The sequence below is a fragment of the Lonchura striata genome, chromosome 4 (genome assembly GCF_046129695.1).
Source record: "Lonchura striata isolate bLonStr1 chromosome 4, bLonStr1.mat, whole genome shotgun sequence".
Lineage (NCBI taxonomy): Eukaryota > Metazoa > Chordata > Aves > Passeriformes > Estrildidae > Lonchura > Lonchura striata.
Genome location: NC_134606.1, coordinates 72300432 through 72422612, shown reverse-complemented (window position 1 = coordinate 72422612; position 122181 = coordinate 72300432). Strand labels below are relative to the sequence as shown.

Here is a 122181-nt window from a genome sequence, read left to right as displayed (position 1 = left end):
GTGCCTCCAGCTTTGAGCAAAGTATAGATCCAATGACTTAATGGTCTGTGGTGCAGCTGTTTCAATGCTATTTTAAGTGCATGGCAGTGAAATACAGAAGGAAATGGCTGTTGGGTTTTCCCTCTCTGCTGCCTTGCTGGGCAGTATCTCTATCAGTTGTGGTATGGCACTGAGCAGCCAGAAGGGCTGGAAAAGGGCAAAGAACTGAAAAAGAGAAGTATTTCTGATGGCCATATAGCAACATGCCTTCCTGCTCTCTCCCAGCTGGCTTCTGTCCTTCGATGGGAATTTTTTTTAACTCTTAAGGTGGCGAGTTCTCAAGTCTGGCAAAAAGTGGGCTTTCTGTGGTCCTGGCTGGTGTCAGCTGGCCTGGAGTCACAGCCTGACCTGTGTGTTGTGTCAGTGTGCGGCGTTTCGGGGCTCACGCAAAGGGACCTGCAGCTCTCTGCGCTGTGCCTGGCTGAGGGAACGCTGGGGACGCTCCAAGGGGTGGCTCTGCCCTTCCCTGCGTGTGGCATTGCAGCAGGGGAGCTACAGTAAACCTCACACTGTCTTCTGAAGCGGGAGGAGTGCAGGGTCGGTGTGGGCAGCTGGCAGGAGCAGCAGCTCCCATTTTATTCCCTCAGCCTCGCACAGGCGGTCAGAGAGGCAGTTGCACGTCGTCCTCCTGTCAGCAGAGAGACTGGCCAGAGAAGCAGAGAGCATCTGGTTCTCATTGGGCTCTGCCTTTGGATAGTCTTCATTCTTGTTTGTCACATTATGTCTTTTTTTTTTCCCTTCCTTCCTCTCTCCTTTTTTCTTTTTTTTTTTTTTCCCTTCAGTGAGTTTACAAGCCTTGCTGGAATGCACATATGGTCCTTATCATCCCCGAAGTCCAGCTTTTTTTTCTTTTGCTGGTTAGCAGTTTGTGACATCAGGGGCTGTTAGAAGCATTAGTCACTTTGCCTCCAAATAGAAAGGTCCGTGGTTTTTGGAAACCTATGGAGTAAAATGTCTTTTATGTCAGTTTTTGGCATACATCGAACTGTGAGTGCTCCGAGCTTGTGCTGACCTTTAGCCAAACATTTTGCCTGAAGACAAATGCTCGTTCCCACTCTCTGCCGCCCCTCCTGAATTGTCAGATTTTGCTGACTTCCCTCTTTGCAGAAGAATGCAACCGTATCCTTTTCCCTCCGTTCTGCTGCAGAGTTCCCGCAGCTTGCCAATGTAAGCAGCTCCCCTCGTTCCCCTGCCGGCGTGCCCTGGGACCGGCGGGGCTGGATGGGCCACGGGAAGCGCGTCCTTGCCGTGTCCAATAGTGCTGGGAACCAGGCTATTGGGAGGTGGGCTTTGTGCTTCCCATCCCTGGTATCTGTGCTGGGCGAGCTTGGGGCTGCTTGGGTTGGGGCACGCTGGCTTTTCCTGGCAGCCTCTGTGTGTGTGATGCCTTCTCACTGTTCCTCTGTCATCCTGCCCTTTGTTTACGGGGCCAGCCCTGGAGAGAGCATCACTCCCATGTGTTATTGCCTGTCGAAATGTGACCAGCATCACCCAAGTCTCTGGGGGCATCTGCTCAGGTGAACCCCTTGCTTAGTCTCAGTGGCAGCCTCCTTTGGCTGGAGGTTCCCCCGACCCATGAGATTTTATCTGTGGAGCAGTATTTTCTGCAAGAGGGGCAGCTGGAGTCCCACACCTGCCCTTCCCCATCTGCTGCTGCCCAGTGCACTGTTGGTCAAGCTGCTCCTGGCCTTCCTCCCACAAAATAACTTTTTCTGCCGTCCTGATTCTTGGGGATTAAAAGGAAAATCTAGTTTATTCAGGGAGAGCCTTTTTGTATTCCCTGTGACCTCGGTGTTCAATGAGCAAGGGAGCCATCTGTCGCATAGCTCTGCTGACAGGTTCCCTGTTCCTGGGAGTAGAGACCTGGCTCCTTGCTTTTGTGGTAGATGTTGCTGGAGGGCTGGGGCAGGGGACTGGTGAGGAGCTGTGTGTCCCTAGGCCAGCTGCAGCTGGTGCCAGCTTTTATCCAGGAAGATCAAGACTGTTTTCCTGCAGTCCATCCCTCAGGGACGAGAGCTGCAGCAGTGAGTCACTGGTGGGTTGGGGGCAGGGAGGGAGGCAGGCACAGATCTTCGTGGCTTGATTGACACATTAATGTACAGAATGAGAGCATGCCTTCCACAGGGGTCTGCTCTCTCTGTTCAGAGAAAAGGGGGGAAAAAGAAAGTGTGGGGGAAGAAAAACAACCAAGGACCTCCCAGACATTTGCCCAAGCCTGCAGCCAGCCAGCAGCAGCATGGAGCCAGGAACTCCCCCTCCTCTGCTGGTGACACTGATGGTTATCTTACCCTGAAACAACAGCCAAGAAGTCCTTCCTCTCTTTCTGAACTGATTAACTGATTGGTTGCTATCAGCCCTTTTCTTCTGGCATGAGGAGGGGAAGGGAATTGTTCTTGCTTTCCCTGTTCTCCCCGTACTCTACCCATAAATCCATTTGTCCAACAGTTAAGGGTTTGGCCATGCTGTAACCCTGTGTAAGGAAGGGGAGCGGAATTATGGGTGCTGTTAGGGGGAACAGGGAGCTTGGCTCTGGCATCGACACTGGGAATACTTGGTACCCTGCTGGCAGGGACATCAGCTATTGGGTTTAACTCTGGGAGGAGGATAGATCTGTCTCCTCCTGACTACTTGCTTCTGTGCTCCTGCTCTTGTCTGAGCTGCTTTTTATCTGAGCAGACTAAACTATCCCTGAGGTCCCTGGCTTTGGATGCAGCATGTAAGATTTGATCCAGTAATGAGTCAAAAATGTTGCTGATCTGAGCTGCTGACAACAATAGAAGCTTTTAGAATTTCTTAAAGGTGCCTCCTAAGTCGTGTGGCCTCAAATAACTAAATGCTTGCTTCATATTTGGGGTTGAGCTCGATATTTTGCATACCAGCTTTTTTCCCCTCTTGAATTTGAGGCTGGGTTTTGTTTTCTTTAACTCTTGGGAGGCCGTGTGAAGCTGACCCCCAGCCGCCTGCAGCAGTGGGCTGGGAGGGGCCCAAGGGGAATGTTTGCCAGCAGCCTTAAAGCAAAAGGGGCTCAGCCAGGAGCTTGCTTGGATTGGGGAATAGCCACCATCATGGTTAAGTCCTGAGCGAGGACAGCAGACTGGAGACTGGGACAATAAATACCCTTGTGGAACTCTCTCCTTGGCCTTTTGGCAGTGGGGCTTTTTCCTGCCTGGGAGAGGAGCAACTTTGCTTTGTTTCCAGTCAGCTGCCAGACAAGCATGAGGACTCATCTCTGCTTTGGGCTGCCTCTGGAGGAGTGATACGAGACCCACCTTTATTTCCAGCTTCTCATCCGTACACAGATGTGCTGCTCCTGACTCCAGTGAGGAGGAAAACTGTCTCTTCTTTCCTGCTGGCTCTGCCAAGCCATTGTGGCTTGAGAGGAATGAGCTGACTCTCCTTGCACGTGCCTCATCAGCTGAATTGTTTTATATAGCTTCACTGATTTCTGTCCAGCCAAACCCACTGTTTGCCACAGAGCATCCATTACAGCATTGCTTGACCTGTGAAATCATGGCCACCAAGAGCTGTGTGTGAAGAAAAACAGATCTGAAACAGCCTTGATGGGGGTCTGAGGCTGCAAAGCCGTTCTTGTCTTTTGCAGGGCATTTTTACCCCCTTAAAATGAAGAGCAGTAGGATGTGAATGCCTGACAACCAATCTCTTTATATAAAGTGATGGTAGGTAGTATTTGCTGTGCCTCTGGGGGTTTGTCTCTGCTTAACTTACCCCTTCCTTTCCCCTGCTGCAGTTAAAACCAGCAGCTGTGATAACAGCCGCTCGAAGATCGTTGTTGATCCAAGAAATATTGACTGTGGGATGCCTTGTAGGGCTCTCTGCAAAGAGAAGTCAAGTGATCAGCATCTTTCCCAAGAAACAAGCATTTATTTGTTCATGTCACTCCTTAGTTTTTGTAGGGGTTAGCAGACAGCTCTGGCTGTTCAGAATCACTTCCTGCTCGTGGATGGTATGGGAAGAGGGAGGGAAACAGTGCCCTGTAATGCAGGGTTCAGTACAGGAGACGTGACTGCCTCAAGGAAGAGTTTAAAAATACAGACTGCTTTTGGGGATGTCTTAAGCTCTCTGACGTGTGAGAACATCCAGACACCCAAGTCTAGCAGCACATCTGGTGCAAACTGGCTGATCTCTGCAGGAGTCTGGAGCTACCATGAGTTTTACCCATGCTCATGTTATCCATGGATCCTGAAGCCGGGAGCAAGGAGAGGTGCTTGCCAAGCAGTTATTCCTTTAGTGTGCTTCTGAGAGGTCAATACTTGAGACACTGACACTTGTCTGTGGTTACCAAGGCCTCTGCCGGGACTGTGTGTCTGTGAGTGACTCCTGAGAAGTTGTTGTAGTCCAGTGGAGTGCTGGGCAAAGGGAGGAGTTGTGCTGAGCTCCCCTCATCTGAGGGCAAATGAGGGATGTGGTTGGGAAGAAGGCAGTGGGGGCAGCATGATGAAATGCCTTTCCACTTGGGCTGAAGCACCTGAGCAGCACTGCTGGCTTCCTCTGGAAGAGGAGCCATGTAGCAGGAGGAATAAATCCATGCTTGTAGCATTCCCGTGGCTTGCTGGTGTACATGGGGGCTCTGGGGTGGAGCAGGAGCTGTGTCAGCCTTGAACTGCTCTTCAGTCCAGTTCTCAGTGGGTGACTCAGCTGGGATCAAACCCAGCCCACTGACTGTGCTCAGGAGTTTGTCATGGCAGTTCCAAGCTGGAGAGGCAGGGCCATCTGACTTAGCATCCCCTTGTTACAAGTGACTCACTTGCCTGCTCTGCTGCCGATACCCTGAGCAATCAGGCTTGTTGCTCTCCAGCAGAGGCTTCCTTCCTTGTGGATGAAGCTGTCCTGTTGAAGGGGTGAAAGTGGGAGCAGAGGTCTGGCTGCAGTGGCAAGTGGTTGTGCAGTGTGTGCACCTCTTTGCTCTGGAGAGAAGCAGCCTGCAGCTCCCCCAGAAATGTGTCAGCTTTCCAAGGGCATCTGCATGCTGCAGAACTGGCTTTGTGTGTGGAGGAGAGAGCTGGAAATCTAGTTCTTTTGGCTCTCCTGCCTCCTCCAGAATGTGTATCCGTGGGCCTTGTGCAGAACTGCAGCTATTTTCTGTGTCTGCTCTGCTCAGGGAGATGCGCTGCATCCTGGGAACACTGAGGGAGGTGGATGCTGGGGTTTGTGTTTCATCTCTGCCTGTGCCTCAGGCCTCAGATCTTTTCACCAGTGTTTTGATGTTTTGAGCAGATATCAGGCTGCCCTTGTCTCCTGTTGTGCAGCACAGCCTGTGAAAAATACTTGGCATTGCAAAGTGTGGAGATAGTTTTTGTTTATCCATTGTTGATGTTTGCCATTTGCAGGGAAAGAAACAAAGCAAGGGGAGGGGAATAAAACGGGGAAGCTCTGCAGCAGAAATAACTGAGACACAGATGCAAGAGATGCGTCTAACTCCTGTTCCTGCTGAGCAACTGATGATGAGGCAGTACTTGCTTTCCCAAAATATGTCAGGGAAAGAGATACTGGTGCTGTGCTGAGGGATGTTCATCACCCACCACTTTGTGTGAAGCCTGTGAGTCATGGGTGCTTTCTGGGTTCTGCTCTGAGCTCCCTTCACTTGATCTTAAACCCAAGCCCACTGTTTTTTTTTTTCAAAGTACTGATGTTACAAATATTTAATTTAACCCATTCATGTCTTACATCAATCCCAGGGCCTTTTCCAGGGAAATCCCTACTGGGGGTGATGAACGAGGTGATGGTCTTTTTGGGTGTTTTCTTTACCCAGCCTGAGTGAAGGAGGTGGCATCTCTTAATCACCTTAAGCTTCTGTCCTGTGGTGCTGGTGAGTGGCTCCCAGCACACGGTGGGGTGGAGGTGAACAGGCTGGTAAATTGGATTTAGCTATGGATGCTAAATCTAAACCAGGCAACAAGCCTGGTTTAGATGCTGAGAGAAGGCTCAGGTGTCTATCACAGGTGCCAGGCTTTGTGTGCCAGCATGGCAGAGGGGAGCCCTTTGCCCAGACTTCTGGCACAACCCGTGATATTGTCACTTGGAGATGTTGCTTTTCTCAGGGAGTTCTTGTGTTTCTTTAGATCTGAGTTTATTTTCATCAGCACTCAGCCCAAACGTAACTTGTTTCTCCCTGCAATTGGTGACTGGCCCATTGTGTTCTGAGGAGGGAAGTGGAGCTGCTCAGCAATTGTGCTGAGAGTGGGAAGTCCTCCTCTGCTTTTGATTCTTAACAACCAAAGAGTTGTCTATGTCTGGTCCAAAGCCCACGGATTTTGTGGAGAGAAGCTGGCACTTCCAGCATCTTTAAACCAGGCTGAGGCTGCCCATGACTGTAATTTATTGTGGCCTTGGGGGAGTGACTCCATTGGAAGGGTTTGGGTTTGGGGAAAGGTTCCAAATATTAAGAACAACAAACTCTAGAAGAAAGATGTTGTGAAATAATGGCATGGCTGCTCCAGGTCTACCGAGTTTATGGGTTTTTTTTTGTTTCCTTGTTTTGCTTGTGCCATTGGCATAACTGTGACTTGCCAGGGAAGAGGTAACTGGGCTGACTTGCTTTTCCTCAGAGCTTCTGTGTGGATTGCCATACAGCTGCTGTGGGAAGGACCCAGATACAGTCTGGGGAGTGTGTCAGACCTCCCTTCTGCGAGGTCTGTGCTGCTCCCTTGCCCTCCACAGAACAGCTTTGGGCTGGTGGATGTTGTCAGCTCAAGCCCCCGAGCAACTGAGGAGAGCAAGTCAGGAGGGGTGACTGGCACCTCTGGGCTGCTGGCTTGGCTTCTTTTCCTGCTGAGGACATACACAGGCAGCAGCAGGGGCTTTGTAGGTCACACAGGAAATGCTGGGAACGGTGCCCTGCTTGCTCACCTCGTGTCAGATGAGGTTATTTGTAAACCAAGGCATGGCAGAGCAGCAGGCTCGCTTTATTCCCTTCCTGGAAAAGTGGGAAAGAGTTTTAGCTGGCTTTAGTGGCAGAGTTGCTATCTGAGCTGTGTCCTGCTGTAGAAGGGTTGCAGGAAAAGGGCAAGAATGTTGGCATTTTCCTTGTAGGCCTGGGAGGACAGAGCAAGTCTGAGGGCTGCTCCTTCCCTTTGGCACACTGAGCCAAGGAAAGCACCACCTTGGCTCTCAGCTCACCTACACAGGTGTCTGTCAGGAGTAACTTTTGGAGCTGCAAGCAGGGCCATCTCCCAACCTATGTCACCCCTCAATGTGCTTCTTGAGGGGGCCAGCCTCACTGGGAAGTTTGGGGAGTTTCCCATGCTGCTGAGGAAGTTCTGAAGTGGAAGACTGGCTGGTTTCTGCTATGTAGCTGTGCAGTGGACATGAAGGAGACAGCCTCAGCTGCTTCCCCAACTGAACAGGAGCTGGTCACCTTACAGCTCTGACCGTGCTCCACTCTCTTTTCCAGGTGTCTGCCAAAATACTCTTAGGGTAATCCTATGGGAGGCTGGGGCCTCTGAAACAGCATTTGAGTGTTGCAGATGGGTAAAGAATCATGGTTTATTGGTGCCAGGCACAGAGAACTGGTGTGATGGTGTTTGAGTTGAGGATGTTTTAGCTCCTGAGCCCCACAGCAGAGATGGATAGAAGGAAAACAAGAATGCATTTGGGAGGGACACCGAAGAGAGAGATGCTGCGTCCCAAAAGCCTCTGTGTCCTTAACACAGGTCTGATAGGACTTCTTTCCTGCCAGGGGCGTTGTAATCCTGCTGAATGCTTTTCTCCTGGCTCTTACAGAACGATGACCTCAGGAACCTGTCCCTGTCCGGCCACGTGGGCTTCGACAGCCTCCCGGACCAGCTGGTCAACAAGTCAACATCACAGGGCTTCTGCTTCAACATCCTGTGCGTGGGTAGGTCACCTGCTGGGCCCTCAGGGGGCACAGCCCCACATTCACACCTTCTCCACCTGCCCAGGGCAGGGCTGAGGCACTGAGGGCTGTGCTTGTCTTCCCAGAGCTGCTCCACAGTGAAATCTAGTGTTCCCCTTTGCCCTTTCTCTGCCTTGTCCCCTGAGTCAGAGCACGGCAATTGATGGCTGTTAAAATCTGTGCCTTTGATCATCCAGCAGTTCTACTTTCCCCAAAGGCGGCCCATAAGGAAATGGAGTCAACTTGGACACAAAATGTATTTTTGAAAGGTTGTTAACTTAAATCTGCTTTTCTCTGGGTTGGGTGTGGAGGCTGTTTCTCAACAAATTGCGTTCCTTCCCTTCCAGGGTTTGCCTGTATCCTTACATTCTTAGCATCTCCACTTGGAACGATGCCATTTTTAGTCTCCAAATGAACAAAGACTGTCACCTGTCCTCTGCTGTATTTAATATGGAAATTGGTTTAATAGCCTGAGCTACTTTTCCCAAATTGTTCACAGGGTGAAGTAAGAGAGGCACCATCTTCTCTTGGCTGTGGGGGAGGAAGATGCTGTCTTGGTACTCTGTGGATATTCCACAGCTGGAAATCCATTTATCAGCCCCAGGGAGCTGTGAGCCAAGCCAGCTTTGGCTTGTCAGTGAACCCAGAATTTGGTTCTGTAAAGGGACAAAACTGCTGGGTTTTCCTCTTAGCTTGGCAGTGCAGGCTGCAAACATTGTCTTTACATTCATTGTTCATTTAAGCCTCCAAGAGGGGAGTATTGTCCCTTCTAATTAGTTACATTAATTAGCTGGAAAAACCCCACAACCCTCTGACTGTGATTTTTCTACAGCAAATTGACAATTTCTGTGAGCTGCCTGAAAAGAAATCTAGCAAACTCGACTCCTCCCTGTAGCTTGTGTGTGAAAGGAGGAGATAAGAGAATAGTTGTGCTTCTGCACACTTGAGCTCCCAGCCCTCACATGACTCTTCTAGCAGCATGAAACCATTTCAATCCAGCAGGGAACAGCCTGATTAGCAGGCAGCTCTTTGATCAAAATGGCATAAATTAATTGCCTTTCTCTCTTGAAGTAAATATGCCTTTCTTAGTGTGACTTAATGTCTCCATTAGCAATTTGATCCACCTCTTTTTATCTTGTGAAATGTGCCCGTCCACTGATTTTCACCTCATATTAAAGTTTCATACAAGCTGCTGCAGCTGGCTAAGGAACAGAATCCCAGCCTTGAAAAAAATTATAGTTTAGAATTGTGATTTGAGAGAGGACACAGTTAAATTCAGTGTTGTGTTGTGAGACTTCTGACTGGGATGTGAAATGGTGCAGAGCCGATCTGGCATAGAACACAGCAGTTCACATCAGGAGCTCCGTAAAATTTGCAGCTTCAGCCGTGGGCAGTTCGTGCCATCAGTTTAGGACTTGGCTTTCTATGTGAGTTGCCTCAACCCCACCCCTGCTCACAGCATGGGTAGCAATAGCTGTTTGAGAGTGAAATTGCTAAAGAAACAGTTTTGACTGAAAAATGGGATTTAGGCTAGTGCTTCCGTCCATGTTACTAATTGCACTGGGGATTAGTGAAACTGTAGTAGTTTAAAAAGTTGGTATTTAAGCAGTGTGCCTATTTTTTTCAAGAACTCCCTATATGTTTCTCTGTCTCATATTTTTATTGTTTAAGTAGCACTGTGGGTTTTGGATTATCTTCTTGAGACAGCAAAACTGCCCTAAAAGGGCTGAAACAAAATCAGGGAATCAGACGTGGCGTTGAGAGAATTAACAATTTGCTACCATAAAGAAAGTTCCTGAGTCCTGGTAAAGATGGAGACTGTTTCTGAAGACATCTGTTCCCGCAGGGATTATCTTGCTTAGCGATGTGCATGTAGCCTAATTCCACTGCTACCCAAGAGGAGTAACTCCTTAACCTGCCAGGGAAGGAGGCTCGGGAGAGCGTTCTGACGCTCCCTCTGTCTGCTCAGGTGAAACCGGCATCGGCAAGTCCACGCTGATGGACACGCTGTTCAACACCAAGTTCGAGAGCGAGCCCGCCACGCACAACGAGCCCGGCGTCCGGTTGAAAGCGCGGAGTTATGAGCTCCAGGAGAGCAACGTGCGGCTGAAGCTGACCATCGTGGACACTGTGGGCTTTGGCGATCAGATCAACAAGGATGACAGGTAATCCGAGCTCTGCTGGGAGAGACATCCCGATGCTGGTGGGCTCCGAGGTCTCCAGGGCTTCCCTCTGTGGGCAGCAGGTCCCTCGCTGTTCTGGGGGTGCTTCCCTGTCGCAGATGCTGCTCCTGCCTAAGCCTGTGGGCAGTGGGGCTTAGTGAGAGCTTTTGTGCTCCTGCTGCGTTGTGTCCTGGCACATATGGCTGTGTCAGGTGCGATTCATTCTGTCCTCCAGTTTGAGGCTTCCCAGGCCTCCTTTGCTCTGCTTTTTTTATGGGGCTTTCTCTAATATTTCTCCCAGTGTGAGGCCTTACTGCTTTCCTTGCTCTTGTCTCTGAGGTTTTCAGTGTCTCATGGTCAGAGACAGAACTTCCATAAGCCAAGAAACCAGAGCGGCAGTCATTTTAGACACACCTAGTGATATCCATGAAGCTGCCCTTGGTGGAGGGGAAACACATGGAGCAGTTTTCTTTCCAGAAGCACAAACAAGTTGATTTGAAGCACAAGTTGATTTGAATAAGGACATGTTACACTGCATGAGCTACTTTTTCTCCAAAAGAATGATCCCATCAAAGTCCAGGAATGGTACAGCTGTCTTCTGAGCTTTGCTCACAGGCTTCAGTTCCTGACAAGTACCTCTTATCTTGTGACTCTCCCTTCCCTCTTTTAAGATGATGAGATTTTGGACAAGCTAGGGAGTAGGTGATGATTTCATGTTGAAATTTTTTTGTTAGATGCTTTTCAGTGAGACTGGCAGAGCAGCAGCTCAGACTTCAATTGGAGAGGCTGCCAAATGCATTGCTTTTCAGGATAGCAATCTTGTGTAGTTTCCATGCAGCTGAAATCGAGGGCTGCCATGTCTGTTGTGCTTTGCCTGTGCACCAAGCAGAAAGGCACCCTTGTAGGTTGCTGGGGAGGGTCCTGAAAGCAGTGCTTGTCCTGTACCATGCAGAGCTCCTGAGTGTCTATCAGTGGCCTGTGTGGTCCCTGCAGCCAATTTCCCGGTTTTCTCTGTGCCTTCTCTCCTCAGCTACAAGCCTATAGTAGAATACATCGATGCACAGTTCGAAGCCTACCTGCAGGAAGAGCTGAAGATCAAGCGATCCCTGTTCAACTACCATGACACGCGGATCCATGCCTGCCTCTACTTCATCGCTCCCACAGGACACTCGCTCAAGTCCCTGGACTTGGTCACCATGAAGAAACTCGACAGTAAGGTACTTGCTGCCTGGGTCACCGTGGCCCTGTAGTGCTTTCATTATCTTGCCATCTGCTCAGGGAAATCATGTCTGGGTTTAGTAGTGGAGAGTTGTGGACAAAAAAGTGTGAGAAGCTTACCTTGGGCAAGCTGCTACAACGAGTCATTATTCTGCTTCATGTGCTGCAGTGACTTATTGAAAGTTTGGGCTCCTGCTCTTTTCCAGCTCGCCTTGGTGGGGAGCTTGGCTACATGCTCCCTAGCTCATCTTTAAAGTCAATAAAGACAGTTGAGGTCCTCTTTCTAATCAGTGAAAAACAAATTGAAGTGCTATGTCTACTTGCTCTGACCACAGCCAGCTAGACAAAAAGAGCAGTTTGATCTGCTACAGCAAATGTAGTGGTGTTTAGCTGTCATGTCATAAACAAGAATCTGAATAAATGTTACTTGGCATCTGCTCTTCCAGGTACCCTCATGGGCTTGGTTTAAACCATGGTTCAAAGGAGATGGCACCTCTTCTAGGAAAAATAACTAAAGTATAAATGTAGAGCCTGAGTAGCTAAACTGAGCCTTCTCTGTGCTCCTTTCCGTCATGATTAAGCAATTTAAATCAGTCCACTGTGCACCTTTGGCTCATTGGTCCTGATTCTGCAGGCCATCAATGATGACAGCAGCTCTTTGTTTCCTAGAGAGGCCAATCGACTGGGTTTTATGTGGTGATGGAGAAAGTTCCTTGCCTTCTTCAACTGAAAAAAAGGTTATGGAGATTTATCTCAAATGAGCTAATTGACATTCCTGTTCTATCTTTTGGCCAACGTGGATTTAATAACTCCAAACAGAATTAAGTGATGTAATGGAAGAGGATTTTCAAGTACTGTAGTTAAAATCCCTCCATGTAGGTCGATATTCCTGTTATCCTCAGTACAGTTTCTGTCTGCTGTTGCAAGGAAAATCAAACCTGTGGGATCAAAGGCAGAAGCTGTCCCTCTGAAGGGAGGAGACGGGGAAAGAAGGCAGGCTCTCTGTCCTTGTCAACAGCTTGTCTAGAGAAGAGATCTCTCATCACAGAGCTGTGCAGGGAGAAGTGAGCCCTGGTCCTGCAGTGCAGCAGTGTCCAGGGGCATATGAGGGCACACAGGTGAGGGAAGTGTGCCTGTGTTACTGCCAGCCCTTGTCCTGTTTGTCCACCTCCTGTGGGGTGACATCAGCTCTGCTGCCCCTCCAGTGTCCCTGGTGACACTCCCCAAGCCAGGGTCTGTGACAGGCTGTTGTCTAAGCATAGCTCTTGCAGAAATCCATCCAGCTGCAGTACCAGGGAATGCACAGAGATGGTAATTTCCTTTCTTTTTTTTTTTTTTTTTTTGGAGCAGCTCATAATAGTCTATGACAACATTTCCTATCCAGCCAATTCAGATGAGGAGGGGAGTACGACAGGACAGGAAATAGCATGTTACCAAATTGTATTTGACTTCTTTCTGAGGCCATCATCACTGCTGCCTGGAAATCCTGACTGCAGCTCCAGGGAAGTTCATCTGCTGGGGTGCTGGCTGGTGGCACTTTAGGGCTGTCACTGCATGTCCTGCTCTGTCCTCTCCCAGAGACACAACCTGTGCAGTCCTGTATGCAGAAGTGCTGTCCTGTCTTGCAGGTGAACATCATCCCCATCATTGCCAAGGCTGACACCATTGCAAAGAACGAGTTGCACAAGTTCAAGAGTAAAATCATGAGTGAGCTGGTCAGCAACGGCGTGCAGATCTACCAGTTCCCGACCGATGAGGAGACGGTGGCTGAGATCAATGCCACCATGAGTGTATGTTATCTGGGGGGGTGGCTGGTCTTGCCTTGCCAAGGCTTTGATGGCTGTGCTTTGTCTTGCTTAGCTTTAAAACTGCAATTTAAGCACAGACACATCAGCCTGGCCAGAAGGCTTTTGGAGGCTTGTGCTACCTGGTCTGTTACATTTCCTTGTGTGACAAACATGTCTCCCCTATTGCAGGTCTCACATCCTTCCCCTGTTGCAGTATTCCTGTCTCAGGAAAGGAAGAGGATGGGAGGCAGGGCCCCAGTGTGGTCAGGGCAGAGAGCTGAGGTTTGGCTTTCCTGTCCCAAATGACCACTCACTGCTTTGTGGGGGTGATTAATTTGCTGCTGCCTTTGTTTTGGTTTCCGCTGGGAGCGGGGCACTGGCACTGATGTTCCAGTGCTCTGCAGCCCATCAGCAGCTCTGGCTTTCACCTCCTCCCCTGCCTCTAGACATGAGGTGGAAGCTGAGGGAACTCAGGGCTAGACTAGACCTAACATTTCAGTGGGGGTTACCAAGGGAAGCAGCTCTTTGCAATGGGACTTACTCGGGCTGCAAAGGGAAGAATCTGAACTCATGGTCGCTGGCAGTGAGGTGTTGAGTGGCCCCAAGGGGATTTGCCAGTCCTAGAGGGTGCACTCAGATGAAGCTATTTCCTTGCTACTTGAAGGCTGTTGTGACTTTTCCTGCTCAGCGGCTTGTAGATGGGCAATTATCTCATCCAGCTAAATGTTAGACCGTTTCCAAAGCTCCCTATTGCCTGTCTTCCTGTTTTGAGCAGAGAGAAGCTGGCACAGAGAAGGCATGTGGCTCTACCAGGGTGCATTGTGTGCGGTGTTTTACCTTCCTCAGGTGCAGCCTGGCTGCTGGGAAGCCCCTTTGCTAGCTAATCCCATCTCCACTGCCCTGACATCTTCCCCTCCCACCCAGCCTGTGACCACAGCTTGGCTGACAGAGCTGCTGCTTCCAATGCAGCCAGTCCCATTGGATGCTGTTAAGGAAGGGAGAGTTCTGCTGGGCTGGGCTGGGCTGGCATCTGAGGCGAGCTCCTTCCTGGCAGCAGCCACACTTCTGGGAGTAGATCCCAGATTGTCACCACCACACCCATGGAGAGACCTGGACCGAGCAGAGCTCCATGACTCAGACGTGTCAGCCTAGGGCTGGGTCAGCTCCACTCTTCCCCTTGCTCACAGCTTTGCCCTGTTTAAGAGGAAGCGTTAGCAGTTCTTTGTAGCAGCAAAATCCCCCTCATTTTTGCCTTCCTTGAGAGGATGTAGTTTGTTTTCTTCTTTGTTGCATGGTTCTTTTTTCTTGGTGTTTAAATTCAGTTCTGGTTTGTCAGACTTGTTCCATGCTTAAGACAGTAGTGCTTTGTAATTAAGTGGAAATATGTACCTATCTTGTGTTTTTAGGACTTCAGAATTTTGGGCTTTAAGTCTGATCAGGTTTCTCATCCAGATTGTCCTGTTGCTCTTCCTGAAACACCAGACAAATTGCAAAGGCGTTTAAACAACTTAAATTTAGCAGAGCTGCCCCAGTAAACAGCTTTCTTGAGAAACAATCTCTGGCAAGGCAGCAAAGGAAATCCCCGGCCTCATTGTCCCTTTCCTTTTGTAGGTCCACCTTCCTTTTGCCGTGGTTGGCAGCACCGAGGAAGTGAAGATTGGCAACAAGATGGCAAAAGCCAGGCAGTACCCCTGGGGTGTCGTGCAGGGTATGTTAGCAAGGGCACAAGCAAGGCTTCTCACCCTGTCCCCTTCTGAGCCAAGAATAACCAGTTCTGTTACTTCCATCTCTGGATGGCCCTTACCAAAACCTGGCTTGAGAGAGCACAGCTTAGATCTGGACACGGAGCCAAAAGCTCCTTCCTGTAGGAGGGCAGAGTTTGGCCAGGGCACTGTTTGCAGCCCAGGCTTTACTGAAGCTGCCAGAAATCCAGAGCTGATCCTTGCTTTCCAGCCAGCACGGAGAAGTACAGGATTGAGATGGTGGTGGTCTCCTTGTGGCTTCAGTTGTGTATCCTGTTGGAGAATGGCCCAGGAAGCTGCAGGAGAGCATTCACAGTGCAGTTCTGCAAAACTCTCTGGCTTCTCAGTAATACCACCTGACCCTGAAGCAGCTTCAGAGACTTCAACTGTGTTCACCAGAGGATGGTACTGGGAAAAACAGTTAGGAAAGAAGCTGATGTGTTTGGGAGATCCTGGATTTTACCTGTATCCTGCTGGGTTCTTGCTGTTCCCAGAAAACTAGGACCAGATAGTTTGAGATTCAGTTTAGACTTTGCCACTGTGAGCCCCTGTGAGTGCTAGGATTTTGAGTGGGTTTGGGTGGGAAGTGAAATCCTGTGAACCAACAGATCATCACCTCACCAGATTATTATGGTGCAAAAATGGATGGGGAGGTGCGAGCCCTGTGACAGATGGGCAATGCATAGATCTTGAAATCCAGTGCAGGCCTTGAACTCAGGCCCCTGCTGGTGTGGGATAGCTGCAACCCCTGTTCAGCAAGGCATTTTGGTGTGGGCTGACTTGCAGCTGTGCTTGTGTGCCTGAAGAACTCTGAGGTTTGCTACACTGGGACCCAGATCCAGGGAAGGGGGAAGCCCAGCTCTTAGGTTTTGTGTTCTCTCAGTGGATATTGTGTTGTTTTTGCAGTTGAAAATGAAAACCACTGTGACTTTGTGAAGCTGCGCGAGATGCTGATCCGAGTGAACATGGAGGACTTGCGGGAGCAGACGCACACCCGGCACTACGAGCTGTACAGGCGCTGCAAGCTGGAAGAGATGGGCTTCAAGGACACGGATCCGGACAGCAAACCTTTCAGGTAGGGACGTGCATGCCAGGCACTGCTGCTGTGCAGCCAGCTTGCTCTGCTGCTGCTCAGGGCTGCCTGAAGTTCCAGGCAGGAAAAGTGCAGCTGTGTCTGTGTGACAGGAAGGTGGCCCCTGTGTTGGGGACGTCCTGTGTAAGTAATTTTTTGACCCTCCTGGAGCTCTTCACAGCTGGTCCAAGGTGAGCTGTGAAGAGGGTGCTACAGTCTCATGCCTGAGGTTTGGCCGATTACTCAATACATAGTTCATTCTGTCAGACAGCTTTATTGGTCTGCAGCCCAAGCCATTAGCCAGGGACAAACAGCTGTGTGGGAATTTGAGAGGGAGTGTTTTTCTCCCTTCATTTCCTGTTTCCCATTCCTCCCCAACTTTTCCCAGGTAATTGCACCTCCTGCCTTACAGCATCCCACATTCCTCTGTGCCTCCCGGGGAAGGCAGTCAGAATTCCAGTGCACCCGTGGGGGTTTGCCCCTGTAACACACGTGTGTGCCAGGGGTTGGCATTGATGTGGGGTCTTGTTTCTGACTTGCTGAGTTGATGCAGCTGTACTTCTTCTACAGCAGAAACTCTGCTGGAATCAGTCAAGCCCAGTTCTGTTAGTAAGCCTAAGTGTGAAGTTTTATTGGATTTCCTTTCTGGAGAGCAATGGCTTAAGATGGGCTCAGCCCTTCCTTTAGAGGAATCTGAGGAATTTCCATTGCTTCCTGTACATGAGACCTCTTTTGACCAAGCTATAAGTAGAAAGGAAATGAAAATGTACAGAATTTTTCCATGTGGTACGTGCTAGTTCAGAGCAGTTCACTCTGGAAGCCTTTTCCCTCCAATAAACAAACAAAACCTATGATCCCAAGCTGTTTGGCTGAGGCTGATGTATATCTGAAACAAGGGAGATGTTCTCTCTGAGCTCAGGGATCAAAAGGATGCTTTTCCCTGCATCTTGGCCCTGGGAGCCACAGGAACTGCTGCCCTTCAGCCAGTTTGCATCAGCCAGGAGCAGGGAGCCATTGGCAAGTGTCAGGGGGAGCAGGACAGGAGGTCCCAGCAAACCATTGGTGCCATGTAGGGGCTTGTGTGAGGTGTGGAAAAGGGGCACTGGTAATGTCTGAGACCCCCCACCTTGCTTGGCCAGGCTGCACGAGGTCAGGAGGGAGCACCAGGATCCCAACAGACATCAGCTCCATGAAATTGGGTTTCTGCACAGGGACCCTTCTGCTGTGTCTGTTGTGGGCTGGATTCTTTGCTGCACTGATTAAGCTTTTCAAAATACTCCTTTTTCAAATAATATTATTTGCCAGTGTGTGGGGGTGTGTTGGGAAATCAAGTTACTCTCGTAGTTTAGGTTCATATGTTTGTGTACTTAAAAGCCAATTCCCTTGTCATCTTTGCCTGTGAGAAGCTGCAGGGATCCCAGTTGGTTTGGACTGTTATTCCTTAGGGCTGCAATAGTTTTTTTTTCACATGCAGCCTGGGAGTTGCCAGACCAGTTTCTCTGAGAACTTGGCTCCTCTGGAAGTTGGAGTCACTGCCACAGAGAATGAAGCTTTGAACTTGGGACAGTTTAATAGGAAGCCCCTGCCCCTCTCACACCTGCCAGGCTTTTCCTGCTTGCCCATCACCCTGCACGGTGTTTTTGGAAGTGAGCTTTGGAAGAAGTGGTTTGCAGTCCAGGATCTGATGAGTGCGGAGCTTTCTGTTTCACTCTGTGAGACTCTGCTGCTCCCTAGGACAGCATGGCACTAATTGCAGATTCAGTTTGTGCTCACTGAGCAGTAAAGGCTCACCTGCCCTCGGGCTTTGCCAGATCCTTCACAAGGCCTTAGTAATTTAAGTTTATGTCTATAGTCAGAGGATTAAATCCAATGCTGAATTTTAGGGAGATGTTGTTTTGAGTCTCCTGAAGTCTCTATGCTGTGAGAGGTCTGGTTCTGCATGTAGCTGAGAATCCAAAGATAACTCTTGCCCTGCTCTCCCACGAAAGGATTTTTGTCGTTTTTAGAATCAGTATTTTTGCTTCCATGTGTAGGAAGCTGGTGTGGTCTTGTGGAATGGTGTGATTTCTCTGGGGCGGCCAGTGCTGTGCCAGAACAGCTCTGGGCATCCTGTCTGGAGGGTATTTTAGGAAGTAAGTGAAGTGCCTATTAATTAGCAGAGTTAAATACAAGGCTTGGCATAATCTGACAAGTTGTGTTCCCCAGCTCAATATTGCTTCCCCTAAGAAAACCCCAGCTAATAAAAAAGGCATCAAAGCCCCCAACAATGCTAGGAAAAGTAAAAGCTTGATTTTATTGCAATTAAGATGTTCCAGTGGCCCAACAGTTAATGTGTTCCTTAGGCACATGGATGCAACCTGTGTGTGTGTGACTTCAGTGGAGTTTTCATTTTAAAAATGCTTTTTCAGAAAAGCCTCTTGGGGGAAATAGTTATCATTCCCACACTATCATTATGGCAGGGTTATCCAAATCCATTTAAGGAATAAAACAAAAGAGGAATTTGACATTCAGAGTTCCTAAGAGGCTTTAAAAATCTCAGAGGTACATGGACAACGTATTTTATGTCCCAAATCTTTACTGCCTATCTCGGTGCTGGGGAAATGAAGGAATGCCAAGGAGTAGAGGGGGAATGAAGTAGTCCAGTAATGTGGTTATTTGAAGTAGGAAGGCTGCTGATGGTTTGGAAAAACCAAAGGAGAAAGGGAGGTCTGCCAGGATGCCTTTATCTAAATCAAACCCCTCATCTGAATCTATTAGCAATGAATAGTGAAAATGAGTTCTGCTCTGTGTTGGTGTCGTGGTTAATGAACTACACGGGGGCAGATTTCACCCCAGGTCTGCTGCACAAATCTTGCATTTGGAATGAGGAGACTTGACACAAACAAGGGGGAGAAGGAGGCGGTGTGGCTCTGCGGGATCACCAGCCCCCTGGGCATCGGGGTTTGCTGCGGGCACGTATGTAGGGGCTGCTTGTCTTGGAGGACAGTCACCCTGCCTGCCGAGTGATGCACGGCTGAGCAGCGAGCGCGGCTCTTCCTTTCCATTCGCCTCCCACTGCTGCCACCTAGCAAGCTGGGATGGCTTTTGTGGAGGTGGTGCTGCCTCTGCTGGAGCCTCTGACCCTGTTTTGTGCCCAGACAACTTAAGTGCTAAGGTTTCCAAAGGCTGGAAGCTCCTGGCTGTGCTTGAAACACTGCTCTGACTGGGTTTTGTGCGTTTTTAACAGCCTCCAAGAGACTTACGAAGCCAAGAGGAATGAATTCCTGGGTGAACTCCAGAAGAAGGAGGATGAAATGAGGCAGATGTTTGTCATGCGAGTGAAGGAGAAGGAAGCAGAGTTGAAGGAAGCAGAGAAGGATGTGAGTATATTGTAACTTGGAGGGCTTGGGACAGGCTGTTACAGAGCATGTCCTGCTGGGGCGGGAAGCTGCTCCTCAGGCCTTGTGCTGCTGCAGAGGTGCAGACAAGAGTACAGCCCTCAATGCTTGTGTTCCCTTGCTCTGCACAAACCTGATAGAGTCCACCATGTACAAAGCACTTAGGGATGGAATATGAGGGTGTGGAAGGGGCCTGCTGGGTTCCTACAACACTGTGAATTCCCACTCTGTGTGTGCCAGTGAGTGTTGCCTGCAGGGGACAGGCTGGTGGCTTGCAGGCAGTGCAGGGAGGCCTCGGTGCCAGCAGGAACACTTGGGGCATCATTACCCGTAAATTGGGGTGGAACATTCCTCTCTTGCCAGCCAGTTCTCACGGTCTCTGTCCTGGCAGCTTCACGAAAAGTTTGACCATCTAAAGAGGACTCACCAAGAAGAGAAGAAAAAGGTGGAAGACAAAAAGAAGGAACTTGAGGAAGAGCTGAACAACTTTCAAAAGAAGAAGGCAGCAGCTCAGCTATTACAGTCACAGGCTCAGCAGGCAGGTTCTCAACAAACCAAGAAAGACAAGGACAAGAAAAAGTAAGCAGCCGTCACCCACACCCTTTGTAGGGTTTGTTACCAGTTTTGGGAGGTTTTGTTTTTTTTTTTTTTCTTTCTTGCTGCATGTCTGTATTTGCTTTTCCCCATTACCAGACTGGAAACAGGCCTTTTCTCAGCCTGATCAAATAAAATATTTTTTTTTCTAAAGGGTGGGCCAGGGACATGATCTTAATTTTTCTCTAGAAGAATACCTTCAAATTCTCTCTTCAAATCTGACTGGTGTGGGAGAGCAATTGGATGGTAGTGTTTTGATTTATCTGTCCAGCATCTTCTGGAACTATGGGATGTCTGGACTCAGATTTATCTGCCTGAGCCAGAGTTATTAAGGTAGTTGCTATCGTCCTTTCTTTCACTGGTAGTCTCTAGTTCCCATTCCTTAAGGTTATGGTTGTAAGAAGTAAATTAGAAACCAAAACCGCCATGTTATTTTTACATGGGGAATGCTAGTGCCAAAAGTGAAGACTTGGAAGCTTCCTCTAAAGACAAGAAGCTTTGGTTTTGTATTTTTTTTAGAAAAACAAACTACCATGGTACCGTAATTGCAGTTAAATGGCATTTGTGGTTGTATCAAGTTGACATAATAAGCTAAGAAACTCTTACTTTTTAGTCAAGATCATGGCACTGTTTTTTACTATTTTATATTTGTGTCTTAGGAGTGTAATCCTTTGCCCTCCCCTGGCTTTTTCCATTCCTAGTGGGAGGGTGCTCATGCAAGTTCTTAGTGAGTCACCTGTGCTAAGGGTGCTTAGTTGGTACCTGCCATTGGGAAAGCTGGGGTTGCAGCAAATCTCACTGGAAAACACTTGTTTGACCCACACACAAAAATGACAGTTCCACGCTGCTTTCACTGCGCAAGAGAGAAGGGGGTGTTCCTTACAGGAACACGGGTGGTGTCACCCCTGGAAGAGCCAAGTGCCAGCAGGGCTGTGGCTCAGACACTTGTGTCTCCCAGCCCGGGAGCTGCAGCCTGGCCTGGGCTGCGTGGCAGCAGCTGTGCTGCAGGTGCCCGGGGCTTTTACAGCTTTGCCCCTCACTGCTGCTGGTTCTGTGCCCGACCTCGGTGGCTGCTGCCTGGGGCAGGTGGGGAGAGCCTGGGGCTGGCTCCTCAGCTGCTGTACATTGATGTAGCTCCTATGGAGCCATGCTGCTCGCTGCTGGCTGAGGATGTGGCCAGGGCCCCCACTGCGGAGCGCTGCGTGCTGCACGCTCTGCTCGGGGAGAACTCCTTACAGTCCAGAACTCCTTACAGTGGCAGGCTGAGCACTGGAATCAGCCACTGTCGGCAGCTAAGGCCCAGGCATGCTGAAACACCCTGCTGCAGATAGCTGGGACACTCGTCTTCACTCACCTCAGATCTCGGACATGGTGATGCATTCCCAAAAAAAATAGAAAGTTTCCAAGACGCTTGTCCTTACCTCTCAGAGTTGGTAGCCTAATATTTTTAAGAACTGTGCAGTAAGATTATTTCATCTCCTAGCTGTAGGACCAATGCAGTACAGAATGGTCTGGGGAGTTCTGTCCCTTTGTGAGCTCCTGTTTGGTTCCAGCCTTGTGGGTGAGACAGGGCTGTTCCCAGCGACCGTGACAAATGCAGGTTCTGCTGTGCTGCTGCATTCACAGAAATCCAGCCTCGAGGAACATGCCTGTGTTTTAGTGTGTCCTTTGTGTCGCTCCACGCCAGGTGCTGTACCTGCTGCAGGTGTTCTCTAGTGTCAGAGTTACTAACAGAGGCTTTAAAGGGAAATGCTGATGCTCCTGCCTTGTAGCTCACCTTGGTTTTCTAAAGGCTTTCAGTTTCTCCTTGCACTCTAATGTGGAGCTGCAGTTTTTGTAGTTAGGTTTGCAGCCTCTCTCTCTGCTGCCATGGCCTGTGGTGCTTCTTGTGCAATTGCCAGAGGAAATCCTTGCCATGCCCAACCCTTGCAGCCTCCCCACCAAGTAATTAATGGGAATGCTTTATTTTCTCAAGGTGGGATTGGATTTCTCTGATTTGGACAAGAGAGACTTTCCGCTGTGCTGTGCATGCCAGAGGGAAGGCTCAGGGTGAAATCTGCTGCTGGCCTGACTCCATGAGGGAGAGCTTGGCCTTCCTGATTTCCAGACTATTCCTCCAGAAATTCCCTAGCTTGTACTCTTTGTTTATCTAAAAAGTTTAGGGCTCTGGCCTGACAGCAGCAGTGTTTGGGGACAGCACACCTGTGTCCCTCAGGCACTGAAGGGGTGGCTGCAGAGGAGAATCAGGCACTGACCTGGACATGGGGCTGAGCCCCTGCTGTAGGGGACTGTGCTTCCAACTTGACCAGTCTGGAGAGAGCTCCTGGCAGCAGAGCCAGTGGGAGAGGCAAGCAGCCTTCTGGTGCTCGCCTGCTGCTGGCTAGATGGCCACATGCCTCAACATGTGCCGTTGTGTTGCTGCTCATCCACAGCCCCCCAGGAGCCAGGACCATCTGTTTGGCTTCTGTCTCTATTTATTTAAAGCTGCTTCTGAAAGCCAAGTGTAAAACTTTTTTTTTTTCCGTTTCCTTTCCATTTAAGTTTCCAGTCCAGTGTGCCTGGTCTGGCTATCAGGGACCGTGCTTTTCCCAAAGCAGTCCCTGAGCTACAACACCCATGTCAGGGCCTGGCCCAACACCCTGTGAAAAGAGGGGGTTTGGTGGTGCCTGAAGGATCTGACCTGGCTGTGAAAGCCCAAGTGCTTGGAGACATCCTGGTGTCCAGGTGTGAGATACCTGAGCTACCTCCTGCAGGATGCCCATGGGAAGTACCCCAAGCTGGCCACCTGCACCCATGTCCTAGCTGGGAACAAATGAGCTCTAAAGCCACCAAGCTCTGTGGTGACAAGCTGTAACCTGGGCCAGCTTACAGGGCTGGTTGCTCAGTAGTTGTGTCCCCCCAGTTTTTCATTTTGCTTGTTATAGGCTGGAATAGAGCCCAGCCTTGAGGTTGAATTTCTTTGTAATTCTGTAATCCATCTGCATGCCCACCCACTGGAGCGGGTTGCTGGTGTTGGCTCTCCTGGCTTTCTCTTTTTTTTTTTTTTTTTTTTTTTTTTGCATTTTGAGTTCAATTAGTGCTAACTTTTTTGTTTTTTGTTCTGTTTTTTAACTTGCAGTGCAAGCTTCACATAAAGCCTGTCGAGCCAAGGATGTTCCTGCATTCACCTGCTTTTGCAGTAATGTGTCTCTGCCATCTGTTTTCTTTTTATATTTTTTTTTCCATTTTTTTAACATGAATAACTATTAACTCATCTAATAACATAGTGGGAACAAGAAGGAAGAGGGATTGGGTGCAGGACTGTGTGTGAGTGGAAGTTCAGGGGTGAGTGGGGGGACGAGGTGATAATGATGCCACCATGCGTTTTTCTCACCAAAACCATCAGCAGCGAATTATTTTTGGCCCCCAGTCTGAACCAAGAGTCAGAGTTGGATGTCAGCAGTTCAGGTATTGGCTGGCTCAGGTGCCCTCAGCGCTGCTGGCTGTGCTGTGGGAGCCCCAGGGAAGGAGTGTTGTAGGAATATCCCAGCCAGGCCATGGCTGAAGCTGGAGCTGATTCTGACCCTTCAGGAGCTGACGCGTTCAGCAGCCCCAGTCCCTGCCGGGGAGAGGGAGGGGGGTGTGTGTAGATAACCAAGTGTAACTGACCTTGCATGCCGTGACATTTGCATGATCATTTGTGTTAGTTCCTGTTCCGTGCTGTCTGCCCTGGCCTGGTTTTCCAGCCTCCCTTCCCTCAGCAGAGCCGCAGCTGCCTTGGGCGAGGAGCATTCCCAGCACTGCTCTCCCTGCACTACTTGCCTCAAACCTTTGGAGCCTCCCTTAAAAATCCTGCCTGGCTTCCAACGGGTGGGGATCTTAGCAAGGCTTAGCAGCCCTCATGGAACCAAATGCCTGGGCTGGGGGAAGATAGAGCCTTCACCATCCTCTTGGAGCTTCCAGGAGCAATGTGGGATCCAGAATTCCAGGTCACCGGAGAGAAGGTGCGTGGACAGATGGCACTGCACTGTCCCCAAGCCTCATGCAGCAGGAATAATGTCCCATTCAGGTGTCCCTAGGACATGCCAAGGAGGTGTAGGATAAGCCAGGCCCCCTCTCTGGCCAGCACGCAGTGGAAGTGGGGCTGTTGAAAGTGTTTTTTCCATGCCATTGCTTTCAGACTGTCTTTCCCTTCCTTCCCAAGGAGTGGGGAGCTGTGCTTACCATGTGACTCCTGGATTTCTTCCTCTGCCAGTGTACAGCCAGCACTTGCAATGCTCCTAGCTAGGCAGTCTCTTTAAAGCCTTCTTACACTAAACTCTTCCTACCCGAGTCTCCCACTATAGCTGTTTGCCTGCTTCTGGGTGGAATTTCTCTGGGGGAAAAAGGCAGAATTTCTACTTTTCATCACTTTTTCCTCAAGTGCTGGATTGGCAAAGTGCTTGCAGGTTAGCTTATGGGTCGTGTTGCTTTTTAACCCTCATGGCTTCAGGAAGAGGATATCTAGGTACCATGTCTTGGACAGACAACAAAATTGGATAAATAAACTGGAAATAAAACAGTTGATCTTTTTATCCTTTAAAAAAATTAAATTTATTGAGGTTTTTAAGTTGTTTTTAAAAATATTATTTTTTGGTTTTGTTGTTTGGGTTTTTTTTTTCCCCCCCTCGTGGAGTTGCCAGCTATGCACTTTTCATCAGGTTAAATAGGTTTGCTGCAGGGTTAGTTGGAAAAATGAAATTCTGGTTCTTGTGGTTTCTGGCAAACCCAGCTTTAAAATCTTGAGTTGTGAAGGAAGAAGTTTGAGTTGTTTGCATGAGTTTTTTACAGTCACATCACATGCCCATCACAGAGTGCTTGTGGCAATATGCTTTGCTTCAGCTGCCTCTGTGCATGTCATCTTTTTAATTACCAGTGTTTTGTGCCAAGTAGAAAACTTAATTTTAACATTTATTTCTCCTGCTTCATTGAACAGCCCTTCAAGGGATGTTTAGCAGGGGAAATCAGCTGAGTTGAGCTTTTCCTTTTTGACAGAAAGCTGTGGCCAAGTGCATTAGTGTCTTTTTGGTTGAGCTTTTCTCTAGCAGAAAACAAGCTGTGTTGGAGAAACTGGGAATAAACCACAAACTTGAAGATGTCAAAGGTACTGTTCTGGTTTTTTGCCAGAGGAGATGGAAATTATTTTCTTCCCCATTTTGAACCCCTGGGCCATGTTTAGCTTGTTCCTGCTGCTCTGGTTGCTTTCCTTTCCCTGTGCCTTTTTTCCCAGTAGCCCCTGATGTGTATGCAGTGAATGGTACGCTCAGGTCTGGCTGGATGTGCTTTCACCTCTGCATGTAAGTACAGCAGGAGGAGACTGACCCTTCCTGCCTCGCTCCTGACAGAAGACCAGCTGTGCTTTTCTGGGAGATTCTCCAAGTCCACTTTCTTGCAAGTGGGGCGCTTAAAACTCCTCTAAAACTGCATGTTCCTCACAAGGTGGATTTCAGTCCTTAGGCTAATACAGAGAAGCAGGAAAGCACGATGAGCTTTTTCTGGGATGGTGATGTTCCCAGGGCATGAAGCAAACCCCCAGAATGGAAAAGCAAAGACAGAGTAGGGCTCTGCGAGGGGCTGTGGCTTTTCTGTGGGTCTGGCAGGCAGTGGGAGAGGAGGAGGTGGATAAAGGGCTTGTTCCCCCAGAACCTTCTGGGGATCACACAGTTTGAGGGAGGGCAGTGAGTAGGAAGGTGCCCTTGGAGCTCATGGTTGTGAAATGCATCGTCTTGAGATGCATCTCCTGTGGCACTCCAGGAGCTACAGGGGAAAGCAGGCACTGGCAGCCAGCATGGGCTCCTCTCCAGCTGGAGAGCTGCTGCTCCTGTCACCCGCTCCACGTGCTTCTGACAGCTTCAAATCCCAGCAGGGAGCTGCATGTCTCCCTGGAAGGACATCCATGTTAAACAGGACCGATGGTTCTGCAGGCAGCTCTCCTTCTGCTTCTCCCAAGCTGTCCCAGTGCGGATGGAAGTGTCTTTTTGTGTGTGACCACGGCAGATGGGTCCCTGTGACTCCAGTCCCCTTCCGTGTCCCTTCTCCGAGGGCCCGGGCTGCACGTGCGGGGTGTGATACCTGTGGTGCTTTTGCCAGCACGGAGCTCTGCAAACATGAAGGGTTTTTTAATTATTGGGAAACAAAGCTGTGAACAGCGGTAGAAATCTTGTATTTTTAATATCCTGATTGCCTTAAACCATAGATGTAGGACTTTATTACCTTGCTATTGGAAAATAACCCATGTTTGTAACGAAACAATTGTGTAACCTACATACAGTGTTAATGCAAATGATATGTATGCATCTGTTAGATATTGTCACTTTATTTGATGTTAAAATATTTCAGTTTTTGAATTACAGATGGAATAATAACCTTCTAGCATAAGCTCAGTTATTTCTTGTATATGCTTCAGGCTGCAGATCCAAATAGTGCCAACACTTGAAGTGGGGAGAGGAAATATATTTTTACCCAAAGCTTTGGTCTTTGCGTGGCCTCTGTGACATTTGCTGTTGCCATTCTGTGGCGGGGCGACAGGAGGATCACCTGTCAGCCTCTGCCTCCCCAGCAGGTTGTTCTGTGCCTTTGAGGTGCCTCTGTAGGTTCGTGCTGGTGTTTGTCAGTCGCTTCTTGTGGTGGTCATGAGCTTGTCCCGCACCTCAGCCGGTGTCCCGGGGAGCTCGGGCCAGAGCTGATACGTGTGACGCCTGCCCGGTACATTCCCTCCCCCATGACTTGTATTAAAATGTTGTTCCTCCTTTGTTCCCCCCCCCCACCCTCACTTTTTCATTTCAATTCTGAACTTCTGTTTCTTTTCTCTTCTGTTTTTCTCTTTTTCTGTAGCTTCTTCTTTATGTAACCGTCACCTTGCCAAAGCCCCCACACCCTCTCTCCCAGTGGACCGCAGGGCACTGGAAGAGCTGCGGATCCGGGCACCCCTGCCAGGAGAAGAGCCATCTCATTCCTCCATCACGTCTGCCCTCTTCTCCTTCCCCCTCTGTTCCCACCCGTGCGTCTGAGGGTGTGCTGTGCTGTGTGTCTGTGCGGGGTCTGCCCGCTCCCGGCGCGCCTCCAACAGCGTCCAGCCTTCCAGCACTGCCAGAGGGAACGGCTGCCGGAGGGAGCTCGGCCGCACTGTGACTCGTTGCTCTGGGTTAGTTGGATTTTTTTGCCTCCCTCCCCGTTTTCTTTTGCCGTAACATGCACACGCTGCTGGTGACGCCTCGAATGACAGACTGGGGCTGAGTGAGCGTAGCTGGAGGATTTCATTTCTGCCTCAAGCCTGGCTGCTTTGAACACCACAACTCCATCTCAAGGGCGTCCTGTGCTCCTCTGGCATGGCTGGAAATCTTTCCATAGACCTGGTGATGTTCTCAGTGTGTCACTGTGTGACAGTGGATGTCCCATCCTGTGGCACTGGTGGAGCCTGTCCTGGACAGTCAAGGCCTTATTTTCTGGCTGTGCCTCGCAACAGGCAGAGCAGGATTTGGTTTTGTACAGCTGAGCTGCTCTGGCTCGCACTTGCATCCAAGGCTTCATTTTGTTGTCATGAAGCCTAATTAGTGATTCTTTTTTTTAACAGCCCTGAATGTGGGCAAGTTGTTAAAATTTCTACCTTGTTTACTTTGAAAGTGAACTCAATCAAAAAGTCTGAGAAGTGCCAAAGGATTGCTTGAAGGTAAAAACAAAACCTGTAAATGTGTGTAGTGACCTCCAGCTGGTTTGGGATGGAGGCAGCCCAAGCTTTGTAGGGATGTTGTTTTGTGTAGAGTGATGCACTTTGATTTTTAACCGAATACTAGTGATTTATTCTTTGCATCTGTGAACCTTAATCAAGGAATTCTCTTCCTTTAACGTGCTGAGGTAGAGCTACCCTCAGTTGGTCTAGGTTTGGCCTCTGGCAGTCGGTGTGTGACATGCCAGCTGCTGAGGGGCTCTGTTGAAGTCGGCTGGGGTTTTTTTTCAGAAGCACAGTATTTTGTAGCATTCTTCAGTGACAAGGGTCAGCTCCCTGCAGCCAGGTGGAAGAAAAACTGCTTGTCCTGGAAACCTTTGCAACCAAAGAAGTGACTTTATAGATACACTCAGAAAAGTTATTGAGTGTTGGCTTCGGACGTGCTGTACTCTGGTACATAGCTGGACTTACTGGCTGTTGCCCATGCCTGAAGGGCTGTGAATATTTGCACAAGTGTAGCTTGGGACAGCATTTGCAGTGATACCAAAACCAGAGCCTGCCCTGCTCCTGAGGCTGCAGGGGCCTCAGGTGGTGCCCAGTGCCTCCCAGCAGTTGGCCAGGTCAGAAACCTGTTGAATTCAGCCTTGTGAGCACAGAAACCCTGCTGGTGTCTGTCTCTGTCTTGCTCTGCAGAGCTCTGTGGGTGTTTGTCTTAACTGAGAACCACCACTTGCAGGATGTGATCCCTGTGTGCCCTGGACCACCACCCCTACCAAAAAGCCATGGTTTGAGCTGCACGTTTTCAGAAAAAAAAGAGGGAGTAACCATGCAGCCTGAAAATAGCAGTTCACCATGCAGCCAAGGGCTGCTGGGGCTCAGGGCATGCTGGTGCTCAAGCCCCTCCTGTGCCTCATGCAGGCCAGTGTTCCCCCAGCCCAGGGTTCTCTGCCCCCAAAGGTGGTCACTGTTGACTGAGAACGTGCCTTGCCCATTAAATGCCCAGTTTAGCCTGCCTTTCCTTCCAGTGGTGGCACCTGTGCCAGTCTGCAGTGTCACTAACCACTGCGGGGGGCCCAAGGGCTTTGGGCTGCGGGCTTTGCAGCCATGGCAGCCTGCAGCTTGCCCAGGTACCCTGCTGCTTGCCCAGCAGCAACCCCAGCCTCTGGATGGCTCCTGCAGGCTTCTGTGGGACCGTCTTCCAGGTAGGGAATCCTCTCCTTATGTTCCCCTCTGTCCTCATACCTCTTTGTTGTTCCTTCTAAACTCCAAATGGCATTATTTTAAAAGCCTAATGTAAGGAGAAGCAGATGGGCACAACCCAAATGCCGATACTCACACGGACTGCCTTTATTTTGCAGCTCTGTAGAGTTGTGCTGTGCTGGTGCCTTGAGTCCTGCTTGCAGCTCTGGACCTCGTGTCTGCAGGAGGACATAGCGGAGTTAGAGAAGGGCACTAATGGGAGTTGGGATGGAGCAGCAGCGTGCCAGGTGAGGCGGCTCCGTTTGGCGAGGGAAGGGCAGAGGTGAGGGAGGATCCAGCCCTGTTGCGGGCAGGAGCTGGCAGCACATAACCTCTAGAGGTCCCCTGCAGCCCGAATTTGTGACTGTTGGGACGCTCGCTGGCGGTGCGCGCCGAGCTGCCCGTCACCAAAGCGCTCACTCGAAGGAAATGGGCTCAAAACATCTAAAAGCTACACGGAGCAGGTTTCTTACAGAGCAGGTACTAAACTTCAGGGTTTTTTGGGTTTTTTTTTGCCTCGGGTTGTTGAGGTGGCCGGTGTCAGCAGAAGGTTTTGCGGTTGGTTTGGGTTTTTTTAAGGGTAGATGCAAGGAGAACGGGTCCATAAGGAAAACAATAGCACTCGGTTGGTGGTGGATACGGGGCGGAGGGAAGGGAGCAGAAGGCTCCGCCGCTGTTAGCGGTGTCTGTGGAGCGAGGGGCGGAGCTGCCAGAGGCTGTGGCGGGGCTTTCCCACACCCCAGGGCTGGGAGAAGGGGTGGAACGTGACCTTCAGCTGCTTCCCGCATGGCTGCAGCGCTTGGGAAGGAGGTGTCAGCGTTGGGAAGGGGCGGCTCAGGGAGGTTATTTGTTACCAAATGTCCCCCAGCAGAGCTGGGAAAGCCGCTTCATCCGCTCCAGCTGAAAGCTGTGCTTTGGCGTTAACCCTTGTGTGGCTGCTGCGGAGCATCCATGCTGTCGTGTCTGGAGAGCAAATCCTCCAGGGGCTCAGGGGAGCAGCGCAGTGTGTGAGGGTGAGCTGGGATTGCAGCTACACACTTGGGAACAAGCAGCAGTGCTCTGCACGATGTGGCTGCTGTGCCTGGGGAGCTGCCTGGGCTCGGGACACTGAGCAAACGCTTGGGTTTGGGAATGCAGTGGGTTCATCCCAGTGCTCCTGTGGCATATGCTGGGCTCCTGGCCTGCACTGCTCTGGACCCGCTGGAGCACAGATCCTGTGTTGGCATCTTGGGCAGGGCTGTGACGTGAAGCACTAGGGTGCTGTGAGGTTTGTGGGAAGGTCACATGAATGTGAGGAGCCAAGGGCATCAGGGCATGTTTTCCTGTGGGAAACAGGGAGCCCTGGCAGTGGTCCAGCATGCCCCTGTGTTCCAGCAGCAGGAGCAGCATAGAAGTCAGCCTGCTGCTGAAGGTGATGGGGCCCGTGCAGCGTGCACTGAAGGGCGCAGCTGCTGCACTTGCTCCAGGGAAGAACAAAAACAATGGGATGATGTCGAGTGCCACAGCCAGAGAGATGCCAAGCATCCAGGGCCTGTGCCAGGACAACAGGACACTGCAGAGGTGGATGCCTGGACCGGGGACAGGATTTGTGCCTGAGCCTTGTTGTGTTGGAGGCACAAGGGAGCTGGGGTGGGCTTGTGGGCAGCAGCAAGGGAATAAAACATGTCTCTCTCTGCAGCCCCTGGGGCATGCCTGTGTTCGGGACTGGGAGAGCTGCCTCAGCAGCCAGGGACACTGAGTCCTGCCTCTGGTGTTTGCTTCCCAGAGCTCGCCAAGTCAGCACTGGGGCTTGGCTGGCTCCAGGCAGCATAAGGAAGCCGGGAGGGTCTGGGGCAGTTTTGGGAGAGCCACAGTGATGCTGTGAATTGGGTGCATTTTGGAAGACAGAGCTCTCCCCTTAAGGCTGGTAACAAGCCAGGGCGGTGCTCAATGTGGGGCAGTGCACAACCTGCTCCTGTCCTGTGGCTCTGGGAGTGGGAAACAGTGACCAGGATACAGTTACCTTTCCAGAGTGACACACAGCCCTGGCTGCTGCACACCTGGGATGGCAAACTGCCCCAGCGACACCCAAATCTCTCCTGAAGCCCAGCTCCCCTCCCTGCTGTTCCAGCCAGGCCCCTGCCAGCTGGCACAGGCTCCCTGCTCCCACCCTTGTGCCAGCTCCTCTCCCCGTGTGCCTCTGTGAGTGCTCGTGTGCTGATGCTGCAAGCAGGAATGTGGGAATATGCCCTTAAACCTGAGGCAGAAAGAGCGTGGGGATGGGGAGAAACGGGTGTAATTGAACTGGGAAATGTGTGTAACATGCCATGGGCTGGATGTAGAGTGCCCCAGAACTGTCAGGGTGCTTTGCTTAGGAGTGTGCTAGTGACAACTTGAGCCTGCTCAGTAGCCTGGCTTTGGAAAACAGCTGCGGAATGAGAAGGTCAGGGACTGAAAATACTGTAAGGATGGCAGGAAGGGCTGGAAGGGAAGGAAGACGCACACCCTGCTGAGAAATGTGGTCTTGAGGGGGATTTTTTGAGCCATGGCAGGAAGAAGCTGGAACTGAAGAGAAGGCTGTCATGCTGGACTGCTGCAGTAAGATGGTACCTTGGAAGCAGGGAGCAGGAGGGGCTTCAGGATGGGGGGGTCGGGGGGGACATGGAGCACTGTCCCAGCCAGGCACTCGGCCTGGAGTGAGGAGCACCAGAGCCAGGGCCAAAGCTGGAACTGGTGGAGAGGCAGTGAGTGCATGCTGGGTGACTCCCTTGCCTGCCCAGCACCTCTCATGTCACCTTTCCAGGGGTCTGGCACAGAGCAGCTCCCTGGCAGCCTCTGGGTAAAGCCAAGCCAGGTCTTGGGTGAAAAGCACGACACCAGACTGAGAATCCAGGACAACTTTCTTTATTGCTACCAGAAGGCTTTCACCAGTACAATGGCTCTGGATACGATACCTTCCTCAGGGCTGTGGAGAGAGCTTACAGTCGGGACAGGGTGTTCTGAGAACATGGAGGAGATGCAGTAAAGGTCAGACTCTTGGTTAGAAGTTACATGAACACAAAACTCGAGGATCAGGGTGTTGTTTTGGTTCTGTGCCCAATGTTGACACACGTTCCAAACCTCAGGTGTCTGCAGCCGCCCAGCACCTCACCCAGCAGTGCTGGGAAATGTGCAGGGAGAACCAGGCTCTGCACTATTCAAATGGAGACAACCAAGCCTTGGTGAGAATCCACACTGATTGCACACAGCAAGAAAAAACAAGGTTTCAGTTCTACTGATGAAAAACCCAGTAATTGCTTTCTGTGCTGGGAGAGGCAAACTAGTGTAACAGGGAGAAGTCTCTGTGCAGGGCACAGAGCACCTTTACACTCCTGTGGAAATTACTGAAGTGTGGAGCAGCTTGCAAGCACTGGTTGGGGTTGTTTTCCTGCCTAATCTTGTGTTTAAATCCAGTTTTTCAATATTATCATGTTTAAACACCCAACTATAAAGGAAAGCGGTTTTCTGTTTAAAAGGGCAAAAGAAAGCTGTGGTGGGAGGTGGGGCAGGACAGAATGTCATGCACGAGACTGACCAAGAACTAAAAGAGGAGCAGGCAGAAAGGGAGCAAGGAGCGGGAGAGAATGGGATCAGAGAGGCATTAGTTGGCTGGGAAACCTGGAACAACTCCACAGGGCTGATGTGTGAGCTCTCAGATGTGGAGAATGGGTTACAACACACAGGAGCAGAGAAACAGTGGAACCGACAACACTAGAAAGGAACAGGTTTTTGCTACTTTTTTTGTTTGGTTTTTGGGTCTTTTTTTAGATTTTTATACTTTTTTGTGTTTTTAAGTGCTTAAATAGTGGAACTATAATTAGCCGCACAAGAAATAAAATTCAAAAAGGGGTTGGGACTTTTTTTTTTTTCCCTGGTTTTCTTTTGGCTCCCTTCAGTTCAGCCTGACAAGGTAAGGCCCCTTCTCGCCCCGCTGAGGCCACGGGCTGCCGGGTCCCGTGGTGGCACTCGCAGCTACATGACAGACACCGGCTGCAGAGGCGGGCAGGGGGACACGCTGCCCTCCTGCCGCGAGACGTCGGCGCCGCAAACGGAGCCCATGTTCTCCAGGGCCGCTGCCTCCGGAGCCAGGTCTTCGTTGTAGAGGCGCTTGATGCCATCGTAGAAGTCGTCCACTTCCATCTCTTCCACCTTGCGCTTGGCGGAGCCTGGCTTGCAGCCGCTGGCGGGGGCGGGCAGGCGCGGGCAGAGCGCGGCTGTAGCTGTGACGGGCGCTTCTGGCCGGCCGTTGTCCTGGGAGAAACCCGGCCCTGGGACAGAGGAGGGCTGGCGGTGGAACGCTCCTCTGTTACAGGTCACCAGGGTCTGCTGGAGGGGACTGTAGACATATACAGAGTTGGGCAGCAGAGAAGGCTGCAGAGTGGAAAGGTGATGTGCCACCAGCTCCCGGCAGTGGATCAGCTGCGAGCTGTCCATCTGGAGTGGGAAGACAAGCAAAGGTACGGCTGCTGTGGGATCGCTGACAGGGTGACAGGGCACAGGTTCCCAGCGCTCCAGCGACCTGGCCACCTCACTTGGCAACAATGTGCTGCTGACCCCTGCCACGGTGACTTCCCCAGATACACCCCCTGCTCCTTCCTGCACCTTGTGGGGGGAAGGAGGCAGAACTTGGAGATACTAAAGTACTTCACTGTGTGTTTTTTGTAGCTGGAGTGTGCTCCCAGAGTACCTGCAAGGTTGCCTGTATGCCGTGAATGAATGGAGGGGAGCCACTAACAAGTGGAGTTTTTCCCTGGTGTATTTTCTCCCTGGTGCAGCACGGGCCTGTGTCCATCAAGGCACACGGCTCCTCCCATCACACAGTGGAGGTGGTCAGGACTGAGACCTGGCGGCACTGTCCCTGCAGCTGTCACTCCAGGCTGAGGCCCAGCTATCCCCACACGAGCAGAACGGCAGGCAGCAAGGAACAGCAAAGCCCTGGCGGCCTGGAGCGCTGAGCAGCATCTGGCCCCGGTCCCTCCCCACTCCGTGTGCACTGCCCTCCTCACCTGTGCCTTCTGGAGCAGCTCGATGATGAGAGCCAGCCAGTCGGGGAGCAGCTTCTCCAGCTCCAGGCTGACGATGGCCAGCGCCAGCATGGAGCCCTTGAACTGCAGCAGCTGGAAACAGGCCATGCAGTGCAGCAGCTGCTTGGTGAGCGCCGCCACGTGCTGCGAGGGGCTCGGCGTGGGCAGCAGGGCCAGGAGCTGCGGCCTGCTGGACACCGCCACGGCGTGGAACTGCGGGACACAAGCACAGGGGGCAGCTGGCAGCGCTGGCCAGGCCGTGGCACGCCTGGGGAACAGCTTACACACGCAAGGGTTCTCCAGCCTAACCCTGGAGGCAACTTCTGCCCCGTGGGGAAAAACCCGATGTGCCGAACCCACCAAAGCTTGGTGCGGCCCTTCTGGTGGGACCTCCTTAGGCACCAGGCTCTAGGGCTCTGTAAAAGGTGTTCCCATCTACCCTTCTCTCTCCAGTGCACATGTAGCAGTCAGGGGTCCTAGACAAACTTCTCAGGGAAGGAGTGAGGAAAAATTCCACAGAGAACTTCAGGACATCTCCCTTGACCTCCTCTCATGCATGCATCCTGGCTCTTGGCCATGCAGGTGTGCAGCAGGTATGGATCCACACGTACAGCCCACCCGTGGGGCTTTCTCTGTGCCTGCACTCCTTCTTTCCCTGCTGTCTGGTGTTTAGCTTTGAGGAAAACCATTGGCAGTAAAGAGTTACGAGCACAACTTTCAGGAGCTGTGAATCTATGGCTGAACACACCCCAGACCAGACCAAAGGGTGAGACAGGAGGCTCACGTTTTGGATATTGCACTTCAATATCCAGAGTGACAAGTCTCCTCTGGAATTCTCTGGCAAAGCATCTTCTTTCAGAAACCACAGCTACAGAGGAATTCCAAATATATTCCAAGGTCTTTGTTCCCCTACAGGTAGAATTTTTGTCTGGGTGCTTCTTGACGCATTATTTGCACTGGCAGACAGAACATCAATAGCTCTTTACTTACAATATGAAGGAAATCCAGTGGCGTTGCCATGTGAAGATCCCAGTTCAGTTTATCCAGGATGATCTTCTCCATTCTGCGAATTTCAGCTGGAGAACAACCACAAAAGCTATCCCGAGCCAACACTTTGAGTACTGGAATCCTCTGCAAAAACCGAGGCAAAAAAAGAAAGGAGAGAACCAGTCATTAGAGAAATCACTCCAAATGCTTTGTTCCTGTCCTGGTAAGCGGCAGCCAGCAAGAGCAAGCAAAGGTAGGGCTGGGAGGGAAGACAGTCCAACAATGCCACAGTGAGAAGAACAGAGTTACCTCATCTTCCTCAATGGTCTTTGCAGCGAGGAAGAAGCAGCTGATTGCAATACAGTTCAGGTACTTGGGACGGGCCTGTGGGACAGGAGAGCAGAGAGAGCTCTGTCAGTGTGATGCAGCAGTGATGCCCTGATCTTTCTGCTGGGGCATCCCAAGCCCCCCAGGGTCTCCTTCTGGATGTGCAGGCTGACCTCTGGCTACACCCTGGCAGTGGCAAGCTGTGCCAAGCACAAATCCCTGCTCCATGACGTCAGGCAGGGCATGGATCTGCCAGCCTTGTGATCTGAGTGGGCAGCACTGGACTGGAAGAGAGCTCGGGTTTAGGTACTGCAGCCTAACTGGCAAAGAGAAAATCCTGAGGGGAGCTCGTCCCCTCACAGAAAAGCCACTTCACCTGCTGCAGCGGAGCTCTGCTCTGAGTGCTGCCGTGGTCAGACACGGAATGGGAAGGGAAATGGGAATTGGAAAACACTGTCTTTGCCTGGGGAAGTGTAACTCACAAAAACTTTAAAAAAAACCCTTGTGAAATTAACACTCGTAATTTCACACTACAGTTCCCAAAACTGTGGCCCAGGGATTAGTGAGGGAGAGCTGGTTCCTTCCACAAGCAAGCAGATGGTTTTTAGGCAAGGTAAGAGGAATTTGGAGGCGAAAGGGGGATTTTTTTGGTGAGCTTTGTGCATGTGAGCACCTTGACAAGAGGCTTCACTCCCACTGGCAGTGTAACAACCACTGGCTGTGGCCACATCCTCCGGAGTGGCTGGGGCTGGAAAGGCAGAGGCTATGCCTAAACCCTGGCACAGCTGCAGAGCTGAGCAGCTCCTGACAGCTGAGCTCTCCTGCCTATGGTCAGAGATGCTGAAGGCAAAGGGAAATGAAAATCCTGCACTCACACCCTTCACTTGTGCACGCAGGTGTCCAAGGGAATGAATTCCTTTAGGGCAGAACTGGGACTGGGCCCTGCTGAGAGTGCTGTGCAGTGATTCACAGCACCAGTAACAGCCAGTCTTTGCAATCCCCAGGTCTGTTCCTGGGGAAGGGACTGGTGGTGTTCATAATAAAATCCCATCAAGAAGCCCCTGCTAGAAAACCAGGATTTCAGCTGCATCAGAGGAAGGAGCTTTGTGGGAGAGGAAGAGTGGGCAGGGAGCAGAAAGCCCCAGAGCTCACCCAGGCAAAGGCCCTTTCCCCCTTCCTGCTCACTGCCCAAAGCAGTGGGCTCTGGACTCACAGTGCCACACTTTCAGTACAGACTTGCGGCTGGCTCCAGCTTGCTGGAAGAAAACCTGCACTTCAGGGCATTGGCTCTTGAGGGACCTAAATCTTTGCCACCTCAGCATTACAGTAAATCAGCTGCTTTGGATTCTTAAAAATAATAACTTTCCTGGCTTGCACGAAGACATGATCAATATTTATTAATATTTAAGGGGTGAGTTAATGAATGATGTCACTTGTGTCCTACCAAAGTCTCTCACATGGGAAAGCAAGGGCATAGGCTTGGAATGCATCCTCCAGCTGCCATCTCCTAAGGGATACTGCTTGCCCAACAGGCTGGTGGTGTGGTGTGAGACACGTGCAGATGAGGCCACGGATTGCTGAGCACGCAATGTAACCGAGCAGATGTGGTAAGAGAGCCTGCCAAAGCCTGACTTCACGGCTGCAGCCCAGGGGTTCCAGGTTGGAGCACACTGTGTGGTCACCTGGCAGGTGCAAAGCACAGCTACAGGGGCCAGAGGGGCAGCAGGGCCCAGCTGCAGGGAGCCCAAATGTTCTTCCCCCTTTTTAAGCAGCTTCTATGGAGGAGCAGCCTGAAACCCAAAGGAGCTCATCCACTCCAGTTGGGTTCAGCAAAGCAGGAAGGCACAGCTGACACATGGACAACCTGCACCTGTGTTTGCTTCCCTTTCTCCTTCCCACCTCTTGGCCATCAGTCCAAGATGGAGTCCATCAGGCTGTAAAGCAGCTTGGTAGGGAACTACTCCCCCAAAAGCCATTGTCTGTATTTCAGCTTTCTTCACTCATTTTTCTTCCCCAGTTTCCTGCACCACCCCCCTTGCTAGGCTCAACCTGTCCTCAGTTTTTTTTCCAGCTGGTTTCCTGCTAGCAGGTGCCCCAGCATTTTAAGGGTGGTACAAAGGGGCAGAATGCAGCCACAGAGGTGAGCAGGGCCTGTCCCTGGTGCTGCTGGCCTGGGGCTCCTGGGCACTGCCTTTGCCTTCCCGAGTCAGCCCAGGCTCTCCGAGTGCCCAAACCCCCCCAGCTGTGGCTCGAGCACAGCAGGTGCTGCCCACCCCCGTGTGAGCAGGGCGAGGCGGGGCCGGGGGAAGGAAGCATTTCTGTTTGCCTGCACTGCTCACACCAACCGTGCACCGGGGCAGCAATCTGTTCCAGTCTGTGGCGCTGCAAATATTTACCTTTACTGCTGCTAAAAACCTGTCCAAGAGGCTGATGGCCAGGGCAAGCGTTTCTGGGTAAAGGTGGAACTGGTACTTGAGCTTGGCCAGCCACTGGATGACCTCATCCCTCTGCCTTGGAGAAATGGCTACATCCTGGGGGAGAGAAAGGATCAAAGGTGTTACCTTTGTATGAGTGACTCAGCACAGAAACAAAGCCTCCTTTGGAAAGGGGGAGCCTGGAGCTAGTGCCAGTCACCACTCTGTTCCTGCAGTTACTTACCCCATCCCAAAAACCTGCCCTGGAAAAGACAACTTTCCTTACAGCAATCTCAAACCTCACTCCAGTGTCACTGTCCTCTTTTCTGGGGAAAAGAGGATGGGTGACTTGTAGTTTGTCAAGCACTGGCACCCTTAGCTCCAGAGTAGTTCCCAGAACTTTTTATTTAGTTATTATTTTTTAACTTGCTCAGTACCATGTGGGTGTACAGCAATTCCCAGCTGGAACAAAAGACCCCCTTGGCAACAGCAGAGTGGAGGGAGTGTTGGGGTTTTGTGCAGAAAGGTTTATTTTTTTCCTCAAATTATGGGGACTTTTTTACCTCATACCTGTTACAATAAAGAAAATTGTAAACAGCTGACAAGGCTGTCAGTAGCTCAGGTACCTGGGAATGGGGAGGCAGCAGCTACAGCTTTACCTGCAGTTTGGGTTTGGTGTTTGGCCTGTGTCTCCCCCATTGATCGGTTTGGACCGCAGCTGAATTTCAACCACACGCACAGCTCAGACATTGACACAAGATCCTTCCCTGTGACCCAGTCCAGAAATATCTTCTGCTTTCCTGGAGCCTTTCACATCACCCAAGGAACTGTCTGGTCTCACTCCAATGGGGATTATTGGGGATGATCAGCCCGGGTGTGTCCAGAAGCATGAAAAGCCGGGCTGTAACTGCCCCCAGTAATGCCATGAGGGCAAAGCATCAGGAATTTAGAAAAAAAGCACCCCAATACTGACACCAAATAAATACTTTAGGCTGCATCTACCACCGCAGCAGCTAGGTGTACCTTGCATGGACAGTAACAGTGCCCATGTTCTGCCCTGAGCCCTGGCAGTGCCCCGGAGTCACCAGCACTTTCTGCTGCTCCACGTGGGCCCCTGCCCTCCGCTGCTGCTCAGCTACAGCCTGGCTCTTGAATAACAAGTACCTGCTGTTTTCTCCAAGGAACACTGGTTCTTTCTAAAATCACCGATGCAGTTCCAGGGTGAAATGTGAGCCCCCCTGGGGGCGGCAGGGCCCAGGAGCACGATGAGCACACCACATTCCAGGAGAGGTTACTGAATGCTCTGCTCTAGGTGCTCCTGAGAGTGGGAAGGGACCTGGGCTGTATCCAGGGGAAGAAAGGGGAATGCTCGAGGAGGGGGTGGAAATGGCACCTGTGGTGTTCCTGCTGGGGAGGGAGGGCTCTGCCTCAGCAGCCTGGAAGGATTTCAACACCACCACCCCCCCCCCGCCCCCAGCCCCAGCTTCCATCCCTGGCAAATCCCGTTCCTGCTGGATCCCACCAAAACAGGCAGCAGGTGAGGCGTTCCCCTAAGAACTGCATGGCTGGGAAGAGTTAAGACTCTCTTTGTGCTGCCTACTCCAGACCCTTTATGCAGATAAAGGAGGATGGCAGAATCCCCTCACAGGTTGTTACAGCCTGGTTCAGGACAGGCAGCTTCCCACACAACACCAGGCTCTATCCCTTTCTCTCAGAGGTGTCCCTGTGTGTGACACCCTCAGAACACAAATAACAAAATGCAGCACAGGAAAATTAATTAAGCAGCGAGGTCACTGATCCTTAGTTAATTGAAATTAAAAGCAAAACCGAGACACTCTGGGGGCTGAAAGTGAGAAAGTCCCTTTGGGTGGAAAGTGAAGGTTCCTCCTTGGGGCAGAGGTACTTTCTGTGTGTCATCCCTGCTCCAGACAGGAGAACCAGGGGCCAAGATGTGGGTGCTCCTGGAGGGCAAGCACAGAGCAGATCATCTCTCAGGATACTGATCTCATATCTTGAGACTTATGGAATATGTAGGCTAAAATAAATATTATCTGTGAAGTCAAACATGACTCTGTTTTACTGGTGCCTAACTGAGAGAAAACACCTCAGCTGATAATGTTTTCTGTAATGTCTCCTGTCCCAGACCGGTGTTCTGCTCTTTCCCCACCTCTGTTGCTGCCTGGTCCCTGTGGGCACCTGGGCAGTGAGCAGGTGACCTTTATTAGGACTGGAAATAAGCTGAGCTCTCTAGATTCCTCAAGAGCTACAGAGAAGAAGTGGGGAGACAGATTGAGCCACGGCAGGAAAGAAAGGAGGCGTGACACAAGTGACACTCTCTTTCTATAAAAAAATAAATTCAAAAATCTCCACTGATGTCCCTCTCAGCCACCAAGTTACTGGGTAACAGGAAAAAAATCAACCTTTGACCAGTCTTTATGGCTCCATTTCTCAAGCTTAATCCCAAGAACACTCCTGAATGTCACCTGCATCTCATATAACCCATGGGGGAGGAGGAGGGTGGGGAGGCAAGGGGAACCAGAAGGGAAAAATCCAAATCCATTCAGAAGCAGGAAGAGGTTCCAAACTCAGCCCACTATTTTTTTCAGGCTGAAAAGCCTTTGTGAGATCTGGCTTTGGTATGTTGCACATACCCAGAACACTGGCCTGTGTTTAAAGGAGGGAGTTGGAATTTTTATACAAGTACAAACAAAACAGAACAATCAGGTACATGAAATCACCAGGGACCAAGACTCTTAACAGATTCTTTACCCCATCCTAAAAATGGAAAGTCTCCCTGCTTCTTTAAATGTGTGTTTCTTTCTTCCTGTCAAAAACCTCGACTGTCACATATTTAGAAACTGAGTTTGTTCTGGTTTTAAACACCATAACAAAAAATGTCTCCTTAAGAGTCAAACCAGAAAGTTTTCTCCCCAGAAATACTTCCCTAGTGTCTCCAATCAGATCACTGGATGTCTGCAGACGCACCCAACGTTTTGTCACTGGCAGAGCAGGTGAGTCCATTAAACCTCCGTGCAGCTGATCCACCCTTGGAACAGGGAATGGAAAGTTCCACATGCTTGGGGGTGCCAGACCTGATCCACAGAAGGATGCAGATTTCCCCATTGCCACGGGAAATAAACAACACTGTCGTGCAAGGGAGGTCTTAGGCTGCTGCAGCTGCTTTCAGGAGAAGGCAGTGGATGTTAGGGAATCTGATCTTCTCCCAGATATTACAGAAAACAGGACAATTCACATTGCATGTCCGTGCCTGCACCATCGTCAATGTGAAGGCTGGGGAACAGGGGACAGTTGGACAAGCTGGGTGTCCTGAACCACAGGAACAGAGGGAAATGTGTGCTTACAGACAGGAGTGTTCTCAGCTGCCCCGTGGCCTCCCAACTCCGGGTTTCCCCCACGCAGGCAGCTGAGTTTATGCTCTCCTCTCTCCCGCTGGCCTTCCTACATCTCACACTCACACATGCAGCTTCCACTCCCAGTTACTGATCCCTTGCTGCTACATCCCTTACTGTACTGATAGTGTCAGTGTCTGAGCTGGCATGTAGGAAAACAGGAAGAAAAAGGTTACACCAAGACAAGAGTTTTGGGGCTGGAAATCCCAGGAGCAAGGGCAAGCACAGAGGAGGGATTGCTGGGAATTCTGCCTGAGGCACATGGTTTCTGGGCCACGAGAACCAACTTCACCAAGGCAGAAAGGCAAGCACCTCATCCCTGTGAAATCTTCACCCATGAATCTGGTTTGGTTATACCTGAGTCCCTACCCTATCTTGTTATCCTGTAATCTTACCTCCCTGCAATATAATCACCCCAGGAGCGCAGCCAGCAGGGAATGACAGGCTGCTTATAAGCCAGAGTCTTAAGATGTTCGTGCCTCAAGACAGCCACAGCTACAACACACTCCACACCTCTGACAACCAGATCACTTGTTTGAAACATGGATTAACAGAACTAATACTGAGGCCCTTAAAATATATTTGTTCCCACCCAACAGCAGCAGCTTCTTATTTGCCAGACAGAGGAAACAAACACGACAGGGATTAGCTCTGATGGCAAGCTCACTTACCTGTGTGAAGGTTTAATGTGGTGCAACAACAGCAAGCCTGGATCCGGGCCCTCAGTGTGCTTATTTCAGCCCAACCCAGCAACAAAGGGCCAGAAATTCTGTGGCAGCATCCTCACATTCCATATTTTGTTTCAGACAGAGCTTTGTGGAGCTCACAGGTGTTTGTGAGTGCTGAGGTGGGACACTGCCTCCTCCCAAAGGAGCACAAACTCACTCTGGGCTGGGTGAGGCCATGAGCAGCTGGGTCCAACCTCCCTGCAGCACACGACGGGGCCCGGACTACGCAGCCCCTGTGGGCTCTTCCACCCTGAATTTTCCTCCAGTCCTGTGAGAACATTCCTCACTGCAACAGGCCAGTGCCTGGCTCTGCCTCCCTTGACACGAGCTTGCACCCTGCTCTATAAATAGACCTGCTGGGCTCAGTGGGGTTCTTCCTGGAGCAGGCATCACATCAATGCTGCCATTAGTGAATTGCTCCAAGAAAACAAAGCTGCTTTTAAGAACGGTTGCAGAGGTGGTGCCCAGCAGAAACAGGGCTAATGATCCCCACCATTTGTACAATGAATTTAATCAGGACAATGTATATGTGTGTGCTGTCATGAGCCCAGCAGAGACCTAACCCCGTGTGCTGTGCAGTGTGTTCTGCACCCCTGGGGCAGGTGTGTCCATCAAATAAAGAGGGAATCGCTTCCCTCAGAGGCTGATTCCCCAGGTGTCAGGAAATGGAATTGCTCCTGAACACCTCCAGTTGCCCCCACACCAACCCCCACCAGGCAGTCTCCTGCCTCTGCTGGGATGGATGATGTGAAGGACAGACATTACCTGATTGGGCTGAATTTTCGGCACATGTGCTTTCCACATTTGAGCTTCCCTAGAGATTGCCATCTCCAGAAGGAGAGACAACCTCTGGCTCTCCAGGGCTCCTGAAAACTTCATGGTAACCCTTGGATCCACCTGCCACCCAGCTGGATACAGCTACCTGCAAAACCAAAGATAGCTGGGTGAAACACTGAGCTGTGCCTGTGCAGGCAAAAGGCGGCGCAGAGGGGAATAAAGGTGCAGGAAATGGAACTGTTCCTGCAGCCCTGGCACAGCCTCGCTCGGCAGTAACAGCCTGTCAAAAAACCTGTCCATTACAAATGAGACACAAGGCAGAGAAAAGGCTTTTGCCCTTTATTTCTTTAAAGACAACAGATTGCCACCTGTTCTCAAACAGAGAGGATGATCTGATGGAAAAGCTTATTTAGGTAGTAGTTCTGAGACTGCCTACCAGGACTATGGCTACAGATTCTTGGCAGTGTTAACTCACTTAGGCAAAAGAGGGAAATGGTAAATTAAGGGTAAATCCATGGGAAAGTTATTGAAACTCCCGATTCTCTGCATGAGGCCTTGTGCAATTCCCCCAAGGTGGATTTGGCCAAACAGTAACCAGGCATTTTCATGTGAATACAACAGTCCAGGCTGTATTTACAGGAAATAAGCAAGGTGCTGACTCTGAGAAAATAAAACAGAATTCACAGGGAAAACAATCCCTTATCATAAATAACGACAAAAGCAGCTCCGAGCAAATGAAGATTCAAGGTGCTTTCCCAGAGCTAAAGGAAACCTTAAAGATCAAGACTGACAGAGAACAAATACTATTTTTTGTTCACACACCCTGCACCAGGTATAAACCACACTGCAGTCCCACGTAAGAGTCCAAAAGGTTTTAAGTGGCAAACAAACCTCAGGGCCCTCTGTCCTGAACAGGAACCCCTTCTATATTAGATTTCTATATAAAAAAATCTTGCTCCATGAACAAGGGACAGCCTGTACTGGCTTGGCATATCCCTATACGAGATGTCCAGGTGTCCCTGAATAGACAGAACACCTGGGAACCAGGAGACCTGAAAAGGACTCCTGCAGCTCTGTGGCGTGTCTCTTCTCACCAGCCCCCAAACGGCCACTGTGGGCTGAAAAATCCTTATGAAAAATTCCTCTCTTGCCCAAAGGGAGACGCTGCCTAGGGAAGTGAAACTCCAGAACCTCCAACCACAGCTTATTTACATGCATTTACTCGATCATGCATTTGTTTTTTAAACCGGGGGCTGATCCTGAGGACACTCGCTGTAAATGGGGCTGAAGGGGAAACAGGGACACAGAGTCACAGCCTCCCCTCCAGCTCCTTCCTCGGGGGCTTCATTAGCACCTCATGAGCCTCCCATCAGAGCCACAGTTTTCCCTGTGGCCAGTTCCCAAGGTCTGGATCCTTCACCATCTCACAGCAAAGCTGTGCCAGGCACTGCACCAGGTGGAATGTGGCAAGGCTGGGAGCAGACCCACGGCAGAGGCTGAGGCTGGGAGCAGTGCTGAGAGCCGGGGGAATGGGAGCAGCTCACTACACACTTGTCAGGAAAAAAGCAGGAGCTTTATTTAGCCTGGCCATGTCTCTTCATATGAAATATTGATGGTTCTTCCTCAGTTTTGCAGGAAGGAGAGAGTAATTAGCCAACCCCCAAATCACTGGAGACAGCCCAGGGAAAAAATTCAGGCTGTTTTCTTCTGTTGTAACTGATAAAACATTCCCACCATGTTTACAACACAAATGGGTTTCACAGGCCTCTGGAAGCAGACAGGAGCTTTTAGTTACCCTGATCCCCTCTGAGGTTGTCCCTGTGCTACCTCGGCTGGTCAGTGGCCCCAGCAAAATGCTCGGGTGTCCCTGGAGCCACGCCACACCCAGGGCCTTGCAAGGGGCATCTTTAGTGAGCGCTGCTGCCAACTGCTCTCCGGTTGCCAAGGGCAAAAGAGAGGGGAAAATAACCTTTCCTTTGTGAACTAGGGACCTAATTCAATTGAGGGCTGAGGCACAATAACCTTTATAAGGGAAAAGAGAAGAGGAATGACGCTTGAAAGTTTCCCTTGGAGCAAGAGTGGTGCGCAGTTTTCCAGCAGAGAGCACAGGCGGGAGCCTGGCCAAGCAGCCCAGGGCTGAATCCAGTTTGCATCTCCATTTACATTGCTCTCCATCAGATAAATGCTGCCATTGGAAAAAAAACGCCAGCAGGACTGTGTGCAGCCTTCCCAAAGCACAAGGGAGCACAGGCAGAGCAGGCTCCGAGAGGATGAGGAACAGCAGGGCTGGCACAGCTTCCCAAAACCCAGCACATGGATTCCTCTCTGCCCAGCTCAGGACCTGAGCAGCCCAGAAAAGTGGCAGCAGCACTGCAGAACCCTTTGGTGGGGCAGCACCTCTCGGACAACGGCAGGGCCAGCAGGAGGCCTGAGCCTGTCCCCACACCAAACACTTCCTCCAGCCAGAAACTTCCGTGTTTTTCTGCAACCGAGGCACCCAGAGCTGGAGGAACTGCCCAAGCTGGGACAGCCACCATTAACTAACTCACCCCAGCTTTCTGCTTCTTTTCCTGATTTACAATTAACCTTTAGCTCCACGGTGCTGGCTTTTTGGGTTTGGGGCTTTTTTCCCTTGTGGTTACCTTGGGAGTTTTTCAAGCACTGTTCAAACAGTTCCTGATCTTCACTGGAAGGTCACCTGGCTGCACTGAAATCTCTTAAAGAACAGCTGGGGAGTTACTAAAGGAGAAGTGAGCCCGGTCAAGGCACTGCCTTTTATGCCTCCTGTGAGGAGCTGCAAGTCGGATCTTGCTCTGAAATTAGAGAGTCAAAACCTTGGTGTGAGGTTTTCATTTGTGAGAGGCATCAAAAATCACCTCCTTATCCATGGTACACAACCCCAGCTGGTCCATAAAATACAGATCTCTCATCTGCTAAAGATCTCTCTTTGGTCCAGGTTTATAGCTACCTTGACTCAAAGAAGTGCCTTTCAGTTTCCCTGGAGAGATTTTAGGCTGCCAAGTGCTGCAGGCTACAGTTTCCAAAAGCAGTTTCTGCAGGAATAGGGGCAGATGACTCCCTGACCAAATAACACTTCATAGTTTGGGGGTGCATTCATGTGGGATGCAAAATAGAAGAGCTTTTTTATTTTTAGGTTTTGTAATCACTTGCAGTGACTGTAAGAAGTGCCTCCTGCACCCAAAAGATTCTGCTCCAGGAACATACTATCCACTAGAAGGACAAGCTTCTAACACAGCTCCTGATTTTCCTGCCTCCAGTTGCTATTTAACCATCCTCACACAACTGAACTACAAACAAGATCACTGAAATAATTGAGGGCAGTAACAAAATCCTCTTTGATTCTGATGGTGGCTTGTTTTCTGTTTGCTGGGGGGGGGGGGAGGTTGGTTGTTTGTTTGCTTTTTAAACACAGCTCATTTTGTAAACAGCTAACAGTGTTTCTAGGGCTAGAGACAGACCAAACCCCATTATATTTGTTTTGCACATCAATCCAGGTGGGAGTTCTGAACAAGGGCAGTAATTCCAGTAGAGCTGAAGCACCACACCAAATTCTGCAGACCTCATATTTTCAGGGACCAGCAGCCAAGTCTGCTTCAGCTTTAGCAAGCAGTAGTAAAATCTCACAGATGACCTGCACACAGATTTTTCTGGGCAAGGGGGGAAGGCGAAGCAGAAGGAAGAGAGGAGACTGAATTCCTCGGAGCTCCAGCCAGCCATCTGTGATTTCAAAGGATCCAAGCCTACTGCTAGCAGAAATGTCTAACTGCAAGTTGTGATTAGAAATTTCAAAGCTGTGGCCGGGGGCTGGGATGGATGTTAATTTTAGTACCTGGGGCTTTCTCTTAGCTTAACTCTTTCCTCGTGCCCCAGCAGTGAGGCAGTCTGGAACTCTGTGCTGGCCAGAGGGAAATGCCAAAGCACAGCCCAGTGTGACAGCAATAAATGAACAGATAACCAGTGTGGGTTCAAATCAGCTGGTTTGGGATGTACAAAATAAATGGCCAATGGAAACAGCTTGACAGTGTTGTGAGACAATAACAACTTTTCAAGCTAAATAGCTGGGAAAAGTACGTTTGGGAATGTAATTTCAAACGTTAACACCTAAGTAAGCCAGTCTGTTTGGAGGAACAAACTGCCTTCTGGTCAAATACCAAGCCCAGTAAGAATCCTCCCCAGGAGCAGCACTAAGTGACTAAGGGCCTGCAGGTGATCTCACACCTTTAGCCAGCAGCTCCTTTGAGCCGTGCCTAAGCCCAAATTCGGAAAGAGGCAATTTTCTGGAGGCTGGGAGAGGAAGAGGGCCCTTGCCACTTGTCTGTGACTCAGCCCGAGCTGCCTCCCACAACCTGGTACAAAGGCAACGCTGTGAGGTATTTTGGCAGCATCGTTCAGGCGGGCTCATGTACATCACACACTCGCCACTTCTGCTCCTCCAACCAGATTTTTCCTGGGAGTGCAAATAAAGCTGACCTCATTTTAGTGCTGGTTTTCCAAACAGATGAATTTTTCCAAACATTTTAAAGGAACCTGCCAGCTAAAACCACGGGTCGAACAGGGAATGCAGAGCAGTGTTTTGATGGGAGGGAGGGGAGGGGTTGTTACATCTTGTTTTGAAACAGAATTCCCAGGGTCCTTTTAGCAGCTAGGAAGGAGGAGCCCTCTGGAAAAGGGCTGTTAAGAGATCGCTGCTCCCCTTCATTCCCCCAGCCTTGTGACTGACGTCAGAGGTTTGCTGTTTACAGGAAACTTAAAATTGTATTTTCCAAAGTAGGAACTTTTAAAAAACAAGGTAGAAGATGAACTCCTGACTGAACTTTCAGACAATGTCACCATTCTTCCCTCCTGGTGAGATGGGTGTAATTCCAGACCCATGCCCGCCCCACTCCTTGTGCTAGTGGCTCTGGTAGGAAGGGCCAGAGGAGGAGGAGGAGGAGGAGGAGGAGGAGGAGGAGGAGGAGGAGGAGGAGGAGGAGGTGGAGGTCTGCATTTCCTTTTTGTCTGGCAGCTGCCAAGATGAGTCCATTCAAGCAGCCTTTGCCCAGAGAGGTCTTTGGTCAGTAAGGGCTTAAATGTTCCATGCCACAGCTTTCAAGTGGTGCAAACAGGCTGCTTTAATCACAGCTCTTTTCCCTGCTGTGGCAGCAACAGACCAAGAAAACTGAGGATAAAAGGGAAACTCAGGATTCAGCCCTAGGAGAACAGCTCCAGCTGCAGAACGTATGTGTTGATACAAAAAAGGAGATGAAACTCAATATATTTTCCTGAGTTCTGCTCCGAGATTTTGGTTTATTTGAACCTCAAAATGAATGGAAGATGTAAATTCCTCACAAGGTTTATACAAATCAGCCACTGGACAGATTTCAGTAGGAATGGGCCCTGCTATTGTTTGGCAGCAGAGTTTGTCCCAAGGCTCAGAAACAGGTCAGGAATGTGATCATTTACTGTCTGAACTGGGGTGTCAGATCAAGGACAGTCAGCCTGGGACAATCACAAGGGTCACATACCAAAAAGATGGTGCCATCTCCTTGTTCTGAACTCAAGCACCAGACAGAATAAAGCAAAGAGAAATGAGTGCTGAAATGACCCCATTATTTTTATGTTTCTTCCAATGTAAATGACAGATAAATCTGAGACAGCAATGGCTGAGCCTTGTACAAATTCCCTGTGCACCACTGGCAAAGGAATGAGCAGCTCCCACAGGCAACTCACCAAGGTTTGCATGGCAGCCTCTGGGTTCTGCTCAGGACTCCCTGGATTTTGGGGACAAGGTTCAGGACTACTGGGGAACACATGTGAACTTCTGAGAACCCGAGGGTGTTGCTGTTGCTGAGCCACTAAATGGAGGGCTCGGCAGCAGTCTGAGGGAACCCCAGCAGCTTCCACGAAGCATCACCAGCTGCCCCTAGTTAGGGAGAGCCAAGCACCCACTCAGCAGCACCTGGGCTCAGTCTATGTAGAGGCAGCTCGAGGCAGCAGCAGCCCCTTTCCCAGAGCTGCTGGGAAGGAGGATTCTGGCAGCCCTGCTCCAGCATAGCCAGTCTCAGGCATGGTGGTGGCACACCACCGGGCCAGTTCCCACCAGGGAGTGCCCAGGGCCTTGGTCCTGGAGAAGGTTTGGTTGTCCTGGAAGAGCCGTGGTGCCAAGTGAAGGAGTTTTAGGAGGAAGTGAGCAGGCTGCACCACATCAGAGTTTCACGGGAGATGGACAAACAGGATTTTCTCTGGAGCTCGGCAGCTTGCAGAGCCTCAGCCCCATCTGCACCAGAGAAGCAGGCAGTGGTCACCTCCACCACCAAGGTAAGAGAAGTGTCAGGGGAGAAGGGCAAGGATGGAAGCAGGCACTGAAAGGAAACCTTCTGCCCCACCTCAAAATTTTTAACTACAAAACAGGTTCAAAGCATGTGGGGTGAGATGACAGGAAGGCAAAAAAATAACAATAAATGCTGCTTAGGTGGGGTCACTTTCAGCATTTGTATGTAAGCAAGGCCAGATCTATGAGGTCCCATTCTGGAGAAATCCCCCACACCCCTTCTGGTAGGGAAAGTATTTTGGGGTGCTTCCCTGAGGTGTGTGTCTGCTTATGAACAGTGTGGGGAGGTAACATGGAGAGAGAGGTGTGTGCAGGTGAAAGAATACATTCTTAGATCACAGAGATGGTGGGATGGCTCCCATGACCTGGGAGTGCTGCAGAGGAGGGGTACAGGCTCTATTGCCAGGAGGAGATGCTGGTGCCGTGGTGGCTCCTGATGACTGATTTGTGCAGGCAGAGCACAAGGAACCCAGGAGCACCCTGGATGGAGGGGTTCCACCAGACCCCCAGCCTCTTACAAGGAGGGGCCTGTTGGGATTTGTGAGGGTCAGAGGCTGCCTTGACTGCAGTGCCCATGAGATAGTGGAGGCAGCTGGGGATGAGGTCAGACAAAAGCCAAAGCCCAGCTGAATTGTGTCTGGCAAGCTGTGGGAGAGACTACAGGGGTTGAGCACTTGGGTAGCAAGAGGAAGGCCAAGGAAAGTCTGGGCAGACTCCTGGCTGGAAGTAGGGTGTGGATAAGCAGCCAGTGATGTGGATTGCAGAGAGGCTGAATGATTGTGTCCAGAGGGTGGCAACTGGTGACCTCTCTTTACTGTGGGGGTGACAGAGCTTTGGCTGGGTTGCTCAGAGAGGCTGTGGAGTTTCCATCCGTGGAGGCACTGAAAGAGTGTTTGGGCATGGTGCAGACTGGAGCCTCAGACAAGCGGACCTTCAGAGGTACTTTGCAGCCTCAAGCACTTGGGGATCCCAAGGGCTAAAGGCTCAAAGCAGCCCAGAGCAGCTTGTCTGTTCTTCAGGCAGCAGGAAGGCTTTAAAATTTTTTAAAAAGGGGCAAACCAAACCTGGCGTTATGTAATGTCTCACTGGTAGTCTCCTCAAAGCAGCACATGCAGGACATGATTCACTTCTCCCATCACCAACGTGACTTGGTATAAATCAACAGTAACTTGAAGGAACTCACTCCAAGGAAAACCAACCTCACAAAGTAGGAGGGAGAGCAGTAATTTCATAAAATACGGCCAGAGGCTTTCAAGCCCATAAAAACTAACTCTCTAGAGGCAAGGGCCAACAGGCACTCGGAATTTAAAGCATCATGCAGCACCTTTTGGGTAATATAATCCCCTGAAACCAAATAAATACAATGCCTCTGTGGGCAAAAACAGAGGCAGGATTCAGCAGTACCTCTTCTTGTCTGTTGGCAGTAGTCAGTCATTAACATCAATGAACAGTGATAAAACCAAACAAGTTTATACCCAGTTCAACATCCACATGCAAAAAATGCCTGACTACAACGGCTTGATTCCTCTTGACAACAACAAAAGAGAATTTTGTCTGAAAGCCTGTGCTCACCAAGGCCAATATTTTGCTTTGTAGATTCTGACTGGCTTCAGGATAAATTAGTGATTACAGCTAATATCAGAATACAGTGTGAGGCAGTAAAAAGAGATAATTATGAGGAAATGAGGAATTATCTGCTGTTGAGACAATAGATCAATTATGAGGTACAGCACAGTAGCTGCAGAGCAGCATTCTTGTGCTCTGAGGGTACTGCCTCCTCTTTCTCATCAACCAAAGAGAACCCACAGTTATAAAGCTTAATTATCCTCCAGGAGCTCCAGCTTGCTGACTAATTAGCCTCTTGTTGAGACAATGCAGGAAAGGATATAATTCCAACTGTCCACTAAAACAGCATGGATCAGGCACAGCTCTGGCTCTTCCCCGTGTCTTCATCTCTCCTGTCCTACGATAGCCTTGATATAACCAGTTCTGGACAACCTAAAACCAGTCCTGAGCCTAAAGTAAACTAAACCCAGACATGGGAACTCGGGGTGGGGTACAGATGAAGGGGAAGGAAGCAGAGTGTCTGTGGCAGTCTGCACAGCAGCTGGAGTGCTCCTGCTCCCACAGCAGTTGTGTGAATCCTGCTTTGCTCCTGCATACACTGCATGCACGGACACACTCGCAGGGCTCTCACAAATGGAGACTAAGCTGAGCTCGATGGTTTGGCTGCGTGGCTGCACTTAGGAGCATGTCAACACCGAGATTTACAGTCAGAGTTATTTAAAAGTGTAAAAGTTCAAGTTTTTAGGAGCCAAGTTCTTGTCTAACAGACCACTGTAATCAAGTCACCCCAGCCAAGAAAACAGGGTCTCGCTGTGTGCAGTGAAGAACCACCAAAAAGGTCCAAAAGCCTCTGGCAGATAGATTCCCATCAGCTCCCATCATCCTGGTAAAGATGTTTGGTGTCTGGGCTGCTGAGCAATATGGAGCATGTTATTTATGAGTGAGCTTTTAGAGGAGTTTATGGCACAGCAAGTGCAAATACCCACTGTGGTTAATAAATGAGTGTCGATAATACTCGCAGTCAGCAAACACACAGGAAGGGAAAATGTCAGACCACATCTGCTTTGTACAGAGACTGGAGACACCTGAGGTTTCCTTCCATCTCAATGACTTCACTGTGCTGTTCTGGCTTTTGAGAATAGTTTCTTTGAGAATGCAGCACAATAATAGCTATTTTCAATTTAGCAGAATCTCCCTTAAACTCCACCTCCCTGCCTTTCCTGCTGCTTCTCTGGAGTGTGCTGCTGAGAAGGTCTTTGGTCAGGAGCTCCTCAGGCCCCACAAAGTCATGGGAGCAGAAGAAAAATGGCAAATACAGACAGGTTCCAGGGCAAGTTAGTTCTGGGCACACATTCTACGTACTGCAGGGGAGGAATTCAGATCCCACAGCCGTGTTACACTCCATCTGGGGATGTAGGTCTTCTTCACTCATAGTCTGGTCCATGCTCAGGCAATTGAGTCCTAAGAGTTATCATCTGGCACACAAAAGATGACATCTGGTTTTCCTGAGGCCACGGGTCCTGCCTGACCATTTTAAAATCCCTCAGTGTAGCATAAACTGTAGATGTTTTTATCTATCCCTTCCATCACCCAGTTCAAATGGATCATTTACACCGGCGTGATGCTGAACTTTATTTCCTAAATCTAAAAAGTGCCTCGTAAAAACACAATGATTAGACCTGTGCATATAAATGCTCCCCAAAAGCCAATTCAGCATGAGGTGGAGACTAATTACTGCTTTAACCATTGCATGGCTGCAGGTGTGCACGGGAAAGCGTCTTCCAGCAGGCCCTGAGGGAAGGCACCATTCACCACAGAGACGCTGCTGGAGGTCTCATTTCGGTCCCTGCATGAGGGATGCTAAGAGGCAGGTGAGCACAGAAAGGCTGAGAGTGGAAAATGAAAGGGGCTGTAATTACAGAGGAGATGCTCAAAGCTTTACAAAGCTGTAAACACTCGGTCCACCAAAAAGCTTCTCCCAGGGCAGGGAGAGGAGCAAAGACAGCAGCACTGAACAGTGTCACGCCTGGACTGACCCCTGATTAAACTGATAAATGTAGGTACATGTTACCGGGACCTGAAAATAGGAAAACAACTCATTCACTCACAAATACTGACTGCATCAAAGGGTTACTGTAAGATGGAAGACAGGTCTGGAAGCAGGGAAACACAGCTCCCAAGGGCCAGCCAGAGAAGTGCCGTGCAGCTCCTGCTCACGCGGGCTGTCAGCAGCACGGGCTGCAGCTCTGTGACACCCCAAACGTGGAGCAGCGGGAAAGCCCGGCCCCGGCTGGCATCCAGCAAGGAGGACCTTGTGTGGATGGGATCTGGACAGGGCAGGGCTCTCACCACAGCCACCAGCAGCATTTTTAAGTAGGGTCCCAGACCAAATAAAGCGCAGGGCTTGGGAATACAGAACAGACACAGTAAAAGCAGCAGCTAGGATGAGTCCTGCCACATCAAACTGTGCGTAACTTCCACGCAGGGCTGAAGGATAATTAAAACTCTGTGTGTGTATCTGTATACACACCTCCCCCCTCCATGTGAAAGTTCAGTTCCTGCTGGGGAGAAGCCAAAAAATCAACTTCCCACATCCCACGCCGAGGTCTGTGTAGGCACTGATGAGAACAAGCCCTCCTCCTGCCCTACGAGCCAGCCAAACTACTTGAAAACCAAATCTGAATCGTTTGCAGGGATCCAAAATCCATCCCTCAAGACAAGGAAAAGATGCCACGATTGGGTTTTTGATTTACAGGCACCCTCACCTTGCCTGACCTGGGCTCCAGGTGCAGCTGCAGTGGGGCAGAGCTGGGGGGCACAGCTGCCACCTCAGCAGTGAAAGGGGAGATGCTCCCCTTTCCCAAGTGTGTCAAGCACCACTTGCATCTTGCTCAGCTGAAACACATTATTAAAAAAAAATATCTCCCCCTTCCGTCTTTAAAAGGGGCTGTGCCATGTACATGCTGTTGCAGCACACCACAGAAAGACAAGTCTAGGAGCAGACAAAGGCTGATGCTGAAATAATTTTTAAATTCAGGCTTGAATCAGCCTGGTGTCTAAGATCCTTATTTTAAGAGTGTAAAATGGGGGATTGTTCCTTTTTCTTTTCTTCATAGAGTCAGAAGGGGAGGACAGGAGAGCAGGTTTTTCTGTGTTCAATGGACAAGCTTTCAGGATAATTTTTTCTGTTCCTCTGCTTTCTACCATAGACACAAAAACACTCGGCAATCTCGCTCCCTCCAGTTCACCCTTCTGGAAATGGATTTAGAGCACACAAAGCTGCTCTTACTTCAAGGGAACTTCTTCCATCGCAGCCGGGAGAGCTAAGAGGAAAGTGGGGAGAGAGCGCAGCCCATCTCTGCACATGAAGTACACGGAGACAAGAGAACAAAACCCAAAACCAGGAGGCCTACAAGGAAACTGGAGAGAGACTCCTCCTCAGGTGCTGTAGTAATAGGACAAGGAGTAATGGGTACAAATTGAAAGAGGGGAAATTTAGGCTCGGTAATCTGAAGAAACTCTTTACAAATGAGGGTGGTGAGACGCTAGAGCGGGTTGCCCAAGGGAGGCTGTGTCCCAACTCTGAAAGCGTCCCAAGCCAGGTTGGTCAGGGCTTGGAAGAACCTGGTCACCTGGAGGTGTCCTGCCCACGGCATAGGGGCAGCGATACGTAATCTTTAAGGTGCATTCCACCACCTCAACCTTCTCGGGCTGCAAACGCGGCGCGTCGCGCTATGCCCAGTCACAGCTGGGGCAGAGATGCGCTGCCGAGCCCCTGCGCGGGGCGGGGGACAGGGACCCGCGGGCACACAGAGCACCGCCGCAGGATGCTCTGCGCCCGTACAACCACGGCGCTGCCCGGCACAGCCCCACAGCCCCGGCCCCTCCCGGCTCTCACCTCCCCTGCGCGGCGGCGGGGTGCCCGGCGGGGCCCGGCCATCAGCACCCCATGGCGGGGCGGCGGCGCCGGGGCTCCTCCGCGGCGCTTCAGCACCGTGCGGGGCCCATGCCCGCGGCGGCCGGCGGGCTCCTCATGTCGCCATGACGGGAGCGGGAAGGGTGAGGGGGGATCTGTGCGGGCGGGGGAGGGTTAGGCGGGCCGCCGCCGCGCGGGAGGGAGGGAGGGAGGGGGGGTTAAATTAAAATAAAATAAAATAAAAATGAAAAGGGAGGGGAGGGGGAGCGAGAGGCAGCCCGCAGCCAGCCGCTTCCCGGGGGGTTCGGGGAGGGGAAGGGGGGGAGGGAGGAAGAAGCGCCGGCGAGGCGGCGCGAGCGCCCCTCAGCGCGGAGCCGCCGGGCCGCAGCACCGCCGGCGGCGGACAAAGCCCCGCGCCGGGGATCTGCGAGGCCGCCGGCGGCTGGAGGCGGCTCCCCCTTCCCCGTTCTCCCCTCCCGGTTCTCCCCTCCCGGTTCTCCACCGGCCCGGTGGCTGCGAGGAGGAGCGGGAGGGCGGGGGGCGGGGGGAGAGCGGGGACTCTTTTCCCTGGCGGAAGCATCGCGCGGCTCGAGCTGCGGCGCCTGCGCGGCTCCGTGCGGTCGCTGGCAGAGGCGGGGGGGCTCCGGGCAGGCGCGGGGGACGGTGGGCAAAGTGGCGTTTGAAACACTGGCGAAGCGACGGCAAAAGGTGTTTATTTGTAAGTTAACTGTAAGTTAATTGCGAGTGAGACCTCGAGTTGTGCCGATCCTCGGCCAAAGTGTCGTGGTCTCGCCTGTTCCTTGCGCATCCCGTGTCTCCCAGCCTGTGTGTGCCGGAACGGAGCTCCCTGTGTTATCCCTGGTGATCCCTTATTTACTGCGCTGCAAAATGTAAACAGGGATTTGCCCTGGACTTCATTTACTTCCTTAGGCCTTCCCCGGCACTGAGGCCTGCAGCACTGTCCTTTTCCTTGTCGTTTCCAGGCTGTGTCTGGCATTCCCACTGACAGCACAAGATGCCTCAAGTGCTAGGGAAGCTGAGCTGTTGTCTCACAGCTCCGTTTATTCCCCGAGAACTGGACAAGCTTTTGAGCGTTTACATCCTTTTGTAACCTAGGTATTTGTTTTAAATGGGTTTGTGGCTGTGTTACAATACTGTACAGCAAAGACCAGGAAAAGAATAAATACTCGGCATGCAAATCCTGGCACGGTGATGAGTGTCAGAATCTTGCTGCACCACCAGAGGTTGAAATGAAGAGATAAAAGCAAGAAGTTCAGAGCAAAGGCAAATTGTTTTCTTTAAACTCCTTCCAGAATCTCTAGTTATTGGCTGTTCAGACAGCACACAAAGGAGGATTTCCTCCAGAGATAATAAGCACAGTGACATAAATCACCGAGAGAGAACACAATTTTTTTTTCTATTCATTTTCCAGCAAATTAACTCTGAAGCAGTTCGCTAAAAATTCATCCATCTCAAGCTTTTTTTTAACCCTTTCCCTAGTAACATATAAGACTGAAATAAAAGGCTATTTTTGCTGCAGCAGCTTCCCTATGCTCAGGGTGAATGAACTGTTTTTCAAATCCAAGCCTGTCATGTGCTGCTCCCTTTCATTTTTATTAATTTTTATCTTGAAACAGAATATGACTTCTAGAAGGCGTAGAGAAGGGCAAGTCCTGGTGGAATTTTATCTGGCTTTCCCAATTCTATTCTAATTCTTTTGGGACTCGTTGCCTAAGAGTCAGTGTTTAAGAAGTCTGTGGCAGTTTTCCCAAATCCCAGTGGTAGTTTGTGGCAGTGACCACAACCAAGGGATTTAGTGGCACTGCTGGGAAGGAGATGGAGCATGAACTCCACGTGTTTGGGCCTCTTTTGCAGGGAGAGATGCAAAGAGGCAAAAGGGCTTCGTGCTGACAAGAAAGGCAAGGGTTAGATGGGATTTTAGAGGAAATCCTTCCCTGTGAGGCTGTGGAGGCCCTGTCACAGGTTACCCAGAGAAGCTGTGGCTGCTTCTGGATCCCTGCAAGTGTCCAAGGCCAGGTTGGACAGGGCTTGGAACAGCCTGGGATAGGATTGGCAGGGGGTAGGACTGGAATGATCTTTAAGGTCCCTGCCAAGCAGGGATGCAAAGGTTACTGGTAATTTTCATACCCACCCAACTTAGGTGCACTCAAAGTTCAGCTCGGGGAGTTCAAATCTACGTGCACACAGCAGCCTCAGTGCAAAGGGAAATTCACCATTGTGTCAGGCAGGTTGTGAGGCTGCATTAAAATAGTTTATGAATCATTTGAATATCCCAAGGGGCTGCAAACATGCAAGCTTATAAAAATAAATTGCAAAAAAATAAAAATAAAAATAACAGCTCAACTGTTTGGGTTCCCTCTGTGGCAGAACAAGTCCAGCAACCCCTGTAGTTACCACTGTGTTTGTGCTTTGACTCCAGCCATTACATAACTTAACAATATTTATTGCTAACCTGTGATCCTTCAAGTAGCAAGCATGCCTTTGATTAGCCCAGAGGAGACAATATTGATGTTGGTTTAAAAAAACAAAACCTTAAAAAGAAATAAGTAAGGGACACAGACTCTGACGGCTTCTTGATTTTCCAGAAGCTGAAATGAAAGTTAAACTCCATTTTCTCTGTGAGAGGGACAGTTTGCAAATGTGCAGTGTTGGGGAAAGCAGCAGGAGGAAACAAGGAGAACCCTACAAACATGGTTTATGGTGAAATTGCCTGACAAGGCTTTGCTCAGCTTCCAGGGAGTAAGCGCTTGTCAAGGAAAAATTACCAGCACAAAGGAACTCACCCAGAGGAATGAAACAGGTTTAAGCACTGAACTGTCTCGTCTCTGTGAAAACCAAATTATACAAAAGCACTAGTAGTTTTTGGAAAACCTTCACCTTTTATTTGTGCGATGAATCAATCTATGGAATGCTGATTTTCCGACTAAGTTGCGTGGAAATCAGTATATACAAATTATTAGGCTGTTCCACCTTATGAGTACATCAGCTGTGCTTGTTCCTACAGGCAATAATTAGCTGCCCTTTAGGGAAAAAAAATTTAAACCCCCCCCCAAAACTGGTATTCCTGAAGAATGTGGCACAGGAAAAAAGGAAACTAGATGCAGTCTCCTTCATTTTTGGGAGCTTAAAGGTAGCTTTGCATGCAGCTGTTAAAGAAGGCTGTTGATCTTAGGAAGCACCATCAGTGGAATGACAGGAGTGTCAGCTCGAGTGGAGCATCTCCACGGCCTCTCAGGACTTTGTGTAGCTGTTGCCACCCTGCTCTTCCTACCAGCAGGAATTTAAATTATTTACTAGGAAAACAAGCCCTTCTCTGAGCTGCGCAAGATTTTCTTCCTATCTGTTTCCAGCATGGAGCTCCTCTAAGCACCAGGACACAGTTCTGCTTTCATCCAGAACAGTGAAATACCTGCTCACATTTAGCAAATGAAGCACCTCTTTCACCTCACTCAGTGATTAATTCTGAGAGGGGAACTGCAGACACTAAATTAACCTTTTTACCTGATTTAGTTTTACTAAATAAACAGCCCCATAATGTAATTTTCTCAACCAGAGCTGCTGTTTCCTGCCGTTTGCTTTGCTCTTTGGAACGTGTTCTGTTCCAGTTCTATTTCACTCAACTTGGTGACAGTAATATCTTCAGACTGTCCCCTTCACCCTGGGGGTCCCACCAGTAAATCTGTCATTCTTCCCAGAAAATAGGTTATTAATTGGAAATACGTGTCAGAACGTGCAAGAACACCAACAGCGACACGAATGTGCCTCCTCCTTAGCAGCATTCCCAGTTTTACCTTCTCAGTGTTGGCAGAGGGGTGTCATGGAATACAGCTTTTCTTCCATTTTTCCCTTCCAAAGCATAAAAATTCCTTGATATTTCTCAGTTTTTAAGAGGCAGTTCTTGTTAATTTCCTGGCTGTGGCTACACTTTTCTGTAGAGATCAATATTTATAACTGGATGTTTTGTGTCCTGGGGAGTTGATATCAGCACTGTAGGAGTTTATAACCTTACGAAAAGAATAGTGTTGCTGTGCTGGTCGTAGATGTGCCTTTCCCAATGGATAATTGGCACTTCTCTGTGTGGATTAGGATCACGTTGGCTGCCGGTGCATCTGAGAAGGTCTGTCTGAGTTATTTCTTCTGGCAAGTGGCAAGAGTGTGTGAGTGAAACGTGCCTGGATGCGGAATATGGAGACAGAACTATGCTGGAAATGTTCCTGCAGCTGTTCCTTGGGAAACATCTGTGGGGCTGGGCGTGGAGATCTGTGCATCTCTGTTCATCCCTCACAGAACAGTTTGTCTCGTGAAACAGGAGTGTGAATTACGGGGGAATAAGAGCAGCCCATTATGCCCCAGTGGAGTGAAATGACTAAAGGTTGTCCTTTGGAAAGCAAGGGGGAAATGGAATATTCCTTACTGGCACAAGGATAAGGTCAGCAGACTCCACAAGACTTCCAGAATTCCAGCTGCCTGTTATTTCAGTAGGAACAACTGATCCACCGGACTGAAATTTTTCACATTTGCAGTTGGAAAAATCCTTCCATCTGTGATAGTCTGTGTTTGTATTGGCTGATAAAGAGAATTATATACCGGCTGATGCCATCTCATAATTAGTGATTATCCCTGTACAAAGTATAGAAGACATTGTCCCAAGATCTCAGTTTTAGTAATAGACATACAAGAATTTAAGACGGCCTGGGAAAGGAGAGAAAGGAGTATTCTGTGAGATAATTAAGGGCTTCCCATCTTTTATGGAAAAGGGAAGTGTTAAATTGGAAAATAAGTGTGAATTCATAAAATAAATTTACAATATACAGTCCTTAGAGCTGAATGCTTCCTAGCAAATGATTTTACTCAGCAGTTGCCTAGTTCTACAGGCAGGAAGGTGACTGCCTTTATTTTTTTTCTTTGGTTTAACTTTTAATGACTAATTTAAATTCCATTTATGCAGAATCCCTGTGATTTTGAAAACGCCTCCTGAAATTATGCAGAACCACCTTTCTAAAAAAAAAAAAACCAACAAAACTTTCCAAAGCCTTAAGTACAACACTGCCTAGAATTATCCTGTCAATTAAATAAAAGAACCCACTTAAAGTAAGTGACAAAAATATACAGTGAATTAAATGCACCTTCCAGTAATAAATGGTTATTAAAGGAGGCCTCTGAGCCAACTGCTGGTTCTGTGGTCATGCTTGGACAAGCAGGAGGCTATTGAAACACATAGCTGCCTTTCAGACAATTTAACCTGCACTGAAGGCAGAGCATTGCCATTTGATGGCATTCCCTGGGCTCCTGAAAGGTTCCCTGGAAGGTTCCCAGTGGGAGCAGGACTGGGGCTGCACCTCCAGCTGCTGTTCAGGTGCTGCCTGCAGAAAGTGGGTATGTGCATCAGGAAATCGTATTTTATTAGGCCTGGAGATGCAGTGTAGGTTTCTGACAGTAGCTGGAGTGGGAGCCAGCCAGGACTAAGACAAAGGGTGGGACCTGCATCCACCCCCCACAGAAATCATGAATAATTGTAGTCACTGGGCAAGTTCTGAGTGTGTCACAGATTTGGAGTATCTCCTGCTTCCTTCCTGTTTCTCAGTGACCATAGAGTGAAGTTTGAACAAGGTGGGGCAGCTACAGCCCATGAGCAACAAAACTGCAGGTGGTGTTGCTGTGGCCCTGGTGAGGTCACCAGGAGTGCCTTCCTTTGTGCTGCCTTTACGTGAGGGTTTGCACTGGGGGCAAGGCTCCTCCTTCCTCTTCTCATGCCAGAGCCATTTCCAAACCCTCCAAAACGAGATTTGATGATCCTAAAAAAACAGGTTGCACTGGACTTGTGCTGTGTTTGCTCCTGAGCGCTTTCTGGATCTTTCCAGCTCTGTGTGGAGAGAGGCCTCCATGACAACTCAGGCAGAGCATCAGGTTCAGCACAGAGCCAGCTCACTCTGCAGCCTTTTCCTCCTGCTCTGCTGGTGTCAGGGATCATGGAATTCTCTGGTTCCCAACACAGCATACATGGGCTTGCTCAGAGCCATGAAATAATAGGCAGGGGCCTGTCCCTGGTGTTATTTCTGGAACAGAATCCTTTTGTGTCAGTGAAAATTCTCAGTGAAGGCTTGGAATTTCCTTCAAGAATCAGGGTTTTAGCACTGCCTGCAATTTAGGTTTTTAGCTGTGCTTTACAAGTTTTATGCGAGCTACTGGGAATTTTCTAAGAAAGAAACTGTTTCCCAGTAGATCTTTGGACTTCTCTCTTATAGGAAACTCATCTTGGGAGTCTTGTCCCAGGACTGTTGTGCAGGGGTTCTTATATAAATAAAATAGCTGTTATTTTCAGTAAGCAAAGTATGTGCTATCAGTACATGGCAGATTTATTTAAATTATAGCAGCAATTCTGTCCTAAACTTACTAAGTTTCCATTGGGTTTTGTCACCTCAAAATCTTTTCTGCTCTTGAGTTTTCCTAAGCAAGTATGCTGGGCTTCTCTTTTCTGCCCCCTTCCTTTCCTTATTCCAGCAGCTGCTTGGAACTCAGGGTGTGGTCTTTGGGAGAGGCACTGTCACTGCTCCTCTCTGGGTTTGTCCAGTGAATCTCTACCCTAACACCAACCTCTGTTTAATCTCTTATCGGGATGCCTTGCTCTGCTTTGGTCTCATAGGCAGCAAGCGATAAAGCTGAATAAATTAATTTATTTATGAATGCTGAACTCGATTTCCAGGTGAGAGGTGTGGAATTACACTCCTCTGGGCAGGCAGGAGCTGGACCAGAGGGAACATCGCTCCCATGACTACTAGAGGATCAAATGCCACTTTCCCTCAGGGGCTGCTGTCTGGGGAACAAGGTTTAAACTCTGACAGATTTATGAATCATTTCATCTCCTAGACTTGTTCCTTCCCAAAGGGCCTGGTGAGGGGAAGCCCATGCCAAGGTTTTGATTGCTTTTATCCCCGAGGCATTGATCCCATTGCTCTTGAAGCAACAGAATCTGTAAATAGTTTCTCAGTTTGTGTACACATGGAGCCTTGATAGGTGTTTTCTAATATGTGTATTTTGTATAAAAACACCACTCTGAGACTTCTGCCTTCCAGATGTCAGCACTGCTGCTGTCCTCCATACCAGAATAATGGGGTATGGAGCATTATAATGGGCACTTGGATTAATTAGGGGAGCTCTTTGCATAAGTGGCTCAAGCAGCTGCTGTTCCAAGTGACCCCTGTTTTTCCTCCTGTGGGTGTCCAGAGCGGGCAGACAATGCCTGTGTCTGGAGAGTTAATTACTCTGTGTCCCTTAATCACCACAGTTTGTAATCCTGTGTGGAAATCCACATGCCACAGGGCCCAATCAACACCTCTGCATCACCCCCTGCCAGTCAATACACAGCTCTTAGCCATCCAGAACCATTCCTGAGGCGCTGCTTTGGGCCATACTGGACTAGTTTTGCTGGGCCATACTGGAAGATAGCTTAGCAAGGTTGGTCACAATAATCCCTGTTTGAAAGGATGTGCATCTTTGGGCTCCCAAAGAATGTCAGGAAGGAATTGCTGCTCTGTAAAGCACGTTACAGAAGAGGTAAATTGTGTTTCCTCAGAATGCTGGAAACACTTCTCATTCTCTCCCCCACATTCTCACTTCCCCGAATCCCAAATAAATGCCACATTGAAAGAAAATTATTCCCTGCATAAGGGAAAAAATAGAAAACAACAATGGATTTTGTTCGCTGACCTCAAGATGACTCCTCCTTTGCCCACAACACTCCATTGTTCTGCTAGGTCCAGACAGCACAGGGAGCAGACTCATGTTCCCTGTTCTTAATCCTAAAGCTGCAGTCCATCACTTATATTAAGGGTCATTGGGGTTTGGTGTTTTGTTTTTTTGTTTTTTTTTCTCCTTGATCCTACTGAGCTGTTTTCAACAAGTGAGGAACAAAGATGAGACAGGAATCCCTCTCTCCTAACCTGGGAAATGAGCCATGCTCTGATAAGAGATTCCCCCCTTAGGCTACATGAGATGTGAGGGATAATTTTTCAGAGTGTTCTATTAGGTTTAAATTAGTAAAGGGAAAGGAATGTATGTGTTCAAGCAGGTATCTGAACTGATACTTTTGGAGCTGTCATGCTCTGTGCTTACAAAATGAACCCCTTTTGTTGTTTTAGGTAAACTGGAACGTGTGTGTTCTACAGGAGGAAGAACATCCCTACTCCATCTCTGTGATAGTACAATACACTTTGGAATGTGGGGAAGAAAAGAAAGGAGCGACTGCGAAGGGGATTTGAATACCAGAGGCTGGAGCTGAGAGACTCATCCCGTAAACATTACCTGAACGATGTCACTGCAGATGTCATCCTCCAGATGATGATTTATTTTGTTTTATGTGGTCCTGAGGACTCCATTAAGCTGAGAAGCCCTTTGATGCAGCCTTTGACTTGGGGGGTTGATCCACCACCTCCTTCCTGACCCTTTGGACCTTCGATTCATTCCACAGGAAGGGAAATTTGGAAGTGCACATCCCAAAACCACTGCAACACTGAGCTGCACAGAAATCTCAGTCTGAAGCAGGACATGGAGGCGTTTTAAATCCAAACGGGTTTTTGGAACCCTCAAGGAACAGCATGTGAGGACAGATATACACAGAGAATTTGACCCGCGGGGGCTGAGCATCCTCAGGATGCTCCAGTCAGGTCAGCGTTCATCTTTATCCTGTATCGGGACACGGGAGGGCTGTGCAACAGGCGGTGTGGGCACGGGAGGGCTGAGAGACGGGCAGTGTGGGACACGGGAGGGCTGAGGGACGGGCAGTGTGGGACACGGGAGGGCTGAGGGACGAGCGGTGTGGGGACAGGGGGGCGCCGAGGGACTGAGGGTCAGCGCCGCCACCCCCCCACCATCGCCTCAGGGCGCGCGCGCGCGGGCTCGTCACGGTTGCCAGGGCTCGGAGCACTGGGCGGGGCGGAGGCAGAACTCGCCTGGCCAATCAGAACAGACCCTGCCTCGGTCGGCGGCCAATCGCCGCCGGTAAACAACACGCCCCCCCCCCCCGCTCGAGGCGGGAAGGGGGCGGGGAGAGCTCCACAGCCGGCCAATCAGCGGCCGGGAAACGCGGGCCAATCCGAGCGCGGGAGGGTTTGGGCGGTCTTTTCAAAACGGATGAGGCGCCGCTGGCGTCCCTTTAAAGGCGTGATGCGTCCCGCGCCGTGTCCCTCCGCGCGGCCGCCCCGCCCCGCCGCGGCAGCGCGCTGCCGCCCCGCTCCCCGCTGAGCTGGAGCTCCGCGGGCCGGCCGCGCCCTGCCCGGACCTCGGAGACCGCTCGGCGCACCGTCGGGTCGCGTGAGCGGGGGGCGGACTATTTGACTTCCGTGCGCCGCCTCACCGGCGGGGATCGCTCCGCGCGGGACAACAGAAGCCGTGGGCGGGGACGCGGCGCCGCCATCTTGGAGCGGGGCCGGGGCGGAGGGGGAGCGGCTGGGGATGGTGCCGTGGTAGTGCCGTGGCTCCCCGCGGGGGTCCAGGCCGCCCTGCCTGGATGCGGGGTCAGCGGCCGAGCCCACCCCCGTCCGCGCGGTGACGGGAGCCGGGCTCGCCTCCCCCTCCCCGAGCGGTGAGGGCCGCGGGGGGGGGCCCGGTGTCCCCTCGGCCCCGGCCTGCGGGGCCCCTTTGTTTCCCTGCTGCGGAGGGGAAGGAGGAGAAGGGAAGGGAAGATGGGCAGCGAGGCGCTGTGGCTTTTCAAGCAGCTGAACCTCCATCTGGAGCTGGAGGGGCGGTTCCAGCCCCGAGAGAAGGGACTCAGCCTCATCGAGAGCGCCGCCGAGGTGGGTGAGGGCGTCGGGGGGTTCCTCAGGGCAGAAAGAAAATTTCAGAAATTTAAGAGAAAATTCCGGCTAATGGAATTTAATGTGCGTTTACTGCGGAAAGTTAATTGTTCTCTCTGTGTGCGCCGCTTGCCTTTTGTTTTAATTCTGTATTTGTCTGTAGATATTAACGTTACCTTATCCTGCTGTGATCTACAGGGCAAGCAAAATATCTTGTCGGTTAGTCTTTATTGTTTAAACCTAGAGCACAGGACCCAGAGGTTGTGTATTGTTTCTGTCAGGGAAGCTTCCTGCCGCTGCTGGCGAGGTGGGATTTAACAAACAAGGGAAGCGCCGGCTTTTCATTGGCGCAGTCTGGGGAAATGAACCCAGAACCGCTCAGTGCTGAGCGGCAAAATGTAAATAGACCATAAACATCTCCACGTTAACGACCAAAGTTCCTTACCGAGTTCGGGGCAGGCTTATTATGTGCCTTCGGGTGCTTGTGAGTTCTTTGGGAAGAGCCTTAATATTTAACAAAAAAAAAAATTCCTGAGATAAGTCTGCTTGTTCGTTGTGAAAGCAGAGCTGTTGCTTAAATATTGACATGCAAGGCAGAGAGCTGTGTGGTCATTTCTAAGGTCAGGAGTCACTGTGTGTGCCTGCAGTTGGTAACTTAAGTAAGTCTTAAATGTGTCTTAAAAGAAGCAAGGGGAGAGTAGGAAATGCGGTTGTGCTGGCTTTTGCATCAGTGAGACTCAGGACCTGGCTGTAATCCCTGAACCGTGGGTGTGATTTGAGTCCTAAGTGTCAGAATTTATTTTCTTTTCAATTCAAGTGAAATAAAGTATTTAAATAAAAAACTGTTTCTGTTTGATCTAAATAAAAGACGATTTAACGAGTAAGACACGGCGATTGCTGCTGCCGCAGATTAATTCTGACTTTGCCTCTTCTGCCATAGAATGAAAACACTCTGTGTCCAAGACAAAGAAATGCCAAGGTGGAAGATCTTTGGAGTCTGACCAACTTCTTTGGATTTGCAACTGAAACGTTTGTTTTGGCTGTCAACATTCTGGACAGATTCTTGGCTCTTATGAAGGTATAAGTGTGGCTGTTGATTCAGCAGCAGCTCTGAGGTCTCCTTTGTGAACCTGGAGTTGAGTGCAGTTCCTTTTACCTCTAAAGACAAGTAGCAGCTTGATTTACTTCCTCTCATAAATCTGTAACCATCACCATGTAGATGTCGGAGAAAGAGGAATTAAGGGAAACAAACCAATAAGCGTTAGAGGCTGTCTCTGGGTACTCTGCTAAGGCTTAGCTTAGTCTTGGGACGGACACCAAGTGATCATTTCCTGGTTGTTTTTATCGTGTTTGTACTGCTTTAAGGCAGGAAGCTTGGACCAAAACCAACTCCTCATTATTAGATGAGCAGAAAAAACGAGGTTGCATCAGTTCTCTGGTCTGACTGGCCTTGAAGTGGCACAAAACGTACAATGGTAGAGGGGAGAGAAGAGCAGGGGCAGGAACAAGCTATGGAGGGATGGGGCTGCCCAGAACAGGCTCAGACTGGATTTGCGTGGGCTGTGAGCGAGCACTGCTGCTCGGAGGAGCAGGGAATTGCAGTTCCCACCACGACTTATTTGTGTCCTGGTGGGGAACAACCTGAGGAGAGGCTGCTCAGCTGTGGGACTTCACTTCCTCAGCCCCAGCGGCTCGGTGCTGCCTTGTGGGCTCTGCCAGCTGGGTTTGCTCCAGCTGAAGTGCTTGTGGCTGGGGGAGGTGTAGGAGCTGGCCGACAGCAGGTTAGGTGGAGATCAGCAAGTCTTAGAGCTGTGGGTGTTCTAAACACGTTGGTGCTGAAGCCCAGTGTTGCTGGGGGAGGATGCATTCATGGTGCTTGCTCTGGTTTTTAGGTGAAACCGAAGCATTTGTCTTGCATTGGAGTTTGCTGCATCCAGCTGGCCGCCCGTGTCGTGGAGGAGGAATGCAATATCCCATCTGCTCACGAGATCATCCGGATCAGCCAATGTAAATGCACTGTGTCCGACCTGAAACGGATGGAAAAGATAATTTCAGAAAAGTTGCACTTTGAATTTAAAGCTACTACTGCCTTAACCTTCTTGCACTTGTACCATAATATTTTACTCTGTCATACCTCAGAAAGGTGAGTTGGTGGTGTTCGCTGAGCTCTTTTTAATCCCCTCTGAAGTGATTGCAGCCTTGGCTGTCGAGGAGGCAGCTCCTCAGTTTTTGCTTCCTGGCAATGCTTGTTCATGCAGACCTTTCTTCTCTTGGATGTCTCACAGGAAAGAAGTATTGAATCTGGACAAGTTGGAAGCACAGCTAAAGGCTTGCAACTGCCGTCTAGTCTTCTCAAAAGCAAAAGTGAGTAGAAGCAGTTGTTTGTAGCTGCTGACTAGGTTTGTGATGGCTGTGGTGCTGAGTGGTGTTTTTTTGGTCCTTTCAGCCATCTGTCCTGGCCTTGTGCCTTCTCACTCTGGAAGTTCAGATGCTGAAATCTGTTGAGCTATTGGAGATCCTTCTGCGTGTTCAAAAGCATTCAAAGGTGTGTATTTTCACTGGGTTGGTTTTCCAGTGGTTTGGATTGGTGCTGTTAATGATGGCTGATGTTACATTTAGGGGTCCCTTAAATGCATCCCTAAATGTGTCCTTACAGGTTCTGTTTGGCTGAAAGAAGCAGTTTAAAAATAAGCTTAAATGTATAAAATCAGAGAAACTGCTGACCCAGTGTGTATACAATCAATGCATGCTTTAACAGGCAGCTGATTGAACTTGTACAGCTCTGGCTGTGTGCTCTGCAGAAACTTCCAGTCTGTTCTGGGACTGCTGGGCTGGTTATTCCTTTTGTCTGAATAATTAAACCTGAGGGAATGGCTGGAGCTGTGTCAGAGGAGGGTTAGGCTGGGTATCAGGAAAAGGTTCTTCCCCCAGATGGAGGTCAGGCACTGAACAGACTCCCCAGGGAATGGAGTCAACAAGAGCCTGGCACAGCTCAAGGAGCATTTGGACAATGCCCTTGGGTACAGGGTGAAATGGGTTGAATTGTCCTATGCAGGGGCAGGAGTTGAACTCCATGATGTTTGGATGCTTGTGGATCCCTTCCAGCTCAGGATATCCTATGAACTAAAATAGGATTCATAGCCTCTAGCTGCACGCTGCCTCCATTCATGGCCTAAAGCAGCTTGTTGCTCTTACAGTCAGATTGAATGACCTCAGTTTCTTAAGGAATGGAAGTAGTTCCTTAAAGTACGGTATTATTCTATTTGAAAATGGTGATTTAAACTTTTTCTTCTGTTTTAAAGCAGTTTAAAAAACTTCACTTCCATTTGAAAATGGAATTTTAAAAAAGTTTTATTCCATTTTAAAATAGAATAACCTTTGGTTTTTTTCTCCTTTGGAAGTGATAAAAAAAATGGTAACAAGGACTGACAGGCAAACTGACAACCTAACTCCACAGGGACTTGTCCGGAGGGTGTGTAGGAGTTGGTATTTCACCTTTAAAAGCAACTTTGACAAAGGTATCATAGTTATGACTCACTTCTGTCTTGTCCTGATGTTTTTTCCAGGTCTTTCCCAAGAAAGTAAAATGGAGAGAGGAGTTACGCTTAGGGCCTGTGTGTTAACGGACTAACTTCTGGGGTTTTTGGTGTTTTTTTTTCAGATAAGTGATAGTGACCTACTTTACTGGAGGGAACTGGTCTCTAAATGCCTGGCAGATTATTCTTCTCCTGAATGCTGCAAGCCTGATCACAAAAAACTAGTTTGGATTGTTTCGAGGCGTACAGCCCAAAACCTACAAAACAGTTACTACAGTGTTCCCGAGTTGCCAACGATCCCAGAGGGTGGATGTTTCAATGGAAGTGAGAGGTTGGTAGCACTCATCTGCTTAATTTGTTGGGAAGTCTCCTTTTCCTCTAGTGGTCATGGCAACTCTGTATAACTATGGCTTAGTTGCTGCCACTTGGGGGAAAAGTGCTAGCTCTGAAAATATTGCTGGGCTTAGAATATGCCTTCAGCACATGGAGAGAAGGGGGAACTGTCACTGTGGTGTTCAGAGGTACTTGGCTGGGTAAGGGGAAGCACTGTTGGTTTTAAGGAAGGCTTGCAAAGGTTTTCAGTCTCCTGAAGGAATCTATGCTTGCTGTCTGGAAAACTGGCTTCTTGATCGCTAGGATGTTGTTGGCATCGGGAGAATTGTGCCTTGTTAGGATTTCAGCTTAAGGAGCTTGAGGCTGAGGAGCATTTAGATGCGGGATGTTGCTTCTAGCAGCAGAAGAGAGTGTGTGAGAAACCCCAGGATTGAGGAGTACTTTGCCACTTTGAAAGGGTTGTGCTTTGCTAAAATTACCTTTCCCACTGTTCCTTCTAGTGAAGACTCCTGTGAAGACATGAGCAGCGGGGAAGAAAGCCTTAGCAGTTCTCCTCCGAGTGATCTGGAAGGCACCTTCTTCTTTGAACTCAAACCTAAACCCAAGTGGCAAACTCTCAGCTGTCGGTCTTAGCACTGAGTCTGGATTGTATTAGGCTGAAGTTTTGAATGCACCATAGAGTTTTTTGGCAATAATAAATGAGATGGTTATCTGTAAACTGTATTAAGGCAAAACTTGCTGTGGTATATCAATGCTTTGGATGCCTGCCTTGGTTTTTTTGTTGTTGTAATTTTAAGGAATAAAAGAAAAATTCTTTCAGGTCCCCAGATCAGCAAAAAAAAAAAAAAGAAAAAAAAAAGTTGTTGTACAGTTCTGTTGTCAACAGCTATGAATGTAGTTCTGCACCTGGTGGTCCAAAACCCTCAGCAGCTCAACACCTGAGTTGATGTCAGGGTCTTGCCTGAGAAGCATGGAGCAAGAGTGAGCAGCTTTCCTGAGACTTAAATGGGAAGCACTTGGTTAATGGAAGAAGCTTGCTCCATGGGTTCAGTCAAGCAAGGGAGAGAAGCCCAAGAGGAGCTGTGCAGTTGTTGTCCTGGGATGTTCTCAGGATTCCACATGACAGAATCCCAAGCTTGGCTTGATTTCAGTGCTGACCCTGCTTGGAGCAGGAGTTGGGACTGCAGTCCCTCTCGAGGGCACCTCCACTCCTTAGTGTTCTGGGATTAGATCCAAGTGGCTGGGTGGGTTACATGGAGCATGTATGTGTGTATATAGTGCCAGGCTGGAATGATTTACTCTCCAAAGGGCCCAACACTGAAACTGCTTTTCCTTTTCAGCAGGGTCTTGAGTTGTGTACTCCAAGTAGCAATTTTTGAAGCTTGGCTTTTATAAACTTCAGGGATTCCTATTTCACACCAGGAGTATGGGTGGTAAGCAGGAGGTTTATAGTCAATATAGTTTTCACTTTGAGATAGTATAAATTGTGTGACCAGGAGTAATTCCATGTTTTCTTTAGTACAGATGTTTTTACACTGAAATTCATATTGTATACTTCAGTGTGTTTCAAATCTTAACATGTCAATCCATGCTATTAGCTTAGACTTCTTAACTTGGTAAACCTTGCTAAGTCTACATTCCTTTGAATATTTAACCCTTGTAGTGTTTTTCAGTATATTCATGTTATTGATTGAGTCATAATCAGACTTGTTTGCATGCTGATGTAAAGCAGTTAGTGCAGGAGAAGTTGAAATTACGCAGTAAAATATCAGGTAAATGTGATGGTGAAGTAGTTAATGTAATGGTTTTTCTTCTGAACTTTGTTATCAAAGCACAAATTCCAGTCTAATTGTGTTTCTCCCTGGTGAGGACATGGCTAAAGGAGACTAAAGTAGCTCAGAGTAACGGTGTGAGGTGTGGTGGTGCCAAAGTAGAAATGAAGGAGCAAACAAGCTAAAAGCTTGTTTGGTAGGTGCCAGCGTTGCTTTAGAAAGGTAAGAGTGATGCTGTAAGTCCATAACTGTTATGTGGTTTCAGTTTTCTAAAAACACACAAAAGTTTACAAAAAGTGTATATGAAAATGTAAATTAAAAAAAAATGTACAGAAAAAAATTTAAAACAAAAAAAATGAGCAGAAAATACTGTATTTTTTTACATTGTATGTAACTTTTTGTAGGTCTGTGGCATGTAGATAGTTATTTATTGTGTACTCTGTATGATACAAATACTGTACCTCTGAAGACTTCTTGCTGCAAGTCTCTGCTCACTTCAGGAGTGCTTGGGTAAGGAACCTACTGAGTCTTGTTTCAATTGAGAACAAAAATAAACCAAGTGCTGTATTTGTTACCTGCTGTGAGTGGCAGTCGGTTCCTTGAAGCTTTTGGCTTCCTTTTTTCTTTTGTGCTGTGCAAGGTGTGTGATCCCACAGCTGGGTTCCAGCTTTCCCAGGAGTTGTGGCAAGAAAAAGGGGAGACTGCACAGTACTGGATGGGAATTTCACCTCAGCTTTGCTCCTGCTAGTGTGAGAAGCTGGGGTGGGGTATCCTGTGCTCGTTGTGAGCAATGTGCTTGGCATGTTTGCACATCCAGAGCTCCTGCTAGGGGTTAAGGGTCATTCCAGCTGGATTCCTCTGAGTTCTGCAGGAATTATCCTTGCTGCTGTTGTTGGTGGTGAAACCTGGCCTCAGGACATGCCTGCGTCTTGTCAGTCCAGAACACCTGAGGGAACTCATCAAAGGCACACTGGAGCTGTGTCCTGCAGGCAGATCCCTTCTGGCTGGTAACTCCCACAGACCTCTGAGAGCCCACAAGGGGCTGGGGCTGCTCCTGCCAGGGCCTGGCTCGGAGCTGGCAGAGCAGAGGCTGCTGCTGTGTGCTGCCAGTGCTCAGAACACACCAACCACCTTCAGCTGCCCCTTCCGAGGTGCCCGCGTGCGCCGCCCCAGCTCAGCACCCTCCTGGCTCAGGAGTCGCTGCGTGGGTGAGCCTGGGGCAGGGTGGAAAGCCATGGGCTGTGTCCTTGGCTTGCACAGCTTGAGAGGTTTAATGAAGCTCGAGGTGTGCCATCCAGCCCCTTTCAAGTCTGTTCCACAGAGAGAAATGGGCTTGGGAGAACGTTGTAGGGCTCACTACTGTGGCTGGAATGATGCAGGCTCAGCTTTGATTCTGCCAGGCTAGGTGGCTGTGGATCCCCCCGAGGAGGTTTGCCTGGCTTCCCCCAAAGAACAACGGGGATTTTGGTGGTTGGCTTGTTTGTAGTAGCAGAGGTGTGCCTGGCTTTTAAATGCTGTTTGGGGCTTGCCTGTACCACGTGGTGGAACGTGGAAGGCTTGTGGTCTGCAGGGGTTTAGATGCGTGCTCATTTTCGTAACTGCTCTGTCAGTAAGACTGGTTTGGGTGGGGGCTGAAAGGCAGTGGTTTTGTGGGGAAGCCATCCCCTGAAACAACTCCTAGCTGTGTCCAGTTTCTGGAATGTTACTTCCTGTGCTGCTGAACCTATTGTAAGCATAATGCTGAAAGTTGACATCTTGAAATGTCATCCTACTGCTCTCCTCTGGCTGGACTGGGCCTCAAGGGATCTGTAGTGGAAGCACTTCAGTTCCTGGTGACTTGTCATTCCATAATTAAATAATTATAATGATGGCCTTTTAAACAGGAAACTTGACTTCCCCACCACTTGATGACATATGACAAGTGACATGCAGCAATAAAGTGTTCAGAATAAATCAGTGTGTTCAGACCCTGGTCTTGAGCAGCTCCCCCTTTTTTTCCTGATGGAATAAGAAGGATATTCCTGTCAGAGCTTAGAGCACTCTGTGAATTTAGAGCAGCATACACTAAAGGAGAATGGAACTGAATGGTCTCAGGTCATCTCTTTGCTTGGCCTAGCAGGTGACTGAGTTGTTCTTGTGATCCCACTTGGCTGTCAGGGCTTTGAAGCTTAGCAGGATGGAAATCAGTAAATGCTTGGCACATATATAGTATTATTTATCTTAAAATACATGTTGCAGCTGTGGGGTGTCACATGGCTATGCATTGTGGTGTAAGCCTGTGGCTGGTGTTGTACATCTCTTAAAAGCAGAAAGTTGCCATAACAACTGAATGAAATCAATTAGAGTAATAAGCAATTAAAATCTCATCCTTAGTGTTGCATAAACATAGCATTTCACTCATGAATTAGTAGCGATCTTGCCTCTAGACCTGTATGTTCTGGTTCTGATTTACAATCTCGACCATTTTTGAATTAATGAAGCATTTAATTTCTCCTTCAAAGAGCGCTGGTGGGTTTTTTTTGGCCATGGCAAGTAGGTTCTTCATCAGAGACGTGAACACGGTTCAACACCTCAATGGAGGAAACATTTGTGATGGGATTTCTGGAGCGCTCAGCATTGGCTTTGTTTCCACCCACTGAAGTCAAGAAGAAGAGTAGCCTGTGGTCTAGGGGAATTTTGTCCTGGGCCTAGGAAGGCAAAGGCAGATCCTTTCTCTGTTCCACACTTCCTCTTTGACCTTCTGTGTGTTCTGAACCTCTCGCTTCTTTTGTTTCCCTTGTAGAACAAAGCCAGGAATAGCTCCTTGCTGTAGTGCTCAGTTGTCAAGGATAAATCAGCTCAAACCAGGGAATGGCACAGCTCCTGTGGAAAGGTGGGATGTGTGAGGGCCCGTGGGGAAGCAGGGTTTGCAGACTGTTGGCTTTGCAAGGGCCTGTAGGCTTGTTCTGCAAGGATTTTGTGTGGCTGGAGGTCAAACGTCTCAAAGGTCAGAGTGCAGTTTATAATCCAGAGTCTCCAAGGAGCTTTGGAAAACGTGTGTGGTCTAAATAGTGGTCCTGCCATGTGCAGTGGCTGAGTCAGGGATTTAGGAAGCCTTTGGCATCCAGAGCTCAATTATTAACTCTGGTAGGGAGCAAAAGCACTGGAGGTGATCCCTGGCTTTCTCTTGGCAGGATGACAGAAGCCAAGGCCAGTGGCCTGAGGGTGTGTGCCACAGATGATCTGAAGCTGGGTGTGGTGTCTGTGCCAGCTCTTTGCCCAAGATACTGGTGCATCCACCAATATCCGCTGTATATCCAAGATATACAGTGCATCCACAGGTTATCTGTGTGGTGCCTTGTGCTTTCCTCAGCTTTTGTTATTCCATTAAATGTAATCCTGCCTGGGCAATCAGGAAAAGGCCCACACTCAGTGCTGCAAATGCAGCATGAGCTGTGTGGATCAGCTCAGAAATAAAACAGGGCCCCCTTGAAGGAATTTGGGTTTATTCTGTCTTAGAATGTGCACTTGGATTGGTAACCTCCACACCCTCCAACTGCCACTGGAATTCCAAGCCCAGGCTGGGATTCTTGCACTGTCTGATTCCCTGTTAGTTTTCAGTGTGTTTTCTTTAACCCCAAGCAGGTTAACAAAATAATATGTGTTCTCCTCTGATCCATATGCAGCACAGTGTGTGGCTCCTAGTGCCTGTGAAAACACAGATTTCTGCTCCAGTGGGAAAAACCTGTCCACTTTATTGTGCCAGGCAGTGAAGAAGGCACAGGCATACAACGTGTCCAGTGCTTTTTCCGTAGTTAGCTGAGTGCTGGACAGCTGTTGCAGCTGTAACTCATGTGTAATTCTCAATATAAAAGATTGGGATGCTTTGGATTTCTGTGGGAAGCAGCTGAAATTTTGCTTGACTATTAAATAAAGTCTTGTTTAGGCTGTCTTGATGTACATTTTAATGGTGTTCGCCTGGAAACCTGCAGTCCTGCCACACTTGTTGGGGAAAGACTTTATGCAGTGGAAAATTCACTGACTGTCCTACTCTATTTAAGGGACTTTGCCTGCAGTTGCCATGGAAGCCTTTCCTTCTACGTGCCCTTGGGATTCATCCCTGAACAAAAGGTCCATGTGGAGTCACAGGGCTACACTCTTCCTATAAAGCCTTGCATCCTCAGAGGGTGGAAACACTGCTGGCTCTGGTCATAAATCATTTTCTGCTTCGCTGGGGTCAAAGCTTTCATGTTACTCTCCCTTCAGCTCCTTCCAGGCTCATCTTTCAGATGCTGCCATGTGTGGGGCATTTCAGTCTGCACTGGCCATGACTTGCTACTGCTGCTCTGGGATCAGTTTATATCTTTTGGCAGCATTCCTTGAGCTGGCAGCAGGGAATAACTTCGTCTAATAAGCAATAGTAGGTGACAGTGCTCTGTCACCCCCTCAGCTGCTGCCCTGTGTGCCTTGTTACATAAAAGGCAGATAAAATGCTTTGTGAAATGTCCTGCTCCTCGGAGGGGTTGGGTCCTCAGCCCTGGAGATCAAAGTCCTTTTTCAAGTGGCTGACATCAGCACACACTTTTGTGTCCTTCCTCTTGTCCCTGCCTCAAGCCCAGCCTCAAGAGGCTATGTTTGGAGAAGTGTGTCTGTGTCATGGAAATGCACTCAAGCTCAGTAAAGCTGCTTTCCCACCAGCTTGGAAAACCCCTCACACCTGCATGCCAAGTTGGGCCTGGTCGTTTGCCAGGCTCACTCTTGTGCTGTCACCTTGGCTACAGAGCAGGGAAAGGGCTGGATTAGTCCTTTTGTTGTTGTGTCACTCAGGGATACCAGGATTCACTTTTTCTGGAAAAGCTGAGGTAGGGAGCTACACAGGCAGGCTTTTGCTACAGATCTTTCAACACATTCACAATAGATCTTTAGTCTGGACCACATCCATTCTGTGCTCCAGCTGCCAGTCCACCTCATGGGATCCTGGAAGCTCCTCCTCCAGGCTGGCAGGTCACCTGTCACCTCCACCAGAAACCCAAATTGGGGTCCAATTGTACAGTTTGCTGTTGGAGCAGGGATTGCTCCTTCAACAAGATGCATGCAGCTATGGAATTCCTTGAAAAGTACTGCTCAGGTAGGACTGATGAAGTTCCCAGCAGAGGGGACTTAGGGAGGCTATTTGGATTGCCAGACAGGAGCAGCATTTTCCTCCTGTGTGCGTAGAGGGTGATGTTTCCAGTCCAGGGTGATATTTCCAGATGCACACCTCCATCTAGCTCTACTTTCTGAAGAGATACATGAGCTTCAGAATTCATGTCTTGTACATCTTAGGGTTATCCCAAAGGGAAGACTTTGGATATAAAATACCTAAGCAACACCTGGGTTTTGCAAATGTTAGCTTGAGAAAGCTCCCTTTAGTAAGAGGTTTTTGGAAACAAGCAAGCAAAGGTGTCCTGCCTTCCTGTGGGCTGAATCAAAACAAAGTCAGAATGCTCCTGAACTTCAGGAAGTCTGAAATTCAAATCTCCACTTGGAGCCTGGGCCTGTGTCTTGATTTCCATTTCAGAAGTGGAAATGCCTGCTGTCGATTGGGCCAGACTTTGTGTCTTAAGAGAAAGTTTTGAGCAGACAGATAGAAGGAAAGATCACAAAGTATGAGATGGAGGATCTCTATTTGAACATTTTATCTCTAGTCACAGATACTTTTAGAGCTGACTGGCAGTGCTGGTTGTACATGCAGAGAGAAGGAGCTAGGCTGGAGCGTGATTTCCAGGGGATGGGGGTTTAGGATAAACCATTTTCTATGTCTTACCAAAGCCAGAGAAAGATAGATTCTCTGGGTATATGATTTTGTCATTAAAGGCTTGAAAATAAACTCTTCCAAACACAGTTGGAAAGGTACCTGAGTGTGATAGCTTATTTGAACTTCATGAGAGCATTTCCTTGCCCTCCTGGGGAAAAGGAACCTCCCTGACAGATAAATCATCTGGGACAGAGGTTTTCAAGTGCAGCCTGCAGGGCACTGGAAGCTTGACAAGCCTCTACGTGCAGCCTGTCAGGGGCTTTCTTTTAAACCAAGGCTCTATCTGTGTTTATCTGGAGTATTTATGGCACTGTGGGTGAAGGAGACATGGCCCAGGCCTGGCAGCCCCCTGATGGAGAGGGGGACTCTGAATGGGGCTAATCCTGTGGGAGGGCTTTTCCTAGCAAGAACGTGCTTCAACTTTCTTCAGGTGTGAATAAGGGCAGTTGAGTATTTCTCAGTGCCTACTGAGGGTTGTAATGACTTTTCTGAACTTTGTTTCTGGCTGCATGTCCCAGGTAACCTGCCCCAAAGTGGCTGGAATAGTGAGGAACCACCTCTTTTGCAGTGTGCATCCTCTTTGTCATGGTTAGAGAAAAACAAGCTGTGTGGAAATAAGAACAACTCAGGAAAGTCTGGCTGCAGAGCCCCTTCAGCCCTCAGGGCTGTGTAAAATGGGTCAGTGGAAGTGTGGAAGCAGAATGAAAGGAAAGCCTTGTTAATCCTGGGGTTTTTGGCTCCTTGGGCACAAATTTAATGTTAAACTACTTTCTGACTTCAGGGATTGGCACGTGCTGAAAAGCTTTGCTACAAAGAGGGGAGACAGCAGCAAGGCAAAAATGAAAGGGTACTCCTGTGCCTCTGAAAGCAGCAGTGATTTAGTGACTTTACTAAAACATTTGAGAAGGCATGGCAGAAGCCTTTAGGAAAGGACTCTGAGGGTAAAATGTCAGTAACTTGTCTTCTTCTCATTAGCCCAAATCATTTCCACCTGCCTTCTATCACCAGGTAGATGAGGAGGCAGGGAAAGGAGATTGCCCTCAGGTGGGAATGCTTTGTAAGGAACTGGGCAGAATGGCCGATCCTGGCTGAGCCTAGGTGCAGAGGCTGCCCTTGGAAGGAGATTCCTGCTGCTTGTGGGAGCCCTGAAGAGCACAACCACCTTTGTCAGTAGAGAGGCCTGGGAAGCACAGTGTGGCTCCAGAGGTGACAGGGCTCCTGCTACACTGCTCCTCTCCCAACTACTTCCCTCTGTAAGTACATCCAGTTGTTCTAATTATTTTGCTGTGGTTGTCTGGTGGCTCCTATCAAATTGCAGCAGGAACTTGTTTATTCATAGAGATATGTGCCTTGGCCTCACCTTGTTTCAGGGGCAAGGAGAGCTTTGCCTGCAAGGAAACTCTGTCTGCACAGTGTTTCTCATGACCAGGCAGTACTTTGAAGAACACAGGCTGGATGGTGTCAGTGCAGCTTGTCGTGGAAGCAGTTGAGTTGAAATTCACTCTTTGTTAGAGTTCTGTGCCAGGCAATTTTAAAAATGGTTGAAAAGGGGGTATTAAAGGAAGGGTTTGTTTTCTCTAATGAAGTTGGAATGTGGAGAGCAATTGTTAGCCTGTTGTGAACTTGCAGCAACAGCCTTTTGGGTTTCTTGTGTCTTGTTTCTTCTGGTTTGTTCTTTCTGGGGAGAGGTGTAAGATTTTGTGTGCCTGACCAGTCTTGTCATGTTGGAAGTAGAAGGATAATGGGAGAATGAGTGGAGGAAGGAGCAGAGCCAGGATGCTGCTTTTTCCATGCAAACTTTTCCTTTGTGTTTTTGAACCAGCCTGCCTTTTTCAGTGAAACAGTGTCTACAGAACAGAGGTTTAGGGTTAGGACAGCATTTTTACTTCCATTTTAAATGCTTGTAAGTTGCTGTGGCTGCCTCATCCCTGGAGGTGTCCAAAGCCAGGCTGGATGGGGCCTGGAGCAACATGGGATAGTGGAAGGTGTCCCTGCTCATGGCAGGAGGGTGAAACTGGGTGATATTTAAGTCCCTTCCACCACAAACCAGTCTGTGATTCTATGTTCAAGTGGCTGGAGTGGGCCTCTGTTGGGACCCTGAAATGCAAGAATTTACTCTGGTTACGTGTGCCTCAAAATAATGTTTTTTTCTGTAGGTGTGGCAGAAACGTGGGCTTGAGGTTGGGCAGGAGGGTGACTAACCTTAGGAGAGGCCGGGGAGGGAAGGTGTGAGTGTGCTGCTATTTATGCAAACACCCTGATAGCTCGAGCACTTGAGAAAAGAGTGCAGAAACTGAGGAAAGAGCGCCAGGGAATATCAGCCAGGCAGGGCAAATAGCTGTGGCGTTACCAGCGAGGAGGCGGGACTGATGGCTGACACAGAGGTGCCACCTTCACCTGGATTGCCCCGGTCCGGAGGGGAGGTGGGCAGGGCTGAGAAAACGTGTCAGGAGGAGCCTGGCACGGAAGTGGTGCGGGGCCAGTGATGGGCAGGTGATTTGCTGTCACCTTGGAGCTGCGTGACAGCTGGGACTGGGACTGTGACCTCCTGCATGTCATCACATGTCTGCGGGCATCAAGGCAGGATGCAGCAGCCTTCCTCTCCCTGCCTGGAACAGTGCAGGCACAGTCCTGGGGCTGATACAGCTGGAGTAGCAAAAAATATCTCGATGGCATTTAGCACCGTGACCTTTGAACACTTCCACGGGCTGACCCAAGAGCAGAGACAACACTTTGGGTGAGGCAGGGCTCGATGGAAATGTGCTGTGAATCACTCTCTTGTGTTGCTGTTGGTCTCTCACTGCCAGGCATGTGAATTTGGGACAGATAAACATAATTTCCTTTAGCATGACGAATTCAGCTGGGGAGGGCCCATTGCAGTTGCCTCCAAAGGCTGGATGAGCGTTGAGACAGTAGAATAGACTTAAAACATTGGTTTGCTTTGGCTGTAATTTCCCAAATACTAAAATTCCTAGCAAAATTGAAGATGTTTGGCTTGGAAATGCATTTTATCCACACTCCCTGCAAAGCTCTGTGCTCTCTGAAGCAGCTGAATGCCCTCTAGTGCCATGGGGTGGCTTTCCCAGTATCACTCCCCTCCAGCTGGAATGATAACCAGCCATACCAGATGGGAAAAACCAGGCTCAGGGTGGCTGGGACATAACTGTCAGACAGGCTGGTTATATCTGCCACTCTCCAGGGCTGCGTGCTTCCTGGGAGGCAGCTTGCATGAACCCTGGGGAAAACGCTGCCCCTTGGCACAGGCTCTCCATTCTTCATCTTTGCTCTCTGGAGCTCTGACACTGCAGCCTGGCACCCGTGTTACCTCTTAGTGTGAATAAAAAACTCCAGGAGAAGTCAGCAAAGGTGTTTGCCCTGTGCTCCCCTAAACTTGGATCCCACTGTTGCTCCTCTTTGGGATTCAGTAGAGGCATCCCTGTGTGCTCTGCCAGGATTTAACCACGAGCAGGGTGGGATCACACCCTCAAGAGACAGAAGCAGGCAGCCTGTGCTCTGCTTGTCCAGCTGCTCCCAGTGGGAATCCCCAGCCGTTGTGTGTCTGGGCTTGGGTGGCACTTAACAGCTTCCAGCTGTTCCCAGATGTGCAGTTGAACAGTCTCAAGCTCCTGTCTCAGTTTAGCATTGCTTAACCTCCAGATTCCAGCTGGGAATAGGGCCAGGGCACACATGCTGGAAAGGCAGGGCACATCAGCCTGCATCCTCATGCCTCTGGCAAAACTCGAGGTATGCTAACAACTTGTCTCTGGCGTTGGGAAAGCGGGAGTGATGTGGATTTCATCCAGTCCCCCGGGCACTCAGGAGGAAGCAGGCAGCTCTCTGTGCTCCTCAGCTTTGAGGGTGATCCATGCAGCAATCTTCCTCAAGGTCCCTTTACATTGCTGCAGGGTCTGACCTGCATTTCTGGATTTCCAGGATGCCTCCATGCCTCTCCCCACCCATAAACCTCCCCTAAACTCTGCTTTGCAGCAGAACATCAAGACAAGCCAGTTCTTCTACTGCTCTTGCCTGGGAATTGAGCAAAGAGCACCAACCTATGTGTTTTGGGAGAGGAGGAAGCCCTTCTTTGATTTCAGCTCTTGCTGAAATCTGTCTGTCCTTCCCCCGGTCTGAGTTCTGGTGGTTCAGAAATGCTTCTGAAAACTGCCTTTCAGGGAAAAAAAAAAAAAAATAGTACCTACAAAGATGTCCGTTCCTTTTTTTCTGTCCAGCTTGGATTGTGATCCTCTGCCTGGGATCCGGGTGCTTGGGCAGATGGTTTTTCCTTGCCCGTCTGCTCTCCGTGGCAGTGGTGTCTGCTGCTCTCTAGTGGTCCCAGCTGTGAGCCTGCATGCGCTGCAGAACGAGAACCTAGGTGGTGGTTTTATCTATATATTTATGTATGTTTTAAATTTATTTTTACACAGCATCCTCCTGCCACGGCAAGTCTAAACCTTAAACCTCCCACGTTCCCCCAGCCCTAACCTGCAGGCAAGAGGAAAGTCCCTCATTTTGTTGTGCTTGGGTTGTGTTGGGGGAACATCTTTCCAAGTGCCTTCTTGTACTCCACATGGCCAGAACTGGCGGGTGAAATGCTCCCTCCTGGCTGCCCCAAACACCACGGAAATGTGGGGTATGGAAGGGAGGGGAGATACAGAACATTCCTGAAGCTGTTCGAGTATCTAACCCAAGGCTGTGCCCTGTGACAGATTTGAGTCTTTAGGCCTTACTGGTTTTCAGGGTGTGTGTGGTGAGTGGGTGAGTGACAGGCGAGATAAAAGATGAGCAAAGATCAAAGCGGGTTTCATGGTTTTTATGGCTTTGTGCTTCTTGGTTTCACTTTCATGTGTCTCCCGGAGCTTTTCTTCTCTCTCTGGGCGCTGCCCTTTCATCTCCCTCCTCCTTTCCACCTGGCAGGGCGGGGCTTGGTGACCTCCCAGCCTGGGGCACGACTTGTGTGCTCGAGCAGCCTTTCTTTCAGCCCCCAAAAAATCTGGGCAATGTCAGGTTAAAATCAGGTCCTTTTAGCCCAAGACAACTCCTTTCAGTATCAATTCTTGCAGCTGCCGAGATTTACGTCCTTTGCAGAAGTTGGGCTGGAGTTTCTCTGTCTCTTCTGGCAGCATCTCCGGGTGTGAGTGCTGATTCAGGGATGCTGGTTCCAGGAGAAAAGTTGACAAGGGGCTTTCCAAAAGGAGGGCTGCTCATTTCATTGGTATTGCAGCTTCCTTCTCATTGAAGAACTGGATTTCCCCTCCTTGCTACGTGCACTTCTACTTGCTGCTGGACAACAGTTGCTCTTGGCTTGGTTGGTTTTTTTCCTAATATAAAAATCTCTACTGCTATGGTGGCTTGTGGGTGAAATGTGGGGGAAGCATCTTCCCCAGGGGAAACATGTGGGGAAGCACTTGGCAAGAAGAGGAGGGGTCTCAAAACATTAAATGGACATTAATAAAAATAGCAGCCCTGGGTGTAAGCCCAGGATGCATGGTTGAGTTTGGGTCCATTCCTGGTGTGTTTTTACCCTTGTGTGTGGTTGAGGAGAAACACCGTTTTCCATGGATGGCCTGCTGTCTTCTGACTTAACCAGTAGAAAATGGGCCAAGGCCATATTAAGCTCTAGGAGAAATAATAGTTATGGGTTATTCTGCAAGTAATGTGGAGACAACTAAATTATGGGCTCAACTGAAATGGAAACCACGGATAATTGGAAAAATATAAAATGCTTAACTAAACTCTAACCAAACTTGTTAGCTGCATTTATCAAGATGTCAAACTTCAAGGGGAAGGGGAGGAGACTTTGCCATAACACTCCTGAAAAGCCAGGGCTCTTGCCAAGTGTTTGCCTGACTGTGCTGCCCAAATAGGAATAACTCAGCTTCAGCAACGGCAGCCTTGGAGCTCAGCAGAAACTTCCCAGCTCGTGAAGCTGGAACGTAGCTGGAGGAGTTTCCAGAGCGTGTTTTGGTTGTGTGAATAGACCTGAAGTGCTTCTTCACTAGCCCCAGAAGGAAGTGCCTTCCTCCAGCTGCTGGGGATGTGCAGAATGCCAGCTGACACGAGGGCAGCAGGGCCGAGTCGCCAGACACAGCTCACTTAGAACACCCCCAGCTGCTGTCCCTTGGCTCCCTCCTGGCACAGGATGAAGGTTTCCCTCCTCATCCCTTTTGCTCCATGGCCAGGGTTGAGCCCTCGCTGTCCCATGGTGCCCCGATGCAAATGGCCAACGGCGCCCGCGGGCTCGGTGGCACCTGCGGCGTCTAGACCGGTTCCTGTGCCCACATGCAAATGTGTGGGGAGGGTGCCGGGCCACACGGTCCCAGTGACACTTTCTGGGAAAGTCCTCGCCTCCCATTCCTGCCTCACGTCCTCCGTGCCAGGCAGAAGGGCTGCTGAGGAATAATGGCGCTGCTCTGTTCGGCGTTGGGTTCGTTTTGGAGTGACTCAGGCTGGAAATGAGTGGAGAGCTCTGGAGCAGCGTGGGGGTGCTGGGGTGCTCCCCACGGTGCTTTTCTAACAGCAGGGACAAGCTGGCACAGAAGTCTGGGGGTTTTCTCCTGCGCTTGCTTGGAGCCATTTGCATCTCTGGGGTGGCTGGGACTTCCCAGAAACTGTCCCCGCCGTGGGGCTGCTATTTTTGTATGGCTGTCCCTTCAGCAGAATGCTGCTCCCCAGAGGTCCCCAAGATGGGCTGGGGAGGCAGGAATGTTGGATTTAGGTTTCTTAAAAGTCGCCTTTAATTTCTCTTGTTCTTGCTCCCAGCCTTTCTCCATCTTCCTTATCCAATCCCTTTCAAAGCTCCCTCTTACCATATTCCCTTCTTTAGCCCTTAGCTCACCAAATACTTCTAAAGATGCCAGAGCAGGTTTCTCACCTGCTTGCAGAGGAGTCGTGACACCACTCTGCTGTCTCTAAAAATGGACCAAACCCACAATTTTGTCCCTTTGCATCAGCAGCAAGTCGTGCATCTTCACTTGAAGACGAAAAGTAAGAGTGAGCTCGATGTGTTGTTCACCCAACCTAATTTTGGACCGATTTCGTTAGGTTTTGTCTAATTCTGGTGCTCTCACATTGACACTGAAGTATGTGTGGGTTTCAGGTTTCTCGGGTTTCGGCAGGAAGCATCTTTATCTTTGAGGCAGGTGATGGACCACAAGCCACAGTGGTGAAGATTCACTGCAGTTGGGGTTTTTGGGGGATAAAAACAAACACAGTTTTGTTTTTTTTCTCTCCTGCAAATGAGTTGTGGGCAAAGGAGAGGTAAGCTGAAAAATCACTTTCTCTCAAGTGATTCTCTTTGAGATGTTTGTTTGCTGCAGATGTTTGTGATGCAGCCTCTTGTGAATCTTCCCTGAAGGGCTGGAGAGCCACATCTCCTTGGCACTGATGTCAGGGCTGGGTTTTTGCCCATCCTGGTAAACATGGGAAAGGTTTTCCATGTTGCCTTTAGGTGCTGCTTGCACCACTGTTTTTTGGAGTTCTCTGATTTAGGTACCACAGGAAGGATTAAAAAGTATTACAGGTGTAAAATACATTACAAAAATCCAATAAGAATTAGATAAAATATTACTAAAATCAAAGTCTTGCCTGCACAGGGGCAGAAACAGAGAAGCTGTGAGGGTGTTTTGGATGTGTTTCAGTTGAGGCTGGCCTGGATGACACCACACATCCCTACTTGTGGGCCACTCTTCCAAATTCCTGGCATCCAGGAAGCAGTCAGCTTAACTGCAGTCAGGGCTCACATCCTCACCCTGCTTCTCCCTTTGCAAAATTACCACTCATGGTGCAGAAATATCAGCCACGACTGCGGCTTTTCCTTCTGAGAAACCAGCCCAGTTCATCAGTACACCTTTCTCATCCATCACAGCACCGTGGCTGCTGCCCAGCCCACTCAGAGACCTCAAAATCCATCCAGCTGATGCTTCTGTAGCTCTTGCTTCTTTCCAGGGCAGGCAGGAGGTGGATACCTGCCCACAAATCATCTTGGTCCATCCATTGCATGTGTCCAGGGATAATAATTTTCTTTTCTTGTACCAATTTCATTAAGCACTGCCAGGAATGTTGTTGGATTCCTCCAGTCCTGGAAGAGCAGCAGCTGAATGCTGCAGCTCCATCTTTTCTGGGGAAAATTGCTTTCACTTGTTTTTTCCCAGCTCTAAAAAGCAGGATAGTTTTGTAGTCAGGAACTTTAGAAAGATTTTCAGATGTCTTTTAAGCCTCCGCAGCATTTTGCATAGATGAGCAGTCACCTCCCTGATAAATTGCTACCTTTCCCATCATTTTTTTCCAAGAGACTCCTGCCCAAGAGCCAACCCAGCAAAACTAGTCCTTGGTTGTGTTCCTTCTAATAATTCTCTGCAAGGAAGTTGAAAACTCTGAAAGGGTTAAACAAAACCCAGTTTTAAGGCCATCTGCTCTTCCATTGCTGTGACAGCAAGGCACCCATTCTTTCCCATTTCTTTTTAGGACTTTGGGAATAGCTTATGAAAATTGTCCCAGGCTTCTCTGTGACCCTGCTGTACAGGGAGTTAAACTCCCCAATCATCTCTTGGACAAGCACTTCACAAGACTTTTGGACCTATGTCAGAGGAAAAAAACAAGGTTTTCAAAGCGAGATGCGTAGCTTGAGTTTGAGTGGAAGACTTTTTTTTTATATTTACTATTTTGGTAATAACTATATAAAATGCTGATGTGATTTGAAAGCTCCAAATTACAACATTATCACACAACCACATCTCTTTTCTTCTGCCCTCTTCCTTCCTCCTTGCCTCACCACATATCCCCTTCCCCTTTTGCTTCCCGACTGGTGAGTTTGCCGAATTTATTTAGGGCAAAGCTCCCATCCCACCAACACCCAAGGGCACAGGGTGCTCCTGTGGCCATCCTGGGTGAGTTACTCACCCAGCCAAGTGTGAAATTGGAAATATTTGAGTGCAAGCATGAAAGAGGGAGATCATGGTTGTTTTTCCGTGGCACGGCGTGAGGTGTTTTTGCTGATGAGAGGGGCAGTAAAAATAGCGTGGGGAAAAGATAGCCCCAAGAAAGAAATATGTAAATGTCCGAGTATGCTAAAAAACCCCCCTGCTTAGTCAGGGGCTTGCACTCTGCTTTCATTCTGGGCTTTTTTTTGTGGCTCAGGGGTAAATGCTCAAGGGAATGAAGGGTGATGTGGGTGACAGGGCATGGGGGAGATGTGTGGGGAATCCAAACATCGCACTGTGTCTCAGTGGCTGGTTTTAGTTAAAAATATTGACCACTGAGCTTCTGAGCAGGCTGAGGGGGAGCATCTGAGAAATGACATCACCTCTGTCTGTGCTCTGCTGGCCGGGTGTGACTGCTGAGGTGTGAATTCTGTGCCTTGGGAGCAGTGACCCTCCCTGATAAATAGGGCTGTTGGTGTGCCTGGTCCCGCAGAGCATCAGCGGGGCTGAGCCTTCCCTGAGGATGGGAGCCCCCCTGCTCCCCTGGCTGCTGCTGCTGCTGCTGGTGATGTCCCACTCTGCCCATGCAGGTGAGCTTCAGGTGCCTTTGCGGGCATGATCCTGTGCCTGGAGTGACTGGGGAACCTGGGATCCTGCTGCCTGCTTAGCTGAGGGCTTGCCTTGTTGTTGGCCAGGGAAAAAGCACAGCCATCCTTTGCAGGGCTCTGGTTCAGTTTTTGGGAGCTGTGTGGGAGCAGGGAACCGAAGTAGAGGCACAGGTGGAAGCCTCTCACCGTGGTCCCTGCTGTGCTGTCACTGAAAACACGGGAAGGGGAACTCCCTTTGGCTCCTGGAGATGCTGCATCCCTGTCAGCACAGCTTGTGAGCTGCCACCTTCTCTCTCTCTCAGCCATCCTGGAGGTGAACGGGAACCTGAGCTGTAGGTGTGCCAAGACAACCTCGGAATACATCAGTCCTAAGAAATACGAGAGCATTGAGATAAGGCCCGTGGGCAGCAGCTGCAGGCGCATGGAGATCATGTAAGTGCCGTGGGCTCTGCTGCTGCCACCATCCCGCTTCTCTGCCGCCTTGCTGGAAACGAAACCTTTCCAAAAATGCCGCCTGCTTACTTGCTGAAAAACATCAGGTGCAGAAATGCAGGTCCCCAGGGCCTAAAGGAATCTCTCCAGCAGGGGAAAGCCTGGTTTCCTCGAGCTGGAGCAGGGGTGTTTGCAGCCTGGAGGAAGCACTTCAGAAACTGAGGCAGCATGAACCATAACAAATTTTCCTAGATTTTTCTAGCTGTTCAGTGTTGATACATTTACAAATCTCCAGAAAAACTTGTCTTTGAGCACTGTTCTGGGCTTCAGGTCTCCTGCTCCACCTAGGAATGTTGTTGAGTCTTGCTTGTTTCCCAGCCATGCTGTGGCTTTCTCTCTCTGCAGCTTTCTACAATTATTGGTGCTATGAGCAAAAGTTGAATCTTCCCCATCAGCTCTGACTGCTTGAGTCCCTGCCTTTGGAGGGGACAGGAATGCTCAGGAACTCTCCTTGCGTTTCAGAATTAAATTAAGAACCTCAGGGAAGGTGTGTGTGAATCCCGAAGCCCCCTGGGTGAAGAAGCTGCTGAAGCGCATTGCCAGCACGTAAGTTGTTGGATGGAAACTCATTTGGCTCAGGAGTCCCTGGACAGCATCCCAGCACATCCATGGTTCTGAGAAGCTCTCATGGGCCCAGGAGAGCTGCTGCTGTCCAAAGGACCCACTTTCAAAGCAATGAGGGGCAACACTTTGCTGTGCAAAGCAGTGTTCAGCCCCCAACGTGACCCATCTGTGGGTCATGTTAGCCCTGGCTTGCACACTGTAAGTGCTGCACTTAGAGTTTGGGGGAAAAACATGAAGGGAGAGGTGGCAGGAGCAGGGTTTGCTCGTGGCAGGTGCAGTAGGGTGTTGATGCTGGGAAAGCTGCCCTTCTTGGCCGTGCCTGTGCTGGGTTTGTGGCCATCCTGGCGACTGATGCCCGCCCTGGGGAAACGGCAGTGACTTCCCTCGGCTAGGGCAGGAGCTTCCTCTCCTGGAGCCGCTTTTCTCTGTGTTCACACGTTTCTCCTCCTTCTGCTTTTCACAGGAAGAAAAAATAGGTTTCCTGCTAAGGAAGTTGGTGCCCAGAGCCCTGGGGTGGCCTGGTGGATGATGCCCAGGTGTGCAGACCTGGCTGCTCCTCATTTGATCCTCTCTTCCTCCCCTTCCTGAAAGTCCCACGTCTGGCTCTGGTGGCAGTGGCTGTGGGGAGGGTAGCTCACTGCTGGCCTCAGCCCCGTGGCAGGTTTGTGGCGGGGGTTCTCCCCTGCTCTTGGTCCCTGGATCAGCGTGAATATGAATCCTTCATTTATTTAGTTGCCTGTGGACTGCAAAACTGTTCCTTCTCAGGGGCTGCTCCTGCTTCTTTAGGAATGACTTTGTGTCTTTTTCCATGTGAAGTGCTCAGCAACAGAGTGTGTGTCTGAGGGTTGTGTGGCATGTCCTGTTCCAGAAGCTCAAGTCCAATAAAATTCAGGATTTTTCTTTCTGTTGTATTTTCCATGGATCTCCTAGCTTTGAAGCTATGTATGACATAGAATCATAGCTTGGATTAGAAGTGACCTCAAAGCCCATCCAGTCCCACCCCCTGCCATGAGAAGGGACATCTTCCACTATCACAGGTTGTTCCACGTCCTGTCCAGCCTGGCATTGGACACCTCCAGGGATACAGGGGCAGCCACAGCTTCTCTTTGCCAGGGCCTCGCACCCTCTCAGGGAAGTATTCCCCCCACTATCCTATCTAGCCTTTCCCTCTTGTTAGGAGTCCTTTCCATCATAACCTGTTATTTTCCCCTGGTGGTGATTTGAGGGCACGATATTGGTGGTAGGGAGATGGGACAATCCAGCCCAAGTGCCTCACATCCAAGTGATGGTGCTGGGATTTACAGGTGGTTGTAAGGCTTTACAAACCAGTCCAGGCTAGTAAGGAAATATGTCGGGAATGGGGTGTGAGGTCACTTGGCAGAATTTTGGGGTAAAAAAAAAATCAAGTGTCACCAGGGCACTGCTGGGCTGTGCCTTGCAGGGGGGCAAGGTGTTTGTAGGAGAAATGAGTAATTCCTGATGATGCAGGACAGAAAAGCACCCCAGAAAACCTCCGGGTTCATGAGGCTGTGTGCACTAAGAAGGAAGTTGGAGGAAACGACCGAGAAAGGAAGGGGAAAGCAGAGCCGGTTTCGGGAAGCCGGGCCCCCTGCCAAGCCCCAAGCCGAGTTTTATCGGCAGCGCTGCCAACTCAGCGACAGGGGTCGGGCAAAACCGCGACCCCGGGGCCTCCCGTGCCGCCTCACTTCTCCTATTTCCCGGCTCAAATAGAGGGATGCTGCGGCGCCCGGGGCTGGGGCCGGCATGGCTGTGCGGGCAGCCCTGCTGCTGGCGCTGCTGCTGCTGTCCCAGCGCCCCGGGGACGCAGGTGAGCCTCCCCTGCCCCCGCCGGTGGCCTTGGGGGTTGTGGGGGCTGTGAGGCTCTCCGGGTTTGGGCTGGGTGATCCTGGTGGGACGTGGCAGGAGATGCGTTGCCCGGGGAGGGTTTTGGGGTGATGCACGATATGAGCCATGGCCGTGCGCCCCTCCAGCAATCCTGGAAGCCAACGGCAACCTGAGCTGCCGCTGCCTCAAGAGCACCCGAGCCTTCATCCCGCCGGAGAGGTACAGCAGCATCGAGGTGTGGCCCGTGGGGAGCAGCTGCCGGCGCCCCGAGGTGGTGTAAGTGGCTCCCGGGGATGCGCGCCCTCTGCCCCGGCCGTCCTCCCTGACCTGCTTCGCTTTCGTGCTCATTCTCCTTGCGAGAAGGGTGGGAGGCTCTGCAGGAGTGTCTGCAGGAGGGGAAGTGACGTGTCTGAAATGCCGCGTGTTTCCTAGGATTAAGCTAAAGAGCCTGAAGAGGGTCTGCGTGGATCCTGACACCCCTTGGATGAAGAAACTCTTGCAGGACCTCCCTCACCTGTAAGCTCTTCTTTCCCCCTGAGCACCAGGGGCATCCCGTGGGAGCCTGTCTTCACACATTCCTCCCCCTTCTGCTTTTGGCAGGAGGAAGAAAAAGGCTCCCCGCTGAGGAAGCTGCCAGCCGAGGCACGGCCAGATGTGCTGGGCCCAAAACTGCCTCCCTTCCCCATCCTGCTGTTGCCTTAGCCCAGTCCAGAGGGGAGCATGCTGCTGCCTGAGCCCCTTTTAATGCCTTTAAACCCTTAAAAATGCCCATCCCTGCTTCCAGCCTCTCCCATCCCTTAGCCATGCACTGGGTGTCCCTTTTGGGCATGGCTCAGCAGGCCCAATAAAGGTGGCAGCCCTCTCTCACTGTCCCTTGCCTCCCTTCATATGGCGTGCTTGGGGTGGGAGGCATGGGGGGCACCAGCCTTTGGCCAAAATCACGGCAGGTTTGAGGAGGTGGCCGCAGCATTTCCTGCTTTTTTTGGCTGGCCACGTGCAGCCGGGGGGGAAGCGAGGGCAGGGAAGTTGAGGCGTGGGGCTGCCCCTTTGTCCTGCCCCTCCGGCGCTTCCCAGCCCGGAGGGGTTGTGGAATCCCCCCTGGGCCAGGGGCTGGCTATAAAGCAGCCCTGGCCAGCTCGGGGCGGGCGGGGAGGATGCGGCTGCTGCCGGCCCTGGCGCTGGCCCTGCTGCTGCTCCTGAGCAGCTCGGTGCCGGCGGGCGGTGAGTCCCTTTGGGTGTCTGTCCATCCGTGGCCCCTCCAGACGCCTGGACAGGGGCATTGGGTGTCCCAGATGGGGCTGAGCGTGGGTTTTATCTACTCAGCTTTCAGTTTTGGTTCTTGCCTATCTCTGAGCTTGTCTTTTAAACCCTGTGGCTAAGCTGGAGGGGTGGATTTGCCTCGTGGGTTTCAGCCGCTTCCCTTTCAGACCCCCATAAAATTCGAGTGCTTGGTGGGTGGGCAATGGGTTTAGTTCATAAAATGTTGGTTAAGTTTTCCAACCCTGCAGCTAAACCCCTTCCATGTACAGGAAAAGAAGCTTTGAGGCTGTGCTGGGAGGGATGGACCCTGCTGCAAACCCCGTGAACAGCAGCCCGTGGGTGTCAGGGATAGGATGGGATAGTGGGGAGGGGGATAGCGTCCCCACGGGGGGCCGAGACCTGTTGTGGGCTGCCCTGGGGCACAGGTGTGTCGCTGGAGAGCCTGCTGACCAACATGAGGTGCAAGTGCATCAGATCCACCGCCCACGTCATCAACCTGGGGCTGATCCTCACCATCGACGTGACCCCGCCGGGCATTCACTGCAGGAGGAAGGAGGTCATGTAAGCACAAAGCCTGGAAACCAGTCCTTGCTAATTGCTTTTTTGAGTAGTGCTGCAAAAGTACACGGAGGGGGGAAGCCCACAAATATTGGGGTGAATCTTGCTTCCCAGTTTCAAGTGGGTTTCTCCCTGCATGGCTCAGGGTGCTAAGGTCAAGGCCCCAAACTTGCACGTCTGTGTTGCCCAGGGTTTGTATCCATGCTGAGGGAGCATGGAGGTTTGGTTTTCTCTGTGGGTAAGAAAAGCTTCGGGGAAGGGACGTGCATGGGGCTGAGGGGCCTCATGGCCTTGCAGCCTCACCCTAAAGAAGAACAAGCGTGTGTGCGTGACCCCCGAGGCACCCTGGATCCAGCTGCTCATCCACAAGCTGATGCAGAGGTACATGATTCCCGGAGGCTGGAAAACACCTGGCATCCCTGACACCTTGGCAAGACCATCCCTTCTCCCTGACCCACCCGGTTTCCTTTCTTCCCTCCCACAAAATCTGCAGGGACGGCACCAAAAAAGCGTTGCCGCGACCACGGCGGGAAGCACCGTGCTGCTGGCCCCCTTGGAGACCCCCCACCCCATCCCTCTCACTGGCCAGATCCCAGGAATCCACCGTTCTGAATTCCTCGTGGGACAGCAGTGACACAACCCCCCTGCCCTGAGACACGCTGGGTTGAGTGACACAACGCTGGTGCTTCCTCTGCTCCCGGCGTTTTGGCAGGGGCAGGAGCCTTTCCCTGCTTTCCCCTCAGGCACCTGCTGCTTCCTTCCCTTTTGGGTGCCTGTGCTGTTCCTGCACGCAACCACAGCCCATCCTGGGTGCTGCCAATAAAAGGATGAATGTGCTCCCCCCTGGCCCCGGCTGTGGCAGCTCTTTCTGCCTAGATCTGTGTAAAAATTGGGATTTTTGGAGTGGGGACTTAGGCTGGGCTGTGGCATGGGGTGCTCCAAGATTTGGTGCCTTTTCCTGGCGGCTCCTGGCAGGAGCAAGTAATTGCAGGAGTTGGATAGGGTTTGCTACTGCTCTGGGCTGTGGAAATACAGGAGTGGGCAATTTCCCAGTGTCTGGCTGAGGCTTTCTGTGGAGTCCCATTTCCCAGCCTGGCACAGCAATCCGCGTGCCATGGCCACGTGGACTGAGGTGACACAGGTGTGACTCGGGACCCCTTGAAGGATTATCCCTGTTTACAATCTGCCTTGGCCATTCTGGGAGGAGGTGTTTAAAGTCTAGGAATCAAATCCATTTGTGTTGCCCACCCACCCCCACTGGATGCCCTGGGCAGTGGCAAGTTGGGAAACACCCACCCAAGCTCTGTATCCCCCTCCTTCCTGCCCTGTGCCCCTCAGGAAGGATAAGAATGGTTGCAAAAGGACTATTTGTTGACTCCAGAAGGATGTGGAAGTGCACGGTGGATATTTAGCCCTAGCCATTGTGGGTGAGCAATATCCCATCTCCACAGTGAGCAAGTTCTTTTAAAAAAAGGTAATTTTTAAAGGGAAGGGAGATGTAGTTCAGGGGTTTGATGACCTCCCTTTCCCCAGCTGCCCAAAGATCCAGGGCAAGCAGTTTCCTCTTGCCAGAGCCCCACACGCTCTCAAATGTGAAGCAAAGCTGCTATTCCCATGAAGCAGGGCGTAAATCCCCCTAAAACTGAAGTGTAAGCGTGCCCGGGAGTGACATTGCAGCTGCCCCTGCTCCACGTGCACTTCCATCTTTTCAGGGACAGGCCCTCCTGGCTGCAAAAGCAACACACAAGAAAGCTGACTTAAAACCCCCCTGAGCTCTCAAAGCAACCACTACAAGGTGGTGTGGGATCCTCCAAAGAGGATAGATGAACCCCAGCACTGGGATCACTCTCACCTTCACCATTCCCACAGGGAGGGGTTGTGCCATACCTGGATCTAGAGGTTTATCATCTCCATGTAAAATTATTTTCTAATTCAAGCGAGTTTTTGGCTGATGCTTGGCAGAGGAGATTTAAGATGTGAGTGGTTCCCACCAGGTTCTCTCGGGGCCTGTGTCACCGTGGAACACCAAAGGGTGAGGGGGAGGGAGTGTGCGTGACCAAACTTGTGTAAGGTTCAGTCTCCTTAAGAGTGAAAGAAGGAAGCAGAAATATTCAGCTACATTGTACAAAATTCTCTTTTATATATATATATGTATATATATATATATACACACACAAAACCCCATATTGGACAGATTCACCAGACTGAGTTCTTTAAAAAGTTGCTTGTAGAAGGGTGTTGGATTTTGCTTTCTCTGCTGGCTTTAGGCAGTGCTGTCGCTTGGGAGTGGACACCAGGCACCGTGTTTTGGGAAGCAAACGGAGGCAGTGAGGAACAGGGAAGGGCTTGGGGCCTTTTTTCCAGGTATTGCCTGCAACATGCTGGGAACTGAGGCTGCAAAAAAAAGCACCATCCCCTCTCTGCTCCTGCTGGGAAGGGAAAACCAGGAGGAAAACAGGAGGGAGCCGTACAGGAGAGGCAGGTAAACATGTGCATTGACTGAAACACGTACAAAACTGGGTTTTTTTGTGCAATGTCTGTTAAAAAAACATTTTTGTGTTAAAAACCACGCAGCGTGACGAGCTTTGGGAAGTGCAGCAGAGAAAATCCAGTGGAATACCTTCCTGCAACGGAACACTTCCATCGCTAGAAATCCAAGGAAAATCCAGCTGGAGCAGCTTACAATGTTTGCCAGGGTTTGAGTTTTCCCATCCCCGTCCTCTCCCACCCCCACATGACAAAACATTGCTGCTGGGTTTTGATTTTTATTACTAAATGGGCTCCTCGGCAGTTCATAGACAATCACGGGTGAATTGGAAATTTCATTTTATACAAACAGCTCAAAAAATATTGGGAGTGAAGTATGGTTAGGAAACACTGCTCACGCTGGGATCACCGTGGCTGGAGGAACAGGGGAGCAGGTTAGAGCACACCTCCAGGAGCAGAGCATCCCCCCCACTCCCCAGAAACATACAGCAGCTGAATACAGAAAGGTAATGTCCACAAAATTAAGTTTTTCATGCTATTCTACTTTCCAGTGCTCTCCAATCCATGTGCCATGGCCAGGTAAGGGAATGCTGAGGTATATTCCAACAGAGATACCTGCACCCAGAGGAAAATCCATCTCTGGAAAGGGCTTCCTTTTTTCCCCCCGGTTTTTTTCTTGTTTGTTCTTTATTTTGTTTTGTTTTTGCACAAAGCAAGTGCTGCGCAGGAATTCCTCCCAGCTCCCATTGCTTCCAATTGATCCCAGACCACAGATGACACCCCCATTTTTTAGGCACTTTTCCAAGGGAGTTGTCACTTTGCTGAACCCATTTTTGCATTCTGGCCTACTCCACCCTCTCCCTGGCCCTAGTCAAGAGTCAGGGAATAGTTTCTCCTCTAAGTCCAATTGAATTTTTTTTTCCCCACTATGGAAAATTTCCTGTGTATAAAATGACAAAGGAAATGTTTGATTAAAGAGAAACAGCCTGACTTGGCAGTTTTGCAAGACACAAGATGGCTCTTCTGTATTTAAAACTAATTTCACAATTCAAATTGGACTTTTTTTGAAGTATACTAATGAGACATAAATATAGGCTTATTAATCTGCTTAAAAATTTCATTCACATCATGGAAAACTTTTTCATTTATTAAAAATATCACATTTGGAGACTAGAAACAGTAAAGTGCATGAAAAGTTTCAAATAGAAATTCAAGAAAATCTTATAGCAGCAAAAAAGCAGAATAAAGAAAAACTTAAAAACACAGACACGACCTTTTCCTATCACTGTGCCTTTTTTTTTAAACATTAAGCAGCCAAACAACTTGGTTTATTTTGTTTTGTTTTGTTTTTTTTTTTCCCCAGAAAATTGCATCATGTTTAATGCCTCTTGAGGCACAAGGTTTTGAACTGGCCACCCAGAGCAATTAAAAGGAAAGAAAACAAGGATTTCCAACACATCCAAAGAGCATTAACATTTGGGAAGGAACCAGCAGCTTGTTACTTTAGCCCTGACTGACAACAGCTCCCACACAAATTGGAATCAGGAGGATTTAGAGCTCGAATTTGATCACAGACACTTGGCTATCTTTGGTTTTCTGATAGTATTGAGATGAGGGGCAGGGCCATGCTGCCAATCATTTAGAGTCAGGTATTAAGTGCTTTCCTAATGTGCAAAATTCATGTCGGATGCAGAGTCGAGTCTCCATTTTGGATTCATACAAACAGTATTTCTAACATTCTTCCTACAAAACAAGCATCTCTAGTTTTGTTTTTCTTTCTCCTAAAAGGTTGGCTCAATTTGCCACGTTCTGGAAAAAAGCATTACCTTGAAATATGTTAAATGCAAGTTTTTAAATCTCTTTTGTCCATTTAGAAGTGCAGCTTCCTACTGAAAAGAAAAAGCCAGTTTAAAGTAAAATTAAAAAAAAAACCAAAACAACAAAACACAAAAATTAAATTAAAAACCTGTAAAGGGGAATAATACTTTGGTTCCAGCCCTAGTGCCAAATGATACCAATATGCACCAAAATGTGCAAAATCTCTTTATCAAACACATAAGGAAAGGAGCTCGAAGAAGCAGCTGAAGGTTGGCCATACTTCACTCCTATCTAGTGGGATTTACAAGTGTACAGGTCCGTGGGGCTGGTGGGAGCCCGTGTGGCTGCACTACCTGCGGGAGGGCAGGTGCACGCCGTTCACCAGGGGCAGCAGCGGCGGCTGCAGCTCCAGCTGCGTCAGCAGCGAGAAGTGGTCCGAGGGGATGTGCGGGTGCGGGCACCCCGTGATGTTGTTGTCCACCAGCCACTGAGGGTCCAAAGGGCCCAGCACTCCCAGCACGTTCATGTGGGTGTTGGAGTAGAAAATGTAGTCGATCACACCCTGCGGAGAGAGGGAGAGAGCGTAGTGAGGGCAGGGCCCGGCGCCCCGCGTCCGTCCTCATGGACCTGGGGGTGGCCGAGGTCAGGGAGCAGCCAGAGCAGAGCCCGCCGTGTGCCGGAGCTGGGGGCTTACTTTGAAGTCAAAGGTGTAATTGGTGTAAGGCATCAGGTTGTTCTCGTAGGCGCTCTTCAGCTGGAAGCCGTGCGTGATCCTGCCCTCCGAGGCTCCGTTCTTGCCGTTGCCGCTGAAGTTCATGAGACACTCGTTGTAGCGCAGCTCCTTGAAGTCCTTGTGGTTGTCAGCTACTATGCCATTGCTCAGGTATTCCACTACACCTGTGGGCAAGGGGAAGGGTTTAGGGAGTCGCTTGGAGACAGCTTTGGCCAAGTCTGTTAAAAACCAGAAGGCCACCGAGACATCACGAGATCAGAGTTAGCAAAGCAAACCCCTCTCCTTAGAAAGTCTTCATCAGGAACTCCCTCCTTTCCTACTTCTTACTGCTGCTTCAGGCACGGATGCTTGTTTAATGGCTTATTTAAGATCTAACTGTGCTTTTCTACACTTTTGTAGGTGCAGCCAGCTCTCCTGGAGTGTCCAGCTGAGCACGAAAAGCAGGCGACTTAGCCAGAGGACTCGCAGTCTCCTCAGCCAGATTTCCAAAGGCAGCAGTTCCTAGGAAAGCTTTCATCCGTGCCTTCCCTGGGCAGTGCAGAACAACCCCATGGCCTTCAGAGGAAAAAGTGGACCTGAACGTTCCAAGAAGGTAAGTTAAAAGTCAGGCCAAAAAACCAGCCTTACCTGAATCAGGCAGTGAGTTGAGATCTGCACACAGCACCAGAGGGATAGAGTTGGGATCTGCTGTCGGGCTACTGGGCCTGCTCGAGGCTTTCTCCAGGATGTTTTTCAGCTCTGAGACAAACATCATGGTCTGGATGAGTTTCACATCTGAGTATTCGGGGTCCCAATGCATGTGGGCATTGGCCACGATGAGCAGCTGCTTGTCCACATGAAGCGATTTCATACCTGGACAAACAATGTTGGCAGTGAAAGGTTCTGTGAATGCAGTGCATTCCTGCTTGTTCATACTCGGGGTGTAGCTCCTCAGGGTTTAGGGTCAGACACAGCAAGTACATGGGTGTGTTTTCATTGCTTAAACCTGCTGAAATGCCTGTAAACAGCCCGGGGAGCTCCTTCCAGTCCTGGAATTTCTCCTCCTCTGAAGCCATGAAAACCCCAGCCATGGAGACAGAGCAGGGTGGCAGTTTTACTTGTATTGGAATTGGCTGCTGCATCTGATCAAACTTAATGAAAATGTGCCAGTCAGTCAAGCAAGAAGCAGGAAAAGATACCTGATAATCTCCTTCTTCCACATCAGTACATTAGCACTGACATCTAATCCCTGGAGGAGGGTGGAAGGAGTCAATCCAGTGGAGAAGAGAGTTGAAAATAGAAGTTGAACATCGTTGCCAACTACTGGTAAGAGCAAATGTGTGTAAACACAGTGACCTTGGGAAAGCTGAGCTGCTCAAGCAGAATGTACCAGGGTAAGTAAGTAGGGCTAAAAGCTTGAAAGGAGAAAAGCAAATGCTGGGCATCTTGCTGTGAGCACAACCAGACCTTGTAGTCTGTGCCTGTCTGAGCCACCAATGGGCTGAATTTGGCTGCACCACCAACGGGAACAGCGTGGATTACCTGGCAATAACTCATGCCTGTTTGTGGAGTTGAGTAGCAGTGAGGACACCACAGTCATACTCACTTGCTCCAAATAATTCCTTGTCCACCTCCAACACCACGGCGACTCCGATGTTGTCCTTGGTCATCACTCTGTTCAACATGGCTTCCGAGCCCTCCGAGTTGGCCATGGCCACCTGGTTGAACTCCACCGTGTGCTTCTGCACCAGAGTGAACCTGGGCAACGGGGAGAGAACCACAGTGAGCAGCTGTGACCACAGCCCCCAGGGCACTGACCCCATCTGAAAACCATCCCTGTCTACTCCCACAGGCTCCCTCTCTTCCAAACCACTCCAGCTGGTTCTGGGCAGGACCCAAGAGCTGCACTTTTCTCTTTGGAAGCAGTAAAAACTCTGAGAGGCAACTCAGGCTCTGGGAAACTTCCATCCTAATTACTGGGAGTGTTGTGATGTTTTAGTGTAAGTTTTTAGAAGCTGCTGCTGCCCTTACTTTTCCGTTTTGAAGAATATCGCGCAGCCATCCACATGCTTTTTCTCCTGCTCGGACATGATTTTGGCACGTGACTTTGGAGAAAAGAATCCATCGTATCCCCGTTCTTTCAAGGCTGGCAGGAAAAGGGTGAAGTATTGCTCCGTTTCCACTTCCTGGAATTGTACACAAACACCTCAGGCTAAAGAAGTGAAAGAAACCCTTCCTTGTGCCTGCCCTGGCTTGCAGTCAGAAAAGCTGCACAATCCATGTCCCTTCCTAGACTAATGGCCTGCGGGGAATGGATGTGCATTCCTGGATTTCCTGGAATCCTTCCCAAAGGCAAAGTGACAGGTGTATTTTGAAGAGCAGTAGACCACACCTGGTGTGCTTGACATTGGAATAAGGAGATGCAGCTTGCATTGGCAAGATCTGGAATTTGCTATCGAGCAGGTGATTATGGTGCTCTCAAGGGAACATTTAATGCTAAAGGTGGAGACTCGTGTTTTCTGTTTCTGATGGAAAATGCAGTTATGTTTTATTACCTGAAGACTAATGATGTCTGCATCACAGTTGACAATTTCTTCCATGATTCCCTTTTTCCTGTACTCCCAATTGAGTGCCCAAGATGGGCAGTAGCCATAGAGCTGCCGGGTGGCGTATTTATCACACAACACATTGTAACACATAACTGTAAATGAAGCTGCAAGCAGAGAGAGAGAGAAAGGGAAAGGTTGTCAGCCTCTGAGATTGTCTCTTTGTCTTGGGCAGGAGTGGCTGGAAGAGCTGTGACAAAGCCCAATGTGGAAAAGGAATGCCCAGCGTCCCGTTCAAATGACAAAAATGGTATTTACAGCACAGCCGTAGGTTAATTTTTCTAGTGCAAATGAACAAATGGCTGTTTCCACTCTGATCCAGGAAAAAGAATCCCAAGTTAAGTTTCCCAGTGTGCCACCTTGTGAGCACAGATTTACCTGAGGGCAGAATTTGGTCTCGTTCTTTTAAAGTAATCCATGGCCTTGGAGGCAGCTGCTCTGGATGAACTACAAAAAAATTAAACCAGTGATTAATTCAGAGTTTCTATTTGTAAGTTACAGTTCCTAAGTCAAAGTGATGACTGAACAATAATGTGTTTTGCATCCCCAACTCCTCAAGTCTTCAGAGGAGGCAAAAATCATTTAAATGAGTAGCTCTAGTAAGGGAAAAAATTGTCATTTGTAAGATTTGTGACTATTTTTGTCTCTTGTTTTCAGATTTAGAAGCACCATCGAAATACTCCTGCACATTGAATAATCTGCTGAAGAAGGAGGGGTAAATCCTGGCTCAGCCATGGTTCAGCCATCCCTTCTCCAAGAACCTTATCCTGCATCCATCATTCATGCAGTGCCTTGACTTGGGAGACATGGAGTGGCAAAGCAGAAGGCTCAGTTACAGAGCCACAAAGCAGAACGGAGGTCAGGTACTGGATGTTCTTAATGGCTTTGCTGTTTCTCAAGCTAAATTTGATGTTCTGCTTGCATTCAAATGATTCTTTCTGGTGGGGAGAACCAAAATGGCTTCAGCAGGGCAGACTTTGCCCTTGGCTGGTAATTGTAGGGCTTCAAACAGAACAGAAAGAACATTTGGTTGTTACACAGGAGACCCTTAGACAGTACACATCAGCCTCTTCCACTGGGTGTGAGGGTGTGTTTTGGGATGTGACTGGAGCCACCTGACAAAAATACTAAGGCAGTGAAGAAATACCCTCCCTCCAGTGGTTCAGAGTCTTCTTTTAACAGCAAATCTTGCTTCTAAAGCCTTTTTGCACCAGACCCCTAGGGCTGTACCTGCTAGATTGTCAAGCATGTAGTTCAGTAGCTTTCGGGTTCCGTCTGGATCCTGGTAGAGGCTGAGAATATCTTGGGATAAAGGATTGCCTGCCAACAGCACAAAACAACAGCAGGGGGATCAGCTGCCTGCCTTTCTTGAAGCTTTCCACCCAAAGAAAATCTCCCAGAATGAGAACAGACAAATTAACTCAGCAGGCTAAAGGGTTTATTTCCCTGACTGCAGATTCAAAATGAGCTCCTAAAGAAGTTTAGCAGTATTAAGAAAGAGAAGCATTGTTTTCCCAACTGCCTGGTCACTTTTGCTACCAACCCAATGCTTAAAATAACCTGTAAGAAAACCTTGAGGTAATAAGGAAGGTTTGGAGGCCATCCCCCCTCAGGATTCCCGTGAACTCATAGGAATATGGAATTAGGAAGAGCTCACCTTTCAAACCCAGGGTTTGCAGCTGGAAGAGCCGTCCAAGTTCATAAGGCAAAACCCGTAACAGATTGTTATTTAAAAGCAATTCCCTGCAGCAAATGCAAAAACACTCTGGGTGAGTATTACTGCAGAAGAAACTCCTAAGGTGCTGCACACTGCTCGTCCTCAAAGAGAACACTTTTCACCCTGAAATTTATTATGGAAAGATTTGAATTTTATTATGGAAAGATATGCCAATCTTCCCATGTCAAAGCATGACTGAAATACATTCATTAGGGGGAAAAAACATCACAAAGCCCAAGATGAAACCAGGGATGGAAACAGCGATATATCAACAATCAGAAAAAAAACCCAGTGAACCCTAAATTAATTATTAGAACTGAAGCTCTGCAGCATCCTGGAATTTTTCTGGATTATTTGAAATACAGGCACAGGAAACAAACTGAAACTCTTGGTCCTGATCCCATGCCAGCGATTTTTTGTGAAGTTAACCAGAATAATTCCCCTCACCTGAGAGACACCATGTTTCCTAGTTCTGCTGGTAAACTTCTGAGTTTGTTGGATGACAGATCCAGGTAAACCAGATTGTGAAGCTTGGCAATATCAGGTGGAATGCGAGTAAGGTTGTTGTCATTGAGGTGCAGAGCAGTCAGGTGTGTCAGCGACCACAGCGACGTGCTTAAGCTCCGCACTCTCCCTGAAAGAGGAAAGCAAAGAACTCTGCTTTGGTTCACTCTGGAGCCCCTCTGGATCTGGGGTGGTCTGGGGCACCAACTGGGGGAATTTAAACCCCAAACAACTCACCCGAGATCTCTAATTCAGCCCAGTGCGACTTCTTCCCGTTGGCCACCTCTTCCGCCGACATGATGGTGTAAATTCTGCGAGGATCTGGAGGATCATATTTTTCCTTTGGCATCCCTGTTAGTCTGAAAGAACATCACAACTGTTACTCCACAGCATTCCTTCATTTCTGTCCAGCCATGATCTGACCTTTCCCAGAGATACCTTGCAACAACACTTCCCAAAGTTTGTGCACAACAAATATGGGGCTGCGAAGCAGGTGCTCACACCTGGGCAGAATTCTGGGATGGAGAAGAGCATTTCCTCCTAACAAGTTGGGGTTCCTGCAGTCCCCTGCTTGGCTTCCCAGTTTATCCCCCATAACCCACGGAGTTGTTTGCTGTGTGCAGAACCTGCAGACAAGATCAGAAGCATTCTACTGTTCCTGGATTGCTCCCTCCTGTAGCTTGCACAGGGAACCAAGGATTGAAGAGACGGCTCTTAACTTCAACTTACAGTCCCACTTCTCCACTGCACTTATACAAGGCTGAAGTTGCAGTCTGAGGCGGAATTAGCTCCATTTTCTCATTAACTATGCAGCTTTTTCATGCTCGGGATCAATCAAGACTGTTGTATTCCAAACAGCCCAGGAGTTGTAAAAAGAGCTCAAGTAAGGCTCCCATTTAGCAGTTCTGGGGCACAAAGGGCTCCAGCCCAGTGCAAATTGTGAATATCAGAAGCCTAAAGATGAGTCTGTGCACACCAAATTAATCCAATCCTCCTGACTGTCAGCCAGGAGCTATGATGTCCCATTCCAAAACCATCTACTTGCCAGGGCACACAGGGACAGGTTTGATTATTCCATGCCTCCCTAGGTTGTTGTGCTCAGCAGGACTCTGTGTGTGATTTAAAAACACGAGGTTAGCCGAGTTTGCTGTTGGCTGGTCTTTTCCTCCCCGGACACACAAAATCCAGGAGCCTTGATTTCATACAAATCCAAAGCAGCTGCTTCAGAGGATGCAGCTCTTCCCTCATACAGACTTTCCTACAGTCAGCTTTTCAAGCAGCTCCAACTTGAATTTGAGGTAACAAGCTGAGGGTTCTGTTCAGCAAGTCCAGCTAACCAAAGAAGCCACTTTCCCTTGAGGAGGGTCAAGTCCTGCAGTGTTTTCCAGCTGATGCTGACAGCCAGACCAGCGTTCTGGCACGGAGCAGGAGCTGTCAGGGCTGTCCCCTGCCACGGGTCTCAGTTACAGGGCTGCTGCTTCCTTCCCTGACGAAGGCCCAAGGAAACTGGAGGGGCAAATGCGAGCCCCACATCTAATTATAGCCCCCAGTAATTTCCAGGTGAGATCACACGGCCAGCAGAGCTACGGGATAAGAGGATTCTGCGCTCACACTGCTTGGCATGGGGCCATGAAGGGAACCAGTCATTTAAGGACAAGGGATTACGCCTGAAATCCTTCTATCTTTGCTCCAGAACCCCAAAATCAGAACGGCCCTTCCCCCCTCAACACACACGCAGGCTGTGTTTTGGAAGTGCCAAATCTCTGGTGCTTGAATTTTGCTGGATTTAGCTTCACTCTTCAAGTGCTGGTGTGAAAGTGGGGAGTACTTGAACAGACTCTTCACAGCCCCTGCCAGGCCACACGAGCCCTATTCCACCGCTCTTGCTGTTTCATCTGTCAGATCTTAAACTGATCTGTGCCTCTATGGCACTTGGACCCAAGACAAGGCAAACTTTGCAGTCCAGACCCCAGGATCTGAGTGAGTGCTCTGTGATGAAGTCCTTTAAACCACGGTGCTGAGACCACCTGAGCCACCCCTTGCCCATCCACACCAGCCCAGCGATGCCCACTGGCCCCCTGACACCATCTGAAAGCTCCAGGACTGCTCCTTGGCAGGGCACCCAAATAAACGATGTTGAAATACAGAAGTGCTCTGCCAATGCAGAGCGATGTGTGGCCATCGGGGGCCTTCCACACAAGTGAGCCCTGAGCTGGGAAGCAAAGGACACACACATTTTTCAGCTGTTAGTCACTTTAATATTGCTTTGAAATCGTGGTGAGTCAAACAGGCAGCAGTGTCATTGCCACAGTTACAGAAAGAGGAAAACAAACCTAAATCAAATGCATTTTTTTCTTCTCCTTCTGCATCACAGCAACATTGAGCAAGACTTGAAAGTCACTGTGTGTAATTTTCTTTTTAGGCAAAAAATGCATTCTGCCCAGGTTCCCAACTCCTGCCATTCCTATCTCCCACTCTGCTTGTCCTGGAACTAAAACAATATCCAGAAATTCCAACCTGCTTTTGCTCAATCTTCAGGGAGCTACACTGAGTTTCCTGGATCTGTCAACTCCAAAATGTGATGTGCATCAGTGCAAATTTTGGCAGGCTTTTCTCCTAAAGGCTCCCATTGGAAAAACTTCTGAAGCTACTAAAACTTGCTCTCTGCTACAGAGCCAACCCCGATTTCGTGTAAATTAAACACAGCATCTCTTTCTCATTTTGTGTAAAGAAAACCTAGGGATGAGGACATCACTGTGTTATTAAGAACAGTATTTAAACTCTGGGGTTTCCTAATGGAATTCTTTGTGTCCAAAAACCCAGAGGGGACTGGCAGAGGAGGATTACTCAGTTGCAACCCTAAATGTAGTCCTGGGTGAGCCTAAGCAGCTCTCTGAGGTGGATATAAAAAGGGCCAGGGCCAGCTACTGTGTTTCCACCAGTAGGTCTGTGCTGGCCTTTTCCTTGGACTTCTGGGGTTTTATGCTGCTTTATTTGCTGGGCTGTTTCTGTGTATGAGGCATGCAAATGGGTATCATTTAAAGCCTGGAGAAAAGAGTACTGGAACACTACTAAAGGTGTGAAGGGTGTCAGAGAGCAAAGGTTGAGCTACTGGGTTGCAGCAGAGGCTTTTAACATGAAGAAATGTTTTTTGGGCAGCAAACAACAGGAACTTCTGGGTTTCAAACACACAGTCCCTTCCCCAAAGAGTGTTGAAGATGCATTTCTTAAATTACAGGGACCGTAAGATGTTTTGTTAAGAGTTGTTTGATGCCTCAATGCATAAAAGAGGCAAATGCAGAAGAGCTGTGCCTGCCTCCTGCTGCAGCCCTGTGTTCACGGATGTTTGGCACAGCTCCAAACCCTCGCCTTCAGCCCAGTGACATTCTTTGTGACTCTTTTATATTTCCCCCAGCCTCTGTACATGGGTGAGTCAAACTGCCAAAGCATTTTGGAAGCAATCCAGCAGCCAGGTCTGAGTGGCTCTTCCTTCCTGTGAGCACAGCTGACTGTCCATCCCCTTCCATATGGTGATCCCTCCCAGGAATTAGCGATGCTGTTGGCTGGCGGGGCGTGCGCGTGTGTACACGCACGTTGTCCAACGCTGGGGAGCTGAGCTGAGAGCTGGGACACAGCACCATTTGTGTCTGTTCATTTCTGTGTTCTCTCTAGTCCTGTGTTCTGCAATCAGGCCTGAGTGGCTGTAAAAGGGAGAGAGGAAGGCTGCTTGTCTGCACTGCTCTGCTTTTAGGGGAGCGGGACAAAAGTCGCCCCATTTCGGCCTTCCCAAGGAGAAGAGAAGAACAGCCAATACCCACAAACACAAAAACTGGCTTGGAGAGCTCCATGGGGGAGGAAAATCAGGTGACTGTTCAAGGGTATGCTAAGGGGACTCAAAGGAACCTGCCAATAACTGGGGTGTGTACAGTTGTGTTAGCTGAAGGTAAACAATTTGCTATATCCCTATACACAGCATCTAGCGTGTATACATCAGCAATAAAATACTGGAGAATGGGGAATTCTGATGGTCTTTGGCATGGATCTGACCTTTTGTCATGGTGCTTTACTGCAGGAATGTGTCCAACCACCTCTGTGTACACTGCCTCTCCCAAGAATTCAACGAGCACCCCGAGTCTGCCCTCCCAGGTACTGTGTCTTTCCAGCTTCTTATTCCAAGTACCCTGACTGGGGATAGAGGTTAGCAGGGAATCAAATATAAATGCCTCATTGTGTTTTTTTTTTTTTTTATTTAAAAAGACCCCAAACAATTCAAAAACGGTGTTTGAGGAGATTTGAAAGAATCGCTGACAGAGCACAAGGAAATTCAAGTTTGGAATAGGGAAAGGTAAGAGGTAAGCAGGAACCTGCAGCTGGCAGTAAATGCAGTGGTGCTGGAGTCCTAGGGGGTTCCACGTTATCTCTGTGAGCCCAGAGAAGCACAGACGAGTCAGAAGCAAACAGCAAAAGCCAAGGGGAGGAGTGGGAAGGGAGGGAACGAGCTGTGTTTGATTAATTCCAGAGCCAACTGGCACTCACTTGATGGAAATGCTAATTGTCCCACTGACATACACCCACTAGTTATTCCCCTCATTCCCTCATCTCCTCTAAATGAACCAGTCTTTTCTTAAATCACAGGTAACACAAGCCTATCCAGGTTTCCACCCTTCCTTTTCCTCCATGTCACACCCCCACTTACAGGACCAGCTGAACTATTTACTGCATGGAAATCCTACACAGCATTACACAGCTGCTTTTTATTGCTGTGCTTGGTTTAAGAGTCAGCTCTCGCTCCACAGGAACAGTTCCTGCCGTGCTGGAAACAGCCTGTTACCTCTCAGTGTGTGCATGACAACTCCTGGAGACCCACATCAGGTCATTGAGTGACACCTGCCTTTGTCTGGTGCCTTTTACACTTTGTGCTTCCAGAGCAGCTCTTGGGGCTGCTTCACATGCAAACACAGGGCAGGCTGCTCCCAAAAATAAGGCTCTGCTTACCAGAAATGCGTGCAAGGGGCTACTGGAGGGCAAGAAGTATTCCCAGCAGCCAGCCTGTATATAAATGTCATCAGAAGCCCCCAAAGGGCTGGTTTAAACAGCGTGCTTGTTTATTTACACAAGTATCTTGCACTGTTTCAGAGAAATGACCCATTTGTAAGGCTGCTCCATCCCCTGGAGAGTGCTGGGCTTCTAATGAGATCCAGGACAGAGTGGTTTAAAGGATTAGGGGCTGAAGTCACCGGGAGTCTGGGGAAGGAAGAAGCCAGTCCTGCATCAAGACAAAACACCATCCTGGGCTGTGGGCATGGCAGAGAAGCAGCCAAGTCTGGCTGCAGCTTAAAGCAGGAGGTTTTCCTGGGACTGGGGAGACACAGAACTCCCAAGAGCACGAGCAGAGTGAGCTGGCAGGGCCGTGGTGTGCCAGTGTCCCTGCGAGCCGGCAGGGAAGGGCTGCCTTACTGACAAGGCTGACCTGACAGCCATGCAGTCACTCCTCAGAAATGATACAGACCCTGCTCAGGCTGTGCTGAGTGCCAACACCGTGCCTCACTCAACTCCTCAGGATCAATACCTGGACAGGAGTCAGCTATTGACCTGGGTTTTGAGCAAAACTACACGGGAATTACGAATCCATGCACGCTGAGGTCTTCTCAATCAACCAAGCTTAAGATAGAGCTGGAATCATCAATACCCTTTCATCCTTCAAAGCAAAGTTTGTGCTGGGAGAATTCCATGGCCACGGTGTCATCTTCCCTTTTCAGTGGGAGACTACCAGCATTTCCACAAAATAAGCAAAGCCCAGCAACACTTAAGTTACTCTCCCTCAACAATCCAACAGAATCTGCCACTGTAAAATTTAATTCAAACAGCTTTAGGGTTACAAGGCTTGCCTTGTTCAACCACAGGTAACTTTGGATGAGTCAAAGCTCAAGATTTTAAAAGGAAGGAGGAGAAAAAGGAAAAAAAGCCAAAGGAAAAAGCACACACAGTAGTGGAAACTGTTTTGCAATCACTGGCACAATAAATGAGCCTTTTCAGTCCGAACAGGCCACAGGATGCTGCACTAGTGCTCAAAGTAGTTGGGCTTGTATGCTCAGAGAAGAGAGAAGGGATCAGTTAAAAACCTCCAGTTCATAGAAATAAACCCTCTTCTCCAGAGGGTGTGTTTAAATCTACTTTGCATTTTAAAAAAAGTTTGCCTAATAGCCTGAGCAAAGCATATTATTTGAATATTGAAGGATAGTTCAGCTGCTTCTGTATCTGATTATCCCAGTCTTTCCCATGAGCGTTTCCACCATACTTAAACTTGCAAACAGAATCCCACACTGGTTTGGGCTGGAAGGGACCTTTATGCCCATCCAGTTCCACCTCCCTACCAAGGGCAGGGGCAGCTCCCACTGTCCCAGGCTGCTCCAAGCCCTGTCCAGCCTGGCCTTGGACACTTGCAGGGATCCAGGGGCAGCCACAGCTGCTCTGGGTGACCTGTTCCAGAAGAGAGGCTCAGCTTGTGTGAGTTCCTTTGTTCAGCCAGGCAAAAGGATTTCACCTAAAGCCAGGGAATACCTTTGGAAAGTTTTGCTGTAGTTTTCCAAACAGGTTGATTTTCTGGTATTTCTTAACCTACTGGCAGCTGAGAGGTTAATTACAGAGCTCTCTGAAAGGAAGCTAAAGAAGATGAATGCAGTCCAAAGGCCTGGTGCTACCTCCCCTGATGTACAGAAATGGAGAGTAAAGGAAGAGCACAGACACAGTGGGTAGGTCAAGAGGCAGGTAAGGATTCAGGAATGCTGGAGCCTTGTTGACAGCCTGAGGTTTTCAACCAGGTAATTTTCCAAGCAGAAAATACATGTGAGTTATACTCATCTCCCCACGTCCAGGGTTGTTTTGTTCAGACCTGCAGCTGCCATGAAATAGATGGTCAATGACTTAAAACTGAATTATTCCCCGTCTACCTGCACAGGAAGCACCTGGGGGTTCCTAGAACACCAGAAAAACACCTTGCAGTTCAGCACAGGTCTCAAAATACTCGATAGATGGGCTTCTCTCATGCACTCCAAACATTCCTAGTTCCTCTGCTGCATTCCACTCCTTCCCAGTCTTTTGCTCCAGACTAAGGAGGAGGAGGAGGAAGAGGCTCTTTGCACAGGTACAAAATGTCCCTGGAGACTGACCTGCTCCCAGTGGCAAGATCTGACTTGGATGGAGGGGAAAAAAAAAAAGGTGAGCCCGGCTCTTCCTGGCACCTGGGACTGTTCTGGTATGGGAGAAGTCATCTGGTCCTGCTTTCCTTTTGCTTTCTTAACCTTCCAGAACAAAAAGGGATTCAAGGAAAGGCGTTCACAAGTGGGAATTTTGCCTGGGCAGCCGTTCATCCTGTGCTAGCTCCTTCCCGCTGCCAGGGCCAGTTGTAAACTAATGTAACACAATAAGCAGAAATTGAATTTTAAGCTGTAGGAGAAGCAGGAAGAGCAAAGGATATTCTCCACGTGCCGAGGCTGACTTGGGATAAAGGGCTTTTTTTTTGTGTGTCATACACCCCCCTTGTGATCTCACACAGGATGGTGGTACCCAGCAAAGCATACAAAGTATATTTTCTGAGTATCCTATGGAGAAAAAAGATCTACAACTCTGCAGAAGGAGGGCTTCAGCACTCTCTTTAGATGGTGCTTAAATTCAGAGCCTTTTGAAAGGGCCTTTAGATTGATTTCTTAGGAAGGAAGAAAAAAAAAAAGCAAAACTAATTTGTGATTAGAAGGCACAAAGATGTTCACTCAGATGGAAGCATTCCTGAAAAGCGAGGGGAAAACCACCCGAGCAATTCATTCAGCTGCCCTAAAGGGTAAACAGCAAACTTGAACACCAGCCACAAATCCTGATTATTATTAACAGCTTGACCTAAAGCTTATGGGTTTTGTACTTTCCTTTGTACTCCTGGAATCTGATGAACTTAAAAAGATGTATTTGACACTGAAGCAAGGAGGAGGGTGCCTCTGCAGCAACACAAGGCTAAACACTGCTCCCTCTCCTGCAGCCTGCAGAGCTGCCTCAGCCTAGGAACTTTTTTTGCCTTTAAAAAATCATGTAAGATGTTTAATTGGGCCTTCCCTTCCAGGTTGTTGGAAGCAGCAGTGTGGGGAGCTGTTGACTTGCAGAGGTAATTGTGGAAGGGCTGGTGGCCAGGATAAAGGAGCTTTGCTTGGAATTCCTGTCTCCAGTACGGCCTCTGGAGAGTACAGGTGGGTGCAGAACTTGGGAAGGGGAAAGGCCCATGGGACAAGAGTTGCCTCCATAAAAATTCCTGCTGCTCCTGGCTGAGAGCACAAGAGGTTTCCCTTTATGCTTTGTTTAGGGTAAGGAATAATCCAGATTCAAATCAACAGAAATGGTGGCAGGGTGTTCTGAAGGATTTGTCTCTTCATGTCTGAAATTTCCCAACCCTCCAGCTGCAAGTGGGGGGAACCCAAAACTAAACTCCTGCTGAAGGGAAAATTTTAATTTAGAACGTGCATTTACACTGCAGCCTTCATACCCTGCAAATCTGCATTGGGAGTCCCACAGCCCCTTTATTCACATTTTTTCTGTTTTTCTCAGAAAAACCAGCAAGCTCCTCCCCACCCAGGCAAGCAGAATGGGGAAGACAGTACACCCCACCTAGGTGAATGCTGAGCATAAACAGTGCTGTGCACTCATAAACAGCACTAATGACTGCCCTCAGGAAATGCCAGAGTAGGGGTGAGCACACACGACCTACAAACTGCAGTTAAATTACTTGTGTGTAAGACACTCAACAGCTCACTGGGCTTCTCTTCTTTCGCCTGGTCTGGGTGCAGCTCCCAAAATTCCTGTGCTCACTGACTGCACCTCACTTGGAGCTACAATTGCTGGGAGCTGTTTTTTGTTCCTCCTGGAGCATTTTTCTAAGTGCTGGTTTAACATCTCCCACTCCAAGGGATAAAATGTGTTCCTTGTAGGACAGCACACAGAGCATTTCTGCCTTTCTTTAATTCTGTTTTCCATGACCACCCATCCAGTCGTTTCCTGGTGGTGGCTGAGCACTCCTAAAGTTACATCTCTGTAAGGAGATGCCCAGGAGACTGCCAGGATTCCAGGAAGATTTTCTTCCAGTACTCTCTTTTCTTTAGAGTAACTTCAGTTTGGTGTTTGTTTTTGTTTTGGGGGGAGTGTGGATATTTTTTTTTTCTCGTTTTCAACTCTGAGAGAAGATTTTTCTCCCACACAGCAGCACCCAAGTCAGGCTCAGTACCTTGCCACTGGAGGTAGGTGTCATATAGCCCTTCTGTGAATTTACTGAGCTGCCAACAGAGCCAGTCAGCAGGTTCAGCTAAAGGCCTTCCACGGTGCTCTCTGTGTCCAGCTCCGAGATCTGAAGGCACAAATGGGACCAGCAATCCTGTGCACGTCAAGTTCTTTTTGCCACTTCCTGCCAGACACTTCAGTTTACTTTAATTTGTTCTATATGGGGTGGTCTTGTGGTGGAAGTTTGACAACAGCCCCGAGGCGCACAAAAGACAGGGAAGGAGAGCAGCAGAATTCCAGAAATACTGTCACCCCTAAGGATCTTGATAGAGAAACATCCTTTTTTTTTTTTTTCCCTTTTTTTTTTTTTTAACCATTACAGGTGAGATGGACAAGCTGCACGGACAAATCACTGGAAACCCAAAGAATTAATCAGAAGGTGAAGTTACACCACACTGTCACTGTAACAAGCCCCTTGATCACAACCTGACATCAAGAGAACCACAGAATCTGGACCAAAAAAAAATTACAAGAGGCTTAGCATTTAATGCTCTAAAGCACTAATACCACAGCAAATCCTCCTGAATCTAAATATGCCTAAGACATATTTTAACCTATTTTTTTAAAGTTTTCACAAATGCCATCTTATGCTACCAAAAAACTAAGCTCCCCTGTTACTTTTGCTTTCTCAGTAGTCTGCAAATGAGGTTACAATCCCATGCCTCAAGCGCCCTTTTGGCATTCCCCAAACCTCTTTCCACTGAACAGTAAGCAAATAAAAAGTAAGCACTTATTTGGATTTATCTCCCCTTTTAAGCCCCAGTAACCCAAAAGTGTCCAGCAGATTACAGCTGATAGAAGCAGAACTTCTTGGGGGTGGTTCAAGAAAGTTTGCCTGGAAATTATGCACGTTACTGATGGATAATTTTATCACCTAAAACCTTGGGGAAGGCTTTAATAAGAAAAAAAGAAACACATCCCCCCATTTGTGCACATTGGCTCAAACAAAAAAGCCAGTGGTTGCTGCAATCTACGTAACTCTAAGTTTTAATTCTTGGTGGTTTAGATTGAAATTAAGTAGAGGCTTGCCCAGTGTGGAAATTAATTAATTTTTCCCCACTGGTGGCTTTTTCATTCTCCTAATAGAGTCCACACACATACCTTGGGATCACTTCATGACTTCTTTCTCCCACGACTGGTGTGAAAGTTAAACTTGGTCAAAAGCCTGCCTGGCTTTTTACAAAACCACGGCTCTTAATGAGAAACAACAAAATACTCCCAGTTTCTCCCACAAAATGGAAGTTTTATCCCATGGAAAGAGAACAGCCCTAACGTCACTTACTTCCACAAGGGGATTCCTGGTGCAAATGTGACAGGGCTCCTACAGATTGCGGGTGGGAAGAGGAGAGCCACACATGGCAAATACACCCGGAGCAGCCTTCCCCTTCCTTCCCTTCCCTTCCCAGCCAGGCAGATCAATGCCTGAGCCGGCTCCATCCCTGGAAGCAGCGCTGCTCCCAGGGACGGGGAGAAACACCCTTGAGGAAAGGAAAACAAGCTCTATCAGTAAGAGTGCACTTGTGCAGATAAGTCTGCTCCTGCAGCCGTCAGTCCCGGGTCACAGACAGAGCTGTGCCGGCAGCAGCTCGCCCTGCGCCGCCGGTGGGAAACTCCGCAGCCACCGCCACGGAGCTGCAAAGTTCTGCCTTCTTCCCGCTGCTGCCGGGGTGAGTTTGTCCAGCAGCCTGCTCATGGGGAGTCACAGCCCTGACATGTTAGGGTCTGGCCTTCCCAGTGTGGGAGAGAACTAAACTTTGCACGGGAACACCTATGGGCCGTTTACACTGAGTTTGAGCCTTCAATTAAATGCACAAATGAAATGAGAAAGCGCTCCTGTAGGAAGAGATAAAAGGGAATAAATTAAATTGTGCTGTACTTCAGCACTCAGAGCAGCCCCCGCTTTTAATAGTAAGAAGGGAACAAAACTGAAAGTGTTTAACAGGGTTTGCTTAGCAGACAGCAGAGCACTGCAGAATTTCCACTGTTCTGTGAAACCAACAGGCACACTGCCACGGGGCTTTTGGAGTCACCTCTGGAGGAGATGTAATGCCCGGGCTGGAGCTCAAACACAAGCTCTGTTTGGGTGAACCGACACAATCCTGCAGGTTGGATCATCATTCCAGAGCACGGAGCAGTGAGGTGTCAGCAGTGCATGCTGTCCATCTGCTCCAGAGCAAAATTCTACAATCAGGCTGGAAACACCTCCCTTGGTGGGGAGGGACCAGGACCCCAGGTCGGGCTGCGGCACAAACTCAGCATCCCACCAGCCTGGATGTGCCGGGAGGCACCACAGCCGTGCCCATGGATGCTGCCCTCCGGGACAGGGACATGTGGCAGGACCACTTTCCCTATTTTTCATAGGGAGAGCACAGAAATAAACTCCTTGGCAGGCCGTGCTCTGCCTTTACCAGAACTCTATGGCCTTCCAAACGGGGATACAGGATGATACAATGATTCTAGGAATTCCCTGGGTCGTGAGGAATAATGTACTATTTTTTTAATTTTTAAAAATAAACACATGTATTCATTTTCATTATCAGCCACGTCTACACACCATGAACAACTCCTGGGTGGGTGTTTGGCCCTCTAGGTTAGCTCTGAGTTGTGGGGGAGCTTCACATTTTAATTGTAAGAAATTCCCTGCTTAACCAAGGCCGTGTAGAATTCTTATCAGCATGGCAACTCAGGAGAAGTTGTGCCTCCCCAAAACAAATACTCAGCCTATTCCAAGTTTCCAAAAGAGCCCGATAAAAGCCACTGGTCTAAGGATTTCCAGAAGGTCAGATAAAATGTGGTGTGGCTGGGAGCAACAGAGCCCTCCACCACATTTAGCAGGAGCACCCCAGTTTAACAAGCGAGCCCCAGACCGTAACAAAACTCAGCGTTGAAGTGCGTGCTTTCATTTGCAAGCAGCACGCCTGGGCTGGCAGCCCAGGTTTTACTGCAGGTGACACTCTTGTCATCCTCCTCCTTCGGAACTGCTGCCGACCACTGAGAAACCACTGGGAAGAGGTGGTGGCGAGACCAGCATCTCCCCAAAACACCCCAAGCCCTGAAGTACGGTCACCCCAAACACAGCCTCACCAACACGCTGGGGTCACCCGCAGCGCCAGGCCAAGATCCCATCACGGCACGTGAAGGGGATTGGGGCCAAGCCTTCGCCCCACGGCCACGAACCACCCCACGGCTGGGATTACTGCCGGGGCTGAGGCTCCCCTCCAGGCCGGGACTTACCCTATGGCCGGGGTTCACCTCACGACAGGGATCTGCCCCCTCGACCGGGGCTCACCTCACGGCCAGGGTTCACTCCGGGGCCCGGCTTCACCCCACGGCCGGGATTCGTCCCCCCGTGCCCGGGATGGGCCCCACGAGCACGGCTCACCCCACGGCCGCCACGGGCGGCTCCGAGGCGAGCGCGGCATCCCCTCGGGCGGCTCCGCGGCTGCCCCGCGCCCCGATCGCCATCTCCCCGCGGCGGGGGCTCTGCCCCAGCCCCGCAGGCGCGGCCCGGCCGCGGGGCCCGACATGGCGGCGGCGCCGCTCCCGCCCGCTCTCACCTGCATGCGGCGCGGCGGGGCGGCGGGGCCGGCGGCGGCGCGGCGGGGCGGGCGCACACGACATGCGGGCGGCGGCCCGCGGGCAGCGGGGACGGAGCCGCGGGGCCCGGGCGGCGGCGGCGGCGGCGAGGAGAAGGAGGAGGAGGAAGAAGAGGAGGAGGAGGAGGAGCGGCGGCCGGGGCGCGCAGGGCGGAGGAGCCGGGGGCGGGCGCGGGAGGCGGCGGCGGGCGGTGCCGGGGCCGCGGCGGGGGGAGCGCGGCACTGGCGGGGCCGTGCCCGCGCTCACGGGCGGGCTCCGGCAGCTCCGGCACGGGCAGGAAAGAACCCCCGGCCGCCTTCACCCCCTCCTTTTGCCCCTCGGTTGTACAGCCCAGGACGCGGCTGTCACCGCGCTGCGGTGGGAGAAGGACGAGTCCAGTCCGCCTGGGGATCCGCGGCGAGCAGCGGGGATTTGGTTGTGCGGGAATCTGCTCGCTGTCTGGCACCTTTGTTTCTCCTCCTCTAGGCAGTGGGGTTTTATTGGCGCCCAAGTGTCGGTGGCACGGATCCTTGCGGGCAGCCGGAGCAGGAAAGCGCAGGTACCAAAAAAAAAAAAAAAAAAAAAAAAAAAAAAAAAAAAAAAAAAAAAAAAAAAAAATTAAAAAAAAAAGCACCAAGGAGACGTAGGGAATGTCTGAAGAAGCAACAAGCGGTCGGGGAAGCACAAGGAGGGACAAGACATCAGGCTCTGGCACTTTTAATTGGAATTTGCTTTCTGCTGCAGCTGCCTGAACTGATGCTGGACACAAGGAGTTCATTGATGGCTGGAGAGTGGGAGAGGCCTCATCGATGGAGTGGGGAATGTTGGTAGCAAACAGGCTTTGGGTCGAGTGAGGTATTGGTGATGGGTGAGCAATACCTGCGAGCCTGTGTTTCTCCCAAAATCCGTGGTCCACGGCAGAGACCTGGTGGCTGAAAAGCCAGAGGCTCACCGGGGACTGAGGGAAGATGGTGAAGGATGTGAGTTACCTGGCCACAGATGCACATTGAACAGTCTCACACCCACCCCCTCCACAGTGCCAAGTGCCCGTCCAAAATCATTGCATCTCCCCCCTGGAACTTTAAACAAATGGTTGCTACTTGTCAGCTGAGGTGTTTTAGTCGAGGAGGGTTCCTTTTCCTCCCATCACCCTCACACCTCTCCATGTCCATCCTTTCCCAGGACACTGAGCCAGGAGTCGGACTGGATGAGCGCAGTTTTGTTACAGCTTGTTTTACACAGCCACCCGTGTCTGCTTTAAATCTCTTGCACACGCATCCATTGGGGAGTTTTCCATAGCCACATATGCCCGATTCAAAAACTCTTGGACACGCACTGACTGGGGAAGACTACGGGATTGGAATGTTTTTAATCAAAAGCACATCAGTGTGAAATAAAAGCTCCCTTTAACCATTACAGTTTGTGGCGTGAATCTGAACAGCTCAGCAGTTGTTTAAACAAAGTCTTTGTAAGTGGATGCTGCTCCGGGAGAGTGAATTAGGACCTCTTCTCCCGCCCAGGCCGCAAGGGAATAGGGGTGAGACGGCAGCCAGAAGATCTCTTTTTGGAATTAGCCGCGGCTTGCAGCAGGTGACACTGACCATCAGACGGGCACTGCTCTCCCGCACGGACGGGGCCCAACAGGTGCAAGCGGCCCGCGGCTCTGCTGCCCTCAGGCGCCGCCGCCATCTTGGTTTGGGGAAGGGGGCCCAGCTCGGCCTGCAGCGCTACGAGACGACCCCGGCTTCGCCCTGGGGCCCCTCTCAGGCCGCTGAAGAAGCGAGCCGGAGGCTCTTGACCAGCCTCGGGCAATGGCTCACCTCTCCCCGGCCAGCGGGCAGGCGCCGGAACCCGCGCACCCGCGGAACGGCAGGCCCGGGCGCGCCGGGTTGGGGGGACGGCGGTGTGTGGCACACCGCTGAAGCGCCCGGGCCCGCCGGAACGCTTCTTCTCGGGGAGGGAGTTCCGCGGGGAGTGGTTCTGGTGGCGCACCGGGGCGGCACAATGGCGGCGCCCAGCGCCCGCTGCCTGTGGCGAGGTGAGGGGGCCGCCGCCGCCTCTCCGCCTCTCCGCCTCTCCGCCTCCCTCTGCCGCGGCCCCGAGGGGCTGGAGGGCGGCCTGTGCGGGCGGGTCGGGGCGCAGGGCGCCGCGGCGCTTGTCTGAGGCGATGTTTGCTCTCGCCCCGCAGCGCTGTCCCCGCGGTGCGGCTGGATCCTCCCCGGGCTGGAGCAGCGACTCGTCCCCGCCGTGGTGGGCCCCGTGACTTCCCGGCCCTACGCGGCGGCTACAGCCAAGTGAGTGCGGGTCCGGCGTCCCGGGAGGTGTTGGGGAGTGTTTGGGGGGTTTGGTGTCCGCAGTGCTGGTGTGACAGCCACTGGCCCTGGGGACGTCCCACAGGCTCCCAGAGACTCGCAGGGAGTGTTAATGGCACAGGGAAAGCTTGAGGTTGTGCTTTTGGGCTGTGCTTTTGCGGGGTGGCATGTCAGCGTGAAAGCTGCTGAACTCCTGGAGTCGATTTGAAACCCTTCCCATCCTTGAATTGGCTTTTCATTGTTGAATTTGCCATCTCTGTAATAGCACAGCGTGGCTGGGAGAAGCAAAAGCAGCCAGGAGAATGAAGTGTTCTCGGTGTTCAACGGAATGCAAAATGCCACGGGGAGAGGGAGGAGAAAACCTTTTTTATCCAATCCGAGTGCTGTGAAAAATAAGACAACTGGTGACCTCGCAGCGTGTCTGGCTTTTTTTTTCTTTGGTGTTAGAGCTGCCAAAAAGGATGCCAAGAGGGGCAGGCAGGAGAAGGAGAAGGTGAAGGAGAAGGTGAAGGAGAAGCCCCTCCCTCGGAGGCGGCCACTGTTGAGCAAGCCCGTGGACGACGTGTACCTGACATGGCTCTACAGGAGACCCTCCTATGAGCTGGAGCAGGCCGTGGCCATGCTCAAGAGGTTCCAGGAGCTGGACTTCACCCACCCCAAGCAGTTTGTGTACATCAACGTGTTCCTGGACATGGCGCTGCCCAAGAAGGTGGGCTGGGAATTCTGGCACTCCTGGAGGCTTTGGGTCTGTTCACACTGGCTCCATTGTGAGGGCAGTCCCTCACCTCGTTTGCATTTTCATTTTTTTCCATATTGAGGGGACCAACTGCCTGCGGTGATGTAATTTACCCTCAAGGCATAATTTCTGGTCGTTTGCTTGATTTTTTTTTTTTTATTCCCTTGCCAGAAAAAAGTGGAGCCTTTTTCCAGTGGTGTCTCTCTTCCCCATCGCTTTACGGATGAGGTGAACAAGGTTTTGGTGTTCACAGAGGTGGGTGAGCCAGGATTCCTTAATTTCCCTGGGGTTTTGGTGTTCACAGAGGTGGCTGAGCCAGGGATCCTTCATTTCCTTGGGATTTTGGTGTTCACAGAGCTGGCTGAGCCAGGGTTCCTTTGTTTTAATGGGATTTTGGCCCTCATAGGGGTGCATGAGCCAGGATTTTGTCATTTCCATGAGGTTTTGGTGTTCACAGAGGTAGCTGAGCCAGGATTTTGTCATTTCCATGGGGTTTTGATGTTCACAGAGGTGGCTGAGCCAGAGTTCCTTGATTTCCATGGGGTTTTGGTGTTCACAGAGGTGCATGAGCCAGGGTTTCTTCATTTCCATGGGGTTTTAGTGTCCAGCACACTCTTGCAGCTGTCCTTTCCCAAATAATCATTTTATCTGTGTGAGATGATCCCAGAGAGCTGCCATGGGTTTATTTGGTGACTCTTTGGACATAATTGTTTGGAATTCTCACCCTGGGCTCAGCTGGCAGCAGACCAACAGCCTAATTGGTAGTCCATCTTTTTAAATTACTTTTTTCTCTCAACAGAATGAGCAAGAAGCTGAGGTAGCTCGGGAGCATGGGGCTGCCATCGTGGGAGGAGTTGAATTAATCAAATGGGTATATATTTTTCTTAAAGAATTCTATAAATATCCTAATTTAAACAGGAATGGGGCCTGGGGAGGGGGGGAAGCCTGATGTCCAGTGGACTCTAGCTGGGAGGCAGCAGGCAGTGTGGAGAGTGAGAGATGGGTTTCTGTGCTTGGACATTTTTCTAAATTAGCTTCAATCCAAAAAGTGGAATTGTGGTTGTTGCAGATCCTGGAGGATGAAATCCAGGCTGATTTCTACGTGGCTGTCCCTGCCATAATACCCAAGTTAATCCCCCTGAGGAACAAACTGAAGAAGAAGTACCCCAGCACCAGGAAAAGTAAGGAGAAGTTCTTGGTTGCAGCTGTTCCTGAAGGAGGTGGAGCCCTGGGGGTGCCACTGGAATGGTTTTTATCTGGATGTGTAGTTGCAGTGGGTGTTAGGATGGGACTGCACCACTTGTCTTAGGTAAAAGGAACTTTGGGAATCCATTTTTTCCTGCAACAGGGAAATCTGGGATAAGAAACCAGATACATTTGCCTGCTAGCTGCCCTTATGCTTACTATTCCTGATGAATGGGGAAGGAGGAAACATGGAGAATGTTTTTGTGATCCCAGTGAGGACACAGTTGTCCTGTCTGTGAAACTACATTTTGGAGTGGTGTTTACCTTAATTAACGGATTGAATTATCTCTTTCCTGGTGCCACACCCATCTGTGCTAATAAGTATTACTCAGACAATTTTTCTTTTTTTTTTTTTTTTTTTAATAGATTCCCTGGGCAGTGACATTGCCAAAATGGTGCAGTTCTTCAGAGAATGCCACCAGTATACAGTACAGGATGAGAGTGTCATCAAGACAAGAATAGCCAGAGTAAGTTGTGTAGACACCTCTTACATTTTCTCTCCTGAGCAGAACTGTAGTAATCAAAGAGGGGGATAAAAACCCCATGTTTTCAATCTGTTTCTCCAAGTTTTTAACCATTTTCTTTAACCTGTGAAGAAAATAGAGCTCTTTGTTGTGTGGCATCTTCAGCTTGTTTTAAACTTTTTGTGTGTTGTTTTTTTTATAAGTGAATAAACTATGGGTTTGTAAGTCCATGGGCAATATGCACAGGAGAGTCAAAAAATCTTTGCTTTAACCAAATATTTAAAGATTTTTAATTTTAATAACTATAGTTCTGAACTGGAATAGAAAGCAAGAACTATTTGTGTTACACGTGAAATAGAGGATTAATTTTGGCTTATTTATTTTCTCTGCCTTAAGCTCCGTTTTTTAATTTTCCTTCTGGTTTGTGTCTTTGTAATCCTGCCTGATGTTTAGTGTTCCTCTCCCTGAGGGTGGCACAGGCAGGAAGGGTAGGAAATGCCTGAAGCTTTGCCTGGCAGTGTTGGGGACAAATGAGTTTATTAATTCTCATTTGCTGCTCTGAGCTGTGCATGGGCATTCCAAGGGCTTCCTTGTCTGTGTTTTTGTGTGTAGCTGGAATTCTGGAGGAGTCAAACTTATTTAAAAAATAAGAAGGGAACAAATAACTTACCTGAACCTTCTTACAGCCCCTTGTGCTGCTCTGGAGAGAAGCGTTCAAGACTTCAAACAGCAAGACAGGTGTGCATCCACAGGGATTTACTGTGGGAAGCTGGTTTGGAAGCTGGCATCTTCATTTGGGTGTGGGAACTATTCTGGAGTGCTTGGAACCTTCTGAGCATTCATTGCCTGTCTTCATCATGGAGCTGATGAGCTGGTTCTTTTGGTTTATTTCATTCTATTCAAGCTCCTAATGCCTTCAGTTGTAGGTGTTGATGCATTTCGTGGTCTTTGACAGCTGCTTCTTGAACCTTATTTCCACAGATCCTTCATTTTAATGAGGTTTTTGCAAAAGCTCTTGTGTATATATTGATTTTTTTTAAGATTTTTCACCCCTTAAGGCTACATGTTGTTACAGAGCCCTGTGAATTTCGCATCCTGAATGGAAACAGGGAGAACAATGAGCAAATCAGCATGTGTAAAATACTTCTTTTCCCTGAATCGTGCTGTTAATGGGATTTGTCACTCCCTCACAGGGAGCACGGACAAAGGAAACCTATCCAAATGTGGAATAAACCAGTGCTTTCAGACCTGTTAACCTGGGCTCCAGGCATCACCATAACTAACTTAGCACTGTCCTTTTGCAGCTGGATATGCCCACTGAGCACATAATTGCCAACCTGAAAACAATTATCCACGATATCTGCACCTTCAAGCCGTCCAATTTGGGTAAGGAGTTGCTGTTCTCACGTGGTTGTTCAGGTTGCAGCAAACACAAGTGGGACATGGGTGTTCTTTACTGCATTGTCATTCAATTCCTGTCCCCCATGTATCTCTAAAATTCCTGCTCCTCCAAGGGAAAAGTTTATTCTTTCCATGTTTTTTTTTTTTTTTTTCTTAATTCCTTAGCAAAAGGAGCAATAAAGTCAACTTTAAGCAGAGGGCACCTGCTTAGCTGGAGAGGAAATGGTGATTCATGAAAGAATTTTAGGGAAGGAACTTCGTGTAAGCTAAAAACCCCTTTTTTTGTCTTGATACTTGCTTAATGTCTGCCAGAAGAATGATCCTGCCTCTCTCCTGGTGATGCTGCTGATAGTAGCTGCAGAGACCAGACCATATAAAGCCAAGTACACATGCCTTGAGAAGCCCAAATCAAAACCATAAGGGGTTGCCTGACTTGAAATAAAAAGTAGATTAAGAAAGTGGTGTTTTGGGGTGTTTATTGAAATGAATTTAAATCAATTTACATCAGCCCAGTTTAGTGAGGGTTAGCTTTTCTGCCCTGAGTAGCTTTTCTACTGATTTGGAGTGTCACGCCTGATTCCTTGTGGTGTTCTTTTACTGGCTTGATGGAAAACATTTGCTGGGAGCAGTCAGCCTGGAGACCTGGGAAAGGGTGGAGTGACCAGTGTGGTGGTGCCCTTTGTTTTCCCAGATCCCATTGTGCAGAGGTTGGTTATCAGATCCTCCACCAGCGAAGGTCTGCAGCTGAACCTTGATGGAATCCTACCTCAGGTGGAGAAAGTAGAAGAAAAAGAGGAAGAAAATGCAGGTGATGAGGATCAACAAAAACCTGCCCAAGAATCTGTTAGTACCTGATGTCTTTTCCTTGTGGACCTGGTGGCCGAGCTCGGGAAGTGAACGGTGTCGTTCAAATCATGCTCTGTGAGAACAAAAAATAAATGCAACTTGTGGATTTCACATCGAAATTCGGTGTAATGTTGTCACAAACAGGAGCCTGTTGCCAGAACCGAAGAGGTGTTTTTTCCTAAGGAAGAATCGGGTGTGTTTTGTGAGGGGGAGCCAACGTGCACCGTGCCCTGATGTGTTTTCCTCACCTGGTTTTCTGGAATGCCAGCTGGAGAACCGGCTCTCTTTCCCGGTGGTTTCTGCTTTCCTTCCAGGAGATGGCGCTCCCGCCCTTCCCGCCTGTGTAGGCGTAGGAATTTTTCCTGGGGTGGGTTTTTTGGGGGGCTCTGTTGCTGAACACGTGTTCATAAAGCTGCACCCCGAAATGTAAGATGGTCTCAGAAAGGACTGGCTGTTTACCACAGGGATGAGCTGGTCCAAATCTGAAAAGGTTTCGAATCATTCCTATTATTGGAGGTTTTTCCAAGAGGTTACCGGGATCTGTCTGCATGGAAATTCTTTTAGCTCCCCTCGGCAGCATTTGGCTGCTGTCAGTCAGGGTGACCAATTCCTGTCAGGCCACGCTGATTATTTTTGGTTGTTTGCTCAGAGTTTGATCCAAAAATTCCCTTTAAGGTGTGTATAGGAAGGTTGCATACTGATCTAATAGACTTTCTATGTTTTAAGTGGGAAAAGCAATGCCAGTGCACTTGAATATCTTTATTTCTAAGGAATGACACATGTAAGGGATATTATGAGGCATTTCAATGGTTGTGACCCAAAAGGAGCAATTTGAATGTGAACGTTTTCTACATCTGGTGGTATAGAAAAGCACAGCCTGTGGTATTGTCTGCATAGATTTCTTTGACTTTTCCTCTGTTCTCTTGGCTTATTTCCAAGACTTCACTATCCATTTTGGGAAAAGATAGGCCTGCCCTCTTTGATGGGTAGATTTAAAAAAATAAAAGTGTTGCTTAAACAAATGCACAGGTGAGCTTAAATCAGAAGCTTTCAGAGAATAAAAGCCTAGAACAACAAATGTTCCTGCAGGAATCTGTGCTTGGAAAATCCCAGAACTGTGGGGACACGGGAAATCTGTGCCTCTGGAGGTCAGGTGGGCAAGAGAAGCAGCTGATGAGGTCAGCAAGGTTTCAGGTGTAGTTCTGAACTCGTGTTGCTGATTGCTGAAGGAATAATGCCCCTGGTCTGTGCCATGCTGGAACGGTGCTGGACAAGCTATTAAGTGCCTTGTGACTTATTTTTGTCCTGAAATGCTGGATTGGCATCGGGGGGCAGAGATGGAAGGGAGGAAGACAACATGAGATGGTTCCTCTTTAATGGGCTTAGTCCCCAGACATGCAGAGTGGGACCTGTACATGTGGTCCTTGGGCCCATGTGCCTTAGAAATCCCTTTAATTGTCACACAGAGCATGGCTGCAATGGCACTGCTGGCTTCTGGAAGTCACTGTGGGAGGGAGGGAGTGCTGCAGCACCTTTAGCACTGCAGATGATGTATGATGGCTCTTAGGTTTGTTTTATCTGAACCTGCTAACTGTTAGTTTAAGTAAAGAGAAGAGCTGGGATTCACGCTTAGTGCACGCAGAAACATTTGCCCAAAGAAGGAAGAAGCTGTCCTGGGAGCCTGTGTGCAGTTGTGGGGAGTGCAGGGTTTAGGCTGACACTCAGCCTCAACCTGGACTTGTAGGGGGATTTGTGGCACTCCAAAAAATCTGGAATCCTTGTGGGTCAAGCTGAGTTCACAAGGCTTGTGCTTGGGAGTTCTGCCACAGCTGGAGGAGCAGGGCAGGGATGTTACAGCTGCCACCAGGGTTTTAGTGCTGACAGGTTTTTAGTGCTGAGATGGGTGTTCTGAGTGATTAAATATGGTTTTATTATCCATGTTCTGCAATGCCAGTGGTCTTGGCAGCCTCCAGACTCTGGGAGAGGCTAATGCCACAGCTGAAAATCTGTCCGTGTGGGAAAACTTGGATTGACTGAAATAGGACAGAGGGGTGGGAAAAGCTCTTGAGGCTGACTAAAAACACTGTCAGGGATAAACATAATTATTCTCCAAGCAGTTATTTCTGTCACTACCTCAGCTTGCAGGTGGCTAGAGGCTTCATCCCACCAGGATACGAAGGGAGAATTGTCAGTGTGTCACCTGCAGGACTGCTTGGAAAACAAGAGGAAAATGGCAGTCTTCCCAAATTGCCAGGTACTGGGAGATGCTGGAGTAAGTCACACGTGGTGACACTGCAATGCCCTGTTGTTTTCCGGGGCTAATCTCATGGATTTAAAAAAAAGGCTTATCAAAAACTTTGTAAAAAGCCCAGTTAAAACCTGTAAAAATATTTAACTGTCAGGCATTCTGGAAGTGGGGAATGCAGATAAAAGCTCCTTCCCTTGCCAGAGATGGATCCTTCTCAGAGCCATGTTTCTCCAGCTGTTCTGTGGAAGTCTGAGCCAGCACATGCCCAGCTTTCCAGGAACACAAGGTATGTCTGGCTCCAGTCTCTTCAGCCAGGGATTTGCCAAGTGGAGAAATGGCTCTTTGGCACCAACTTGCAGAATGCTCTGCCTAGAGATTTGATAAAAGGGAGGCTGAAAGTGGTTTATTCCTACAACCCCAGTGACTTTTAGTGCC

The 122181-nt window shown here is 49.6% G+C and overlaps 8 protein-coding genes and 2 long non-coding RNA genes across 13 annotated transcripts; 8 read left to right on the top strand and 2 right to left on the bottom strand.

Moving 5' to 3' along the window:
* Positions 1–7779: 7779 nt before the first annotated feature.
* On the top strand, positions 7780–27699 carry SEPTIN11 (septin 11). Of its 2 annotated transcripts, none has more exons than XM_077783075.1 (9): positions 7780–7894; positions 9882–10077; positions 11105–11291; positions 12921–13082; positions 14691–14787; positions 15728–15896; positions 19120–19252; positions 19662–19849; positions 22983–26349. In XM_077783075.1, the coding sequence occupies exons 2-9, from the start codon at positions 9911–9913 to the stop codon at positions 22996–22998; spliced, it is 1119 nt and encodes a 372-aa protein (XP_077639201.1). In that variant the 5' UTR covers positions 7780–7894; positions 9882–9910; the 3' UTR covers positions 22999–26349. The 2 variants fall into 2 exon arrangements, with proteins under 2 accessions (XP_077639201.1, XP_077639200.1); XM_077783074.1 differs by lacking the exon at positions 22983–26349 and adding an exon at positions 26717–27699 and having other exon boundaries at positions 7786–7894.
* A 3955-nt stretch (positions 27700–31654) lies between these two features.
* On the bottom strand, positions 31655–54433 carry CCNI (cyclin I). 2 transcript variants are annotated; one of them, XM_021531584.3, is made up of 7 exons: positions 54268–54433; positions 42461–42617; positions 37540–37674; positions 35126–35200; positions 34820–34960; positions 33812–34042; positions 31655–33239 (listed from the first exon to the last, which is right to left on the bottom strand). In XM_021531584.3, the coding sequence occupies exons 2-7, from the start codon at positions 42572–42574 to the stop codon at positions 32778–32780; spliced, it is 1158 nt and encodes a 385-aa protein (XP_021387259.1). In that variant the 5' UTR covers positions 42575–42617; positions 54268–54433; the 3' UTR covers positions 31655–32777. The 2 variants fall into 2 exon arrangements, with proteins under 2 accessions (XP_021387259.1, XP_021387260.1); XM_021531585.3 differs by lacking the exon at positions 33812–34042.
* On the top strand, positions 33169–34543 carry LOC116183589 (uncharacterized). The gene is made up of 2 exons (XR_004148223.2): positions 33169–33262; positions 33471–34543. It is a non-coding gene; the product is annotated as an uncharacterized LOC116183589 (long non-coding RNA).
* A 9472-nt stretch (positions 54434–63905) lies between the features above and the next one.
* Positions 63906–68684, top strand: CCNG2 (cyclin G2). The gene is made up of 7 exons (XM_021531583.3): positions 63906–64097; positions 65038–65175; positions 65990–66240; positions 66383–66461; positions 66544–66642; positions 67759–67964; positions 68467–68684. Exons 1-7 carry the CDS (start codon positions 63987–63989, stop codon positions 68597–68599), a joined length of 1017 nt encoding a protein of 338 aa, XP_021387258.1. The 5' UTR covers positions 63906–63986; the 3' UTR covers positions 68600–68684.
* Positions 68685–84955: 16271 nt separating this feature from the next.
* Positions 84956–87827, top strand: LOC110471206 (interleukin-8-like). Its single transcript, XM_031504609.2, has 4 exons — positions 84956–85022; positions 85343–85472; positions 85995–86078; positions 87638–87827. Exons 1-4 carry the CDS (start codon positions 84956–84958, stop codon positions 87825–87827), a joined length of 471 nt encoding a protein of 156 aa, XP_031360469.2.
* Positions 87828–87860: 33 nt separating this feature from the next.
* On the top strand, positions 87861–88805 carry LOC110471205 (alveolar macrophage chemotactic factor-like). Its single transcript, XM_031504662.2, has 4 exons — positions 87861–87924; positions 88088–88217; positions 88374–88457; positions 88542–88805. The coding sequence occupies exons 1-4, from the start codon at positions 87861–87863 to the stop codon at positions 88564–88566; spliced, it is 303 nt and encodes a 100-aa protein (XP_031360522.1). The 3' UTR covers positions 88567–88805.
* A 290-nt stretch (positions 88806–89095) lies between these two features.
* On the top strand, positions 89096–90605 carry LOC116183590 (C-X-C motif chemokine 2-like). The gene is made up of 4 exons (XM_031504661.2): positions 89096–89162; positions 89627–89762; positions 90057–90140; positions 90253–90605. Exons 1-4 carry the CDS (start codon positions 89096–89098, stop codon positions 90410–90412), a joined length of 447 nt encoding a protein of 148 aa, XP_031360521.2. The 3' UTR covers positions 90413–90605.
* A 1270-nt stretch (positions 90606–91875) lies between these two features.
* CNOT6L (CCR4-NOT transcription complex subunit 6 like) lies at positions 91876–112521 on the bottom strand. The gene is made up of 12 exons (XM_021531582.3): positions 112476–112521; positions 99841–99962; positions 99547–99733; positions 99040–99125; positions 98613–98702; positions 97761–97829; positions 97332–97489; positions 96808–96962; positions 96383–96534; positions 95425–95649; positions 94759–94961; positions 91876–94626 (listed from the first exon to the last, which is right to left on the bottom strand). The coding sequence occupies exons 2-12, from the start codon at positions 99950–99952 to the stop codon at positions 94414–94416; spliced, it is 1650 nt and encodes a 549-aa protein (XP_021387257.2). The 5' UTR covers positions 99953–99962; positions 112476–112521; the 3' UTR covers positions 91876–94413.
* Positions 112522–112724: 203 nt separating this feature from the next.
* LOC110471217 (uncharacterized) lies at positions 112725–113907 on the top strand. 2 transcript variants are annotated; one of them, XR_004148224.2, is made up of 3 exons: positions 112725–113053; positions 113239–113349; positions 113677–113907. It is a non-coding gene; the product is annotated as an uncharacterized LOC110471217 (long non-coding RNA). The 2 variants fall into 2 exon arrangements; XR_013339907.1 differs by lacking the exon at positions 113239–113349.
* Positions 113908–114418: 511 nt separating this feature from the next.
* Positions 114419–119617, top strand: MRPL1 (mitochondrial ribosomal protein L1). Its single transcript, XM_021531608.3, has 9 exons — positions 114419–114532; positions 114683–114788; positions 115254–115515; positions 115714–115797; positions 116342–116413; positions 116612–116723; positions 117154–117254; positions 118556–118637; positions 119344–119617. The coding sequence occupies exons 1-9, from the start codon at positions 114499–114501 to the stop codon at positions 119505–119507; spliced, it is 1017 nt and encodes a 338-aa protein (XP_021387283.2). The 5' UTR covers positions 114419–114498; the 3' UTR covers positions 119508–119617.
* Positions 119618–122181: the final 2564 nt, after the last annotated feature.

What these genes read in the sequence shown, in the direction of transcription:
- LOC110471206 (XM_031504609.2), top strand. Translation starts at nt 84,956, where the DNA reads ATGGGAGCCCCCCTGCTCCCCTGGCTGCTGCTGCTGCTGCTGGTGATG. An exon ending in TGCAGGCGCATGGAGATCAT is followed by an intron (nt 85,473 to 85,994) that starts GTAAGTGCCGTG and finishes CTTGCGTTTCAG; the next exon opens with AATTAAATTAAGAACCTCAG. An exon ending in CTGAAGCGCATTGCCAGCAC is followed by an intron (nt 86,079 to 87,637) that starts GTAAGTTGTTGG and finishes GTGTGCACTAAG; the next exon opens with AAGGAAGTTGGAGGAAACGA.
- LOC116183590 (XM_031504661.2), top strand. Translation starts at nt 89,096, where the DNA reads ATGCGGCTGCTGCCGGCCCTGGCGCTGGCCCTGCTGCTGCTCCTGAGC. An exon ending in CAGCTCGGTGCCGGCGGGCG is followed by an intron (nt 89,163 to 89,626) that starts GTGAGTCCCTTT and finishes CCTGGGGCACAG; the next exon opens with GTGTGTCGCTGGAGAGCCTG. An exon ending in TGCAGGAGGAAGGAGGTCAT is followed by an intron (nt 89,763 to 90,056) that starts GTAAGCACAAAG and finishes ATGGCCTTGCAG; the next exon opens with CCTCACCCTAAAGAAGAACA.
- CNOT6L (XM_021531582.3), bottom strand. Translation starts at nt 99,952, where the DNA reads ATGCCAAAGGAAAAATATGATCCTCCAGATCCTCGCAGAATTTACACC. An exon ending in AGACCAAATTCTGCCCTCAG is followed by an intron (nt 97,490 to 97,760) that starts GTAAATCTGTGC and finishes CTCTGCTTGCAG; the next exon opens with CTTCATTTACAGTTATGTGT. An exon ending in ATATTCTTCAAAACGGAAAA is followed by an intron (nt 96,535 to 96,807) that starts GTAAGGGCAGCA and finishes CCCGTTGCCCAG; the next exon opens with GTTCACTCTGGTGCAGAAGC.
- CCNI (XM_021531584.3), bottom strand. Translation starts at nt 42,574, where the DNA reads ATGAAGTTTTCAGGAGCCCTGGAGAGCCAGAGGTTGTCTCTCCTTCTG. An exon ending in GGTTTTTAGCAGCAGTAAAG is followed by an intron (nt 35,201 to 37,539) that starts GTAAATATTTGC and finishes CCTGTCCCACAG; the next exon opens with GCCCGTCCCAAGTACCTGAA. An exon ending in AGACCATTGAGGAAGATGAG is followed by an intron (nt 34,961 to 35,125) that starts GTAACTCTGTTC and finishes CGGTTTTTGCAG; the next exon opens with AGGATTCCAGTACTCAAAGT.
- SEPTIN11 (XM_077783074.1), top strand. Translation starts at nt 9,911, where the DNA reads ATGGACACGCTGTTCAACACCAAGTTCGAGAGCGAGCCCGCCACGCAC. An exon ending in TGAAGAAACTCGACAGTAAG is followed by an intron (nt 11,292 to 12,920) that starts GTACTTGCTGCC and finishes CCTGTCTTGCAG; the next exon opens with GTGAACATCATCCCCATCAT. An exon ending in AGATCAATGCCACCATGAGT is followed by an intron (nt 13,083 to 14,690) that starts GTATGTTATCTG and finishes TTCCTTTTGTAG; the next exon opens with GTCCACCTTCCTTTTGCCGT.
- CCNG2 (XM_021531583.3), top strand. Translation starts at nt 63,987, where the DNA reads ATGGGCAGCGAGGCGCTGTGGCTTTTCAAGCAGCTGAACCTCCATCTG. An exon ending in TCATCGAGAGCGCCGCCGAG is followed by an intron (nt 64,098 to 65,037) that starts GTGGGTGAGGGC and finishes CTTCTGCCATAG; the next exon opens with AATGAAAACACTCTGTGTCC. An exon ending in GTGTTCAAAAGCATTCAAAG is followed by an intron (nt 66,643 to 67,758) that starts GTGTGTATTTTC and finishes TTTTTTTTTCAG; the next exon opens with ATAAGTGATAGTGACCTACT.
- LOC110471205 (XM_031504662.2), top strand. Translation starts at nt 87,861, where the DNA reads ATGGCTGTGCGGGCAGCCCTGCTGCTGGCGCTGCTGCTGCTGTCCCAG. An exon ending in CCAGCGCCCCGGGGACGCAG is followed by an intron (nt 87,925 to 88,087) that starts GTGAGCCTCCCC and finishes GCGCCCCTCCAG; the next exon opens with CAATCCTGGAAGCCAACGGC. An exon ending in TTGCAGGACCTCCCTCACCT is followed by an intron (nt 88,458 to 88,541) that starts GTAAGCTCTTCT and finishes TGCTTTTGGCAG; the next exon opens with GAGGAAGAAAAAGGCTCCCC.
- MRPL1 (XM_021531608.3), top strand. Translation starts at nt 114,499, where the DNA reads ATGGCGGCGCCCAGCGCCCGCTGCCTGTGGCGAG. An exon ending in GAGTTGAATTAATCAAATGG is followed by an intron (nt 116,414 to 116,611) that starts GTATATATTTTT and finishes TGGTTGTTGCAG; the next exon opens with ATCCTGGAGGATGAAATCCA. An exon ending in TCAAGACAAGAATAGCCAGA is followed by an intron (nt 117,255 to 118,555) that starts GTAAGTTGTGTA and finishes GTCCTTTTGCAG; the next exon opens with CTGGATATGCCCACTGAGCA.